The sequence below is a fragment of the Hippoglossus stenolepis genome, chromosome 2 (assembly GCF_022539355.2).
Source record: "Hippoglossus stenolepis isolate QCI-W04-F060 chromosome 2, HSTE1.2, whole genome shotgun sequence".
Classification (NCBI taxonomy): Eukaryota; Metazoa; Chordata; class Actinopteri; order Pleuronectiformes; family Pleuronectidae; genus Hippoglossus; species Hippoglossus stenolepis.
Window position 1 is genome coordinate 19,948,337 of NC_061484.1, and position 144,179 is coordinate 20,092,515.

A 144,179-nucleotide genomic window follows, 5' to 3' on the forward strand; every position below is an offset into this window, starting at 1 on the left:
ACCACAGGAGCAGTATTGAGGCATTTATTAGTGTTTTTTCAGTTTTTTTTCTTTGCGTTTGAAAAATCAGTCACCATTTACTTAAATTGTATTGGATTTGGCTGTTACGCTGTTTCTCCCTGAACCTCCAAAAGTCAAACCCTTCACCCACCCCTCCATCGGCATAGCGGTAATTGGATCATTGGGTGAACTCTCCCTTTTAGGTCCGACAAGGAACTTTTGATTTCTGTTGATTTTGGCGCCTCTGTGGACAAAAGTGGTAGTGTTTCCACTGTCACCTGTCGTAAAAACCTCGGTCCACACAGCATGTGCGTTTGTTTTGGAAGGAGTGGAAAATCTACAGACATGTAGTGAGGTCAGGACAAACACCAAGAAAACACTGCGACACTGCAGATCTCTTTAGATTGTATTTACTGTGATGATATAACATGAAACAGGGACTGCATCAGTTTCCATCCCCTTCTTAGACCACCGTCTCTCTCTGCTGCTAATGTAGAATGAGTGAGTGATTTCTGGGTCAGGGTGAACTTACCAAAGTGCAACAAGGGGGGGTTCAAATATCAAATTTGTCAACATACTCATACAAAAATAAAGGTACAGAAAAATATGAATCCATTGGTCTGTAAAGACAATCTTTAACAATATTAGAGCTGATTTAACGTAACCATTGTTGAGTATTAAATACATTTATACAGATACTTCATCCCTACTCTTATTGTGGGCAAATGGAACAGCCCACCTGAGACAATACCAAGTCCCTTAATGTATAGGGGCTTAAAGTTGGCTGGAATATCAAACCACACCACAGAAAACAGCTGTTTGCAGAATGCATAGCGATGAGGTAATGTATTGTATGAGATCTCATTCTGAATTCATCCATCTTGTTTGCAAGAGTTGGCGAGGAACAGACTCTGCAGTACTGGTCAGTACGGGTTAGCCTTTAGCCTAGCCTATAGCCTAGCGTGTAGCCCGGCTCTCATCCCCCGCTTCCGTTTCCTCTCTTTTCTGCCTAAACACAGGCTTTTGACTGTCGTGAATCGTTGCTCCGACCTCGTGGGTAATCTGTCCCGACCAGACGTTGATAATAGTTTATAGAAGAAGCAACTTTTCTCTCTGATTGTCTCATCTGCTGTTGTAGGTCATAAAGAGGCAGCAATATTTAAAGAAGACTGTTTCATAATGAGTTAAAAACTCCTTGTAAAAACCCACCCAATCCTATTGTTTAATTGGTTAATTGACCAGCACCAGAATTCTGAGAATAGATTGATGTTGATGACTAATGTCTTGTCTGGTGGCGTCTGCTTTTGGGTCCCCATCTTAGTACAGTGTACTGACGGTCGCTCAGAAATATGAGTGGAGAAATTCACAATGTAAAACACACATTACAACCAAAGGATCCATCTGTCAATATAAGAACAATGAAAAGACACAATGTATCAAGATGTTGTTTTATATTGTTTTTATTGAGGCCTTTGCTGTGATTAATAAATAATAAATAAGCCACATGAATTTGATATTCATATAAACCATCATGATTGTTTTTATCCCTAAAACACATTGAAAAAAAGCTTGAAAGAAAGTTGTTTTCTTTTTTTAGTAACACTTCAAAAAGGAAAGAAAACAACAGTAAATCAACTTTCATTATTTCCCATTTACATTGTTTCTCACAAAAGTGACTTGATTAATTCAGCAATGAAGCTCTTTAGATGACTGGCTCACATGCAAACCTCAACACAGACGCTGTAATACACGTTCTAGATTGTTATCAAATTTATGAATTTTTATGTCGAGTCAGAAAACAATAAAACAGCTTCACATCTTAGATTTTATATTGTATGTTATTATTATTATTATATGTTAATGTTTATTTCTTTGATATATTGCTGTATATCCCTTTTCTATATCAATTATATTTAGGATGAGGAAAAAGATTTAAAACAGTAATTTTTCACCAGAGTTTGTAGTTTGATTGAAGAGTTGTATATAAGTCACAGAGCAGCATATAGTAAGATTGAAAAATACAGAATATAGAAGTTCTTTCCTTTTTCATTAATGTGACGCTGAAATAGGCCAACAGCTGAGGAGGTCGCTCATTTAAGTGTTTAAATGGCAACACTATTTTCAAAGTTGGCTGGATCCAAGTACGTGTACGGCAGACTCAGAGTTTCGTTTCTGTTTTTGATGACAACACTCAACAGGCGAAGATCTCGCTGGAAGCGCTTTATCTGTTTGCGGGGAAAACCCTCAGTGAAATATTGCTCTGGGTACTGGCCAAGCGGGACCTGATGTTCAGTGAATAAAAAAAATAAAATGGTATGATTATATGATTAATGTAATAATGGTATGATGTATAAAATATTTCATGAAGTCTTGCATACTCACAAAGTCAGAAGAGTCCTTGCTGAGCAGCCACATGGTGGACATGCCCTTAACTGTGGTGCTGATGTCAGGCAAAGTCTGCATCATAATGTGGTCTTTTGTTCCCTTTGTTGTTGGCGGAGGACGCTGCAGGGAGATGGGAGTGTTGGGCATCCAGGCACCATAGTCATACTACAATGAAGAAATGATAACTGGTTAATACTTTTTGAAGCAGTAGCACTGAGACCATATGAAAAATTAAAAGCAGTTTTCAGGAACGCTTGTGGCTTGGCTGTGGGGATGTCAGTCTCTTGATCAGTCGTTCCACTACTTAGTTCCAGACATAGATATTTCAGCTACTATTGGAAGGATTGCTATTATACTTTGTAGTAACATTCATGGACCCAAGAGGATAAGCACTTATCACTTTCGTGATCCCTTGACCTTTCCTCCAGCAGCACCATGATGTCTGGTGGTTTTGAGAGAAATGTCTCCAAACAATGCTCTGCTGGATTGCCAATGAATTTGGACGAGACATTATTGTTTCAGGATGAATTACAATTACTTTGGTTACCCTCTAAGTTTTCATATAACAATCTAAACTATTCTTATTTTTACTTTTTTGCTCACTTCTTTTTAATATTTGTGCTTATTACTAGGGATGCACCGATATGGAAATTCTTGGCCGATACCGATACCGATATTTGTTTATTACTTGCATGTGGCCTTCTTGGTGTGTAACGCCGGGTTTACACCGGGCGCTGAAGCGCCGCCCCGCGCCGCGCAGCGTTATTCTCAAGCGCGCAGCCGCCTGGCTGTTCACACCGGACCCGCATTTCTCCGCGTCGGTCAGCCCGTGATTCTCCGCTTGTTGTTGTATGTAACCCGTTCAATGTCGGGTGTCGGGGTAAATGACGTATTCTCCAAGCAAGCCTTTAGCCCCCCCCTCTCTCTCTTTTTATCTATATGACTGCTTGTGTGGCTGTAGTGGATGGGCAGAGGGGGACATTTAATTATGTGATTGGGAAAATTGGGAAAATTAAAACTCCAGAAGGGGAATACAAAGTATGGGATGCATATTTGATCATTTATATCATATCAAATATGTCATTTATATCGTTTAAAATCATTTTTCAGTCTGTTTCCTGGCGTGATACGCTCGCACGCCGAAACTATCGGTGAAGGGCGCTGGCGCGGCGCGGTGCATCGCAGCCCATGTGAACCGCACAAAGGTTTAACTGGGGTGGATGGGAGGCGCCTGGCTTTCCTTGGCGCTGCGCTGCGCGGCGCTTCAGCGCCCGGTGTAAACCCGGCGTCAGTGTACCATAATCTGGATGCCAGATTGGCAGGCTGCAGAAAACATACCAATGAATATCGGCCAATGTTATCGGTGAAAGTCAAGTTTATTACCGATACGCCGATAGCAGTAAACGAGGCGAATATCGGCCGCTACCGATATACGGCCGATACATCGGTGCACCACTACTTATTACCAAATGTTATGATATAAATAAAATCATTTTATGTTTATGCTCAAGGTTGTTGTAAAGGTCAGATATCACCTATTTGACCGGAATTCATTCATCCATGTCCATCCACCTTAACCACTCAGCACCATTACAATTGATCATCCCGGGTTATTAAAGGATTCACCTGTCCACTGTTCACAGCTGAGTGCTGGCATGAGCAGGTGAAGATCACCATGGTGACAAACTTGATCAGCTCATCCACGGTGGAAAGTTTCTGTGGAATTCCTGAGAACAGAGCATCAATTGCATTACTAAAAGATGAACTTGTCTAATGTTAAAATGACCAGATGAAGTTTGATCTATGATTGATGGTATTTTTTGGTATTTGGCACCTGTTTGTTCTTGAGAAAGGAATCCATGTTCAAAAATGTCCTGAATCCAGTCCTGCAGCTCAGAGTCCTTCACAACCACGTCGTCAGTCTTGTAGTAGTAGCTGAGTACTCCCTCCACAAACCTTGGACAAATGTGGAAAAGTACTGTAAAACACATTCCTCCTTGAAATACAAATTTTTATACACACTATAGTAGTAAGAGGCTCTTTGGTGAGATAATTTGATTGCCATCCCTTTAATAGATAATGTTAGCGACTGTTTTTATTCATGGAAAGTTAGCATGATGTTTGAAACAGTAACCAGACAAAATATACTTATTAACTTTCTTGCCAATATTTAGATGAGAAAATTGATTAATTGTGGCACTACAGCAAAGTGACTTAGCTTAGCATGAAAACTGGATGCAGGGGGAAACACAATGGACAACTTACAATAATGAACATGCTGCATCTCTTTTGTTTACGCACAAGCAGATGTGGTTTTGAGGGAATTACACAAGGTCAGAGCCAATCAGCAATAGTCTCACGACGAATAATCTGTCATACCTGAAGATGATATCCCAAAGCATGAGTCCATCATCCTTGTAGTAGTAGTTTGGTATGTCCCTAACCCCACGCTCATCAACGTCGTCTGGTATACAGAGGGACTTGTAGGTCATTGAGGACAGTGATCTCTTCAGGATTGTGAACATGGCCTCTCCTCCAGAGGCTGCAAACTAGGAAACAGTCAAATATGAAGGGAATATAGTGAAAAGACATGACAGAAAACAAATAGCTGTGTAATTGTAGGTCTTCACAGCGTGGTGGTCTTTTTGTACCTCTGTGAATACTCCTTTCTCAGAAATTAGAGCAAGTCGAGCAAGGATGTTGATTTGCAGAGTGTAGCGAGTGTGAGGTACAAGGAGCTGGGAGAAAGAGGACACTCTGTTATTAACATCATCGTTTGTCAAAAACAGAAATCTTAATGCCTCCTTGCCATTTAGCATTGTGAAATACTGGCACTTTATATAAAACACTAATACACAATGGTTCTTTAACTTCGGTGGATAGATTCTGTTACCTTGTACAGTGGATGCACCATGGGCACATTGCGCAGAAGTGACACTGCGAAAACTTCAGCCAGCATGTGAGTGCGCAGCAGGTGAACGTTGAGTTCATGTTCTTGGAAATCTGCACTTCTCACAAAGATCTTGGCCATCATCCAGTCATACGCAGAGTCAGTGGGAAAAAAGATTGGATTGTCATCTGCGGGGGTTTGCTTCAGCTACAGGACAAGATAGAGGGGCATGGTTAATTGAATCAATTTAATCCAACACAGATTCAAATAATTCATTCCAGCTGCTGCAGATGAAGTTTCCATTGTTTTGCTTGAAGACATTTTTAGCAAATTAGATGCTTCTCTATCCTTTTGAGTGATAGCTGCCTGGATCAATACTCAAACTTACAGCTTGTGTATGCGCCATGTTTGAGAGCTTAACTCACCTGAATAGCAATTGGCATCAACTTGTCCTGTGTTTTGTGGAGCAGGACGAGGGGGGCCATCAAGTACTGCTTCTTCCCATTGATGGTGTTTGGTGTCACTCCATCCAAACGCTTGTAGTCACAAAGGAATATGTTGCCTCTCTGTTTGAAATTATATTGAGGTTGAAAAAATCATCGGACGATCGGGTCAAAACATGGTTTTATCACAGAGAAAAATTAGATGTGAAGAAATTTGCAGTCAGTATGAGACGGTCACCTCTATTTCTTCCGTCAAGCTACCATGACCATGGAGGAAGACCATGTCATTAGTGACAGGAAAGTTTTTTGGCAGTACTTTGCAGCGTCTGATCATTATGGGGTTGACACCATTTAGATACTGGTAGGCAAAGAATTCATCCTCCTGCCATTGTTCCTCGACATATTCTAGGAAAAAAACAGAACAATCTGTTACACAGACTATTGTAATTCCTTATTATCAGGCTCCACCAGTTAGTCTTTACAGACTGTGCAGCTTGTCGCTGGTTTGTTTAGATCTTTCTCTGACGCATATACATTTCCTTCTTTGACATCTTTTTTTCCAATAATAAACAAAGTAAAGATGCTAATAGAGAAATAGCAAAGGACAGCAAACAATCATGATTTTGTTGAGTGGCTTGCTCGCAGTGAGGGAGCATCAAGCCGATTGGCAGACGCAGAGCGGAGTGGACAGGCTTGGGTGGAAGGTTTGACCATGTCCTGGATGTAGACTGGACCCGATCCATTCAAAGCACGGTATGCAAGTACTAGTTTCTTGAAATGGATACGGGCAGCCACTGGTAACCAGTGAAGGTAACGGAGGAGCGAAGAGAGTGAGTGAACTCAGGAAGGTTTAAGACCAGTCAAGCTGCTGCATTCTGGATGAGCTGCAGAGGTCGGATGGCACTAGCAGGTAGACCAGCCAGGAGGGAGTTGCAATAGCCTGAGATGACAAGAGCCTGGACCAGAACCTGTACTGCCTTCTGAGTGAGAAGGGGACGTATTCTCCTGATGTTGTGCAGCATGTATCTACACAAGTGGGTTGTTGTAGCAATGTTTGCAGTAAGGGAGAGTTGACTGTCGAGAATCACACCCAGGTTCCTAGCAGTCTGGGTGGGGGCTACCATGGAGTTGTCAATGTAATCGTAAGGTCATGTGTGGGAGAGCCTTTCCCTGCAAGGAAAAGTAGCTCAGCCTGTCAAGGTTAATTTTCAGGTGATGTGCGGACATCCACTGTGAGAAGTCAGTCAGACAGGCAGAGATTCATGCTGCTACCTGTGTTTCAGATTTGGGAAAAGAGAGAATTAGTTGGGTGTCATCTGGGTAGCTGTGGTAGGAAAAGCCATGTGAGTGAATGACAGAGCTGAGAGAGTAGGTGTACAGAGAGAAGAGGAGAGGACCCAGGACGGAACCTTGAGGGACCCCAGTTGTGAGAGGACAAGCTTCTGACACAGATCCTCTCCAAGTTACCCGGTCAGTGCAGTCTTTGAGGTAGGATGAGAGCAGGGAGAGAGCAGAGCCTGAGACACCCAGATCCTGAAGCGAGGAAATAAGGATCTGGTGGTTCACTGTGTCAAGTGCAGCAGAAAGGTCTAGAAGGATGAGAACAGAGGAGAGAGAGAGGCTGCTCCAGCAGTTGCTCAGAGGCAGTCTCAGTTGAGTGGCTTGCCTTGAAACCAGACTAGTGAGGATCAAGAAGGTTGTTCTGGTGAAGATAAGAGGAGAGTTGCATAAGGATAGCACATTCTAATGCTTTGGAAAGAAAGGAGAGAAGAGAGACAGGTTTGTAGTTGTTTACTTCAGACGGGTTGAGGGAGGGTTTCTTCAGAGGAGGGTTTACTCTTGCCTCCTCAAGAGAGTTAGGGAAACAGCCAGTTGACAGGGAAGTGTTAATGAGATGGGTGAGAAAAGGAAGAAATAGACTGGAGAATGTGAGAGGGGATGGGGTCAAGGGGTCAGGTGGTTTGGCGGGCGGAGGTTACCAGGGTAAGAACTTGATTGGGAGACAGGTGGGTGAAAGAGGAAAGAGAAGGGGATGAAGATGAAGATGAAGTTGATGGAAAGGTAATTATAGAAGGTGGGTTGGAGAAAGGGGAGCGTTTGTCATCTATCTTTTTTGTAAAAAAGATGACAAATAAACTTGGTCAAAGGGTGGAAGGAGGAGGGGGACTGGGGGGGTCAAGGAGGTTGGAAAAGATGAAGAAGAGTTTTTTGGGGTTCGAAAATGAGGATTGTATTTTAGTTTAAAAAGAGCTTTTGGCTGCAGAAATAGAGGCAGAGAAGGAGGAGAGAAGAGATTGATAAGTGAACGAGTCATCAGGGTGTTTAGATTTTCACCATTTCATTTCTGATGCTCGCATAGTGGCTCTGTCGGTGCGCACCGAGTCAGACAACCACGGAGCTGGGGAGGACTTGCGCACCTGTCGTGAAGTAAGAGGACAGAGAGAATCAAGAGAGGAGGACAGAGTAGAGAGGAGAGTGTCTGTGGCAGAGATAGGATGCATGAGTGAGAAAGAGACAGATGAAGGGAGGGCTGATAAAACAGATGAGGCCAGAGAGGAAGGAGAGAGGGAGCGAAAATAGTATAATGGGGGACTGTTAATTATCTGAATGAATACAGTTGACTATATACTATTATGGATACAATATCAAGTATCCGATTCATCTATCATTACAATACCTGATATATCAGTCGTCTTGCAGCGGAACACCCGTTCAAACGCATCAATGTCAGTCCATGGCTTGTTGCGTTTTTCCAGTCCTTTCAGGTGCAGCTCAACCTGCCTAGAAAATGAAAAACAAGTAACTTTATTGTAAAGTATTTGATAAACAGGCAGCCTAATGGTTAATTAATACATATCTGTGGGAATTTTTAGGACTTTACCCAATTGCTGCAGTCCAAACAAACTCTATATCCTTGGTGTAGGAGAACCTAACCTCATGAGGCAGAGAAAGAGGACTTTTTTCCTTAATGCAGTGCGGTAGTCCTTTCAACTCTTCCCAGCTAGAGAAAACAGAGGGGAGTAACCAATATTAACATTTTTAATTTAGAGTGTTGAAGCATATGATACTTGACCAGTATTTAATATTACATTTTGGCACCGCATGTTGTACTGTAATGCATTTTAAAAAAAATCTCTTACCAGTAGTCTTTCTTTCGACCAATGAGCTCCTGCTCCCTGGCATACTTGGCAAGAGTGTGGGTTTCTTCAAAGGCTTTCACAGCTTAAAAGAGGAAGCACAACAAGGTTAATTTTTTTTTAAACATAACAGTATGTTGGCAGGAATAAACTCTAGCTTATGGCAGGTGCAGCTCCAGGGGCGGCGTTAAGGGAGCGGAGACTTGTATTATAATTACCATATTGTAATATTCTAACATTTGTTTACGATGGAATATGTATACATTACACAGTGGCAACAGAGGCAAAATTAAGAAATATTATTTTAAAGCAATGGACAAGGATTGAGGAACACAATTACAAGAGAACAGAATACAAGAACATTAAGTAATAGTCTGGTAATTTGGTAAATGTTAAATTGGAAAGAGCAAAAAGAATACATACAAGTCGGTTCACTTCCGTTGAATTGTCAACCACTTGTCAAAAAGTGTTTTCCATATTTTTAGGTAGACATTTTCCTTATTTGCATGTTTATACCTTTATATACGTGAAATGAAATGTGGGTGTGGTGGAAAAGTAAATTTTTTGTTAGATTACTTATGAACTGAAGTCTTTCCGCGTTTAGATGACTTATTAAGCGTCTGGTGACTTATTATGATATTCAGATCCTGTCTCAAACCTGCGCCTAGGCAGAACCAGTCTGAATTGGCTCAGACAACAGCCTTAGTGCTCCTATATAAGATGTTTGCATTTGACTGTTCTCTATTAGCACCCTGAGATCCCTGTGGCCCGTTCATGGCCCCAAATTTAGAAAAATCTTAGATCCACCACTGGCTTGCGGGACTTGTCTTTGTTCTTCTTCTGTGTTCAGTAAATAGCACACAAGATGTAGGACAAGCTAATTTTCACAAACCTTTTCCCTCTCTGAAGAGGTGCACCTCACGGTCAGTGATCCAGCGGTGGACAGGAAAGCAGTATGTGTCTCCTTCAGGGGATCTCACCTCCACTTTAGAGGGGTACCAAGAGTTTTGGAAGACTAGGAAATGCTGCTTGTCTAGCTCTATCAGGAACAATGTTCCAAGGGATTTGCGGCAGCTGACAGTGAAATGTGCAACCTGGGGTAATGACAGTTTGAAAACATTTATCCATGAGGTGGAGATAAAGTGGATTTGACAGAATAAAGCACAACATGATGGCCTTACAACTTGCCTGAAATGTAGTAAATGTAAGAGTGTGCTATGAGTTTTAACTTAAGAGGGATACTCCAAACTTACGTCTCCTTTGATGAGGGCCCGAGACCCTTTGACGCTATTGAGCCTGCTGCGATTGCTCTCCCTTTCTGTGCCCACCAGCTTAATGTAGACATTGTTAGTGGTGCCAGCTAAGGCACAGTTGGTGGTGTAAACTGTTACTTCGTACTTGACCATTTTCACCCTGGAAAGTTGAAGAATCCTGGTAGGGACAGAATAACATTAATCAGTCTGTCAGCAATGATAATGTTAACTGTCACTAAATCAGCTTGAGTGCATAGAATCAATTAGAATAAAAAAGGTTATTATAATGACTCCTATTACATTTGTCTTTTCTTATTGATCTTTTGCAGTCAAATCATTGCAGACTTAAATCATTTCAAAAAATCATTTCTCTTACCTCTGCTGAAGAGATTGAGGAGTTTCGTTGATGGGAATCACCACTATCGTCTCATTTATACATCCAGTTTAGTGGGTGTGACTTGTTAGTTCAAATAACTAACTCTCACAAGGCAACATGCACCAGGAAAAACTACAGGAATGTGAAACTATGACAGAATAAGGCAGCACTTAAACATGTTATACTGTATATGAGGAAGGAGGAAGGAGATGGAGGAGACAAGAGGCTGAAATATTTTATCTGACTGATAAACACTGACATTTAAGAAATCGTGAAACATGAGTAACATGAGTAAGAAATGTAAATGTTTGCTTTTTGGGACTTCTGTTATCAGATTCTTTCCTGAACGGGGACCAGACAATGGCATTAAGTAATTCTCTAAAATCAGCTTTCAAAGAAACAGAATTGGGTCAGTCCCTGTTTTTGTGGAGGAAACATGATATGTGTGTTTTGAGCAAATAACTTTAATTATCTCATTCACTCATAGCCTTTACAAAATAATGTAGAAAATAATTCTGTCAATAATTAAAATGAGACTTTCCGCATGACGTGTGATGTCAGAACGGACTCTCAGAGAAAACTGGGAGCATAGGTGAGGTAATATATTTTGTCCTTCCTTAAACTACCCCCAGACTGTTGGATGGACTTTCACTCAGTGTACTTACACAAGTAGACATACAATTAACTACAGACCACAAGAGATTAGCAAAATTAACATAACTACTATATGCAAATAGAGGTAAACTGTACAATACAGTAGTGCAACGGTAAACAAGGGTGGACAACATTTAAATACTGATCGGCTGATATGGTGGAATTGTGACCAGAGGACAATAGTGAAGACTCCAAATCTTTTGACCACAATCCCTGATTAAAACAACTCCATGAGTTGTTAAGACCCCATTAGGTCAGGAGGTGTTTGTGTGTTATCATACACACAAGCTGAGCTTTATTTTACTGGCTTTGATTGTCTTTGCTTATCGGATGAATACAATCCAACAGGCCATTGCACTGAAAGTAAGGTTGGCTGTAAACCTGGTAACAATGCCCTGCAGTTACTTCTCTTTGCACGTCATCCAAAACCTTATCAACTCTTCTGCGGATTCTGTTTCCACTGCAGAAAAAAAGTAGATGGAGTATTCTGAATAAATGAGCAGATTAGATAAAACATCCAAATCCTCACTGTCAGTAATAAACATATATTTTATATATATCATATAAACAATCCAATACATTCAAAGGAACTGATGACTTCTACTTCAGACATATGAAAAGATACACAAAAAACATAACATCCCTCCACACTACTTGTGCGGTGTTATCCAAGTGTCCACAAGTCCCAACATTCACATTCGACTCCAAACGGCGTCATTACACCACATTTTTAGCCTAAATATTCACCGATATCTTCCTATGAGGTGCGTTCATGGAGCCTCTGACACACCATTGTGTGGCTACGTCCGCTAGCTTAGCCACTTCCAGTGGAATTATAGGCTTAAAATATGGTGTAAATGACACCGTTTCAATTCGAATATGAATACGAACATAGCCTATAGCCTAGCACGTCATCCGGTTAGCTTCCCCTGCTTCTGTTTCCTCTCTTTTCTGCCTAAACACCGGCTTTTGACTGTCGTAAATCATTGCCACAGATGTTGAAAATAGTTTATAGGAAAAGCCATTTTTCTCCCTGATTGTCTCATCTGCTGTTGTAGGTCATAAAGAGGCAGCAATATTTAAATAAGACTGTTTCATAATGAGTTAAAAACTCCTTGTGGGGGCTTCAAGTAAAAACCCACCCAGTCCAATTGTTTAATTGGTTGATTAATTGACCAGCACCAGAATTCTGAGAATAGATTGATGTTGATGACTAATGTCTTGTCTGGTGGCGTCTGCTTTTGGGTCCCCATCTTAGTACAGTGTACTGACGGTCGCTCAGAAATACGAGTGTAGAAATTCACAATGTAAAACTACACATTACAACCAAAGGATCCATCTGTCAATATAAGAACAATGAAAAGAGACAATGTATCAAGATGTTGTTTTGTATTGTCTTTATTGAGGCCTTTGCTGTGATTAGTAAATAAGCCACATGAATTTTATATTCATATAAACCATCATGATTGTTTTTATCCCTAAAACACATTGAAAAAAAGCTTGAAAGAAAGTTGTTTTCTTTTTTTAGTAACACTTCAAAAAGGAAAGAAAACAACAGTAAATCAACTTTCATTATTTCCCATTTACATTGTTTCTCACAAAAGTGACTTGATTAATTCAGCAATGAAGCTCTTTAGATGACTGGCTCACATGCAAACCTCAACACAGACGCTGTAATACACGTTCTAGATTGTTATCAAATTTATGAATTTTTATGTCGAGTCAGAAAACAATAAAACAGCTTCACATCTTAGATTTTATATTGTATGTTATTATTATTATTATTATATGTTAATGTTTATTTCTTTGATAAATTGCTGTATATCCCTTTTCTATATCAATTATATTTAGGATGAGGAAAAAGATTTAAAACAGTAATTTTTCACCAGAGTTTGTAGTTTGATTGAAGAGTTGTATATAAGTCACAGAGCAGCATATAGTAAGATTGAAAAATACAGAATATAGAAGTTCTTTCCTTTTTCATTAATGTGACGCTGAAATAGGCCAACAGCTGAGGAGGTCGCTCATTTAAGTGTTTAAATGGCAACACTATTTTCAAAGTTGGCTGGATCCAAGTACGTGTACGGCAGACTCAGAGTTTCGTTTCTGTTTTTGATGACAACACTCAACAGGCGAAGATCTCGCTGGAAGCTCTTTATCTGTTTGCGGGGAAAACCCTCAGTGAAATATTGCTCCGGGTACTGGCCAAGCAGGACCTGATCGGTGAAAAAAAAAAAAAAGGTATGATTATATGATTAATGTACTAATGGTATGATGTATATAATATTTCATGAAGTCTTGCATACTTACAAAGTCAGAAGAGTCCTTAGTGAGCAGCCACATGGTGGACATGCCCTTAAGTGTGGTGCCGATGTCAGGCAAAGTCTGCATCATAATGTCTTCTTTTGGTCCCTTTGTTGTTGGCGGACGACGCTGCAGGGAGATGGGAGTGTTGGGCATCCAGGCACCATAGTCATACTACAATGAAGAAATGATAACTGGTTAATACTTTTTGAAGCAGTAGCACTGAGACCATATGAAAAATTAAAAGCAGTTTTCAGGAACGCTTGTGGCTTGGCTGTGGGGATGTCAGTCTCTTGATCAGTCGTTCCACTACTTAGTTCCAAGAGGATAAGCACTTATCACTTTCGTGATCCCTTGACCTTTCCTCCAGCAGCACCATGATGTCCGGTGGTTTTGAGAGAAATGTCTCCACACAATGCTCTGCTGGATTGCCAATGAATTTGGACGAGACATTATTGTTTCAGGATGAATTACAATTACTTTGGTGACCCTCTAAGTTTTCATATAACAATCTAAATTATTCTTATTTTTACTTTTTGGCTCAATACTTTTCATTATTTGTGCTTATTACCAAATGTTATGATATAAACACTATAATTTTTTGTTTACTTCCAAGGTTGTTGTAAAGGTCAGATATCACCTATTTGACCAGAATTCATTCATCCATGTCCATCCACCTTAACCACTCAGCACCATTACAATTGATCATCCCGGTTTATTAAAGGATTCACCTGTCCACTGTTCACAGCTGAGTGCTGGCCTGAGCAGGTGAAGATCACCATGGTGACAAACTTGATCAGCTCAGCCACGGTGGAAAGTTTCTGTGGAATTCCTGAGAACAGAGCATCAATTGCATTACTAAAAGATGAACTTGTCTAAGGTTAAAATGACCAGATGAAGTTTGATCTATGATTGATGGTATTTTTTGGTATTTGGCACCTGTTTGTTCTTGAGAAAGGAATCCATGTTCAAAAATGTCCTGAATCCAGTCCTGCAGCTCAGAGTCCTTCACAACCACGTCGTCAGTCTTGTAGTAGTAGCTGAGTACTTCCTTCACAAACCTTGGACAAATGTGGAAAAGTACTGTAAAACACATTCCTCCTTGAAATACACATTTTTATACACACTATAGTAGTAAGAGGCTCTTTGGTGAGATAATTTGATTGCCATCCCTTTAATAGATAATGTTAGCGACTGTTTTTATTCATGGAAGTTAGCATGATGTTTGAAACAGTAACCAGACAAAATATACTTATTAACTTTCTTGCCAATATTTAGATGAGAAAATTGATTAATTGTGGCACTACAGCAAAGTGACTTAGCTTAGCATGAAAACTGGATGCAGGGGGAAACACAATGGACAACTTACAATAATGAACATGTTGCATCTCTTTTGTTTAAGCACAAGCAGATGTGGTTTTGAGGGAATTGCACAAGGTCGGAGCCCATCAGCAATAGTCTCACGATGAATAATCCTCTGGCAGATATTTGGACCAAGACTCCATCTTACATTCGCCGAACACTGTTTACAGTCTGACTAGTTTCTATTATCACACGAGTCAAACGTTTCTCCATACAAAACACAAACAGTGATACTTTTTGTTGGTGTTTTAGGTCCATACAACATTTTGGCTAATCTACAGTGTATATAGCTAATGGGAATAATTTCAGATAATAAACTGTTGGTAAAAAAAGGGAGGACACATGATGTTGAGCATGATCACTTACTTTGACTGCAAATTGTCTTTGCGTAAACAATATGTATAGTATCCTCAGTATTGCTGATGTCTATACAGTAAATTTGTTGACTCATATTTACAGTATACTGGCTAATACAGCTGCAGTGAAGTGTAGATAATGTCAGATCAGAAAAATACTAGCACTTTGAATAACATCGAATATAATTTACCCTCAAATCATTTATTTGTATTTTCAGGTTACATTCCTGTGAGGATTGGTGCTCTCTGTTAGCGGGGCAATCTCATTGACACAGATGTGTTGCCTTTGTGCTGGCCAGCTAATCTGTCCTCATTACCATCACTTCAGTTGAAGAAAGCATGTGATCCAGCAAATAATTATACCAGGTATTAGAAACAGTTTTTCCCTGCTTGTGAGATAATGCAAAATGAAAAATGTCTGTCATACTTGAAGATGATATCCCAGAGCATGAGTCCATCATCCTTGTAGTAGTAGTTTGGTATGTCCCTAACCCCACGCTCATCAACGTCGTCTGGTATACAGAGGGACTTGTAGGTCATTGAGGACAGTGATCTCTTCATGATTGTGAACATGGCCTCTCCCCCAGAGGCTGCAAACTAGGAAACAGTCAAATATGAAGGGAATATAGTGAAAAGACATGACAGAAAACAAATTGCTGTGTAATTGTAGGTCTTCAGAGCCTGGTGGTCTTTTTGTACCTCTGTGAATACTCCTTTCTCAGAAATTAGAGCAAGTCGAGCCAAGATGTTGATTTGCAGAGTGTAGCGAGTGTGAGGTACAAGGAGCTGGGAGAAAGTGGACACTGTTATTAACATCATCATTTGTCAAAAACAGAAATCTTAATGCTTCCTTGCCATTTAGCATTGTGAAATACTGGCACTTTATATAAAACACTAATACACAATGGTTCGTTAACTTCTGTTGATAGATTCTGTTACCTTGTACAGTGGATGCACCATGGGCACATTGCGCAGAAGTGACACTGCGAAAACTTCAGCCAGCAGGTGAGTGCGCAGCAGGTGAACGTTGAGTTGATGTTCTTGGAAATCTGCACTTCTCACAAAGATCTTGGCCATCATCCAGTCATACGCAGAGTCAGTGGGAAAAAAGATTGGATTGTCATCCGCGGGGGTTTGCTTCAGCTACAGTACAAGATAGAGGGGCATGGTTAATTGAATCAATTTAATCCAACACAGACAGAAATAATTCATTCCAGCTGCTGCAGATGAAGTTTCCATTGTTTTGCTTGAAGACATTTTTAGAAAATTAGATGCTTCTCTATCCTTTGAGTGATAGCTGCCTGGATCAAACTTACAGCTTGTGTATGCGCCATGTTTGAGAGCTTAACTCACCTGAATAGCAATTGGCATCAACTTGCCCTGTCTTTTGTGGAACAGGACGAGGGGGGCCATCAAGTACTGCTTCTTCCCATTGATGGTGTTTGGTGTCACTCCATCCAAACGCTTGTAGTCACAAAGGAATATGTTGCCTCTCTGTTTGAAATTATATTGAGGTTGAAAAAATCATTGGACAATTGGGGTTAAAACATGGTTTTATCACAAAGATAAATTAGATATGAAGAAATTTGCAGTCAGTATGAGACGGTCACCTCTATTTCTTCCGTCAAGCTACCCTGACCATGGAGGAAGACCATGTCATTAGTGACTGGAAAGTTTTCTGGCAGTACTTTGCAGCGTCTGATCATTATGGGGTTGACACCATTTAGATACTGGGAGGCAAAGAATTCATCCTCCTGCCATTGTTCCTGGACATATTCTAGGAAAAAAACAGAACAATCTGTTACAGACTATTGTAATTCCTTATTATCAGGCTCCACCAGTAAGTCTTTACAGACTGTGCAGCTTGTCGCTGGCATGTTTAGATGTTTCTCTGACGCATATACATTTCCTTCTCTGTCAACTTTTTTCCAATAATAAACTAAGTAAAGATGCTAATAGAGAAATAGCCAGTTCCTCAGCCCTCAAGGATAAGGGACACCGTTTAGGATGGTAATGTACGTATTTTGGCCAGAGAAGACATTTGGTTTAAAAGAGGAGCGATAGAAGCCATCTTTGTCAACCTGACAACCCAGAACAACAAGAACCAAGTGAGTAAAATTGCTTCAAAAAAGCCAAACTACAAGTGCTACATGTAGGTTCCATATAAGTGCAACTAAAGAGAATTTTTATTTTTTAACCAAAGTGTAGTCAGAAGAGATGTTTCTTTAATCTGCAGATGCATATATTTTCTGCTGTCCTGATGTCAATTGGGAGCTTACTTCAACTTTTGAGAGCCAGGACAGCAAACAGTCATGATTTTGTTGAGTGGCTAGCTCGCAGTGAGGGAGCATCAAGCCGATTGGCAGACGCAGAGCGGAGTGGACGGGCTTGGGTGGAAGGTTTGACCATGTCCTGGATGTAGACTGGACCCGATCCATTCAAAGCACGGTATGCAAGTACTAGTTTCTTGAAACGGATACGGGCAGCCACTGGTAACCAGTGAAGGTAACGGAGGAGCAAAGAGAGTGAGTGAACTCAGGAAGGTTTAAGACCAGTCAAGCTGCTGCATTCTGGATGAGCTGCAGAGGTCGGATCGCACTAGCAGGTAGACCAGCCAGGAGGGAGTTGCAATAGTCTAGGCCTGAGATGACAAGAGCCTGGACCAGAACCTGTACTGCCTTCTGAGTGAGAAGGGGACGTATTCTCCTGATGTTGTGCAGCATGTATCTACACAAGTGGGTTGTTGTAGCAATGTTTGCAGTAAGGGAGAGTTGACTGTCGAGAATCACACCCAGGTTCCTAGCAGTCTGGGTGGGGGCTACCATGGAGTTGTCAATGTAATCGTAAGGTCATGTGTGGGAGAGCCTTTCCCTGCAAGGAAAAGTAGCTCAGCCTGTCAAGGTTAATTTTCAGGTGATGTGCGGACATCCACTGAGAGAAGTCAGTCAGACAGGCAGAGATTCATGCTGCTACCTGTGTTTCAGATTGGGGAAAAGAGAGAATTAGTTGGGTGTCATCTGGGTAGCTGTGGTAGGAAAAGCCATGTGAGTGAATGACAGAGCTGAGAGAGTAGGTGTACAGAGAGAAGAGGAGAGGACCCAGGACGGAACCTTGAGGGACCCCAGTTGTGAGAGGACAAGCTTCTGACACAGATCCTCTCCAAGTTACCCGGTAAGTGCGGTCTTTGAGGTAGGATGAGAGCAGGGAGATAGCAGAGCCTGAGACACCCAGATCCTGAAGGGAGGATATAAGGATCTGGTGGTTCACTGTGTCAAGTGCAGCAGAAAGGTCTAGAAGGATGAGAACAGAGGAGAGAGAGAGGCTGCTCCAGCAGTTGCTCAGAGGCAGTCTCAGTTGAGTGGCTTGCCTTGAAACCAGACTAGTGAGGATCAAGAAGGTTGTTCTGGTGAAGATAGGAGGAGATCTGCATAAGGATAGCACATTCTAATGCTTTGGAAAGAAAGGAGAGAAGAGAGACAGGTCTGTAGTTGTTTACTTCAGACGGGTTGAGGGAGGGTTTCTTCAGAGGAGGGTTTACTCTTGCCTCCTCAAGAGAGTTAGGGAAACAGCCAGTTGACAGGGAAGTGTTAATGAGATGGGTGAGAAAAGGAAGAAATAGACTAGAGAATGTGAGAGGGGATGGGGTCAAGGGGTCAGGTGGTTTGGCGGGTGGAGGTTACCAGGGTAAGAACTTGATTGGGAGACAGGGGGGTGAAAGAGGAAAGAGAAGAGGATGAAGATGAAGATGAAGTTGATGGAAAGGTAATTATAGAAGGTGGGTTGGAGAAAGGGGAGCGTTTGTCATCTATCTTTTTTGTAAAAAAGTGGACAAAGTGACTTGGTGGGAGGGGGACTGGGGGTCAAGGAGGTTGGAAGAGATGAAGAGTTTTTAGGGTTCGAAAATGAGGATTGTATTTTAGTTTAAAAAGAGCTTTTGGCTGCAGAAATAGAGGCAGAGAAGGAGGAGACAAGAGATTGATAAGTGAACGGGTCATCAGGGTGTTTAGATTTTCACCATTTCATTTCTGATGCTCGCATAGTGGCTCTGTCGGTGCGCACCGAGTCAGACAACCACGGAGCTGGGGAGGACTTGCGCACCTGTCGTGAAGTAAGAGGACAGAGAGAATCAAGAGAGGAGGACAGAGTAGAGAGGAGAGTGTCTGTGGCAGAGATAGGATGCATGAGTGAGAAAGAGACAGATGAAGGGAGGGCTGATAAAACAGATGAGGCCAGAGAGGAAGGAGAGAGGGAGCGAAAATAGTATAATGGTGCACTGTTAATTATCTGAATGAATACAGTTGATTATATACTATTATGGATACAATATCAAGTATCCGATTCATCTATCATGATAGCACAGTACCGGATACTTCAGTCGTCTTGCAGCGGAACACCCGATCAATCGCATCAATGTCAGTCCATGGCTCGTCGCGTTTTTCCAGTCCTTTCAGTTGCAGCTCAATCTCCCTAGAAAATGAAAAACAAGTAACTTTATTGTAAAGTATTTGGTAATTTGATAAACAGCAGCTTAATGGTTAATTAATACATATCTGTGGGAATTTTAGGACTTTACCCAATTGCTGCAGTCCAAACAAACTCTGTCTGCTTTGTGAAGGAGAACATAACCCCAGGAGGCAGAGAAAGAGGACTTTTCCCCTTAATGCAGTGAGGTAGTCCTTCTTTCAACCCTTCCCAGCTAGAGAAAACAGAGGGGAGTAACGAACTGTTAACAGTATTAATTTAGAGTGTGAAAGCATATAATACTTGACCAGTATTCAATATTACATTTGGGCACTACATGTTGTACTGTAATGCATTTAAAAAATAAAAAAAGGTGAAGGCGGTTTGGGTGCATGTTAGCTTTGAGGTATACAATGCTAATAATTTTACAAGCTCTGATCTCTTACCAGTAGTCTTTTTTTTTACCAATGAGCTCCTGCTCCCTGGCATACTTGGCAAGAGTGTGGGTTTCTTCAAAGGCTATCACAGCTTAAAAGAGGAAGCACAACAAGGATAATGTTTTTGAAACATAACAGTATGTTGGCAGGAATAAACTCTTTCTTATGGCAGGTGCAGCTCCAGGGGCGGCGTAAAGGGAGTGGTCACTTACATTATAATATTAAAAAAAAAAAGTAAAGTCTTATTTATTGTTTTTTTTACGATGGAATATGTATACATTACACAGTGGCGACAGAGGCAAAATTAAGAAATGTCCTTTTAAAGCTATGGACAAGGATTGAGGAACATAATTACAATAGAACAGTATACAAGAGGGTTAATTAATATTCTGCATTTGGTAAATGTTAAATTGGAAAGAGCAAAAAGAATACATAAGAGTTGGTTCACTCCCGTTGAATTGTCAACCACTTGTCAAGAAGTGTTTTCCATATTTTTAGGAAGACATTTTCCTTACTTGCATGTTTATAGCTTTATATATGTGAAATAAAAATGTGGGTGTGGTGGGAAAATAAATTGTTTGTTTGTAGTCTGAACCTTTTGTTAGATTACTGACCTCTTTCCACTTTTAGATGACTTATTAACCGTCTGGTGACTTATTATGTTATTCAGATCCTGTTCCAAAACTGCGCCTAGGCAGAACCAGTCTGAATTGACTCAGACAACAGCCTTAGTGCTCCTATATAAGATGTTTGCATTTGTCTGTTCTCTATTAGCACCCTGAGATCCCTGTGGCCCCTTCATGGCCCCAAATTTCGAAAAATCTTAGATCCACCACTGGCTTGCGGGACTTGTCTTTGTTCTTCTTCTGTGTTCAGTAAATAGCACACAAGATGTAGGACAGGCTAATTTTCACGAACCTTTTCCCTCTCTGAAGCGGTGCACCTCACGGTCAGTGATCCAGCAGTGGACAGGAAACCAGTATGTCTCTCTTTCAGGGGATCTCACCTCCACTTTAGAGGGGTACCAAGAGTCTTGGAACAATAGGAAATTCTGCGTGTCTAGCTCTATCAGGAACAATGTTCCAAGAGATTTGGGGCAGCTGACAGTGAAATGTGCAACCTGGGGTAATGACAGACACAGTTTGAAAACATTTATCCATGAGGTGGAGATAAAGTGGATTTGATAGAATAAAGCACAACATGATGGCCTTACAACTTGCCTGAAATGTAGTAAATGTAAGAGTGTGCTATGAGTTTTAACTTAAGAGGGATACTCTAAACTTACTTCTCCTTTGATGAGGGCCCGAGACCCTTTGAAGCCATTAAGCCAGCTGCGATTGCTCTCTCCTTCTGTGCCCACCAGCTTAATGTAGACATTGTTAGTGGTGGCGGCTAAGGCGCAGTTGGTGGTGAAAACTGTTACTTCGTACTTGACCATTTTCAACCTAGAAAGTTGAAGAATCCTGGTAGGGACAGAATAACATTAATCAGTCTGTCAGCAATGATAATGTTAACTGTCACTAAATCAGCTTGAGTGCATAGAATCAATTAGAATAAAAAAGGTTATTATAATGACTCCTATTAAATTTCTCTTTTCTTATTGATCTTTTGCAGTCAAATCATTGCAGACTTAAATCATTTCAAAAAATCATTTCTCTTACCTCTGCTGAAGAGATTGAGGAGTTTCATTGATGGGAATCACCACTATCATCTCTTTTATACATCCAGTTTAGTGGGTGTGACTTGTTAGTTCCAATAACTGACTCTCACAAGGCAACATGCCAGATTAAGGCAGCACTTAAACATGTTAGAGATATGAGGAAGGAGGCAGGAGATGGAGGAGATAAGAGGCTGAAATATTTTATCTTACTGATAAACACTAAGACATTTTAGAAATCGTGAAACATGAGTAATATGAATAAGAAATGCAAATATTCGCTTTTTGGGACGTCTGTTATCGGACTCTATCCTGAACTGGGACCAGACAATGGCATTAAGTAATTCTGTAAAACCAGCTTTCAAAGAAACAGGATTGGGTCAGTCCCTGCTTTTGTGGAGGAAACATGATATGTGTGTTTTGAGCAAATAACTTTAATTCTCTCATTCGCATACCCAAAATGATCATAACTACTCTGTGCAAATAGAGGTAAACTGTACAATACAGTAGTGCAACGGAAAACAAGGGTTGACAAAAAACATCTAAATACTGATCGGCTGATATGGTGGAATTGTGATCAGAAGACAATAGTGCAGAGTCCAAATCTTTAACCACAATCATTAATTAAAACAACTCCATGAGTTGTCAAGACCCCGTTAGGTCAGGAGGTGTTTGTGTGTTATCATACACATGAGCTCAGGTTTATTTTACTGGCTTTGATTGTCTTTGCTTATCGGATGAATACAATCCAACAGGCCATTGCACTGAAAGTAAGGTTGGCTGTAAACCTGGTAACAATGCCCTGCAGTTACTTCTCTTTGCACGTCATCCAAAACCTTATCAACTCTTCTGCGGATTCTGTTTCCACTGCAGAAAAAAACTAGATGGAGTATTCTGAATAAATGAGCAGATTAGATAAAACATCCAAATCCTCACCGTCAATAATAAAGATATATTTTATATATATCATTTAAACAATCCAATACATTTAAAGGAACTGGTGACTTCTACTTCAGACTTAATAAAAAAAAAGAGAAAAAACATAACATCCCTCTATACTACTCGGTCGGTGTTATCGAAGTGTCCACAAGTCCCGACATCCACATTCGACTCCAAACGGCGTCATTTACATCACATTTTTAGCCTAAATATCCACCGATATCTTCCTATGAGGTGCGTTCATGGAGCCTCTGACACACCATTGTGTGGCTACGTCCGCTAGCTTAGCCACTTCCAGTGGAATTATAGGCTTGAAACATGGTGTAAATGACACCGTTTCAAGTCGAATATGAAAACGAACATAGCCTATAGCCTAGCATGTAGTCCGGTTAGCTTTCCACCGCTTCTGTTTCCTCTCTTTTCTGCCTAAACACAGGCTTTTGACTGTCGTAAATCGTTGCTCTGACCTCGTAGGTCAGGGGTCAGCAACCTAAGGCACGCATGCCATCATTGGCACGCGGCACCATATTCATTGGCACACAGGCGATTTCTTAGTAAAGAAATGTTCAAATGTCTTGCCGTCACGCAGCCTGTATTATTTAGCGTGATTGATGTTAACACCTCCCAGCCACTAGGTGCCAGTTATGCGCCATAGGCTGGATGCCAATCGCCTCTAAATAATAATAAGAAGAAGCCTCCCAGCCGGCGCTGCTCGCATTTTCCCACATGAATCTCCGTGAAGTGCAGCCGTTCAGGTGTATTGGTGATGGCATGCCCACTAGCTAAAAAACGAAGACACGGGCATTTCAGCCCTCATGGGCAGAAGACTATGGCTTTGTTTTTCATAAGGACCGTGCTGTGTGCACGTTATGTTTTGAAAATGTTGTGTGCCAAATGTCCAGTGTTAAGCGCCACTTTGAGACAAAGCACGAAAGAAGTTTCAAAGATCAGGCAGACAAGGGAGAATCGATCAAACGTGCAGTGTCCAGGTATGAGAAGCAGCCCAACTCTCTCAAAGTCTTTGCCACTGCCAAAAACCATGCGACTGAAGCAAGCTTTTCGCAATTCTGAATGAGTGTGGTTGGTGGGGTTAATGACAAACTTATTATTGCAATCATAATGAGATAAACATGTTTCTTTAAAGTGTTGTTCTATATATAGCCAATATGGATGGAATAAAATGACATGTCTGTTGGAAATATTAATGTGGTTCAGTAATAAAACTTTATATTCAAAAATGTTGATATGGCACACTAATTAACAAGAAAATGTCAAATTGGCACTTATTGTCAAAAAGGTTGCAGACCCCTGTCGTAGGTAATACGTCCCGACCAGACGTTAAAAATAGTTTATAGGAAAAGCCATTTTTCTCCCTGATTGTATCATCTGCTGTTGTAGGTCATAAAGAGGCAGCAATATTTAAAGAAGACTGTTTCATGAGTTAAAAACTCCTTGTGGGGGCTTCAAGTAAAAACCCACCCAACCCTATTGTTTAATTGGTTAATTGACCAGCACCAGAATTCTGAGAATAGATTGATGTTGATGACTAATGTCTTGCCTTGTGGCTTCTGCTTTTGGGTCCCCATCTTAGTACAGTGTACTGACGGTCGCTCAGAAATATGAGTGTAGAAATTCACAATGTAAAACTCCACATTACAACCAAAGGATCCATCTGTCAATATAAGAACAATGAAAAGACACAATGTATCAAGATGTTGTTTTATATTGTTTTTATTGAGGCCTTTGCTGTGATTAATAAATAATAAATAAGCCACATGAATTTTATATTCATATGAACCATCATGATTGTTTTTATCCCTAAAACACATTGAAAAAAAGCTTGAAAGAAAGTTGTTTCCTTTTTTCTGTAACACTTCAAAAAGGAAAGAAAAAAGATTTAAAACAGTAATTTTTCACCAGAGTTTGTAGTTTGATTGAAGAGTTGTATATAAGTCACAGAGCAGCATATAGTAAGATTGAAAAAAAAACGTGATGCTGAAATAGGCCAACAGCTGACGAGGTCGCTCATTTAAGTGTTTAAATGGCAACACTATTTTCAAAGCTGGCTGGATCCAAGTACGTGTACGGCAGACTCAGAGGTTCGTTTCTGTTTTTGATGTCAACACTCAACTGGAGAAGTTCTCGCTGGAAGCGCTTTATCAGCTTGCGGGGAAAACCCTCAGTGAAATATTGCTCCGGGTACTGGCCAAGCGGGACCTGATGTTCAGTGAAAAAAATAAATAAATGGTATGATTATATGATTAATGTACTAATGGTATGATGTATATAATATTTCATGAAGTCTTGCATACTCACAAAGTCAGAAGACTCCTTGCTGAGCAGCCACAGGGTGGACATGCCCTTAACTGTGGTGCTGATGTCAGGCAAAGTCTGCATCATAATGTGGTCTTTTGTTCCCTTTGTTGTTGGCGGAGGACGCTGCAGGGAGATGGGAGTGTTGGGCATCCAGGCACCATAGTCATACTACAATGAAGAAATGATAACTGGTTAATACTTTTTGAAGCAGTAGCACTGAGACCATATGAAAAATTAAAAGCAGTTTTCAGGAACGCTTGTGGCTTGGCTGTGGGGATGTCAGTCTCTTGATCAGTCGTTCCACTACTTAGTTCCAGACATAGATATTTCAGCTACTATTGGAAGGATTGCTATTATACTTTGTAGTAACATTCATGGACCCAAGAGGATAAGCACTTATCACTTTCGTGATCCCTTGACCTTTCCTCCAGCAGCACCATGATGTCCGGTGGTTTTGAGAGAAATGTCTCCACACAATGCTCTGCTGGATTGCCAATGAATTTGGACGAGACATTATTGTTTCAGGATGAATTACAATTACTTTGGTTACCCTCTAAGTTTTCATATAACAATCTAAATTATTCTTATTTTAACTTTTTTGCTCAATACTTTTCATTATTTGTGTTTATTACCAAATGCTATCATATAAACACAATGACTTTTTTGTTTATGTTCAAGGTTGTTGTAAAGGTCAGATATCACCAATTTGACCAGAATTCATTCATCCATGTCCATCCACCTTAACCACTCAGCACCATTACAATTGATCATCCTGGTTTATTAAAGGATTCACCTGTCCACTGTTCACAGCTGAGTGCTGGCATGAGCAGGTGAAGATCACCATGGTGACAAACTTGATCAGCTCAGCCACAGTGGAAAATTTCTGTGGAATTCCTGAGAACAGAGCATCAATTGCATTACTAAAAGATGAACTTGTCTAATGTTAAAATGACCAGATGAAGTTTGATCTATGATTCATGGTATTTTTTGGTATTTGGCACCTGTTTGTTCTTGAGAAAGGAATCCATGTTCAAAAATGTCCCGAATCCAGTCCTGCAGCTCAGAGTCCTTCACAACCACGTCGTCAGTCTTGTAGTAGTAGCTGAGTACTCCCTTCACAAACCTTGGACAAATGTGGAAAAGTACTGTAAAACACATTCCTCCTTGAAATACACATTTTTATACACACTATAGTAGTAAGAGGCTCTTTGGTGAGATAATTTGATTGCCATCCCTTTAATAGCTAATGTTAGCGACTGTTTTTATTTATGGAAAGTTAGCATGATGTTTGAAACAGTAACCAGACAAAATATACTTATTAACTTTCTTGCCAATATTTAGATGAGAAAATTGATTAATTGTGGCACTACAGCAAAGTGACTTAGCTTAGCATTAAACTGGATGCAGGGGGAAACACAATGGACAACTTATAATAATGAACATGTTGCATCTCTTTGTTTAAGCAGAAGCAGATGTGGTTTTGAGGGAATTGCACAAGGTCGGAGCCAATCAGCAATAGTCTCACGATGAATAATCCTCTCGCAGATATTTGGACCAAGACTCCATCTTACATTCGCCGAACACTGTTTACAGTCTGACCAGTTTCTATTATCACACGAGTCAAACGTTTGTCCACACAAAACACAAACAGTGATACTTTTTGTTGGTGCTTTAGGTCCATACAACATTTTGGCTAATCTACAGTGTATATAGCTAATGGGAATAATTTCAGATAATAAACTGTTGGTAAAAAAAAGGGAGGACACATGATGTTGAGCATGATCACTTACTTTGACTGCAAATTGTCTTTGCGTAAACAATATGTATAGTATCCTCAGTATTGCTGATGTCTATACAGTAAATTTGTTGACTCATATGTTGACGCACTTTGAATAACATTGAATAAAATTAACCCTCAAATCCTATATTTGTATTTTCAGGTCACGTTCCTGTGAGGATTGGTGCTCTCTGTTAGCGGGGCAATCTCATTGACACAGATGTGTTGCCTTTGTGCTGGCCAGCTAATCTGTCCTCATTACCATCACTTCATCCAGCAAATAATTACACCAGGTATTACAAACTGTTTTTCCCTGCTTGTGAGATAATGCAAAATGCAAAATGTCTGTCATACGTCAAGATGACATTCCAAAGCCTGAGTCCATCATCCTTGTAGTAGTAGTTTGGCATGTCCCTAACCCCACGCTCATCAACGTCGTCTGGTATACAGAGGGACTTGTAGGTCATTGAGGACAGTGATCTCTTCATGATTGTGAACATGGCCTCTCCCCCAGAGGCTGCAAACTAGGAAACAGTCAAATATGAAGGGAAAAGACATGACAGAAAACAAATTGCTGTGTAATTGTAGGTCTTCAGAGCGTGATGGTCTTTTTGTACCTCTGTGAATACTCCTTTCTCAGAAATTAGAGCAAGTCGAGCCAAGATGTTGATTTGCAGAGTGTAGCGAGTGTGAGGTACAAGGAGCTGGGAGAAAGAGGACACTCTGTTATTAACATCATCGTTTGTCAAAAACAGAAATCTTAATGCCTCCTTGCCATTTAGCATTGTGAAATACAGGCACTTTATATAAAACACTAATACACAATGGTTCTTTAACTTCGGTGGATAGATTCTGTTACCTTGTACAGTGGATGCACCATGGGCACATTGCGCAGAAGTGACACTGCGAAAACTTCAGCCAGCAGGTGAGTGCGCAGCAGGTGAACGTTGAGTTCATGTTCTTGGAAATCTGCACTTCTCACAAACATCTTGGCCATCATCCAGTCATACGCAGAGTCAGTGGGAAAAAAGATTGGATTGTCATCCGCGGGGGTTTGCTTCAGCTACAGGACAAGATAGAGGGGCATGGTTAATTGAATCAATTTAATCCAACACAGACAGAAATAATTCATTCCAGCTGCTGCAGATGAAGTTTCCATTGTTTTGCTTGAATACAATTTTAGCAAATTAGATGCTTCTCTATCCTTTGAGTGATAGCTGCCTGGATCAATACTCAAACTTACAGCTTGTGTATGCGCCATGTTTGAGAGCTTAACTCACCTGAATAGCAATTGGCATCAACTTGCCCTGTCTTTTGTGGAGCAGGACGAGGGGGGCCATCAAGTACTGCTTCTTCCCATTGATGGTGTTTGCAGTCACTCCATCCAAACGCTTGTAGTCACAAAGGAATATGTTGCCTCTCTGTTTGAAATTATATTGAGGTTGAAAAAATCATTGGACAATTGGGGTTAAAACATGGTTTTATCACAAAGATAAATTGGATATGAAGAAATTTGCAGTCAGTATGAGACGGTCACCTCTATTTCTTCCGTCAAGCTACCATGACCATGGAGGAAGACCATGTCATTAGTGACTGGAAAGTTTTCTGGCAGTACTTTGCAGCATCTGATCATTATGGGGTTGACACCATTTAGATACTGGGAGGCAAAGAATTCATCCTCCTGCCATTGTTCCTCGACATATTCTAGGAAAAAAACAGAACAATCTGTTACAGACTATTGTAATTCCTTATTATGAGGCTCCACCAGTTAGTCTTTACAGACTGTGCAGCTTGTCGCTGGCATGTTTAGATGTTTCTTTGATGCATATACATTTCCTTCTCTGTCAACTTTTTTTCTAATAATAAACAAAGTAAAGATGCTAATAGAGAAAATAGCCAGTTCCTGTGTCTTTAATCTGCAGATGCATATATTTTCTGGTGTCCTGATGTCAATTGGGAGCTTATTTCAACTTTTGAGAGCCAGGACAGCAAACAGTCGTGATTTTGTTGAGTGGCTAGCTCGCAGTGAGGGAGTATCAAGCCGATTGGCAGATGCAGAGTGGAGTGGACGGGCTAGGGTGGAAGGTTTGACCATGTCCTGGATGTAGACTGGAGCCGATCGATTCACGGCACAGTATGCAAGTATTCATTTCTTGAAACAGATACGGGCAACCACTGGTAACCAGTGAAGGTAACGGAGGAGCGAGGAGAGTGAGTGAACTCAGGAAGGTTTAAGACCAGTCAAGCTGCTACATTCTGGATGAGCTGCAGAGGTCGGATGGCACTAGCAGGTAGACCTGCCAGGAGGGAGTTGCAATAGTCTAGGCCTGAGATGACAAGAGCCTGGACCAGAACCTGTACTGCCTTCTGAGTGAGAAGGGGACGTATTCTCCTGATGTTGTGCAGCATGTATCTACACAAGTGGGTTGTTGTAGCAATGTTTGCAGTAAGGGAGAGTTGACTGTCGCGAATCACACCCAGGTTCCTAGCAGTCTGGGTGGGGGCTACCATGGAGTTGTCAATGGTAATAGTAAGGTCATGTGTGGGAGAGCCTTTCCCTGCAAGGAAAAGTAGCTCAGCCTGTCGAGGTTAATTTTCAGGTGATGTGCGCACATCCACTGAGAGAAGTCAGTCAGACAGGCAGAGATTCATGCTGCTACCTGTGTTTCAGATTGGGGAAAAGAGAGAATTAGTTGGGTGTCATCTGGGTAGCTGTGGTAGGAAAAGCCATGTGAGTGAATGACAGAGCTGAGAGAGTTGGTGTACAGAGAGAAGCGGAGAGGACCCAGGACGGAACATTGAAGGACCCCAAGAGAGGAGAGTGTCTGTGGCAGAGTTAGGATGCATGAGTGAGAAAGAGACAGATGAATGGAGGGCTGATAAAACAAATGAGGCAAGAGGGGAAGGAGAGAGGGAGCGAAAATAGTATAATGGTGCACTGTTAATTATCTGAATGAATACAGTTGACTATATACTAGAATGCATACAATATCAAGTATCAAATTAATCTATCATGATAGCACAGTACCTGATGTTTCAGTCATCTTGCAGCGGAACACCCGATCAAACGCATCAATGTCAGTCCATGGCTCGTCGCGTTTTTCCAGTCCTTTCACGTACAGCTCAATCTCCCTAGAAAATGAAAAACAAGTAACTTTATTGTAAAGTATTTGGTGATTTGATAAACAGGCAGCTTTATGGTTAATTAATAGATATCTGTTGGAAATTTGAGGACTTTACCCAGTTGCTGCAGTCCAAACAAACTCTATATCCTTGGTGTAGGAGAACCTAACCTCAGGAGGGAGAGAAAGAGGACTTTTCCCCTTAATGCAGTGAGGTAGTCCTTCTTTCAACTCTTCCCAGCTAGAGAAAACAGAGGGGAGTAACAAACTATTAACAGTATTAATTTAGAGTGTGCAAGCTTATAATACTTGACCAGTATTCAATTTTACATTTGGGCAATGCATGTTGTACTGTAATGCATTTTTTTTAATTCCCAAAAAAGGTGAAGGCAGTTTTGGTGCATGTTAGCTTTGAGGTACACAATGCTAACAATTTAACAAGGTCTGATCTCTTACCAGTAGTCTTTCTTTCGACCAATGAGCTCCTGCTCCCTGGCATCCTTGGCAAGAGGGTGGGTTTCTTCAAAGGCTATCACAGCTTAAAACAGGAAGCACAACAAGGTTTTAAACATAACAGGATTGAGGAACATATAATTACAGTAGAACAAACAGTATACAAGAATGTAAATTAATAGTTTACATAAGGTAAATGTTAAATTGGAAACAGGGAAAAGAATACAGACGAGTCGGTTCACTTCTGTTGAATTGTCAACCACTTGTCAAGAAGTGGGTTTCATATTTTTAGGAAGACGTTTCATTATTTGCATTATTTGGATATTTACATGGAAAGCAGAAGCTTGTCGTTTTGCTGGCAGTGTGCAAAGTGAGATGGCCTGTGCAATATGTTTGTCTATAGGAAAGTTCACAGATATTCCAAAGGTAGCAAGAAAGAGGTCCGGTGTTGTTGTTTGTTGTAAGCCTTTGATCTGAAGTTAATTATTAGAGACCAGAAGGAGTGGAGTTTGGGACATAGTTAATGGACAAGCGTAACTGTTTCCTGTCCGCACTTATCATATAAGGGGGAGGGTCTTAATTTTGTTGAGTCAAGTTCATGTACAACCTTGAAATGTATATGATGATGTCTAACATTTATGGAGCTGTTGTTGTCACTTATTAACATTAAAAAAATTAAGTATAACAATTTGGTAATTTTTTATTTTCTAAGCTTCTTCGAAATATAGTCAAGGGTGTATGGCTTTGCTCAATGCTATAGAGGTAACAGTAAAAATGAATACCTTAAATGTGCACCTTACTGAATCAGGACTTTTAACTGTGTAAATTGTGGCCCCTTCATGGCCCCCAATTTAGAAAAAATCTTAGATCCACCACTGGCTGGCGGGACCTTTGTTCTTCTTCTGTGGTCAGTAAATAGCACACAAGATGTAGGACAAGCTAATTTTCACAAACCTTTTCCCTCTCTGAAGAGGTGCACCTCACGGTCAGTGATCCAGCGGTGGACAGGAAAGCAGTATGTGTCTCCTTCAGGGGATCTCACCTCCACTTTAGAGGGGTACCAAGAGTCTGGGAAGACTAGGAAATGCTGCTTGTCTAGCTCTATCAGGAACAATGTTCCAAGGGATTTGCGGCAGCTGACAGTGAAATGTGCAACCTGGGGTAATGACAGACACAGTTTGAAAACATTTATCCATGAGGTGGAGATAAAGTGGATTTGACAGAATAAAGCACAACATGATGGCCTTACAACTGAAATGTAATAAATGTAATAGTGCGCTATGAGTTTTAACTTAAGAGGGATACTCCAAACTTACGTCTCCTTTGAAGAGGGCCAGAGACCCTTTGAAGCCCCAAAGCCAGCTGCGATTGCTCTCCCCTTCTGAGCCCACCAGCTTAATGTAGACATTGTTAATGGTGGTGGCTAAGGCACAGTTGGTGGTGTAAACTGTTACTTCGTAATTCACCATTTTCACCCTGGAAAGTTGAAGAATCCTGGTAGGGACGGAATAACATTAATCAGTCTGTCAGCAATGATAATGTTAACTGTCACTAAATCAGCTTGAGTGCATAGAATCAATTAGAATAAAAAAGGTTATTATAATGACTCCTATTAAATTTCTCTTTTCTTATTGATCTTTTGCAGTCAAATCATTGCAGACTTAAATCATTTCAAAAAATCATCTGTCTTACCTCTGCTGAAGAGATTGAGGAGTTTCGTTGATGGGACTCACCACTATCTATCTCTTTATATACATCCAGTTTAGTGGGTGTGACTTGTTAGTTCCAATAACTAACTCTCACAAGGCAACATGCACCAGGAAGAACCACAGGATTGTGAAACTATGACAGAATAGAAGAAATCGTGAAACAATTGTTACATGAGTAAGAAATGCAAATGTTTGCTTTTTGGGAGTTCTCTCATCGGATTCTATTCTGAAATGGGACCAGACAATGGCATTAAGAAATTCTGTAAAACTAGCTTTCGTAGAAACAGGATTGTGTCAGTCCCTGTTCCTGTTTTTTTGGAAGACACATGATTTGTTTGTTTCGAGGAATCTGCAACAAACTGGAGATGCAACTCCTCACCTCATCTTCTTCTCTTTATTCATTGCTGATAGTAAAACAGTTAGTGATTGTTATGATGATCGAGAATTTGACAAATACCTTAAATTCTCTCATTCACTCATAGCCTATACAAAAAATGTAGTAGTAATTCTGTCAATAATTGATATTCAGACTTTCAGCATTGACGTGTGAGGTCAGAACGGACTCTCAGAGAAAACTGGGAGTATAGGTTAGGTTGTTTGTGTGGTTTAGCTTCAGGTTTGCTGTGAGCCATACCCAGGCCCTTTGGTGGGTGCTGGGGCTCATTGCAGGTAATATGTTTTGTCCTTCCTTGAACTACCCCCAGACTGTTGGAGGGGGTCTGTCTGCTAAGGAAAGACATTCCTACTATATATATATATATTAGTGTGCGTATTTTTTGATCTTCAATTTTGGTTACTAGTCAGGCTCGGGAACGCCTTCTTGATACAAAAGGATCAGCCACTCAGACTGTGTGAAATTAATAAGGTCCGTAGACCTGTTTGGACGTGTTGGCAGTCATCTGGGTTGTATTTGGGTCCAGTGTGTGTATTTTGGTAAGTTTTGGGTGAAAAATGGCAATGTGGATGAAGTGGAGTTCTTTCCAAGTCGCATTTAAAATGAACAAAACATAAACTTTGTGTCCAGAAAGCTCTGCAGCAAAATCATACAAGGTGAAAGGATGGGGGATCAAAAAGGCAGCTTCCAGTGGGTGTCAGGACCTGTTTGACACTCTTCAGCAATGAATTTGGTGGTGAAAAAAATGGCCAGGGATCAATAAAGTGTTTCTGAGGTGGGTCACATGACAAAAAGTCATCATAACAGTGAAGATAAGGGTATTGTGGACAATTTGGACTTTGAGGACAAGAAAGCTAAAGAGTTGCCCTGAAAGGTTTTGATCCGTTGGCTGTGGCACACCCGTCCATTTGCATTTCCATCAGATGTAGTATCGTTACCACAATGACTACGCACACTGGTGGGAAAATCACCTTTCAAAATGGGAGATTCTCTACTCTCCCATTAACATGTCATGCAGTTACCTAGATCAAGTGGCACAGAACAAACAAATTTCAAGATATTTGTATTGAACACAATTTATCAATTTATCAGGGCAAAGATACGACTACACACAACAGTTGTTCGAGAAGAAATAATTCATTATTTCACTTTTAATAAAAAGAAATTAAATTACTTCAGTTCATTTCAGTCCAGGTTGTTGTTTTGCATCACAGTCTGATCAGAATGTGTAAAGTCCTCCACAAAAAGTCTTGATACAACTGTGATAAGTTTTTTTTTCACTTCAATATCAGCTCAAAATGCATTATACATTCCCTCCACTCATCCCTTTAGTTAATATAAAGCTGAGAATAATGTCAGATCTGAGGGGAGGGGACAGTCAGGAGTCCAGTGGGCTTCAGCTTGTTGAAGCCTCCATCCAAGATACAAACCCGTGGGAAGTTCACCTTGACCAGATGTGCTGCAAACTGGAGAGAAATTCAGAAGAGAGAGAGATTTATTTTTGCAGGTAGGCTACTTGTTACCTCATATAACTCAAACGTAAATATCTGGGTTCAATCATAGATTGTACATAAAGATGGACAGCGCGTCACCATTTTCTTTTGCTGTACAAAAATATCCGGGGCTTGCGGACACTTGGATGACACCACAGGAGCAGTATTGAGGCATTCTATGTTATTTTACATTTGAAGAATCTGTCACCATTTTCTTCAGTTTTATAGGATTCGGATGCAACAGCGTTTACCCCGGAAACTCCCAAACTGTTTTGTGAACTCAAACACTACACCCACCACCTCCATCGGAATAGTGATGAGTGGATAATGAGTGAATTATAATTTTTTCGGTGGACTATCCCTTTAATGTCAGTGTAGAGATTAAAAAAAGGTTATTCCAGAAATAACCTTAAGGAAGAAAGTGAACTATATTAATTTGGAATAAAAGACAGAGCACTTGTTGGGACTGTAAATGCCTCCAGCAGGTAATGCAGAGACTTCTGTTCTAACCTAACATTATCTTTTATTAAAACATCCTCAATCCATCCATCCATCCATCCATCCTTCTCCCTCTTGAGTTGATGAAATAATGTGAATTAAACATCACACTGAACATAATACTGTGAGCTCAAAAGGTATTACGTAAAGCACCAGTTACTGTGGAGACAATGTGCTGTTGTAACATCTTCTTCTAGAAAGACCTGCAGACTGTTTGCACTTGCTCATATGTAGACAATGTGCAGGTCACTGCTCAGTTGCTTAATGTTACACAGTGTTTCTTCTTCAGAAAGACCTGCAGACTGTTTGCACTTGAGCAAGTGTGTTTAAACTTGCCTATGTGCACATAGTGTGCAGGTTACAGCTCAGTTGATTAAGTGTACATAGAGTTTCTTCAGAAAACCTTTGCATCTAATAAAAGGAGCGCATCATAAAAATGGTGATTGCAAAATCTGAAACTGACCAATGACTAGTCTTCAGATATGTGACTCAATATACAACATACTACAACAAAATCTATTGTCTGTTCATTGGGTTTATTGATGTTCTCTCTGGTAATTTATCTACAGTCACAGTCCACAGATATGTCACTTAATAGCTGTCAGTGGAATCGTTTCCTGGCAGTCATGTTATATCAATGCTTTCTAAACTACATTGTCCCACAAAATTGAAGCTTTATTTTCAAACATGAAAACACTTTTGTGTGACATATTGTTGATAATAAAGGAACCAAGATAATGGGAAAAGCGTCATTGATTGTTTTTGTTGCTATGTGTGGTTTGTCGAAAGTTGTCAATTGTCAGATTCACAGCAATATTATTTGTGTTGTAAGAGAAACTAAACTGTATTTATATTTGTATATGCATATACAGGTTTGTATTTATCTATTTATATATATAAAAATGTTGATTTGTAAATGCCTAATGGGTGAAAGATTTTAGAATATGTTGTAATGTCCATCTAATATACTCAAAAAACCTTCATGTACATGGTCCTTTCTTTATGAATTAAGTATTTGTTTGTTTATTAAAAACAGGAAAGATCCTTCGACAGTACAAAAACTCAAATGTGAAAATAAAGACATAAAAAAAGTCCCTACAATGCAACAATGACATGCAAAATAGTCGGATTTAATTCATGTACGTAAGGCAACAAAAAAAACACTTTTGTTTGTATTGTTGATTGTTTTGTAAAAAAAAAAAGTTTCAACTTGCTGAAATATCCATGTTAAAAAAAAGGGAAGGAAAATAAATCATAACTCTGAATGCGAATCGGGTTTAAATTAAAGTTAAGATTTACAGTAAAGCCTGACCACACATTAGACTCATTATTTGAATCAGAGTTCTACTTTGAGTACAAATGACAACTGGTCAAAATCTGAAGAAATTCCTTGCAAGCAGACTTGAGATATCATGTTCAATTGTCCAAAAACATATTTTGGGAGGACACTGCGACCTTGACCTTTGACCACCTAAACATAATCAGTTATTCCATCAGTCTATTTAAACATTTATGCCAAATATTAACGCATTCTTTTTAAGCATTCTTAAGATGTCATGTTCACAAGGCGAAAAGGGGTTTATGAGGACCTTGGCCTTTGACCACAAAAAGAGTCCAAGTGAAATTTTTGCCAAATTTGAAGTTTGAGTTTTTTCACGCTGTTGTAATCAGGAGACCAAAACTTGAATTTAGATTGAGTGTGCCTGATACATCATGTTCACAAACACATGAGGCGACCTTGACCTTAGACCACAAAATTCGAATTAGTTCTCCGTGAGTCCAAATGAACAATTGGAAGAAATTCCCTCAAGGCTTCCTTGAGATACTGTATGTTAAAAAGAATGGGACAGATGGACGGACAGACAACTCGAAAACACTATGCCTCTGGCCACTGGTCTCGCCAGCATGGAGACATAAAAATGAAACATCAGACTGAAACATAATACTGCGAGCTACAAAGTTATCAATTAGGGTCGAGTTACTGGAGGGATATACTGTAAAGTTACACTAAACAGATTATACTTTTGATGTTACTCCTTATTTGAGCAGTGTAATGTAAGGGCCTCAGTGCTCAGAGGGTGCGGTTCCACTACACCAATATTAGATCAGCTTATACCTTCTTAAGAACATGGAATCTATCTCATTGAGCAAGTGTAGCCAGAGTGTACATATGTGTTCTTTTTCAGAATGACCTGCACGCTGTTTCTTCTTCTTCAGAAAATCTGGTAATGAAACCTCTGCATAAAATGTAAGTTTACAACACAAAGAAAAGTTACTGCAAAACGTTGAGCTGAGTGATGAATGAAGATGTGTGATGCAATGAAGGACCAAGGGATATTTAGGATGGAATTTGTGATCCAAAGCTTTACTTAATTATTAAGAAAAACTATACAAACTTGAAGTATAAAAACACCAAACAAATCCCTTTTTATCCATGTGTTTTTTTGTTTGTTTTGGCAAACAGTTTTAAACTTTTAGATTCAGCTTGCTGAAATGTCCTTCTTAACTCTGAATGCCAATGGGGTTTAAATGTTAAAGGTTTACAGTAAAGCCTGACCACACATTGAGTGGACTCATTTTTTTGCCCCAGAGCTAATGATGAGGCCACTGGTGCAGTGCAGAGAAGTGTGAATGGCATTTAAGCACAATTGAGTCCTTATCGACCTTTAAGTTTGAGACCTGTACGACTGAGAGGTCTGTTCAATTACTGGGGTTCATCATAAAACTCAAATGTAGACTTTCAAATGCAGTGTTGGTCAGCATGGGGTGTGAGGTTGGTATGGGGGGTTTTGTGTTGTTTTAAAGGGGACATAGCATGCCCATTTTACCACAAGTTGATATGGTTCCTTGGGGTCTTAATGAAATGTCTGTAACATACTTTGGTCAAAATACCACAAGGATCATATAAAACAGCACCCTTTTTACCCTGTATAAAACAGCCCTCCACAGAGTGACCTGTTTTGAGTGCCTGTTCCTTTAAATGCTAATGAGCCAGCTCCCCTCCCCCTCTCCCCCCATGATTTTAAACGATATAAATTACATATTTTATATGATATAAATTATCAAATATGCATCCCATACTTTGTATTCCCCTTGTTGTCCTGGAGTTTTAATTTTCCCAATCACATAATTAAATGTCCCCCTCTGCCCATCCACTACAAGCACACAAGCAGACAGACAGAGAGAGAAAGAGAGGGGTGGGGGGCCATGAAGACCATCATTTACCCCGAACCCCGACATTCAACGGGTACAACAACAAGCGGAGAAAGCAGAATCGCGGGCTGACCTTATATATACAGTCTATGGGGCTGACCAGCGGAGAAATGCTCGCCAGTGAACAGCCAGGCGGCTGCGTGCTGGAGAACGGCGCTGCGCTGCCTCGCAGCGGCACTTCCGCGTCCGGTGTACCCCGGCGTAACTACTGTAACCCAGCGTAACTACTGTAACCCGGCGTAACTACTGTACCCCGGCGTAACTACTGTAACCCGGCGTACAGTAGAGCTGAACACTGCGGAAGTCTTCCACACAGCTGGCAGTGTGGAAGACCGCTGCGAGGCAGCGCAGCGCCGTTCTCAAGCGCGCAGCCGCCTGGCTGTTCACACGGGACGAGCATTTCTCCGCGCTGGTCAGCCCCATAGACTGTATATATAAGGTCAGCCCGCGATTCTGCTTTCTCCGCTTGTTGTTGTACCCGTTGAATGTCGGGGTTCGGGGTCAACAGCGCTGAACACTGCGGAAGTCCTCCACACTGCTGGCTGTGTGGCGCTGACACAAATTCCAGCTCACGCACGGGAGAGCGAGCGGTCGCTCCCGAGCAGCTGCTGCAGCCTCCCTGTCCCAACGATCCAGACAAATGCCACATGTGAGTGAATCGCGGGCTGACCAGCGGAGAAATGCTCGTCCCGTGTGAACAGCCCGGCGCGCTTGGGAACGGCGCTGCGCTTGCTCGCTGCCCGGTGTAAACCCGGAAGTAACGAGTGTGGGGGACGGGGGCCAAGACCATGTAGGAGACTTCCAGTTCCTTGTTACGACACAATACCCAGGAAACGCAATCGAGTCGCTCAAGCATGACGTTTCTGACTTAGAGGAACTATAACAAAACGCGCGAGTGTTTTTTCCCCAGAGTTTTTGGGTTGGTAGACATGCCAGATACCCACATTAACCTGTAGAAGCACTAACAAAGTGGAATTTGCATGCTATGTCCCCTTTAAAACACTACATTCTACAGCATCATGCCTAAGGCCTGAATGACGAGGAGGCTGATGATCATCTCTTTTAATAAGGATGGTGACAATGACTTACTAAAGTACAAACTTTGACACACATGATTTCTGTGCAAAATATCAGAAGCACAAAATCCACAATTTTAGAGCTCTGACCATGTGCTAATTACACACGAGCCATTAACACCTTACAAACAGCTTGATGATCATTTCTCAATCTCTATTCAAATCAATTGTTCACCTATCTACCAACTGTGACATTTTGGAGTTCTTTGTCAGACAGTGAGATCTTGCTGCTGCTTCCTAAAAATACCAGACTCTCCTCAATTAAGGAGATCTACTTGTCTTTTCTTTTACTTTCCAACATATGGAAGGAGGACATCTTTTCTAAATTGGGATGTTGCCTCAGGCGATATCCCTGCTGAGTTTTTAAATTTAAGTTTGGCTAATTTATTCCAAAGAGAGCACAAAAGGAGAATTCATTATGATTGATATAGTTCTCTGTTCTGTTACGCTGAAGCGAGCAAAGATATTTTTGTGCACGAAGGCCAAATGATTTATGTAAAACACTGTTTCATCCTTGGCGAATGCAGTGTCTTTAAGAAAAGGAAAAAGGTTCAAGTTTTTATTCTACTTCATATCAGAACAATAAACTGAATTAGAGTAGCACAATCTCATTGAACACCTGTTCTTGTGCAGTTCACCAGTGATGCCAGTGTGATCCAGCTGGATGATCAGAGGGACTTCAGAGGAGACAAGTTGACCCTTAGGTCTGCCTTCACTGCCCTGACATGACCCTGTCCACAACACTAACGAGATGTCACATTCCATGACAAATGCTGGAGAGAAGGAACACAGCGCATACTGATTCCCTTTTTGATTTCCAGAGCTGAAGAAGCCTTTTGGAGGAGAGGTGAAACTTCTTCAAGAAACACAAGAAGTTCTAGCTGCCAATGTAAACATGTGCAACTCCTGAAGATACCATGACCTGGATGACTGAGAATCTTCACATATACATTGATTTTGAGTTTATATATAATACAATCTGTTAAGATTGTGAGCTACCTGATGAGAGTATAGCCTAGAATTTAAAAGTAGCAAGCCGGGTAGAGTTTAGTTTGTCTCCCTCAAAAGAAAGTGATGTTAAAGAAAGTATATCGAGTGAAACTGAAAGAAAAATGATATTTCCATCAGTTGGCAGCCGAATCTACTAAATCTTCTGTTGTTCATGTCCGTGACATGATTAGTGGGTATGTTTACCATATTCACCATGTGTTCCAATGCTAGCACACAAGCACTTGCTAATTAGCACTATACACAAAGTACAGCTGAGAAGATTGTCATTAATTTAGCAAGTATTTTGTCATAAGCTAAATACTGAATAAAGTTGATCTGTTGATGGCCGATATGAAACGTTAATAATTCCCCAAAGTGGTTAAAATCCAACAGTCATTGAAACATGAAGGGATCACTTTACTATCTGGGCACCAATTCATCCAAAAAGTAGAAGAGATATTTAAGTCTGAACCAAAGTATTGGACAAACTAATGGACGGACATTGCCATCCCTAAGGCACTGCCACTAGCAAAGCTGAAAATTCAACAGCAAACTGGAGTAAACTGGGAGCTTTGGGATTTAGATGAGCCACAGGGGAGTTTACACCAGGAACGAGTACGAGTGGATTCCAGTTGGAATTAAATATTTAGGTATTTGGCTGCAATCAGGTTCAGAATAAAAATAAATGAATTAATAAACCTCTTTGTGGTGAAAAATTATATTAAATAATATTTTAACAGTGTTTGTCTCCCCACAACTTAATTGCATCGCTTTGATGTTTCCACTCAACATTAGTTTTTTTTTAAAGAATATTATCATCTGATTAATAAATAGGATAATACACTCAGATTAAGGCGTACCTTAATGATGCAAAAGTTTTACCCAATGTTATCTAAACTCTATCTGCACTGACTACTGTTCTCTCAATATTTCTGATGTATTACTCAACCATTAATAGTATATTTTATGCCAACCATACCTCTATCTGCCTAAATATTACAAAACAATTCATATAAAATCTCCGATTCAAAAACTTAATTCACTTTTTATGATTAGGTCGACAAATCCCCAGCCAAACAAATTCTGCTAATATTTGCACATTGTCTTTGAAAACTAAGATCTAATTAGTCTTACCTTCATACCTTCCAGTATATTTATAAATAAAAACTCTTTTTATAGAAGATAACACTTTATACACTATTTATGTATCAGACAACTCTTTGAGTCTAAATAGTGTGTATGCTGTTGTGCTGTACACTGGTGTATCTGTGCTTGTGTGGCTGCTTTCTCACCTTAGCAGCATTCTTCATGACGTGGCTGATAACCACAATGACACGTCCTCTGTAGTTCTGGAGGACTCCTGTTGCAGGACACTGCACCAGCTCCCCGTCAGGGTTGAAGGCCGTGCTGGAGGGAATATTTATGCTGCCAGAAATATGGCCTTTGCTGAAACTGGAGGCAGTTGAGTTAAGGAGCGCAGTTTGAACAGGTATAGATGCCTATGAACGCCTGCCCTCTATCAATAAATGAGCATGCCTTGTTTGATGAGAATCATAATACCCTTGAATGACATGGTTACAATAGACAGTAGGAAACTACTGTATATCAAGTCATATCAGTGATATCCTAATGAGAGTGCTAGTTAAACTGCTGATCAGACTCCACTTCCAATACAAAAAGCATGCGAGACAAGCTTCAAGGTAGTAGTGTGGCAAAAATAGATTTGTTAACTTTAGGGGGGGAAAGAGACAAGGGCGATACAATAGGGAAGGCTTCAGCAGAAAAGAGAAGAGAAATAAAATAAGGACTGGATCTTAGTGAAAGATTTTCAGAAAAAGAAGAGCTTTTCAAGAAGCGCTTATCAGCACAGGGACAGCGAACAACCCCAGAGTGGTTTATAATTAAATAACGCATTAGAAAATGACATTGTACTATTCCTGAGTTGTATATTGACACATCTGCTATATAATTTAAGGCAAATGGTGCTTGGGCTTCTTTCTCCGTGAAAATAATATGTTCAGTAAAACACACCAGCTGCAGCAAAGAACATAAAGCAGAGTACAGTAAAATCCCCTGGAACTAGAAGTGGCACATGCCAGGTAAATCTAGATCGCACTGATTTCCCCCACATTGTTCTTAATCTAATCCGCTTCTTGTGACCGCACACCCCCACAACAGAGCTTTGCCTGTCTCACAACAAAAGTGAAAGTCCTGTGAAAGTCCTGTGAAAGTGCTCAGATCCCCTTTGTCCATGTGAGTTAGCCGGTGGGGCCTCGAGTGAAGGACTTTGGCTGGAGGAACCACCATTTCAAAATCCTCAGTCTATCCACTAATCCTTATTGATTAATGGCTCTTTAACCTCTCAGACAATTATCTTTCCACTGATGAGTTGAAGGGCTTCACTCTTTCTAGTGCTCTGAATTTTTTATTAACAGGGTTTTCTGGGCCACTATAACAGAAGCTTTTCATATGCAAAAGCAAAATTAACTTATTTATGTAGTATTTAAATTATTTCCAAGCTAAAAAAAAGATGGCTAAAGACGCTATTTCAATGGCAAACAGTAGAATTTTTATGTTTTATTTAAGAAATATGCAGGGAAATGTATTTCAGTAAAATAAAACAAATTTGCATCTGCATAATTTCCATTTTGCGGTATGGCTCTGTTCTGGGAACTCTCTGCCCTTCCCCTTGCATACGTGCAAAACCTGAGACAGAGATAGCACACCTCTCCATCCTTCCATATGCCTACATGGAAAGCTGAAGGCAGGGAGAGTGGCACCAAGACCCCAAAAGGGAACAGAACAGGGTAGACATCAGTAACAAATGACACAGAATAAATTAAACAAAGTCTGAAAAAGAGAGAAGCAAAACGGGTTTCAGAGGAAGCAACAAGCCGCCTTGTTTGAGTTTTGCCACATGGAAGGGAATCAGCTGATGTGAGATGGCTTTGAGATCAGCTGCTGTAGCTGTCAGGTGAGCTGAGCTTTAGTTCGTTGCCTGCCTGAGCAAATGCTAGGCTCAATTTGTATAGCTGCTTTCAGACACACACTGAACTCCACAGATCCTTCATAATTTCACCAGAGGAGGTGCATATGTGAAAAGAAAAGGGCAACTGTGTAAACTGTGAAAGGTGGAACAGTTCAAATCTGAAGACATAGTCGGCCACTTTCCAAAGCAGCCAACGGATATGTTTTCTGGTCATTTTGATGATGCATCAGCCCACACCCCTATGATACTCAACAGCACTTCTCATTCTGGGCGGAAAGTGAAGCTGAATTGTGGTGATGTAGCTTTGCTTGCTGTAGTGGTTGTGAAAAGTTTATTTTATCATGTGTCATTGAACGAACAAAAAAAAAAAAGAAATTGCGGAGCTGAAAAGTCTCAAAGAAACTGCAGGAAACTATGAAAGGTCTGAGCTGTATGAACATCACGTGTGCAGCATCGAGTGACAGAATTTATAGACTAAAAAGTCTTAGTATTCATGTGATGCAGAGCCAATCACCTGAAGAGCAAAGGTTTCCTCAACCCACTGCAATTAATTTACATGGTAAACTAAGGGGCTGGCGATGGTAGAGTACTGTTACATGTTTTATTAGTATCTCTTTTAAAGATTTTTTACAGCTTCTAACACAATCCCACCAAACATGTTAATATTATGGTTCCCAATAATATTTGTAATGCAGATGATTTACTATTGCTGTCAGATCTTTTATAGTCAGTCTCCATATTTCCTATTTCATAGCTACACAGGAATGGTAAGGATACTCCTCCACATTGCGAATGTCGACAGCGATGATTTTGGGCTTGCCGGCTTTAGTCCTCTTGGCAGGGCCAGCCAATGACAACTCACAGAGGTCAATCAGGTCCTCAGCCGAGACCCTGGGGGACACTTCTTTCTTCAGGTCACAAAGCGCCAGAGGATCCCGAGACTACAAGAGTGGAGGTCACAAGACATCAGATCACAAGGGAGAACATATGAGCAAACGCTTTCGGAGAAAAATGAATTTGGAGAAGTAATACCACAAGAGAAACAGAAAGAATTGGATTGGATATAACTGTTTATTTAAAATCAGGAGGTCAGTAGTAAGGCCTAATTGTCACATACTTCACAATCTCCTCTCCATTAATGATATTTGTGACAGTTCATCCCATTGACTCATAGCAGACTTTTAATATGTAGTACCATAAAAAAAGGATTGCAGCTGTGAGAGCACAACAAATGACCACCAGCAGCAGCCAGAACATGAGTTCCACCTGCACTGCCAAATGGGTTCATTAAAGCACCCAGCCAGAGGCATGGCTGCAGGGGACTGAACCCTGGTCTACACTAGTGAGCCAGTAGTGGACCTCTGTGATTCCCAGATGCCCTTGAACCAGTTTAAGCAAAAAAATGAAGATGCCAACGGTTTTACACAGTGTCCTTTCAAACAAATGGATTGTGATAATGAGTCGTTAGTTAACTCTTCAAGTAAATTTCTAATAAGCTGCAAAAGTGTATATAATGGTTTAAAGAATCTAAAGCCTTTTTCAGACATGAACTCTAGAGAATGTTGGCACATTTGACTTCAAACTTTCTCGGGAATTTATCTTTCAAGCACGAGGAACATAGCAGGAGATTCTCCGTTCAGATCAGTCACACACAACAACACAGAAATCCTACTTACGGACATTATCCGGAGTTTATTGCACGTCTCTAGGCAGCTAGTTCCTTTACTCAAGCACTGCACTTGTGGCACACTTGAGTATTTCAAGTTCATGCTACTTAAAACAGTTCATCTACTCCACAACTTTTAAGACAGTTTGCTCCACCAGGATTTTACAAACAGTACAATGCAATGTTGAATGATCACCCTACTTAATGGCGTATAAAGCAGTTAGTATACAATCAAACGTTTTGCATAAACTCAACATATTTCCAGTCGTTCGGTACACACACGATCCAACGGGCTGGCGTGGCCGTCTGTCTTTGTTGTGTTTGGCTGCCGAGAGTGTGATTAATCAACACGCACCAGCTGTGCCAATCAACTCACCAGCTACTGATCTCATGGGCCATCTCCACACCTCTCTCTCCATGCCCGCCCCCACAATCGTTCCATCATCCAGATCAATATCACATCTGAAACTAGAATTACCACCTTGCAGTTGTCTACCTCCGCCCACCATGCAGTTTCAGTCTACATACCTGTAAAAAAAAGTCCAGACTCAGGAGGTAATTTTTACCTTTACCTTTGACTGCTGAAATATAATCAGTTAATCTTTGAGTCCATGTGACAAAATTTGAAGAACTCCCCTAAAGGCAGATGGTTGTCATCACGTTAAAGAGACTAAAAGCAGGATTTGAGAGGCCACCGTGACCTTGACCTTTGAATTCTGGATATGAAACTCTAATCAGTTAGTTTGTGAGTCTAAATTTGAAAGGATTTTGTCAAGACGATAACACGTACACGAGGCAAGGAAGGGTTTGTGAAGTCATCAGTTCATCCTTGAGTCTGTGCCACATGTAATGACATTCCCTATAAGGGTTCCTGATATACCACGTTCATAAGAACATGAGGTCATAATGACCTTAATATTTGGCCACTAAAAACTAGTCCAAGCCCAAGCAAAGGTTTGTACCAAATTTGAAGAAACTCCTTCAAGATGTTTCGGAGATGTTTCATTCAAAAATGCAAAAACATATTTTGTAAAGTCACAGTGACCTTGACCTTTGACGACCAAATTCTAATCAGTTTATCCATGAGTCCAACTGAACATTTGTACCAAATATGAGCCAAACTGCTCTACAATCTGTGCCACTGTCACCCTAGTAGTAGATCCTGACTTATTATACGTAAACACCTATAGGTTCGTCTGATGCATGGACTTTATTTAACAATGGATGTAAACCCTGGGTCCGGAACGTGAAGCCAATGTGGCTGAAGTGCCTGAAACCTGTATTCTCTCTTCTACTGAGGCTTCAAAACAGCAGTTCAAAAACATTACGTGACATCACAGTGGGCAGCAGACTGTAATGTTCTATGGGAACAGAGGTTCTACTCCATTGCCCAGGGTCCTGTCCTAAGTGCTAAGCTGTATTTAACTGGACTGCACTGTCTGAGTGTACTAAACCTGGATGAGGACAATGGGCAATAACGGAGAGCTGGATTTTCTCATCTACTTGGTTGGGCTCATGTGAGCTGATCAGCAATGACGAGCCTTTAGATCTACTTCAGTAAAACCAAATGATGTCTCTCTCTCTACACACACACACACACACACACACACACACACACACACACACACACACACACAGTACACATATACTGTGTATATATATCCAAACACATACAATATTCTGACAGAAATGGGTAAAATATGCAGCCTGTGATTGCCTGGGGCTCATGGAGCACTGTGTGGCGACTTAAATGTCATGATGAGCAGTGTGTGCCAGCCGAAAAAATGGCTTAATGACACTTTCACATTTCACTGGCCTGACAGTGATGAGCCCAAACTGGAGCTGCTGATAAACAGACACAAATGCTGTGTGTGTGCTTGCGTGCGTGCATGTGCGTGTGCGCAAATGCTCATGGTTGTCACAGTTGCCAGAAAGAAATCCTGTCACATAACATATTGAACTGGGGACTACAGTGTTGTGCAGCTTAGAAAAAAAGCTTAGAGAGAAGTTGAATGACTCATTTAAAGAGCCTTCAAACTGTGTGATTGCTGAAATATTCACATATCAAACAACACAGTCTGTGGTATTTGAGCATAATCTCTAAAACATACAGTGAAAGCACTTCACAACCGGTCACGTTGCAGTTTATAACCATTTGGGTTTTTATTTAATTTTTTTGGCAAAATATAAGTTATCTGTGAACCACTACACTTTGAGGTTCTGGCTGGCAGTGGTTAGCACTGTTGCCTCACAACAAGGTTTATGGTTTGAATCCCAGTTTGGCCGGAGTCTTCTGTGTGGATTTTGCTTGTTCTCCCTGTGTCTGTGTGGGTTTCCTCCAAAGACATGCAGATTGGGGTTAGTTGGAGACTGAATCGACCGTAGGTGTGAATGTCAGGGTGAATGTTTTTTTTGTCTCTGTATGTTGACCCTGCGATAGGCTGGTCACCTGCTCAGGTTGTACCCAGCCTCTGACCCAATGTCAGCTGGGATTGGCTGGTTCTGCAGTGTCTAAGTGAAAGAAACCAATGACAGACTCAAATGAATCAGCCAATAGGACACAACGTTGCAGCCTTGTCAGTAGACAATGCTGTTGCTGCAAAGAAGCTACAAAGTTTAGAACGTGGATGGCTCTCACACAGCCTGCAGCACAGACGATCTTTGCAATCACCAGAGTTTCAAGGTGGGCACCCAAGGTAAATGTCACAGAGTCAGTATCTGACAAAATGTGAAATATGTTCACTATGTGCCCTTCAATGTGCACTTAGGAAGAAAACAGTATCCTTGGCCTTCAACCTTTGACCACTAAATTATAATCAGTTCATCTTTGAGTCCAAGTGAGTGTTTGTGTCCATCTCCATCAAGGTCGCACAAGAAATTGCTTTCACGAAAATGCAACGGACAGACGGACAAACCGAAAACATAATGCTTCCATCTGTCTGTCCGTCGCACTGAGCCCGGAAAAAAAACTCAAATTATGTGCTAAGTTTGCAGCCAGAGAAAGCAGCAAAATAGTATAATTGAGGTCAGGATTTGAGAAAAATGCTGACAACAAATACCCCTCAGAGCAGCCGCACGCACACACACACACATACATGTTTGTACAGCTATCTTAGTGAGGACATCCGTTGGCATAATGCATTCCCTAGCCCCTTACCTTAACCCTAACCTTTGATGTTGTTAACTGAAATATGACTGTAGTTTTGATATTTCCTATCTTGCTTAGCTTTGTGACAGTTATATGTGTTGGCCCCCACCCAGACTGCTAGGAACCTGGGTGTGACACTCGACAGTCAACTCTCCCTTACTGCAACCATTACTGCAACAACACGTTCCTGTAGATTCATGCTGTACAACATCAGGAGAATACGCCACCTTCTCACTCAGAAGGCAGCGCAGGTTCTGGTCCAGGCCCTGGTCATCTCACGCCTAGACTATTGTAACTCCCTCCTGGCAGGTACCTGCTAGTGCCATCCGACCTCTGCAGCTCATCCAGAATGCAGCAGCTTGACTGGTCTTTAACCTAAATTCACTCACACTACTCCGCTCCTCCGCTCCCTTCACTGGTTACCGGTGGCTGCCCGCATCCGTTTCAAAACATTTGTACTTGCGTACCGTGCTGCAAACGGATCGGGTCCAGTCTACATCCAAGACATGGTCAAACGTTACACCCCAGTCCGTTCACTCCGCTCTGCTTCTGCCAATCGGCTTGTTGCTCCCTCACTGCGAGCTAAACACTCATCAAAATCACGACTGTTTGCTGTCCTGGCTCCTAAATGGTGGAATGAGCTCCCCATTGACATCAGGACAGCAGAAAGTTTACACATCTTCCGCCGCAAACTAAAAACACACCTCTTCCGACTATACCTTGAATAAAATTTTAAACTAACAATCTAGTAGCACTTAAATGGCACTTACTTATAGCACTTTGTAGTTTTGCTTTTTTGAAGAAATTTAACTTTTTTGATTCTTGTTGTTCTGGGTTTGTACCCCCATGGTTGAATGCACTTATTGTAAGTCGCTTTGGATAAAAGCGTCAGCTAAATGAAAAATGTAAATGTAAAAAATACATAAGTTGGTTTTTAACAATTGTGAGCCAGAAAGCTGCATCTGGTTACTGAATAAATGAATGTAATAGATGTGTTTGTGTGATTATGCCTGAGCTCTGTGCGAGATACGACTTAATACACTGTTTTTTTTCCAATTCAAAACAAAGGCTTTTTCATAGCACACATTTTAACATGTCACAGAAGGAAAAGCACAGGTGGTAATAACAAAAAGAATAATGGCTCTTTTTCCATTTAGCTGCTTCGGTTTCACGGTGCTGGTATTTTGTTGGCCCACTGTCTCACTATCATGTCTCACTGTCCAACTATGACAAGTCAAAATGTCTGCTGTGATAATGGCCCTTATCTAATTGGGAATGCTCCACTCACTCACAGTTTCACATCCTCACCGGAACATGTGGCGCCCAAATACAGCGGCAAATTTGAACCGGGGAACATTCCTGTTTACTCATGGACCTCCGTTTCTGCAATTAATGAAATATGAGCTCTGCCAGCTGTTAGATGACGCTGAGTAAAACATCTGCTCTTCCACAGGGAACGGCACCAGCCTCCTGTGCACTCGGCCGCATGATTTATTTTAATGTACTCAAAGCATACACTGTTCATGACAACTTCCTGCACCAAACTAACACCAGCCCATAAATGTCCTGGCTGGAGAAAGCGCAGATTCATCCGGGTGTTTAGTTGTGGGAAACTTATACATGTGGGAAAATATTAAACCGGCTATTACCACCCAATAGTTGCTTACTATGACTTCCCCTCAATATAACAGGCTACAGATACACAATGAAGTGAATGCCATTATTACGAAGGACATTACTAGATCCACAAAGTTTAAATGACCTAAATTCATGCCATGGACTGATGAAAGAGAAGCCATTTAATTAAGAGACAATACATTTGTTTACATTTTTCGCTTATTAGTGACCGAGAGAAAAGAGAAACAAGGAGTTTGTTTTCTCCTTTTCACTCACTCAGACCAAAGCGACAGGACAGCAGCTGTCCAATGAGATGGATGTCACTACCAGGGCTGAGAACCTGCTGACAGAGCTTCCTGCTGCAGTGTATGCAAGGTATGCATGGCTAAAGAGCTCAATGCACTTCAATTTAAGAAAACACATCCAAGTAATCTGACGGAAGACACTTCATCAACAAATACTTTTACAAATACTGCTAACCGCTTCTGTGATTGTATGTAAGAGGATGTTTCTATAGGGGGTCTGCGTCAGCGCTTTACAGAACAATTTAGCAATTTACGCATTCTCACACATAGGTTGTAGAATCCTATTTCCTGGCATTTAACACTAATCTGTCATAATTAGAAATCAGCAGAGAGGTTTCTATATTGATTCAACCTACTTTCTGGATTCTAATCTACACTTAAATATATTATATTGTACGTGTGTGTGTGTCTGTGGTCACTCCGGTGATGAGAGTGACATTTCAGCACAACGCACCCTTGCCTGAACGTTTTCCGAGGAAGAGGTGGGGTGCAGAGAGATGCGGCCATGGATCAATGCCACCGCCCATACAAATGAGCCTCGGCTGAATGAGAAAGATTACAGCAATCACTTGGGCACACAGCAGATAGGGCTGACAAGAGTGTTTGTGAGCTTTCTGGACACGATGCATTCAGGTGTGAAAGGCAAACAGGGCTGTGCCACAAAAACTAAACAAAGACAAAAGGCCTGTATGAAAGACAGCATCACATCAATAAACACTCCTCACAGCTATGTATTACCACCCTTTACGCTGGTTTGTTAGTATACATATTTGCTGTGTTAATTGCTCATATATCTGCATTCCTGTATCTTAGCACTTACTCCTGTGGAAGTTGTAATAATAATAACTTTATTTATAAAAAAGCTGTTAGTAAGGGTTATGCACAAAGCATCAGACAAATGAATCTAATTTAACCTAACTTCCTGCCTCTCTCTGCTGCACCCGGCTGCTCAACCTCTTGCTGTTTTGTACGCGGGAGAGTTCCTACCGTTGTGTTGTGCATGTGTGAAAGGCAAATTCTCCAGATTTTACCCAGAGGTCATGTCTGAAAACAACTATAGCCAGAGGATGGAAGAAGCAACTCAAAACCAAAGTGGATGACGCCAATATAATGTGTTAAATTTGGGAATTATACAAAGAGAAACTATCTGAGAAGGAAACTCTCCCTTAAAACTTCAACCAGCTGCAGATGATGCACATTTAATAAATATTTAATAAAGCTGCAGGCAAAAATCGGTATCACAAAGCTGAAATTTAAAGAGTTATTATTTATTTCAGGGTTTGTTAGAGACTTTCTGTAGCATTAGAAGTATTATTCTGTCTCCAAAGTATATTTTCAACTAAGCATTTGTTGCGTGCTGGGTTGAATGAACCCTGAATGACACAGCTGACCTGAGATTACGATATAAGTCGTCAATGTCATGAATACAGGAAATGCCCAAAACATAGATAATGGGGGAGGAAAAACCACCAGGAACAAAGACCAGGAAATAAAATATAAAAGAATAAAAGAATACTTCCTCATTGAAACATGCATTAACACATTTCCACGCAAAGCTTTGAAAGCAAGGAAGGTCAACTTTCAGTTTCACTTCACATCACTTGTGGACTTTTTAAAGTTTAAGTGTTTGGGTCTGTGTGTGTGTATGTGTGTTAAAACTCACCAGGTCTGTCCTGGGCATGTCCTGATAGTCAGATGAGTAGTATGTTGCCGTTTTTCCAAAGCCATTGTCGCCAGCGACCTTTGGCGGCTGAGCATGTTGTCGGAATGTGGCGCTCTTTGGCGTCCAGCAGAAGAGGTTAATGGATTCACGGACGCAGCGCTCGATGTCAATTTCTGTGCGAGAAAAGCGACAGAAGCAAAACAGCAAAAATGTGACTTGCCAAATGTAGGAGCTACTCCAGAAAAACATTATAAAAAACATAGTGGTCCTGATATCACAGTTTTCATGGATTTAAAGAGTAGACAAATATGAAGTTAAACGACTTTGTGTTTATAATTATTATTTACTACAAAAAGTTAAATCAACAATATAAAAACAGCACTATGTGTCTGTAGTCAACCACCCTGCTCTCTACATATGGGCCATTGATAAACCCATATCAGTCAATATCTATTCTTAATAAGACATGTATGTATTATTAAGGTGCGACCTGTCCAGGGTGTACCCCTCCTCTAGCATTACAGATAATGGATAGATAGATGGATGGAGCTAGGACATTTTTACATCATAAGACTTTAGGTACTGGTCAAATAAAAATTTGTCCCGATGGCAGCGCCAAATAAAAAGTTACGGAACCATTAAGTTTATGAGAATTCCTTGAGGACATAATTGTTGTATTAAATTTAATGGTAATTCATTCAGCAATTCTGACGACATTTCACTTAGAGCCTCAGAACAGGGGGTATTCTTCTAATCTCTTAATTCTCAATTACCCCTGACAACATTTTACTTTAGGAATCGTTTAACTGATGAGTGAGAAAAAGAATGAATGAGATGAAAAAACTAAAGAAGCACGGGAATATAAAAAAAGGGGATTCTATCCATTGAATCAGACATAAAGCTAAGGAGATTATATAAATGTTTTATGGGAGGATTAGTTGTAGAATTGACTAGCTTGACCTTGGCATTTTGCTGCCATTAATAATTATAAATCATCCAGCAGTGACAGCAACACTATAACTAATAACTAATAACTGGCCGTCATTTTGCTGCCGTCCCTCGTCTGAGCTCTTGTCCCGAAATAAGTTTTCACTGGAAAATGGAAATGTCTCTTCTTTGTTGCTTATGCCTCATCCAGCAGTATCCATCCTTCTCCTGCTCCTCGCATTGAGAATAGAGCGGATTAGAGAGCGGGACTCAGTGGATTAGCCAAGGATTTGGGTAAATTAGGAATTCCTACCATCGCGCTCTTTCACACTGACAGCCTTCCTCTTTCACGCCCCCCTTTTTTGTGGAGAAAAAGCAAGACTGGCTAATTACGGCTCTTTGGTGTGACCTGCACCTGGGTCAGGCTCAAGTGAAATTACATGAATGCATCTTCCCCCTCGCCTCCCCCCTCTGTCCCACAGCAGAGTCAAGGTTATGGGGGTTGTTAGCTCTCGTGGGCTGGGACCTCACAGACTCAGTTACAAGGTTCATTCCAGTGAAAAACACACTGGTGGTCTGAGATTCCTCCCCAACAGGCTCGCAGGGAAACACATTTTCCATCCCTAGGGCGGCAAATGCTGCATGCAATCACTCCCTCTGCTAAAAGAGGCAGGAATGAGGAAGAGGAGATTGATGGCTGCTTTAACAAGGCCTGGGCCCAGCTGGGCACTGCACTGCAGCCAATTCCGTTGATGAGTAATTTTTCTTTTTAGTCAAGACAAAATTACATTTTGGTAATTATGCAGAGGCGTTGATTGTGGGCTGCCACTTGTTGCCATAAATAGTAGAATAGCATGATTAGTTAAGAGGGACTCGGGGGCTTTGCGGAATTGGACCGTGGTGCAAGAAAGGGCCGACAATGAGAGAGATGAAAGAGGTCAGTGAATTTGAGTAAATTGGGAAAATCTGTTGAACTACAATGTTCCGTCCTATTGTTTTAAAACAAATACACCATGAAATCAGGGAAATTACTATTGACTGTCAACCCACAGAGTATAAAGTGAACCATCAGTACTTGTGACAATCCCCTTCTCCCATTAATTGTAAACCATGATTACATCTATAGCATGAGAGTAGGAAGTGACAAGCTATTGTCCAGGGGTTTGTCCATCAAATGTGGAAACAATTCATCCTATCAACTTCACACTTGGCATGTGTATTGTTTAGGGCCCAAGGTTTAAGGGATTTGGACACTTGATACACTCAATGTTGATAAATTCTGAATAAACAAGCGATCAGTGATCTTGAGCATTGGCGACTGGGTCTCATCAACGACAACACCGTAATCACAACGATGGCAACAACAACTGATTATCCAATGCAGGGTTCTGCTGCTGAGTCAAGCTTCACTCAACTTTGAAGAGTAGGTGCACAGCTATTTGTGCGGCATCTGTGCTCTGATGTAACCTCAATGGATACGTTTTCATTTTTGCACGTATAAGATTTTAAAAAAAGTAACCATAATAATTTCCTTACTTACAATCCATGTTAAGAGCTTTCATTTATCCACATCATATTCTAAGACATATGTCTTAACTAATCAGAAATCCTGGCTGTGGTACATACTCTCTAATTTTCGGTTTAGGAGTAAAACCATCTTATCGCCATTCTTAATCTTGGGTTTATTCTTATTTCCTGTAGGTTTTAGAAAAGTTAAAGGCACCTAAGTTGTTAGTTACCAGAGAGCTGAGCATGCTTATTCCAGTAAAATATATACACAGAAACCGTAATGGTTGATTTAAAATGATGAAAAGCTTCTGGGATAATCAGCCCATCTACAAATTAGAACCCATTTTGCAAGAAACATGTTCATCTCGTGTAACCTCCAACTAAATGTGCAAAATTAACATAAAATACAAAAATAGAGGATAAAAGTTTCCAGGTCAATATTGTCAGGGTACAATTGATGTGACTCAGTCAGGCTCTCTAACCTCTTCTGTTAATTGCCTGAATTAGGATTGAATTTATTAATACACTCATAAACATTAAAATGCTACAGACTGGATGATCAGCCAAATCATTAAATGTAAATATGTCATAAAAAATGTGTTATGCATTCTCATCACTATGGGCCCTATATTACACCAGTGGTGCCAAGAACAATGCATGTGTCTTTGCTAGTTTGCTGACACGGTTGTCGTTTTTCTGTCCACCACCTACGTTGTTAGCAAAGGCACTTGCAGCCATATGAGCGTGTTTTTCCTAAAACGAGCTGCTGTCAGTCGGAGTATTGGCACATTGTTGCTATCGAAAGGAATTTCACTTTGGACCAATGGTCCTGGTCTTAAGATAGTATTGCAGTATTTTCACTTAGTTATTTTAAGTGCACATCACGTATTAAGAGAGTAATATGCACCTACATATCTGCGCGCACACACACAGATGGTTTGTTTGTGTGCAGAGTGCAACTATATCCACCATTACAATAGCAATCTGCCAAGGTGCACAGCTGACTTTTAAAGGTAATGGGAGATGGCACTCTGATTGGTTTATTCCATGTTACGCACTAAACACACCCATAATTAATTAAGAGGCTAAGTAAATCCATTTTGAACGATGCGCCTGGCATAGCAACCTTTTATTCAGCTGTTAAAGCAGCAGAAATGAATGTGGACACACCCTCAATGCACTTGCACCATGTGCTTTAGACCATGAGCTTAGATCGTTAGAACAGAGTCTTGAACCTTCAACATCGATGTTCTGCTTCTCCTTCTGCCAATGTTCTCAATGTGTTGTGGGGTGCAGCGTTGCCATGAGCACTCTCGGCAGCCTGCGGTTGTTTTTCTCAGAGCTAAACATCTATAACTGGAGCTCATCAGTTCTGTGCCCAGCTCTGCTCATTGAGACGGACGTTAATGTCCCGTGAAGGCAAATGCTGCTGTATCATCAGTAAACACGCGGCTCCTGTCAGCCGGAGAACCTCTCTGGTCCATTGTGAATCAATGAAGTCTCCAAACGGGAGAAAGTTATAGATTGCTCGAGGCTACAAGACTAAGCAAATGAGAATCACAAAATGAGATTAATTGGCAATAAAAAGACAGGCTGAGATGAATTGTTGGCTCCTAGGAAAAATGTTGCAGCACAGGTCTTACCTATTTCACATTTAATTTCATTTAAGACTACGATATAATTCAGAAAAGCTTAATGGAAAACAATTCAGAGGTAATGTAGTCTTCTGTGGTGGTGTGGAGGGTCAGGAAGACTTCATGAACATAGTTGTGAGGAGAAAGTTGTAAGCAGGATGATGAGTCACAGTGTATAGTCTCCGAATCTGCTGACATATTGATATTCTGGGTTACCAGTGGTTCAACATGACTCATAGTCTGTATCACTTCCCTCAACTCTAGACCTCTCTTCTTGCGTCAGAATATTGGCAACTATAGACTTCACAGTGTTATAGGCTTGTCACTGAGAATTATTGTCACTGGCCCCATTTACTGCCGAGAGAGAGAGGAGTGGGCCTGAATCCTTTAAGAGCCACTGTCCTGTAACGTTATCCTGACCGATAACTTTTTATTCCGACAGTCGCACACAGGAAAAGGAGAGTCGACTTTTAAAAAATTTATTTTACAACTAAATGTCAAGCCTACTTATGCATCTTTTAAAGTTCATCCATCTCTCTGAACCTTAAATTAAGTCTAAAACGTATAATACAAGGATTTTATCGTTTTAGCACGGACACAGTTATGAGCATTATGTAAAGCTTACATCATGCGCAGGTTTGAATGGACAAAAATAGCGGAGATGATGTGTTTCTGATACGAACTGTGCAAAGTAAGAAAATAATGTTTTAATGTGTAAATACAGTGCTTACATGTTTGCTAATTGCCCTTTCCTCTAGCGCTTTAAAGGTTCAGTGTGTAGAATTTAGTGACATCTAGTGGTGAAGTTGCATGTTGCAGCTGAATACCCCTCACTTCACCCTCCCCTTCCAAACATGAAAGAGAACCTGTGGTAGACTTCAGTTGTTATATAAACTCAAAAGGTGTTTAGTTTGTCCAGTTTGGGCTATTACAGAAAACATGGCAGCCTCCGTAGATAGGACCCGCTCCCGATATAAAATATAAAGTATTTAAATATAAAGGGCCCATTCTAGGATAAAGAAAACAACAATTTGTACAATTTAGATGAAACACACAAGTGAAAACATACTATGATTATTTTATATTCAATTTCTGCCAATACATCCCTTTCACCTAAATCTTACACACTGGACCTTTAAGACAACATGTACATGAATGTCGTGTAGAGAGATAAAAGATTCTCTTTGATTTTCTCTTTCTCTTTGCGCTACCTTTGCCAGACTGAGTCTATTTTCCATCTCAGTTTCTTTCATCCAGCCAGCATCAGGGTATGTTTTTTTCTGGCCTCACACATGCAGTTCCTTTAGTTACAAGCATGTGGAGTCTGCTCTGAAACAAATGAATGCAAGACTCAGTTGTATGAGGACATCAATTCTGCTCGCCTTATGGCAGAAAGGAGCAGGTGCGGACCACAAATCAAAAAATCTGCCATAACTCACAGTCTATGTGCTTTATGTGTGTGTGTGTGTGTGTGTGTGTGTGTAATTTAATAACATCATGAATGTGGTGAGATGGATGTACACACTGACCTCCAAAACCTTGCTTCCAACAACAGAGACTTGTATAACTTGCATAATGTAACAAGGCCAAACTTGTTTACATTGAAGTTCTATGCATCACGTGCAATGAATGATATATGGACATATTTATCATTCATCTGTTAAGGTTTAGGGAGGGAAAAAGTCTGAAGCCATGCTAGCAGCTCTGTGAGGCTCAGCGAAAGATGACTGCTCACCAAAAGTGAAGCCTTAGTGCCTTGGTTGCCCCCTGGTGGCTGGCTACAGACTAGATCATGAATCTCGCCTCCTTTAAGTTAGTTGATATGACATGGACCAACCAAGAAAGTTCAAAATAAATGTTCTAAATGGTCACTGTCTTAGTTTAGCATGTTAGCATAATCACATTTGTTAATCAACCCTAATTTTTTTTTAAAAACAAGATGGTTTCATCTTCTCAGAATCATTAGTATCTGTAAGAAATTCCATTCACTGGTTGTTGAGAAATAACAATCTGGACCAAGGTGGTGGACAAACTGACAGCCCCGAAATTACCATCCTCAGAGTCATGCTGCCAGCACAGCTTAAAGAATATAATAAATAAACTCCACACATTACACACTAACAAGCACAAAGAAGTAAGACCTCTACTGCCATTTAGCAAAGGTGATAAATGCTGTGTTGATCGGCTTGGTACTGGATTGGATTTAGCAGCTAAGTCTGCGCCTGCAACAAGTTAAATGAAACTATTCTGAGTGTGGGCCAGAACATGGCTGGAATCTTAAGTAAACAAGCCCTGTATGAGGTCACTCTACAGTCCAGAATACATTCCTAATATAGTTTGCAGAGACTGCCAGATACTACACTGTAACTACCCAGGTATACACAAGCTGCGATAATGAGGCTGGCAGTGATACACAGAAAAAAGCTGGCAGAGGCCGCTACTCTCAGGAAACCTTGCCAAAGAAGCTGACAGCAGCTCTAGGCCAACATATTTTACCTTTATAAGGAGAACTGGCTGTCCTTTCCCCTTCCGCCTCAATCACATGAATCTGTTGGTTACGGGCAGTAAAACACAGTGAAGTATGGCAACATTGAATTTAGGCAGGAGGGGAGGCTGCTGGCCTTAGTTTACAGAGTGCTCCAGCATCCCTTTTGGACAAATCGTCCCTGCTGCTGGTTTTAAAAACCCCAATGTCATTCTGCCGCTCAGCTAGAAAAAAAGAGGGATGAGCTGTATTTGGAAAGAGTTTTAAAGGAAACTGTGAGAGCTATACCCGCGGCTAAGACATTCTGAAGACATACATTATGAATGCTGCTCTCGGATTTTATGTCACCAATACTTTGCTGAAGGAGTCGCTTTGTGAACAGGAGCAGTAAAGTGGCCACATATTAAGAGTCTTCACTCTGTACGGCATATACAGTCGACAAAAATAGCTAAATCCATCAGGCAATGTGTCAGCGTCTGCCGAGACCATGTTGAAAATCATTTGGACCGGGAGACAGCCTATTAAGAGTACTTAAGAAATATATGTAACCAACAGAGCAAAGCTAATAAACCTGCTTTTCCATCAACCGTGTATGATTAGAATCAACCCTCTGAGTTCCTCGTCTCTGTGTCGGCCCTCCTCCTGTCTCCTATTTAGGAGAGGAGGCAGAATAGCTCCTCTTGCCAGTAATGCACTGAAACCTGCAGGGATTAACAACCAAACTGCTGAGTTAAAAGACTTCATTTCAGTATTTACCCCCCCACCTCTGCTCTTCCCACATCTTCGTTCTGCACTACACTGATATTTCACTAAAATGGTGTAATGAGAAGTTAAATAACTATAATTTATAACGCGTTTAATAATGTGTGAAAAAAACACTCGTAGTGGATTAAGCCATTAACAATTTTATTTGCTGCCGATGCTATTTCCCACCACCACCTTACATTTGTGCAGTTTTAACACAAACCCAGTGTCTTTTCTTTGGAAATCAGGTAGGTGCAATCAGAGTTGAAGAAGTCAGACTAAGCCTCTCTGGATCATGACAGACACTTAACTTTAAAGGAGACATATTATGCTCATATTCAGGTTGATAATTTAAATTTGAGTTAATATTTGAAGAGGTTTACAAACTGTAATGTTTAGAAAAAACATCACTTTCCTCAGTGTCCATTGCTGCAGCTCCTCTTTTCAGCCTCTGTCTGACATACTTGGTTTTAGCTCCTGTCTCTTTAAGGCCCATCTCCTGATAAAGCCCAGTCCGCTCTGATTGGCCAGCTGGCCCACTCTGCTGTGATTGGTCAACCACTTCCAGTGCATATAGGAAATGTCGACCTCCGCTCTTGCTTTACCTGGTTTTGTTAAAGGTTCAGTTTCTTATATTTAGGTGAAAGGGAGCTATATGCAGAAATTGAAATAATCTTAATGATGTTTTCACTACTGTGTTTCATCTAAATTCAAATGTTTGTTTTCTTTATCCTAGAATGGGCTCTTTATATTGAAATACTTTATATTTAAATTGGGAGCGGTTCCAGAATTTTTTACGGGGACTTTGGGCTTTTTAACTTTAAATAACTTAAAATAAAATAAAATAAAATAACTACAACACACTACAGAAAAAAAAACAGAAAAAGCATAATAATAATACATCTTCTTTAATGATTCATAGCCAAACAGCCCTCGCAGGCTAAAGATGGAGATGGAGCTCTGAAAATAGGATGAGTAATGAAAACACTGGAGGACCATAGAGGTTGTGATTTCACTGAGAGACAATTCCCAGGGCGCAGCGGTTGACTGTTTTACAGATGCACGGCCGAGTGTGGCCCCCCTAGAGCACATCAAGGAGGGAGTGTGTCTGTGTAGGAGTGCAGAGCTGCCTGCTTGAGGATATCATAAACTCATACACATCAGCTCAGTACTCGGAGGCATTGTCTGTGTTTTGTATGGATGGACAACCTTCAAACCAGGCCTTACACAGTGGTTTTCACTTGTTTAAAACTACAGAGGTACTATAGCTAAAAGCACAGTACGTAGGCCTTTTGTTAATTATCAAGGAACATTACGAAAAACACACCTGAAAAGAAAGATACATTAAAGACAACGTGTGAATAATAGAGCCCCAATTATATGAATTTTTGGGGGGCGATGCAAATAAGGGAGTAAAAATAAATAAATTGCGATACCGATATATCAGCCGACATATTGGACATGATATCTTATATGTCATTAACAAACCCAAATATTGAAGATATGTAATTGAGGCTTGATAACATATACAACCATATACAGTATATACAACATGAATTAAGAAAATAATTTTTTTTTACGTAAGAAACATATATGGATGTCTTTTCTGCACTGTTTACTCTGTAAAATAAAGGTTTTCATATTACCTGACATCAGCAAACGTAAACACTGATACCGCTATGTCTCTTATTGGACAATATTGTCAGCCAATATCAGTCAGGCTGTAATAGACAAAGATGTAAAATACCAGCTCATATTCTCACCTGGCAGGTCAGAAAAGAGTAGAATGCACTCGTTGAAGCCATTAGCCAAGAGACGATCCCTGAGTTGTTGCAGAATAGCCACACCGATGCAGAAGGGGAAAGAGGAGTTGCCCAGGAGCAGCGTGTCCCACAGGTGGAAGATCTTGTGCAGTGGAAACACATCTGCAAAATGTAAACGAAATCAATACATGAAAGGAACTTTACAAAATCACTGAAAACAACAGTGCCTAAAAAGACAAATCCCTCCAGGGACACACAACAGGATCCTACAGGCAGGACAAAAGCTTTCAACATGGACACAGTGAGAAATGGGGCATCAGTTCATACATTATGATTATGATTTTCATGTGCATAGCGCATTTACTTAACGTGGCTCTGTGGCTACGAAATGGCAAGCTCGTAAGCAAAATTGTGCTTTGGCGAGGTTGCCTGGAGGGATATTTGGCGCGGGGAAGGCAGCGGGGAAATATTTGATGTGGGTGTTGTTGTGGAAATGACAGGAAGAACATCTAGGGGCCGAGGAGCTTTGGAGCGAGAAACCTGCGCAGGTTATTTGGAGCCAAATAAAACCACATCCTGATAATACGTCCCACTGCAGATATTATTTCAGTCAGATCACTTTCAGCATTTGAAATTGTAATTGAGATTTATGTATGACAACTAGCGCTGCCCACCTGTTCATATCATGTCAGGGTTTGTTAGCATGGATGCTCGGCAGCAGACGGGTGTGTGGGCGGAGTGTGGCTGAATTGAGGCAGACTGAGAGAGCAGGAGTGGTGAGAAAATGCCTCAGAGGGTCCGCACCACATTAGCAGTCAGCAGTCACACTGGTGCATGTGAGTGACAGGCAGTGTGTGTGTGTGTGTGTGTGTGTGTGTGTGTGTGTGTGTGTGTGTGTGTGTGTGTGTGTCTGACTATGTCTATGTCTATATGTGAATGGAAGATGACCCTCCAACCTTGTCTCATATTGGATTGGAGACATTAGCAGTCAGAGAGACGCACCTCCTGAATACTGGACTCACACACTGCCTCAGGGGGAGGATAAGGGGTAAAAGGGTCACACCTCACACCCTCTACCCCGGGAGTGGTCTGTGTCTTGTCTGTGTGTGTGTGTGTGTGTGTGTGTGTGTGTGTGTGTGTGTGTGTGTGTGTGTGTGTGTGTGTGTGTGAGAGAGAGAGTGTGTGTTAAACTAAAGAATGAAAATGATCTGCAAAGTGCAGGGTTCAGATAAATCGATGGATGGAGTACTTGAAGTTGGCTCCAATTAATGTAGATCACACGTGTTTTCTCTGTTAGAGTCTGCAGACTAAGGCAAAGTCCTAATGAATCTTTCCAAAATTATATCAAGAAGGCAAAAAGTTATTCAAACAGTTGTGATGGGGGCTGCACCATAGAGGTTAATTGCATATGATTTAATTTGCTACAATGATCTGTGACCCCTTTTAATGTGCTCATATTTCAGAGCTCCCACTGTGCTCAGCGGAGAGATAAAAGCGTAATGCTGCCATCAGCTGCCAAAGTGCACCAGCCAAAACTAAAATCTCTCATGCAGCACAGAAAGTGAGCTGTGGACTCATCCATGTTTCTTGATACCTGCAATTACTGCTGGAATCTGTAATATTTCGTTGTATATAGATCCAAGAACAACGGCCTGGTAATCTTTCTTATTCAAGAGTTTTCAAAAACTACACAGTAATCAGAAACCACATGACTCCCACCACCCGACATATTTAATCAAATAGTTCGACCAAAAAACAAAAACAAATTTACATTCTGCACATCTGAATGTGTCCTGCAAGAATGTTGATCCAAAATATATCAAAATAATGTGCAACATCTGAACTTATGCTATCTGGATGAAACTAACTGAATAGCCCCTTTTCAACACCCCCAATACAAACTTGTGAGTGTCAACAGATGTTTTCTCTTTTAGAGAAGTGCATGTGTAGACACGAATCTTCTCACTGTGAATATTTCTGACACAAACTCTTCTCTCTTTCTTTGATTTTTAAAAAGCTTTTGAAGTTTTGAGGAAACACAACAACAGAGTAATGTTTGTGACCCCGTCAGAAGTGATATAAAGTCTTTAATAAATATGGGCATCAAGGTTCTCCTGAGCTCGCCAGTAAGTGCTGATGAATTTTTATAATGTATTAAATCCATATTCATTAAAGGCTTTTTATTTTTACCCTCCTGGAAGTTAGCACCTGGAATTGATTTCGTCTCCCACATCCTACATACGAAACATCCCCCTTCACATCACCTTTGATGAACTGTAAAATCCAGACAATGGTATCAGTATTGTTTAAACAGCCACCCCCACAGTTCCAGAGAAGTGCTCTTATATATAATTACTTACTATGACTATTGACAAATCTGTTGTAGCCCCACCCAGACAGCAAGGAACCCGTTTGTGACACTCCATTCAACTTCCCTTACCGCCAAGATTGCTGCAACAACCAGATCGTGTAGATAAATTGGCAGGAGTCTGCGGGCAATCAGGACTAAAACCTCATGCCACAAGACTGCTGCTGACCTCATCAACAAGGCCTGGTCTCTATGTGACTGTGACACTTTGACACTTTCACTTCCCGTGGTAAATAAAGATCTGTACTTTGCACAATCCAGTGTCTTGTGTTTACTAGTCTGTCTCTAGTATTGCATAATCCCTCCCCTGGTGCTTATAGTATTTTTCCTATTTTTTTCGTTTTTTGTTTTTATACTTGCACAAATTCCTCGTATGTGTAAACCTGCTTGGCAATAAAACCAGATTCTGAGTTGGAAAAATTACAATATAAAGTCCATCATCCATTTGTGAGAGCTGTTTTTCTGTTTCCGATTTTAAAGCTTCATATACATAAAACTATTAACTCTGAAAATGAATGTGTCATTGTCTCATTTCTCATGTATCCTGTCATATGATTTACTGTGCAGTGATAACTGAGCAGATCATCTACTGATATAGACCATAGACTGTAGATAAAGATGAACGACGTGTCTCAACATCCTCCCACTGTCCAGAAATGTCGTGAGTCAGTCTAAGCTGTAAATCATGACGGTTCACCCTGTTTTATTGAATTCAAATTGACTGAGAAAATTCACACTTCGATCAAACATCAGTGAGATAAGAACTACCTAAAAATCCATAAACCACCTAGGGGGAAATATTTATTTGACACGCACTTTGACTTTTTACTATGGTCAATGTCCCATCTGCTAAAACGGAGGAGGTAAACATTTTATACTGCAGCCAGCAACCATGGGATGATCAAGACCCTTTGGCTTCACTTTTGGGCAGCACTCATGTCGTCCATCTTAACATACAGTCTATGATATAGACCTTATGATGCATTTGGAAGTTTTGGAAAAACTTAGTGAGTCGTTACTGAGTTAGTATCTAGTTTCTCAAAATATCTAAGATGTTTGCAGCTGCATCTTGATGATGTGATTTTTATTTTTTGTTATTCACATGAATAAATATTTCAGATAAATAAAGATGAGCTGGTAAAAAATCTGAAGACTGAGTGTTTGAGTCTTTTGCCTTCAGGAATAGAAATAATTAGCGGCTGGAATAAAGGTCACCATGAGAAGAAAAAAAACACACAAAGACAGAACGTGTCCATACTGGAGCAGATGACCTTTTCAGCCTCTTTTATCGCTGCTCCAACTCAAAATACCCTCTGAAAAGTTTGGGATTGTGCTCCGTGCTGCATAGCATCCACACTGTGAGTACAAGGAGAAGCTACTTACGTGTAAACATCGTCAGGAACCATGGAATCGCATAAAGCTGCACGGAAAAGAGGGAAAAAAGAATAAAGATACAGCACATTTGTGAAGTAATGCAATGTCTATATGTGTGTAATAGTCGGTTTGTCAGACACAGAAACAACATTTAAGGGTAAACAGCTTTGGTTCAGTTATTATTCAACAAGAGAGAAAACAAACAATGAATTTTATTGTGTCAATCTTGTCATCCCTCCTTCCTCTCGTCCTCCCCGTTCCACACTTCCACAGGAGGACATGCAAAGACCACGCACACACACACACACACTTACCTACAACCGTACACACGCACTCCATCAATAACCACCTGCTCCAACACCTGGCAATTGATGGTCACTGCCGCTGCGGCTCTGTATCACTCAGCAGCAAAAGGGTCTGGAGAAGATATAACTGCAGCTCCTCTCAGCCACTTAACTGACAGCTAATTGCAGGGGAGCTGGGGACTGTTCAGACAACCTCCTCGGCGGCCGGGAGTGATGAGCAGGAGAGCAAGCCACAGCACTCCCGAGTTCCAGCCTCAATCTTAACAGCTGTGCAGCAGCACTGCAAGTCCGGCCAGATTGGATTAGTGTAGGTGTAAATGGCAGACCCAGGAGAGGAGAGGTGGCCAAATTGAAAATGGCCTGAATTAGACCACTGGCTACATCCAATCCGACTGTGCCTGTGGCATCACTGGAGCGCAGACCTTGAACGCCACAACATTTCCGCCTGATTACTTTGTGGTTTTGCATGCTTGTATAAGATCTATCTGAGAAGACAACATATATGAAGCTTGCCATGTTTTGATATGCATACATGTGAATTGAAAATCCATCTCACACTGCAGAGATATTTGATCTTTTAAGGCAGACAGATTTTATTGCCTGAGTGATACAACAGTTCAGGGTGCTCTCTGAAGTTCACACAGGAAAAAGGGGATTAAAGGTCTGTAAAGTCTAATTACTGGGATTGACATCAAGCTTGAAAGCTGTGTCAACAAAGCTTGTTCCAATATTATCCTGGCCTAGCAATAAAAACAGGCATAAGAAGTTTCCTTTCCTGGTTGAAATCTATATAAGCTAGAATTTCAGATTTTATATTTATTTTAAGCCTGGTGTACTCACGCCAGATATTTTAGATGGTACCTAAGTTAGTACCTTTTAGAAAAAGGTGTTACCTCTGCACCACTGAGTGAAACTATCCTGATTTGCACTTGTAAAGCTCACAGCATTTTCATTTACATGTGAAAGCCTCCCCCAGGCCTAGGAGCCGGGGGGTCAACTGCCAACATTCTCAGGCTGGTAAAACTGCCAGAAACTGGAACCCTGCGGCAATTCCAGGCAGTTCCTGGTGGTTTTCTGTGCTGCCCGCAGATTCCTGTGAAAAGCCGTTGACCTGAAATTCCACCAAAATCTGGAGCGACACTAACTGACACAAATTCTTCTTTTAATAAAGTGTATTGTTTAAACAGCCACTCCACAGTTCCAGAGAAGTGCTCTTATATATAATTACTTACTATGACTGTTGACAAATCTGTTGTAGCCCCACCCAGACAGCCAGGAACCCGTTTGTGACACTCCATTCAACTTCCCTTACCGCCAAGATTGCTGCAAATACCAGATCGTGTAGATAAATTGGTCACTTATTGTAAGTCGCTTTGGATAAAAGCGTCAGCTAAATGATATGGAATGTAATGTAATGTACACCTACTATGACTTTTACACTGTATTAAAAAATATCTTAAGCACATTTGGGTGTTATTCCACATTGACAGTCTGAGAGAGTCACTACTTAGATGCAGAGAATGTAACAGACTGGTCCAAAGGGAGCACTATAATAAGCCTGTACAGATCTGTTTAGTCACAGAGTCACAGAGAAGTGACACTTGGATCATTGTCCAGGACACCTTCATCACCCAGGACCTGAAGTGGGAGCTGTGGTCGGCTGCAACCTGCCTTCTCTCCAGAATCTCTCAAAGATTGTATTGTAAACCCAGCAAGTGTCAAGTCAGCAGGATTTACCGTGAAGAGCCAACCTAGGCTACATAGACATTTGAGCAACAAGCATGTATCTTCGCTAAATATCTTTTTTCAAGCAGTTTAAATTATAACAGACAGGCAGTTTGTGCATCACTTGCACCACTTCAGAAAAAGGAGCTGAGGCATCAGAAACTGCGAGGAGCAGGAGGGTTAAAAATCCCTGACTCCTCAGCGATAAAGACCCCACTTTTCATTGGATGACGTCCCAGTAGCCGGTGGACGGCGGACACACATTCATCAGCACACTAACTGAAACCCGAGAGAGACCGTGGAGACTTTAACCTTGTCACTGTCGGAGCAGAGCTGTGAGAGGGAAAGCGAAGGGCAGCGAGAGGTGGCACAGAGTAAGAAAAATAAGGTAAGTGTGGCAGAGGACAATCATTAAGTGTGCCCGGCAGACTTTAGTCGTTGTATAAATCATCACTGCTGGACTATAGGGAGAACTTGACCCTGGCCACAGATTCTGGACGGGAGGGTGCGGGGAAAAAAATGTCAATGACAATGTAAGGTATACACAGTGATCTATGGATGGGCATTTACTTTGCCACTGGTGCGGAGCGAGAAACTGGAAGAATTCCCAGCCAACTCTGACTTCCCATTAAAGGTAAACTTGCAATAAAAGACGTGATGCCCGACTGTGTCCTCCACTAATGTTTATTGTTGTCGGTGGGACAGGGCACGTGCACTCTTGATTACTTACATCTGGAATGAAGCCAATCTCATTTAGATGGTTGCTGAGCTCTGGGTCATGGAAGGCAATCATTTGGGAGAAGACCGTCAGGTACTCTGAATCAGGCAAAAAGGCAAAAAGGGCAAAGTGTAATCTACTGGGCAGCTTGTGAACATAGATCTGAAAGAAAGTGTTTTCAACCAAAGACTTCACACTAAAGAAAAAGAACGCACAAGGTATTTGAAAAATAAAATAAACATACACGAACTTAGCGAATAAAGGATGATTTAAAGCAACACCATGCAACTTTTTTTAACCTTAAAATTGCAGCTTCAAAATTAGTTGGATGGTTCACTTGTGCATATGGAAATAAGGAGAAAGGTGTCGCTTTCATTCCCTCTCCTCTGCCTGAGTGTCTGTTCCTACTCAGGTACTATCTCCTGTGAGAAGCGTGTAACTATAATCAGGTCCAGCAAGTTCAAGAGTAACGCTGAACTGTAGATCAGATAAAGAGACTTAGAAGTCATTGAAAACCAGCGTTTATTTCCAATTTACATCGAGCAAACTTTAAATATGAAGAATTCTGAAGAGAGTTTGGTGTATTTGTAACAATGGGAGCTCCTCTGGTTCAGGAAGCTGGGAATCATAGGTAATAGCCACCATTAAGTTGTGTTTCAGTTCAAAGAGTGGGACGCCGCAGTCAGAGCACCAGTCAACACATCGATAGACTTTTCTCTACATGAAAACCACTAAATCGCAGAATTACTCACCACGTGTGGCTGCAGAGGGCGCTGTTGCTCAGTAAAAGTTACATAGTGTTGCTTTAAAGCTGGGGCTTGAAAACCTGGAAAGGCTTTGAAAAAAAGCAACTGATAAATCCCACCCCCTCATCTAAGCTACGCTCTCTCTGATCCCCGGTGTGAACATAAGTACACTACATCCCACACACTGACGACTGACTTGACATGCATATATTTTGTTATTCTTTTGATTATATTAAATAATGTTGCTTTGATTCAAGCTATCCTTGTAGACCTCCCTTGATTGTAGTGGCATTAAATGAGCTGGTCATAACAGTAGACATAAGATATAAGATATAAGATAGAAATCCCTTCCTTTATTAGACCAGCAGGTGATGAGATGTGCGTTATTAAATTGGACATTTCATGACTGAAACGCTGCAGACAGAGCACTCCTGATCCACTGTGCAACCTTGGAAACCAACTACTGTACATGTCAAAAGGAGACTCATGCAGCTTAATGCCGTGCTAATGCCATTCCACACACTGTAATTCAACAACAGAGCTCTGACCAGACAGATAAACATTATCTAGCTCTCCAGGGCATCTAAGCAGTGGAAAGAAATGATAATGGCCACATTCCCCACAGAGTTCAAGAGGTGTATGGCCGGGCTGTTTGTCAGTCACGTAGGAATTGCTTTTGACATTTCTCTGCAGGCTTTTGCAGTTTCATTTGTTTCCCCATCTCTAAATGATGTGGCTCAGCTGCAAACTCCATTAAATCAGACTGAAATTAGTTTTCGCAGCTTCGAAACAACATGGAGGCAAAATTTAATCAACAGTGAGTTGACGGCCTGATGCTCTGTGCCAGCAGATGTTAATTTGTTTTTGAACTTAGCTGAATGCTCTGACTATGTTTAATACTTATTACTTAACTCGCGGTGGCAGTTGAATGCATTAGCTCAACAACACTGAACGTCTGAAGTGGAAAGAAGTGATATAGAAGAGGGAAGCAGAGTGTGTCAATTATATTGCAATCAGGAGAAACATAAAAAATGCTGTTGAGATCACAGAACTGTGAGACATTTAACTCCTGACACTTAACTGAAGTTTTCAAGAGGGGAACGCAAATGTCTGAGTGTGTTGCTCTGCACATTTCCTGGAACTTTTCTTGACAGCTCCCTAATAAAATTTCTGAGTCAGCACAAGTCAGAATTTCCGCATTAAAATGAAAATTAACAGTGAGCGAGTGGGCACGTTGATGACACTTCTAAAACGCCACAGACGCGAGACTGGGAGAATACAAATGTCAAGATTGACGAGATTCAAGCGCTTTTGGTGATCAGGGCCAGTGACGGTGTTGATTTGCTCTGAACAAAAATCTGATTTCAAGCTTGGAATTCTACGTTATTGTCCCCCCCTCTGTTAACCAGAAAAACTGATTGAAAATGTCCTTTTTTCCATAAGCTGTACAATTTTTAAACATGCACAAACATTAGGACGTCTCGCTGGTCTGAAACAAACATCTACCTCTGTCAATCCAGAGCTGTTTTTCTTATGTTGATGTGTGAAAAATGCACTGTGATTATTTCTGCAAACCAATTCACCTAAGGGGACAATAAAGAATACGTCACTGTCCAGCCTCCTGCTAATCTACCCAGGTGCAACCCCCACCTGAATAATTCAGACATTTTCCTGTTGTAGTGAATGCGTCTGACCCGGATAAACTCCTGATGCGTTCTTCATATGTGGAAGGCAAACTCCAGAAAATGTCCGGAAACAATTTTCTGGACATTCTCTGGAGTCCATGTCTGAAAACGGCTACAGTGACTTAAGCTTAACCCAAAAATAAGTTGCATATATCTCACCTTGAATAACATGAGAGTTGTCCTTCAGGAAAAAGTTGTACAAGTATTTGGGGATGAACGCAGACATGCAGGCATACGCCAGGGCTGTGAAGAGTGTGACATGATCATGAAGTCAGAGTTAAACAGCAATAAGCAGTACCAGAACTAAGCTGCAGTTTTAATCAGTGTTTTACCTTCATTGTTGAAATTCAAGTATAGGAATGGAGCACAAAGGGAATCCAGACCTGTAACGAAAAGAAAATCAGAACAGTTGCTGTCGAGCCACATAGATGTACCTGGTGAACAAGGATGAGGAGTTTACAGGATGGGACATGAACACCATCTAGTGTTCAGTCCCACGAAGCACAGTACAGAACTGTACAAATGGAACAGAGAGGGGAACAGTAACAGATTTGACAGGAGAGACACTGACCCTGCCAGTAGACCAGGTCAGGGTGGGAAACCACCCAGGCTTTCAACACGCGTCTGAACTTGATGTGACCCTGAGGAGATGACAGCAGCTCGTCGTACTGGTGGCAGCGTGGGATGTCCACCTCAATCTGCAACAAGAACACACAAACAGACAAAATGTTGAGATGTAACCTTAAAAGAATTGTTCCCCCGGAAAATAGGTGACTAAAGAGAAAATAGCTACCTGTCTGTCAGTAGGAATGGGAGTATCCTTGTCTATAGTTTCATATTTGGCTTGAATATCTCCCTGTGTGAAAACAAGAAGGATGAGTGTCCACATCAAACAAAGTTAAAACCATTCACTATCTCAACTTACAACCATATTCTACTCTTCTACCTCAATGCCCAGGAGTGCAGCCCACGCCAATCCTCGAACCAGAGGGGGAATATCCACTCTGGCCTCTTTCCACACCAGGTTCTTCTTGTAAGGATACGCCTGATGACAAAACAAAGAAAGTATCACCCAGCCTTTCATTCAACAATCATCTGTTTAGACTGTAGGCTGCATATGAAGCTGGGTGACACGACAGGTCCCCCGAAAGTGAAGCCAAAACATCGTGATCACCCCTGGTGGCTGGCTGCAGTATAGGTCATAAACCCCAGCTCCTCCATGTTAGTGGTTGAGACATGAACCAAACTAAACAATCCAAATACACGTAAAATAAATTTTGTTCAAAGATGGTTTCTGTCAGTTTAGGTATGTTAGGTATGTAAGCCCCTTTTCCACTGTTTGAAAAACAGGCTCACGTTTGACTTTTGTCCACAAAGGGAATGAATATTATTGGCGTTCACTCCCAGGTCCAATGACTCTGCAGTAGACACGGGTTTTAATCAGCAGGGATGGAAACATGACACATGGTTGAACGTGCTAATTTGGCAGGTGACAGCGAGGTTAGAAAGCTGCTCAGTTTTTAGTACGTTTGTGACATTGAATATGCAGAAAGGGAAACTCCTCTAGTGGCAATGGAAACGGAATCAATCACCTTTTTTAATGGGTTTACTAGCGTATACCCCCTAATTCTGGTATAAAGGAGGAATAAGATTGGTTTTAAATATTCATTTGCTGCTATATAAATAAGGTGAAATGTCGTGATTGACAGCTGAGACTGACTCCTGATTGGTCGAGTTCGTGTATCAGCAGGACCTCGATACGCAAGACATCGGCACCTGCATCTGGGATATTTTAACTTAATTTTTGTATATCGGGAGGAAGTGAGGACGCATCGTCCATCTTCATATACAGCCTACGGTTTAGATAATAATTATTATGAATACAGGAAATATGATTTGAGATAAAACAAGCACCAGGTTCTACCACTTTTACTTTATTTTCCAATTAGAGTGAGTACAATTTTTCATGTGTGTCTTACACACTTGTGTCTTCAAATGTGTGCATGTGTGTGTGCATGTGTGTGTGCATGTGTGTGTGAATGCGTGAATTTGTGTGGAGTCCTGACCTTGAGCAGCCTGTCAAAGAGGATGATGCGGATGAGTTGGTACTCGGTGTCTCTCTCGCGGATGATGAGTGGCAGTGTGACGGTGGTCGACAGCTCATTGCTGCTGTTGGACTGGGGCAGGCTCGACTGTCTGAGGGAGGGAGAAGTGAAGGGAATATGACATTACCCGAGTCAAAACAAATGATCAGCCGGCGTGAAAACTGGTGACAGGGGGAAGAGAGGATGTCGACAGGCGGTTCAGGATTGAGATTGCTTACTCGTCTTCCAGCAGAGGGTAATAGGCTTCTCCTGCCACATCCTTCAGTCTCTGGATAAGACAGAGAGAAGCTCATCTTGAAAATACGAATACACTCGTGCAAATACAAATGAGCACGTCGTTAATTAAGTAGTATTTTCCCTTTGTACAATGTTTTGCTGAGAAAATCTAATTTGATTATTAGGTTTAGGGACAGTGATGAAAAAAACGTATCTTGATTAATCTATTGATTACAAGTAATTATTTGGGTCAGAAAACAAAAACAAATGTCATTGGTCTCCATGGCGACTTCTTCAAAAACCTTGCTTTGTCTGATCAGTTGATGTCCTTAGTCTGTCTCTTGCTGATTGTTGTATTCTCTGTTGCTAAATGTTGTTTGTTGTACAATTTATCGATGTAAAGTGAATTGATTTCTTTACTGATGCATTTCTTGTGTTGTATTGTAATTCAGGGCATCCTTGCAAAAGAGAGCTTGCTCTCAATGGCCTTTCCCTGTTTAAATAAAATTATATCAACACTTCAATATCCAAAGATTATCAGTTAACAGTGATGGTAAAATAAGAAAAAACATTTAAGTCTCACACTTGTGAGACTGGAATCACCAAATGTTTGAAATCCTGGAGAAATCACTGAAATGATAGATTATCAGGACAGTTGCTGATGAAGATAAATTTTCAATCTACGAATCAATAAATCAATCCTGTGCTTTTTTCTATAATTAGCTTTAACACTCAGTAGTGGATGAAGAGTATGAATTCATATATACACAATACCTTAATTTACACAATATTGGACATGTACACGTTTTTTTGTCTTACATTTCTGAGTTGGCACAGAGAGAGTGTCACTGTCGTGTCGTCCAGTAAGAAACTTCGATCCCTGCCCTGACCAAATGACTCGCCGTCTTCCAGGACAAAACTAGAACAGAGAAATGAAAATACATTGTACCGCATCTGGGTATGAAATTAACTACAACATACGTCCGTGTGTGTGTCTGTGTGTGTGTGTGTGTTGTACTTGGGCAGTGTGCAGATTGGAGGTTTGGACTGTATGATCTCCTTATTGGTCAGCTCCTTCTCCAGGTCTCCTCCAGCCAGACACCACAGATGGTAAACCTCGTCTATGGCCCGCTCTGACAGGTAGTCATCATCGTCATCTAACAGCACGCACACAAAACAGTAAACACCTCCCCACAAACACAGGAGGCGCTGTAACATGTAACAGCCGCTGAATGATTTTCCTTTTCTGATGCTGTTAAATTGAAATTAAATTAAAACAAACAACAAATTAAATGATATGCAAGTTATAGGAATAAGAGCAAAACAATACAATCAAAAACAAAAAAGGTTATTTGAGGTAACCAAAACATCTTCAATATCAAAGACGATTATCACAGAAATGGGTTTTTACAGCAGATGTTTTGACTTCTGTCTGCCACTATAACTAATACTGACAGTATTAATTAAAGCTGCTTCAAGATAATCCAGTTTTAAGAAACTATATGTTTGAGGTGATCAGTGTGCATGTTGATGCGCTGTACAGTTGGATGTGTTTGGCACAGACCTTTGCAAAGGTCACTGATGTCGTCTGGGAGCTCCAGATGTGCACAGCGGAGGGAGGAGGAGAAGAGGCTGACAGGCTTCTGGAAGGGCGTGTAGAGGCATGAGACCCCAGCGAACACAGGGTCTACCAGAAGCTCTGCAGGGGTTGGCCTGAAGGATACACAAAGTCTTCATGGTCATAAAATCAAAAAACAGAGGAAAACACCAACTGTGCCTTTCAGGCGTAGCTGTGTAAAAACTTGATACGTTTTTATCCTAAACCTTTAGTCACTCAAGGTCCTGAAAGACATTTGTCACAGTTTCAGCCAATAACTTGAATCTGTTTGTTTTGGTATCATTTCACTCGTCGCCTGAATCCTCTCTGACGCACATGCTGCAGAGACAAGACTACTTCGTAACGTGCGTGACCAAAGTGTTTTGGAAACTAAACGGCCAATGTCCTCCGACAGGATATGATGTCCAGCACAGAGTGTATTTACCGTTTGGATGGATGAAAGGTCAAGCATTTCCTTAATAACTCCAGAACGTCCTCAGGCAGCTCCTGCAGAAATGAGGTAATTGGCTACAGTTACACACAAAATATATAAATAGATGCTATTATATCTTCCAATAATCTCAAAAATGAAAGAAAGATTGAAAGTGTTTCTGCAAAACGAACAGTGGGAGGATTTGCAAGTGTCTGTATATATTATAATACAGTGCAATTCTGATTTATTATAAATTGTGAAAATTCTATTTTTAATAATTATTTGGCGTGATAGAGAGACACAGAAATACTTACAGACAAATAATCCTTTAGCTTTAAAGGATCCTTTAGCTTTAACAGACCATATATAAATATATAATTTTTTACCTACCTTAATTGTATCAAGGCAACCATGTTCCTCGGCAAGGACAGTGACAATGTCGTCCATGCAACCTGAGAATGACAACACCACAGCATAAGCCTAATTGAGCTTAAGAGCATATTGCTCTGTACTTGAAATAATTATGCCCCCCCCCCACTTACCCAAGGTTAGAATGAATTTTAGTCTCTCGCTTATATCAATATTCTGCAGCAGGCGTCTGCCCTGTAACAGGTTCACGGCATTAGACTTTAAGGTGAAATCAATCCACACAGCATGAGATGTAAGTTAAAAAAACGTAACATTATAACAGTTGTGTATGAATAAAGTAATTTATGAATGACACTGACTGCACACAATTCAAAAAGCAACACCCCAAGAGACCAGACATCAGTCTTGGGTCCTGACGGCAGAGGAGCTTCATCACGAGAATGGTCACTGGGGTGGAAAGAGCCCTGAGCGATCACCTCTGGTGCAAGGTATGATGGGTACCTGAGGTCGAGATCCCAGAGCAGATAAGAACATTACTTTGTAAGCCTCTGAATAAGACTTATTGTAGAGATCTAGTTTCCTCTAGTAATCTAAACTGTGCTGTTCATATCTCTGGCATTAGTTGAAGTATGCTCAGTTAATCCTAAAAACAATCCACACAACACAGCACATTTTCCATCCAGATGTCCTGTGTTGGAAACAGTGGGCATGTGCGATGTTCTCTCTTTTCAATCTGCAGAAGGATATTACACACAGATACTCGGTAGAACACAAAGGCCTTTGGATTAGGATAAAAGCCCAACGATCTGTTACAGTTCCTCAACCAGGAAACTATTTTGATGCCTTAAAACCTGGTTTCTATGAAAAATGATGGGCAATTATGGTTCAATTTTATGGCCATTTGCCTTTTTTTTATGATCTGGCGAACATCAAACAGATACCAGTGAACCTTTGACCCTGAACAGACAGCTGGCATAGCTCAGTCAAACCAGTTGAAGAATTCCAGAGGAGCAGTAATGAACCATTCTCAGTGATAAATGAGGAGAAGAGGACATACCCAATGGGGAAATCTACATCAGCTCCATGATCAGTCATGTGGTAAAGGCCAAACTTTGCCAGCTTGACATTCCCCTACAAAGAAAAGATCCATCTTAGAATGACGATGCAGCATTTGGGTGATCGCTCTATTTCCTTTCAGCTGCAGAGACATTCAGACAAACGTAAAACAGCTCAATTGGATGGAGACGATACCTTGCAGTCCATCAGCACGTTGTGTGCACTGAGGGCCCTGTGCACCATACCGTGTTTGTTCATAAACTCCAGACCTTCAAGGACCTCGAAGGCGATCTGCAGCACCTTCTCTGGGCTAACACAAACACACACACACACACACACACACACACACACACACACACACACACACACACACACACACACACACACACACACACAAAGATAAGTATGTGTCAAAGCTTTTTGAGGGTCAGGTGGATACGAGGTCAGAGCAGAGATACGTACATGTATACATTTTAACTATTTAGGGATTAGAAACTCAGCAAACTGTTGATATACGTTTATGCAAACCTAAGTTCGGCCGTTATAAACAACATTATTTATCAACAATAGGAGGTTTAACGCTAATTGTTCAACAGAAAAAGTAAAGGAACTTCAGCTTTTTCACATTTACTCTGCTAAATAGTTAAGAGGATTTGTAATGACAATCTCACCTGACAGTCTTCCGCTGTTTTTGGAAATCGCTTAAACTGCTTTCATAGTGCTCAGCAACGACAATCAGTCGTTCTATCGAACAAGAAGAAGAAACGTAAGTAAGCAAACGCAACTGCAAACATTTATTGATATTTAGGATGTGTGTTTTTCAAGATACCGTCTAATACTTAATATCAGATTTTTAGTTTACTCTTTTATGTATTTTATATTTATGTAACTTATCTTACTTGTATTGTTATATATTTAGGAACTGGCCTCATTAAACTTGATATTTTCTTACCTCATTTATTTTACTATAAAATTCTTTGTTTTTGTAACTTTGGAGCAACATCTGGATTAATAGAGGTCCATCTGATTTTATGAAACAAATGCCGGGAGAGTCAGATCTATCTTGGCTGCATAAATAACAGGTCAGTGTATGTTTTGGATAAGTTCCGTGAAAGTACACATCAAGGATATAGTATTACAAAACTGAAAAATTAACTAATACATAAAGTCATGAAATGGAACAATGTTGTTTGCATCATGATTAGAAAAGACAGAAAGTCGTACCATGTTTCCCTCTGGAGATGTCCACATACTGACACAGTCTGGGGTGAGTGACGGTCTTGAGGATCTGAAAGCGTCCCAGGATTTTGATGGAGTTGGGGGTGAGGGGGAGGCCATTGCTCCCACAGACATCGTGAGGGAGAGCAGAGGCAAAGAAGGTGAAGGCCCCCAGCTCAGCATCTTTGAGGGGCCTCATCCTGCCACTGGCTTGATGCACTGAGAATGGGAGAGACAATGTATGAATGATATGTGATAATATAGATGAATTTGAGTGAGAGGAGTATTGGAAACAGCATTATCAGATCTCACTTTTTGCTAAACATTACTATTTGCATATTACTTTTCCATTTGCCAATTACAAAATACACAGTGATCATATGACTCCATAAGTAAGCCTCTTATTGTGAAATTTACCTATATTCCCCTCCTTGCCACCCACCTCTCTGCAATGATCCTGTGGCAGTGCCCTTTACTCCAGCACATTTAGTTATACCCACAATATTCTGTCTGTAGAGAAAGGTATATAATGTACATATTCTCAGATTTTTTTTGTATTGCCTTTTTTTTAAATTATTCTATACTTACTCGTGTTCTCTTGTCTACATTTTGTCTCCATTATAACTGTTGTAATAAGCACATTCCCCCGACATGGGATCGATAAGGTGTATATTAACCCGACGGGTTAGTTAAAGCTTGTAGATTTGTTGACGTTGTCTGAAATCAAATACAACCATTCGAGAAAGTGTCAGATTAACACTGTCGCTGTAATTAAACAGTATTTGCATCATATGGTTGAGATGTGCAGCAATCTCATGAACAAGCGGTGATACTTTATGGTTAAAACCCAGTGGTTGAACCCAACCTGAGTCTGTGGTCGAGTGATGAATATAAATGCCTTATTACTAATGATCTCGTGTCCATCACCCATGGAAGATGTACTCACGGTCAACAGGAAGTCGGCAAACGCGTCCACAGCATGAGCCTGAAATAAAAAAAACACTTTTCAAGATGTATTCTTTAATGAAATCCTTTCCTGCCTCTGTGAAGGGAAACAGCTGAGTGAACGTGACCCACGTGACGTCACATCAGCGCGACAATGTGGTGCACGAAGGACGATTTTTAAAAATAGATTTAAATGCTTGAATCTGTCGAAAATATACTTCAGCAAAATAATTTTTTCAATCGCTGTTTCTTATATATTTTTAAAACCACGTATTCTTTCATTCTTGTTATTACACACAGGCGTTTATAGTTGCATCCTCGCACCGGGCGTTGATTTATAAAACAAATGGATGGGGGAGCGTAGGACCCAATTCAGGAGGCTGCTTCACATCCGGAGCGTTTAGAGATCTACTCGCTGGGGTCCTGGAGTAGCTTCTCTCCGACCAGGCTAGCAGCTGTCAACCTCAGCGCCCCTGCAACGTGCTGGGTCTGTAGCGTCCATGTAAGTTCTTTAAAAAATAACTCGTGTGTTTTATTTCACTGCTTCAACTAACTTGTATCCTGATCGTTAGCAACGTGTAGCTAACCCCCTGTAGCTAACGGCTGACCCTGCGATAGCCACATGAGAGTCGCTAGCTCACTTATTATTGAACTGATGCAACGAGAGGTAACGATCATTTCACAGCATTGAGCCATTGCGTCTCCATAACACTCGTTTATTTCCAATCCATTGATCCACTCGATCATTATATATTTGGAATAAGACGATTCGTTGAGCTGCTGTGATTCACAAATGACTGAAACTGCAGGAAATAACAACCCAGGTCGTTATTGAAGAAGGGAAGTAGTGAATGATTTCACTTTCATTATAAGTTCATTTCTAATTTTAGTCAATCAGTTACATGGATAACAATGTCCATATTTTTTTTAATTTCCCAGAAGCCCAAGGCCCAAAGGTGTTCAATGTTTTATAATTTGGTACAAGAGAAAATGACAAATCAAATAAATGATTAATAAATAATCATATTTACATTATCAATTATTGCTGTAACTTTTCTGTCCCCTTAGCTTAACAATTTAACATTTTTGTCTGTTGGCAAAAATATGATATTGACTTGACAGATCATTAAAAATTGTATAATTTAACCCGTAACAAGGAGGAAATAAGAGGTGTTATACAGTTATTGTTAATTATTGAGGGAGAGTCATGGTCCAGAGTCCATGTTTTCAACTGTGCTCTTGACAATGCGTCATAATTTAACTGATTTGATCAAGTATTCTATCTGTGTAGTTTATAAATCAATAACTGCATGTTGACTCTATCAAATTCAAATCATAACTGGTCTGTTATCGATTTCAATAACATTAAAAAGTCATATATATATTTTGACCTCCCTGTACATGCCACAGATTTATCCTGTAAAAGGTCAAAACACAACTCTTTTTAAATAAGAAACGTGTAGGTCCCTGGGATGCCTTCAGGTGGTGCTGGCAACCTGTGCTCTCTTCTATTATGGTCTGTTCGGGTATGGAACGGTCCTCCTCCAGTATATTTGTAATGTGGGGATGGAGCATGGAAGACGGAAACACTTGTCTCCTGGTCTGTCTGCTGACACGTGCACACCATTTCAGAGAAAGCCGGTGGTTCAACGTGACAGATTCACTGATTTAATTCAAACTACATGTGGTAGCTGTGCAGCATTATCTAAAATTGATGGAAATGCAAAATGTACAAAAACCATCCTGGCTTTATAATTTTTATTAGATTGATAAGAATGCAAATAGTCAGATGTGGTGTTCCACTTGCAAACCAGAGGATGAATCAAATAGTGGAATTCCAATACAGTGAAGACAGATAAATTAACAGCCTGACAGCCCAAGTCTTTTTTAATATTGTTAACACATTTCCATCTGAAATCCAAAGCTGCAATGGCCTCTCAATGTCATTATGCTACGGACCATACCCCGGCCCGAGGATCCATTTTTAGAGGTTATCCAAATGAGATCAGCCCTTTTGTGGCTGAAGTTATTACTCCACCACTGGTCCTGTTTAAATCAATTCAGTTTCTCCAAAAACAATGCTTTGATCCCCGATTTTATCAACTCCAGCTCTTTTGTGTTTCTAATTTCCTCATCCCCCAACATTTTGTTTTCATCTCGGGCCAGCTGTTGTTTTCCAGCGCCTCCCTGCTATATGTGTTAGAAGTTTTCTTCTCCATGCCTTGGCCTGTAAAAATATTTCTTTTCCTCTTACTTTGAGAGAGCAATTTGCCAAGTTCGGTAGATAAAGGAACATTATCCTGAACCCAAACTGGTGTCCAGCTGTATTTTGGTCGACTGGCTTAAGAGTGGCTGATCCCTTTTGAACCTTATTTCCAAAATGTATTACATAATGTGATTCTAGTATGATTTAAAGGTCAAAACTATCTGAATGCCACTTGGAATTTGGAGAGATTTTGGAATGACCCAGTTGACCTGGAACTTGTTACATATCTTATGAGGTTTTCAAACACTAACATTTTACAGCAAACCTTTTAATTTGACAAGTTTGGAATCAAGATTGGTGGATTTACTGTCATTTTTATGAATGTTGATTATCTTTCTACATGCCTTGTGGACAGAGGTCAGATTTTGTCACTTCATTAGCCAAAATAACTGTCGTGAAAAATAACATTAACACATGGTTGAAAACAAACTGGGGCTACATGTCACGGAAAAACGTGTCAAAATAGAAGGGCGCTCAGAGGGCACATACCTCCACCAAGGCTAACGCCCTATCTTGCCATGTTAATGAAAGTGAAAAAGAAAAGTTCTGGAACTGCCTGTTAATCTGAAAAATGTATTAGTTCTTCCTTAGATCATGCCCCACCCCACAAAGTGACAGGGGTGAAAACATAACCTCTTTATCTGAGGTAAATACAATTGCTTTGTCAGACAAATTGCAATTAGGCCTCCACAAGTCCTTATTTTTTATTTAGAAATTAACAGTATTTAAGATTGAGACACGACATTATATCATGGACTGTCACACAAAAGTAGAAAACCCATGTACAAAGCAATGCAACCCTATAGAACACCCCTGCAACACATACCACCTTAGTGCAAATTACAGTGTTGGGTTTTTGTTGAGACTGTCAGACAGAGGTTGTCTCTGCTCTGTGGTCATTTTAGAGGCTGTAGTTTGCGGTGAGGTTGTACTGGAATGCAAACCTTGTAACTCCAAACATGTATCTTTTGTAGATGTTCAGCATTGGTACTTGAAAACACTATCTCGTTTTATATTGCTACAAAGTGTCACACGAGTTAATTATACAAAATAACAAGGAATACAGGGACTCAATCAGTATTCATGACCCCATAGTTGTATGTATCACAAAAAATGTGCAAGTTACTCTATTTATAAATCTCACTACAGTCATTTCAGTCTTAATTTCTACTTTTTTATAGAGTTGTGATGGTTGATACTATCTATTGCGTTTTAGGTTCCTGGCTCGCTCCTTGGTCAACATGTCCAGTCACAATCCTCTGTTGAAGCTGGAGCAGCGAGCAGCCGAGGCCGACCAGATCATCGCGTACCTCAAACAGCAAGTCCAGCTGCTGAAGGAGAAAACGAGTGAGAGAGCACACCGCAAATTAACACCCATACACAGCAACTCTGTCAGCAAGTAAAAGGCGTGCTGTAAAAGCGCTATATAAATCCATTTACATAAAGTTCCCAGTTCATTTTGTCTAGACAGGCTATACAAGTGAAATACCAGTGTGACCACTAACAAGTATATGAAACCTGAGTATACAAGTTATATAAAACTCCTCTGTAGTTCACAAATTAGTCTGACGATAAATTAAAGGTTCAAATCAGCCAAATCTAGTTTCCTATTGATTTATTATAAATGCTGAATTTAGTTTTTATGTATTCATTTTACAAAATGTATAGTATCCCGTTCAAAGGTAATCATGTGTAATTGTAATAAACTTTGAATGTAGGCCATATTTTAGTTGCAAAAAAACTAAGCTATATCCTTGAATATCCATCTCCATTATCCCATATCCTTCCCCACTTTAAATAGTATCCCCTGCACAAATTGAGCACATGCATTATATAGAGAAATTGTAAATAAAAAAACTATTAGTTCAGAAATTCATGGCTGTTTAAGCCCACTCACAATATTGATTTGAGCAGCCAATTTATGTTAGTCAGTAATGTATTTGCACTAGTGAAGCCGTTTTTTAAAATGTCCCGTGGGAAGATGAAATGGAATCCCTGTGCTGTTTAAACAAGAATTTCCTTCGTTGCAGTCGTCCAGGCCAGTGTCAGGGAAGAGAAGAAACTGATGGTGGAGAATGCGAAACTGAAGAATGACATCGAGGAGCTGAAAAAACAGCTGCTGGAAAAAGAGAAGAGGAGAGGGGGTAAGTTTGAGTTTTGTTCCCAGCAGGGACTTCCAGAGCAAATCAAATGTTTGTTTGTTTAAAAAAAGACCTTGATGTCGTTATCCGTTTTATATCAAGTTATATCACGATGAGTGTCCCGACTTAGGAACATTTGATGTCAGTTGTTGCTCATTAGAGCCCTGTTTGGTTTGTACTATCAATGATAACATCTTGCGCATTCTCGCTTCAGCTCATCATAACCAGATCTCTTCTGTTTTCATTATAAGCAACTTTAGAGTCTCGAGGTTCCTTGTGTGTGTGTGTGTGACATACATTGACATTCGAGGGCAAACGGCTCGGATCGCACACATTAACACACATTTAATGTTTTCCAGAAAGACGCTGCAGGAATAAAGGGGGACTGGAAGGAATAAGCAAATTTAACGTTATTCAAAAAAAAAAAAAAAACCTCATCATGTTGGTGTTGGAACACTGAAGGAATGTGTTCCAATACACTCAGTTCTAACTTGTTCCATGTATTGTATCTGATTGTAATGTTTATTTTGGGGGGTTTCTTTTAATGTTGACATAAAATAGCTTCATTAAAACAGGGATGAATGTGAAACTTTCTGAAAGACAATTTAAATTGACTATTTGTTTTTTGAGATGAAAAGAACAAACCTAACAATGTGACTATAATGGTGCCAAGCGAAGACTTTCAACTTAACAACGACTGTTCGGCTCCCAAGAAAACATAAGTTAGGTATCAAATTGACTTCAAACCATTTTTAAGTCAAAATTATTAAACTCTGTTGAATCCAACAGTGACTCCTTTAAATCATAAAAATTGAGCAAATAATTAATTTTTAAATCAAAAAAATGTCTGTTCCTCTTTTGTTTACCTATTTTTTACTCATGAAGTTGTGTTTTGCAACATAAGTGCAAAGGCACCTGGACAAGTGTAAGCTCAGTATTTGTTCTCCCATTCCCTCTGCTTGGCTCCCAACCATTTACTGAGGGAAAAGCACACTGTCGTGTTTACACACTCACTTTAAATAACACACTTTTTGCTGATATCTATTGTATCTAAAGATTCCAGTTAAGCCAAGTTTAAATTTGGGAGATTTTGGGAGATTAGATAAAATGGTGTAAATACTTAGAGAAAAGAATATTTCACTCACTTTAAGTGTCATTATGTGATATTACTGTGTTTATGCTTTTATTCCTTAAATGTAAAAATCCTTGACAGGAAACTTAAAAGTGTCAAGAGCTTCAGAGGTTATTGCCTATAATTCCAAGGTAAACCGGAAAGGTCCTTATCTCAGGTCCTAACATAGAATTAAAAGCATTATGGTGGTGGTGGTGCGCCTGCAGACCGATGTTTGTCAGACACGGGCACAAGGTTTTGTAGGAACTCAAAACATCAGGCGCCTTAAATGAAGGGTTAGTTTTTTTTCAGGGGCGTTATTGTAGGACATTGTTCCCTGCTCTATGGCTCCATTTCCTTGTTTCCATCAGGTGGGACACTGTCATTTTCCCATCAAAACTGTTTGCATCAGGAGAGCGGTCCTCCCACTTTGAGTGTAAATAAAGCTCCCTCTGTATCATTTCACTGTTTTATGTTGATGCAAGCAGCTCCGTGTGTGAAAAGGCACAACCAGGCCATAGTGTGCTTTGTATACTAGCATTGTAAATTATTTCTACTTCGCAGCACTGCAGCTTGTCCATGCTTTTGTGCACGTGCCATTAGGGAAAGGAAGTGTGTGCAGAGAGTAACAGGCATCAGATATACTTGAGTCTCTGATTGCAATCCACTATTTAACACTAACATTACTGATACTTCCTTCCTGTAGTGCTGGACGTGGCCATGACATCAGATGAACCCACAGTTGAGTGCAGTTCGAAGCCCACCCCTCCCAAACCCTCTGCTCCCGTACCCTCTGCCTCGCCTGCGGCTGCTCAGAGCTCCCCTCCCAAAGACGAGGGTAAAAAGAAGAAGCCGGAGAAAAAAGGTAACGTCTCAGTGAAAAACATTAACATGTTTCTAAGCATCTTTTGAAGTTTTCACATCCAAACCCTTTTATATTGGGTTAAGTCGAGAGTTTAATTTTGACTGATTTCTCTGGGCGTCACTGGAATATTTATTGTCCAATTTGAGAATGATTTATTGTTTTGTCAATGTTGAACAGTTTTACATGTATTGTAATTTTCGAGTCCAAAACAAGAAAATACATGCCTGAAGATTTCAATTAATCACAAGTAAATCACACAGATATTTAGTTCTGTTTTGGCAATATACAATCTGGACTTATTAGAAGAGCTGTCTGGCATAGACAGGGAATAATTAGTCCTGGATTTGTTTATGGGTCTCATCATTTAGAAAGAGGAAGCAGAGAGCTTGACAAATTCACTGGCATTTCTTGCATCCAGATGTCGGAGAGCTGTTATTGAGAGAGAGAGAGAGATATTCCCCTTGATAAGCTATTAAACGTGTTGAGTTTTGTCTTCTTTTATCAAACCGTGTTCTCACCTCATTCAAACAGTCATCACTTGTTAAGTGTACAATCCCATGTGGAGCCGTGATATTTTTTATTTTGAATATCAAAGGCAAGGGTTGGATTTTATGTTCTTCAGAGTTGGTGAAGAGTCAGAGGAATGATTAAAGACTGTTTGATCATTTGACCAGGGCAATCCACTGGAATCAATGTGTGATAGAAAACCTGGCGAGTCACTTTATCTCTTTGGGAGGAAGCATCTGTTATTCTGTTATGTCACTGTATCACTTTCAGTCAAAAGTGGATATTGCTATTGTCATTCAAATCAAGGTATTTGTTGCCCGAATTTCTGGGAAGAAATGTAAAGTTTCTTTTCTTACATTTTTTTTAATTTACTCATGGATCACATGAAACACATGCCACCCCGAGGCCTGTCATTGGTGAGCTTTGTTTTCATTTATGGGAGGAAATGAAATCAGATTCCAGACAGATGCCCGGTATTGTTTCAAGTATAATTTGTTTTTTATAATATTCCTTGGAAAGACATCAGCTGGCAGAAACACACCCACTGCTTTCCAGCAAACATTTCCTATAATATCATGCACATTTAGTGTAATAGCATGAAAACTCTCACAGATGCCTCTCTTCAGCGAACCTTTCCGTAATACGTGATGGATGGCTACTGTCTTGACGTTCGGTGCCAGACGTGCACAACACCCAACCAAATTGTCATATTAAACTCTCATTGTTATAGACCAAATAAAAAACAGGAAATGTAAAGGCATGAAGTATGCAATTTATGAAAATTATTTTTTTAAAGATATTATTGACATTGAAAGTGTGTTTGTTATTACATGCTGTTTGTGTAAAAATATTTTCCACTCTTTGATTCCAGACGGGGAGAAAACTGAGAAAAAGCAGGCAGCTCCGAGCCAAGAGGACGCCAAGGTGGACGTGTCTCGATTGGACCTGCGTATTGGGCGTATAATGGAGGCGCAGAAGCATCCAGATGCTGACAGTCTCTACGTGGAGCAGGTTGATGTGGGAGAGGCATCACCCAGAACAGTGGTCAGCGGCCTGGTCAAGCACATACCTCTGGACCAGGTACAATCTTAGATATAAGTACTAAAAGTTAGAATAATAAACTTTGTGTTGCAGACATGGAATTCAGTAGCCAAACCTAATAATGTGCTCTGCAGTTAAAAAGGTAGAGTTATTGCTTCCCTTTGTGTGTTTCTGTCAGTCCACTACACTGCACTTACAGAGGCAGTAAATCTAAAATCAAATTCCCGTTTCATTCTCTTGTTAACTGTATCATTTTTATGAGCCATCATCTATATATTTCAACCAAACAGGAGTCAGTTTTATGGCTGTACTTTTGAATGTCAATAAACAAAAGGAACTTTTCAGTAATTCTAGTCTGAGACAGGCTAATCAGACAATAACTGTTTGGACAAATGTCTACAGTACACCTGAAATATTGCTCCAGTCCAACAGTCTATTTTTTTGTCGTGTTTGTTTAGTTTTTCTTCTGTTCAGCCAAATTGGGGACTAATAAAATTGGGTGTAATTAGTTTTTCTTCTCTATTGTGTAAAGCATATGGGCTGTAAAACCGTAGTTAATCTTCTGTCCCCCATGCAGATGCAGAACCGCATGGCAGTCCTGCTCTGTAACCTGAAGCCAGCCAAGATGAGGGGAGTGGTGTCCCAGGCGATGGTCATGTGCGCCAGCTCGCCAGACAAGGTCGAAATCCTTGATCCTCCAAGTGGAGCAGCACCAGGGGACAGAGTGACTTTCCAGGGCTTCTCAGGTACAGCATGATTACTGTACCCTCTAAAATAGGTTAATCATCAGCGTTAACGTTAAATTCCAAAAATCAGACACGAGTAATGCCTCATCACCACAGAATGATTGTCGGCATTCTGTTGAGACCACTCTGAGAATTCTCTGCCTCGTTTCCACAAAATACTTCTGTCTTTAGGAAATGAAGGGTGTCGTTGAACCTTCCCGGTGCCAGAAACAACACGCCACACCAATCATGATTCGTTCTCGGACCCCAATGAAAGCTCTCATTAGAAGACTCCTCAGTTCTGTTTGGTGGTGGCTTAATGGCCTGTGACTGCTGATTTGACAGTCTAATCAGCATTCATTGCTGGGAATGTAGCCTGCATTTTTTATAGGCAGCCATAAAGATAAGTATTCTAATTGCCCTGTTAAGTTCAACTTATGTAAAGTGAGAGATCCCTATTCTCTTTCAATGTACACATCAACTAGACTGTAAGCGAGTCAAGGTGCTTCCTCTACACCACCAAGAATCCAGTGACTCTAAAAGTTTTCCAAGCTGAATAGGAGAAGAAGATGGTTCTTCTTAATCAAACATTCTTCAGAGAACAATAACCAGTTTGGAAGTTCCCTTTTGAAAAAGTGAAGATAGGGTACGATTAGGGTTTATTTGTGGTCCAAGTACCCACAGGCCACCTGTATCAGCCAATGCGTTCCCTCCTGCTGTACACATGTCCCAGCTGTTCGATAAATGAGGGATCTATTTGACATGAAACGATTTTAAGGACGCAACATTAAAAAGAGTCGTAATCAAACTCCATGAAAAAAACTTCAATAGAAAACGCAGAGACCAGATCGCTTGATGTTTCGCAACGGTGTTGAAGTCAAGTTTGTTTACAGCATAACACCCGGGCTGTTTTTTATAATTTAATGGGAAATAAGACAAGAGAAGTTTGTCTTTTTTGTTTTTGTTTCCTGGTTTCTCTCTTTTTTACCACCACGGCTTTGTAGTACAGATTCCGTTACAGCCAATCCACAGCTGGTGGGAGAAGTATATGGTTGTAATTGCCTCCATTTCCCTGACCAGTGACGCAAACTACTTCTGCTTGAACTTAAGAATCTGCGCAAGCTGCTCATCAAAACCTCTTTCACGCTTCTGATCAAAACTGATTGTTGCCACTCTTGAGTTGTAAACCGGCAGAAATCACAGGCTTGGGAAATGAAACACATTTTTGTCCTCATGGTTGAGTTGAGAGGAAAAAGTTGACACTAGACAGAAGCCAGCAAAATCAAAAACAAAGGCTCTGTGAAATGAGAACGTCCCCTAATTGTTTTCTGTGGACGCATGGTGTGATTCTGAGATGTTCGGTTTAGATGTTTTGAATTACAGCGAAGAACAAATGCGGTTTGAGAAAGCTGATGCTATAACACAGAGTATTCACAATTAATGTAGGATAAATACAATTAGAATTGGCCTGAAATGTCATGAATATAATTGCTGGTCATTTACTTGGGATGTTAATTGGCTTCAGCTCATTATGCAGGTTGTATCTGAGTATGCTTAATATGAAAAAAATCGATGAATGAAACTCATTGGTCCTTGTGTCTTAACCACATACTGTATATAAAGATGGGCGAAATGACATCTCCCCAAAAGTGAAGCCAAGGCCTCTCGATCACCACCTGGTGCCTACCTGCAGTATGGGTCATTAAGCTCACCTTCTCCATGTTAGTGGATGGGAGATGGACCAAACTAAAAAGTTGAATTGTACGTTTTTCTCAAAGATGGTTTCTGTCAGTTACGGAAGTTCCAATCACAACAACTCACTTTTCTGGCAATTGTGACTGACTCACGACTGACAGGGTGTAATGGCGCGACCTTGCTAACACGGCTCCATCTTTCAATCGCTACTGCCCTGACTTTGGCTCTAAATGATTGCAAGGTGGCAGCGTTTGTGTCCGGGATATTTTGGAAGTGGAGACATGCCGTCCACCTTACACACAGTCTATGATCTTAGCATCCATGTATTCAAACAGTGTGTTAGTACGTGATACAAGACAATGACATGCCTCAAATAGTTCATAAAACATCAGTACTGGATCCATGCATGTGTGATGGATGATCAGCAGGGTCTCTTCTAATATATCAATCTGACGTCTTGATTGCAGGTGAACCGGACAAAGAGCTGAACCCTAAAAAGAAGGTGTGGGAGCAGGTTCAGCCAGACCTACGCACAGACGGCCAGTGTGTTGCAACCTACAAAGGAGCTGCCTTTGAAGTCGCTGGCAAGGGAGTGTGCAAAGCCCAAACCATGAGCAACAGTGGAATCAAATAAAATAACAGAGCTGCCTGAAATAACTCCGTATTTACTTGGCAATCATGGTCAGTGATGCCGATGACGGTGATGAATGGAAGTAAATGCTTTGAAGATGTTCAATAAAGGGATTTAAGCAGATGTTTCAAGTGGGTCCCTATAAGAATCTGTCCAATGATGATCTTTTTTTTTTTTACCTCTAAAATATACAGTCATGGTCTATAAAATGTAGTTCATCAATACAACTCTGTTTATGCTTTAACCCTCAAAGTTTATCTCTTCTTCTAGGACACATTAGCTTGATTGTGCTTTGAGTTTGAGGTTATAACGGAAAGACCAACTGGAGTTGATCGTGCATCGTAGGTTTCTACTTCATCTAGTCTTTGGCATTTTAATGAGCAGGAGATGAAGCAGGGAAGTTACTCTACAAAGTCCAACAAAAACAGATGAGGTTCTCAAGCTCTTTGCAGAAGCTAATTACAGTAGATGTTACTCAGCCGGGGCACTAGAGTCTCCTGGTCCACTGTCATTATCTCAAGCTTGGCTGTGGGATGCCAGTGCCATGTGCTTTGTTTTATTGTCCCCTTGGAAGAAAAAGTCCATCCACCTCCAGAAGTATCAGACTACACAGAAGAAAAAGACAGAGCTGCTCACCACAGCCTCTAATGTTACATCAGTAGTAATTAAGGGCTTCCACTTTGCAAAAACATCTGTCTGAAACTTCTATACTCGATTTAACTGCACATTTTTCCCTTTTGTCTTATGAAGTTAATAAATGTGATGAAATAAGACAGATTTATTATTATAATCCGTGATTGCATGATACCAGACATTTGTTTTGACGCCAATCACCTCATAGGATTACGCCATACGTAACTCAAAAACTCACGCAATCTCATTTATCAGGCCAGTTTAGTCACTGGTGCACAGTTTTGTGCTCAACCCTAACCGCCCTCTACAGTCAAGTAAAAGAACGGTAAACGAATGAACCAACGGTGCAACACACAGCAGCTATGTTGCGTCAGTAGTCAAGGTGCAGTTGCTGGGATGTGCTCATTTGGGAAGCACATTTCAAATGTTGCTGCTTTTCTGGCAAGGTGACACGCATCTGTGCTGAGGGACAGGACAGGGGAGTACCCTGATAAGACCTACGCCAACTCATTAACAACCAAGATGGCTGCCTCGGATGTGAGAGGTTTGTTGAATCCTCTTATCAAGAAAGTGTTGAACTAACTGGACGGTATATTTTACAGACATTTTTCTGTCACTCCGTGGTATGTCACACATTTCATTGCTCTGACTAGATGTAGGTTTGTTCTGCGACCATTGACCAGCTAGCCTGGGTCTTGTGGGCCAGTTGGTTAGCATGCTAACTTCAGTAGAGACAAAGAACTGACAGAGAGCAAAACAACAGGGAACACTTTGCTTGTTGCTTTTCCCAAACAAGTTTGCTGCAGATCTTTCAGCATTTCTGTGACATTGGTAATCAAACAGTGTTTAATGCTAATGTTGGCTATGTAGCAATAGCTAAACCTTAAACATGTCACCTTTAAAACTCTATCACTCACTACCTGGCTCATGCAGCAGTTCCACAAGCCACCTGTAGATGGTGTGTATCAAAAAACCTGCACCTGTAGCTCTACACAAATAAAGCAGTATGAAATTGAATAGAATTACAATTGTTGAATTCTGAAAATGCTGGTTTTTGGTTGCTTCACATTAGAGAAACAAGTCATTGTTTTGCCCAGATGTAGGTTCTGTTGAAGCTTAAAATTTGTCTCATATCAGACAGCCTACTGTAATATGTCTTTTAAATAATTGTATTTGTCCTTTCCAGGACCCCTATACACATTTAAAGTAAACCTAGCTATTTATATATCTTTGGTTTAGTTTTATATGTCTCTGACAGCTCTAATAAGTGACCTCTGCTGAAGTGTATTCTCACCTAAACCACAGTTTCTTTCTGGGTTTTCTGTGACCACAGGGAGTGTTGTAACCTGAGAGAAAACTCAGTCCGGGATATTTTGAGTCAGACGTTTGCAGATTAACTGAATTTTCGGCCACGACTGTTGTCCACATCCTAACAGAGTGTCTGCTTGTGTATAATTGATCCGTATTTGACTGTAGATGATCAGAGTTGTCCTGATTCCTCTGTGTGCTCATTCTCCAGTGGGCGTAGGCTATAGGGATTTGGGCATAGTATTGTGAGATCACAATTATTGATTTTACAACTACTTGGCTCATGTATAGCATATGCTTTGTGTTAATATATCATTAAAAGTGGAGTAAAAATATTCCTCTAACAGGCCTTTTATGTGGTCGGACACATACAAATGCAGCACCTCCGTGACTGAATATGAAGAAAAGGAAAAAGAATTTGGGCAAAACCCAAACAGCTGTTTTGATGTCACGTAGCTCTACTCACTGATCTGAGGACTTTTGCTGTATTGGTAACTATGACTAATGGACAAATTTATTTTTCACTTTTTTCAAAAATCTGTGTTTGAAGTTCCACAAAATAGTGACCCAATGGTTCAAACATCATGAAACAGCAGCGACCATGAGGAAGATATTCTCATGAGGCCGTGTAGTCAGTTTGTGGTAAAGTGTGGAGGTCTTTATGAAAGCATGCAGCGCTCTGGGATAAAAGACATGATTAATATTGTATATTACGATTTGCATTTGAGTTTTGCAAGATTGGATTTGTTGTGAATGAAGACATTGTGTTTCTTTGTCTTTCTTTTTACTCGTGGGGTTCTGTCAATTTGACAAATGTTATTGTTTCTTTCTGTACAGAATCCCCATTTTTTCCCAAAATGATTTATTAGGTGCTGATCCAGTTCTTTGTGTTTGTTGTGTAGCAATAACCCCTACACACACACACACCCGCCCACTCATGCATTGAACTGTTGGATCATCAGTGACTTTGTGTCTTCACTATGGGCAACACTAACAAAGACACAGTTTTAGTTTAAATATATTTTAATGTTGTACAGAAGCTGTTTACTGGATCGTTTATCACAGTTTTTGGTTTGTGAATACGTAGCTGATTATATTTTAAAATATATAAGATTTATCATATTTAGTATCTAATAGATGGAACCACAATACAGCGATGTGCAACTTGGCATAAGTGACTCTACAGTTTTTCATCACAATTAAAAAGCAAAAGCTTCATTATATTTATTCATTTTTTCAAGTCTTTTGTTTTGTGCTGTACTTGGCTGCTCTTCACTTAGACACAGAAACGTACTCAAAACCCAACCTGACAATTTGTTTAACATTGTCATGTTTTGATGGCTCTTACCAAAAACTAAGCAAAGCTTTGTCTTTTAACCTGTTTATGAAAGAAATCTAATTGATTTTACTGTACACATTGGCAGGACTTTCTATTGTGTCTACATCTACAACATTGTGAAGTTTTGTTATTTCCAAATCTTCATCATGGCTATAATCGCTTTGGCTATAATCACTGTTTTTCTATTCTGAAATTAGAATCCCCTCATTTGTCTGTGTACACGTCAGTGTGTACAGCTGCATTAACAGATTGTTGTGCCATTTGCTGACAGACATGTTGAGCTCTATATTTGCTTGGTAATACATCAAGTAGAACCAGAGCAAAATCATTTGCTGTCAGATTTTCAGTCCAATATTTCCTCTCTGAGAAGAGAAACTCTGACATCTAAAAACATCTGAACATAAACCTTGGTAGCTATTTGACTTTTTGTGTTTTTTTTCTTATTCTTTAACTTTTAACCTGTCTGCCGTATGGTGCAGTGGAAACTTCTTCATTAGTCTACATATACTATATCATCATCTTGAAAAGCTGTTTACTCTTGACCACTCTCTTGTTTACTTCTGCTCTTAAACTCTTGTGTAACAGCCTCACTGAGATCCAAGACTCACTGAACAACTGCCATAAACCATGTGAGTAATTTATCAGTTATGATGAATCTAATTGATTGTGACACCACACAATCTTACTAAGCCTAAAATTCAAATTCAGAAACATTATGTTTATTTATATTTGTCTGTAATGGACACTTTATTATAATATCCTCAAAATACTTCCATGCTAGGGGCTTCTTACATTCGTTCATGCATGACTAATCAGAGTTTAGATCAGATTACCCATAAACAAACAACCAATAATCAACAGCTTTGAATGATTAATAGCAGTTGATGGGCAGAAACATGTTTTGGGTGGAAAGTTCTGTGGAGTGCTGAGGGAAAGACCAACCTCCCTGAACATATTTTGGCTGCAGTTGAAAGAGCAGCTCGAGCATGCTCCTCCGTGAGTGGTTTCATGCTTCACCAGTGCTCACAATGAACAAAATTACCCGAGCTTCTCTTTCAAGTGGAGGGAATCTATTATCCATGTTATGGGCCCTGCAAGGCGCTTTAAAAACACTGATTACAACATTTCCGTATCTCGTCTCCATCACCTGAGTATTCTGATATTGAGAAATTTAAAGACGGTACAGTTTTTAATGGGAGTATTATTGAATAATCACCTGCACACTGTCTTCACTTGCTTCTTAATTGCTGTGACTCTTCAGTCATATTACTATAATTCATCATGCAACAAAAACACAACCACAGGAATTGGAGAATACATACATTTATGGGGAGTAAAAGCAAAGACTAACACGAGACATAACTCCAAAGGAAACAGCTGCTGGCTGTCCTCAGTCTGGGTTGTTTTGTCTGACAGGTCGGACTTAAAGCAGGAAATTGATACCAGTTATACAAAAAATATATTTAAAAAAGTAAGAGGGAAAATTTAATGGTGGTAAAAGAACATAACATGTTAAAATTACATTGTATAAACACACTGTAGTCCAAAATGTTGTATAACAAGTGAAAAAGACTAATATGGAAGTGTAAGAGACATAATTGAGATGTAAAATTTTATTCTTGAACTCGGAAACAAAATCACCACGGTCCATTCAGTAGCAGTTCTGGAGCTTTCAGTCACATCACACCATCTACCTGTGGGCTGGGATAAAATGTAGATGAATATAATATGTAACTAATGAGGCCTTAAGCTCAAAGGTCCACTTACTTGTTCCCAGACCTTCCATCAGAGCTTTTCATCTCACTGTCTGAATGTGATGAATGGAGCTGTTATAGTTTAACCAAAGTTTCACACTTAGGTCACGTGATGGTGCTTGAGACGTTTTTAAAAACCTTGTAACCACCGGCATTGGCTTGTTCTGTTACACTACTCCTAAAACCTAATGACATTTATACAGGAGGGGGTCATTCATACTTGGAGCAGTCATCACAGTAGAGAAATATTAGAAATCAGTAAATAATCTATATTTTGTAGTATTTAAGATGTGAAGGATAATTTGTTTGATAATTCTACTGTACAATATAATGGATGAAGCAATATGCCCAGTCAATCCCCAAAATGTCTGCACCAATAAAACATATATACATTGGATAATACTGGTAAGAAAATTTCAAAAATGTTCTCTATATAAAGAGTATATACGTTTGACCTGCTAAAACAATGCAAATGTAAAGTACAATACATATTATCTCCTGAGCCAGATATTTAAAATTATATGTGTTTGTCTTTTTATCTATCACCATATTTATTGAAAAATCTTGTCATTATTTTGTCATGTGTCAGTTACTATTAACCATTTGACTATTTTTCATGAGCTCCCCAGGAGATAGAGAACTTATGTATGAGCTCTTAAAAGTACAAATATCCTTTTAGCAGCATGTTCATTAGACTGAGAACATTTGACTTGTAATTAAAGGAAAAGCTCAGACGTTATGTTTATATAAAAATTCTCTTCCCAGTGAGCCAGCATTTAAAATACCAGCACCCTGATACTGAAGCAGCTAAATGGAATTCAGCCATCACTCATTCCATTATCTACACCTGAGCCTTTCCTACTGTGACATGTCAAAATGTGCACTGTGAAAAAGAGCTGTTTGTGCTGACAAACTGCATAACTCAAAACAAGGGAGACATTTTTCAACCCAAATACAACTAAAGGGTCTTTGTCTCCACAGATATTTGTCGCAGAACAGGAACACAGAAACCACTGAACAGGATTATTCATTGTATACTGAGACACCTTGAGAGTTACTGTGCTGACCACAGGAGGGCAGAGCCCAACCACTAAATTACCTTCCCCACAAAGAATAGGCTTTGTGCATTTCACTGAAGAGTTAAAAGTGCTTGATTGAGCTGACCTATAGTTTGGTGAATCGAGCCCCCCCCCTCCTCCTCTAATGACATTTAAGCCAATCTGAAGTGGCGGGAGGAAAGTCCGACTCATGTGGATTCATTCATTGCTGAAGCAATGTGTAAAAGGATGACGAGGAGGAAGTATTATATGACTGTATAATTATCCTTCTGAGCAAAATGCTTTGTTTGTGCTTATCTGATCCATTGGTGATACTGATCCATACCAGGCTGGTACATCAAGCCATTCATTACTTATCAGCGCGCTAAGTGCTGAAAGACTATATCGGAAACAGGAATTTGAGTTTTAAAAAATCTATCAGAACAGGAAAATAAGGATGTGGTTAGCCTCCCTAATCACTGGACCTATTGCTGAAGAATGAGAAGGGAAAAGGCTGCAGAGACATGTGTTTTGAGTTGCAACCTTCGCTCCTATAACCTCATTTGTCTTAAGAGACGGCTGAGGAACAGTAGAACTCGTGGAGGCTATATTTGTCAGCACAGATCATGTACTAGCTTGGTAAGTGCTTTCAGGCTAAAAATACAACTTCACACAAAACTGACCGTGGACTATTGTCTGGGGCTGAGACTGTGTTCAGGGTCTAGACTCTTGATTGAGCTCATGCGTCTTTCAGCAGTCAACTGGCCTGAGGAGACACTTCCACATGCCAAAGAAGATAAGACAATTGACAGAGTGAGACTCCAGGAGAGTACGGCCTCCTCAGACAGCCCTGGTTGTCTTAATGTTCCTTGACACTTAATGAGTCAGTCTGAGTGTGTCTTTAGGCCCCTTGGAGGAGGGGGAGGAGGGAAGTTCCCAGGGGGAAACTTTGAGGTGAGGACCATAATTAGTATCAAACAAGGACACCACTGTCCCCTGCATCCACAGGTGAAACCCAAGATAAGAAGGACGGGAGATGTGAATGGAACCATTTTTTGGGGGCAAATAAAGGCTTAAAGTCGAGGCCCTTGCTCCTTTTGGTTTATGGCTTCTTGCCTGTTAAATAGCTTACTTATGACATTTGAACTGATTTATATGCCACCAGTTATGGTGATAGGATCTTGGATATGATGGTGGATGACAGTCAGAAGTATAGGGTACAGGTAATTTCACACCGAGTGAATTGGTGAGGACAATTATTTGATTTAGTGAGTGAGACTTGGACAAGGAGCTCTTGTTTCGCTGTGGTTGTTTTCTTATAATGTATTATTATTATTCGGAGAATGAGATTGGTTTACCTGTCTTTGCTGGATTTTGTTTGAGGACAAAGTCCAACTCGCATCAAAGCTGACGCAGTGTAAGTGAATTCAATTACCATATGCAGACAAGTGATTGTGATATTGGTTAGAAGGCACCATGTAATCCAGCTTTGTTTTGAATAACATGCGGTGCACTCTGCAGAGCAGCTGTTTTAGGTATAAACAACGAGGACAGGCATTATTGATGCTCACAGTCCTTTGCCACACTGGATATAATGTTCCTGTTTTAATGCTCATTAATTTAGTTTACTTGCGTGTAGTATTTTGGGGGGAAAACCCCTCGTTCATGGACAGAGGGGGAAGTGCTGATACAGGAGTTTGACATCCTGGTGCAGAATCACTAAATAACCACATATGCAAACAATCAAACTGTAAACTAGACTGAGACCAGGTTTTTATATCCTGCAAAAACGCTGGTATATTCTACAAACGGATCTCTCATCAAGATAATTTTAACATTGACAAAAGGACTAGGGTTTCATATAATCAAACAAAAAAGATTGGTACTAATGTTCCATATAGTAATTAATTATTCAGACAATTATGCCATTCATCTATTCAGATGTGGAAAAGGTCATTCAATTTAAAATATCACTGGTTTTCAGCTACATAGAGCTTAGAAGCTATGACTAATGGGGACCATTACAACTCTGTATCTCTGCAGCAACACAACATCACACAGTGGAAATACTGAGTGTCATGACATCAGTGTCTCCTAATAGTCACACCAAAGGAAACTGCCGACCCCCCAAAACACACCTGAACTATGCTGCTGACTCACCGCACAGTGAATGTGTGTCCTGGTTACAAACCACACTCAGTAGCCAAGAGGGCATGGTGGGCTCTGATGACACCCCTGAGTGGAAAAACACATAATCCATGACTGTTTCTGATGTATCTCTTGCTTGGTAGTGAAGCGCTCGAAAGGAACAAGTGCAACATTTTCAGACAGAAATATCTCAGCAACTTGGTAATGGGTTGTCATGAACTCAAGTACAGACATTTGTGGTGATAGTCTGACTTTTTCTCTCGTGCCAACATGAGGCATCTTCAGAACATTCGTGGTTTTGACTATATATAAAGATGGAGAATACATCCACTTCCTGCCACTATCCAGAAATAAAGACAAAATATCCCAGATACGAATGCTGCATCTTGAACATTTGGGCCCAGTAGCAATTGAGCAATGAAGTAATAATCTACCTAAACGTTTTACGTGTACTTTGACTTTTTAGTTTTATAAATGTCCCAACCATTAACATGGAGGAGGCAGGCTTTATTTCCTATACTGCAGCCAGCCGGCCAGATTTTGGTGACCCTCTGACTAAACCTCTCGCGCCACCATGAGGTTGGCTTTCTTGTACTTCTCTGGTCAAAATATGAATTTGTCCAGTGTGGCATCAGTATGTTAGGATTTCTTAGTAGCTTAAGTTTTTATATATAAATACAAGTGACAGATAGTGAAAAAAAGCTTAAACACACATATGGGAATCAATGGTAAAAACGAATTATGGAAAATTAAAAGCACATCCGTATTCTATGAAAACTGATTTTAAAGATTTTATACATAGGCTATTTTTAAAAGCTGCCAAGAGAGGGTAGCTTTAGCATTGTCACTGTGAGAACGTTGATGTTAGCATTTAGCCCAAAGACCGCTTTGCCTCCAGCTGTCTTTACAGCCACTACAGCATGACTGACTCTTAGCCCTGTCTCTCCTCACTGAATCCCACAAAGTGGTATGCCAAACGACCACATCGCCTCAGTCAACCTCGCAGTCTGAAGTGCAACCATGTAATTTCGGGTTAACCATGATAAATCTCAGGCTCGGAATCGTGTGTAGTGACCCTCAGTTTAAACCCTGTCAGTCATGTCTGCCCTATCATCCAGCAGTCGATTGAGAGATATGCTCGGTGTCACGTAGGAGTATAAAGCCGTCCCCTCCACAGATCCTATCTCACAGGAGGCCTCAGATTGTGTTACAGGAGTAAACAAAAAAAGGCAGAGATAAATGGAGCTCCATACAGGCTCATTCCTCCTCATAATAACAAAGACATGCAAATCATTCACCCTTGTAAACAAACTATTAGTGTCTCTGATTAAATTTAGATTAAATTTATGTATTTAATCTATTCTGAACGAGTTTACACTACTAGCTTGGAAAGTGAATGGGAAACAGCTTTCACAGTTTTTACTTTTGAATGGATTGTGAAAGAAAAGCACCCGTACCACTCAGACTGAAATGATTTGCATATGATTTAAAGCCTGCACATGTGTGAACAAATGTTTAGGATTATATCACTGAGGCATAGCCAGGCGCTAAAAATATGAGCTGTCCAATGTGCTGAATCCCTAGAGGAAACTAATACAGAAAGTAAAATGTACAGTGTACAACCTTCATACAGATAAAAAAATATGACATGTTATTTATTTAATAACTCTCCTGTGTTAGTTTTGTCAGATTTTAACTTCACTTATTTGAACTAGAAAGGCACTGGAGCATATACGTCTGCTAAGGCCCAACAATCCCCTTGAATTCAACCAAGCCGCACCCTGCCTTCAATGCATAAAGATCCATGAATTATTCTGTGGAAAATCAGTGAAGATGTAAAAAAAAAAATATATATATATATATATATCGCCCTGTTTTGCAATGTTAAAGAAAGTGGGGGGGGAAATTTGGCATCTATACTGTGTGTGAATCTGTGCACTTTGTGTGTATTGACCAGTTATTGGTTGTTTAAGAAGAATAGATTGCATGGGAGTCCTGTCTTTTTTTTCACATAGTGGAACATTGAAAGGATGTCTACTAAAGAATCACATCAGCCTGTCCCATGGAGACACTTAGATAAACACACAGCTAAAATAGATGGGGAGTCAGGTTGCACCATGAGGTATTGGGAAGAGAAAGGAGAAGGAAAAAGCATTGTGAACGCATTGTGGTCGCTCTATTTTCTATCCCAGGTAATTTTTTTCCCCTCTTTGCAGACCGGACACCCATAATTTTTCAAACAAACACAAAACAACATCCTCCAAAGCCTGAAAACAAAGGCCTGGAGACCTGATATAATAATTGGAGTTGGGTGAGTAGAGTGGGTTTCTCTCAGGGAGTCACTCATGGCCTGGGGAGACAGCTGGACCAGGGAAGCTTTGGGAAGGGGCCTTTGGCCAAGTGTATCAGTTGATGGTCAATGAGGTCGTGAATGAACGACTGTCATCACTTAACATTTCACCTGAGGACCTGGTGAATGGTGAGACTGCCACTGACTGATGGTTGAATCACTGTTTGAATCACTGAGCAGCTATTGCAACATTTTAAGTCTGGGTTGTGTTTTGTTCATTTTTTTTAGCTGAATGCCAAGTAACTGCCACACAGTCTTTAATTCTCTGTTGTGTTTTCTGTGATGTTAAATAACTGGGAAACATAAATCTAAATGGTTTTGACTAAGCTCCACCTCATATATTAATTAATTAAAAGCCTTTTGAAAACGCCCAGACCCAAAGTGAAATCCCCCATCTGAATCACTCACCAGTATCTGGAAGCCAGTGTCAGACTAACGGTAACTGTCGTCAAAAGTTTTGGTGGGGCTGACATGTGCAGTTAATTTTAACCATTTGAACCTCTAAGATTTATTACCTTTTAAAGTCTTTATCAGAGGTGTTAGGATAGTGAGATTTAATTTTGGAAAGCAAAATTTGAAAGACAAAACTTAACTTATCAATATAGATATTAAAGTTTATCTTATTGATTTCACATTTATGTCATCTTGATTTAAAATTAAGTACCCAAACTATAATAGAGTGCGTATTTCCATATTGCTAAACCCTAAGAGTCACTCTATGAAACTTGATTTGAGATTGACATCTAGGTTATAATTTGGATCTGCCCCGGATTTCACTCATAAATATCAATTATCTAAACATGCTTTTTATTTTTCATCAAGATCCATGTTGAAAAACGCCCTTTCTCACAATGTTAAAGAAAGTGCCAAAAATTCAATGGGTTCTTTCCTGACCCATACAAAATCCTTCTACCAAGTTTTATTAGTTAGTTCTGTTCATTAGTTTTTGTGTAATGGAGCTGACCAACAGACAAACAAACAAATGCAGACAAAAACCTAAGTTCCTTGGCAGAGGTAATAAATAAAACTACTGGAACATAACCAACAATGTGATTAGATACTTATTAGCACAATGATGAAACCCCAAATATGCAGACATCCTCAATGTTGCAGTGTGATTTGTCAGGGTTTCTTTTCTCCTTGGTCTACAAAGGCTGTGACAAGGGCCTAGACATTTGGTGTATACTGGAGAGTTTTTAACTTTACACAACATGAATTCATCAAATTTGAAGGCTGACTTTCAATCTCCATTGGGGCTTTATCAGGATGCTGTGAAACAGATATTTGAACCCATGTTATGTATAATCTTGCAACGTCCTACTCAAGGAAAATCCACTCTGTCGGGTGCGCTGGGCCAAAAGGAAGGAAAGCAATCATTTGGCATGGTTGTGCATGGGTAGAGTTACTAGAGCAAAAAACCAAAGCTCATTAATAATATGCAAAGATCCGTGAGTATGAAAACACTGCATTGGAACCTCTTTTCCAATCAAAACATTGAAGGATTCCATCACATGAACGGTTTCAGGTCTCATTACTCATTGCCAATTGGTGGCGAAGTGTTAAGTCTGTGGATCTCTTGTATGTCACGTGTAAGGAGTATTCCTAATGACCCAGCAGATCCACAGCTCTGCTCATGCGTCCATTTGTTTCAGAAAGTCTCTCTGTAGTCACTATGGATACTTAACCCTATTCTGTGAAATGTCTTGTGGGAAACCGAGTTGTTAATTTGTTATGACAGTGCAGGATATAGTTTCTGATAAAGGACTAGTTTACCTGCCAAATGCTACATTATTCCTGCAGCGGGACTCAGACCTCTTACTTGGCTGCACTGGAAAAACAAATTTTCATAATTTCTGGCTCTGTATCACAGGCTGTCGATAAAATCTCTTTAGTCTATTGTTAAACTTAAAATGATGAATTTCAGAAGGACAGTAAATGACCCATACAATCTCAACATTCATTTTCAGCCCACTCAACATCTCTCACTACTTCCCAAAATGTACAAAGGCAAGAGTGCTATAAAAGAGAAACCTCTTAAGCTCACCTACTTGGTTTGGAAAATGGTACTCATCATGCACTGCAGCTGATTGAGGGAATATGACACAGTTTAAACTAGAGGGGCACTCAGAGGTAACATATCTCAGCGAAGGCTAACGGCCTATCTCACAATCGCCTGACGGAGAAGAAACTGGCAACCAAGCCAAAGACCCATGTCAACCAACAAGGTAGAGATCTTACACAAATATAACAGGTTAGTTTTAACTGTTGTGACTTTGGAGAAGCAAACGTTATGACTTACTTGTCCAATAGCAACATCACCAGGTCGGCAACCGTCCTGCATCCTTAGGCCTCTTTTAACACTCACCAACGAGTGAAATATGCTCCGATATTCACTCTTGTTCCATTTCGTACTTGGTAACTTTTCCTCTTCTTCGTTTCCTCTGAGAATGTCCTCTTCAGTATCTTCTGTGGCAATGCCATGATGTCCACACTAAGATTAGAAAGCTAGTTGTCTTTAATAGCTAGCTGGTAGTGCTGGCTCAGGTTGTTGCTTGGTGACGTAGGCTATGCCGTAAAGCTGGTTGTAATGTTCCAGCAAGGTACACCAAAGTTACATAGTGCAGGTCCAGGCGTCCAGGAAGCGCTGTGGTATTTATCCAGATCTGCTGCCAAATTTAATAAGATCTTGCTCGTCATATCCCACCCCTCCACAAAACTTAATGGAAATTGGTTGAGGTGTTCTCGTAATCCTGCAACTAACAAACAAGCAGAGAAACAAATGCAAATGAAAACATAAACTCCATGGCGGAGGTAAAGAAGCCTAAACCCTTCCAACAGCCTCCCTTTAGTGCGAGCGCTCAGAAATATCAGGCGACAAACTGCTTTTTGTGCTGAGCTCAAGTCTGCTGACCTCTGATGATACATGATGTTTCTTGCTTTGACTGCAGACAGACAGAGAACAAAAGAATAAATATACAACACATTAAACGCACCACGAGGAGTAATGAAATGTCATAAATACATCACAGTGCTTATGGTACAGATGTATCCACAGAACATGTCGTTCCAATTTTAGCTCCATATTACCTTTGATGGCTGACTTACTTTCCGGGTTTTTTTGGTGGTTTTTGGCGGTTGAAACCATTGTGGCAATGACAAATAGAAACCAACTGTTATGTAAAGTTACATTAAAGCAGTCATCTAAACTCTATAGGATTAAATTCGCCCACACTGGACCTCACGCTCTATCAGTTATGGTAAATGAATGGATGGTAGTATTTAGCCAGTGGGACGTCACTTCCATTCATGGCTGACTGGCTCACAGTGTGCACATGGGCATTGCTGCAAAAAGGAAATTAGAGGCCAAGTTAAAGCTGCAGGCACAGCCGAAGGTCCTATATGTGTGTATGTGCAGGTTACACTTTGTGTGCGTTGTCTATTCAAGTGGAGGAATGGTTGGGAGGGGGAGTTTTTTTTTTTTAATGGCCAGAGAGAGGAAGGATGTCTCCAGCCTTGACTCTGGCGTCTCTTTATTGTTCATGAAAACAAAACAAAAAGAGAAGAGGACAAGAGGAGAGAGAGAGAAAGAAAAACGAGCACAAGGGAGCGGAAGAGATGAGGGAGGGAGGGCGAGAGGGAGGGTGAGGGAAGGCAGAAAGTTAGAGTCAGTCACTGACAACAATACAGTCTGCTCTGTGACAGAGACATGATGTCATGTTAGTTGAGTCCCTGGTGTGGGGGTGGGAGGACGAGCGAGCTGGGTGGGGCCAGTCCTCTGTCCTCCCTCTCCCCATGTGTCTCTTTTTTTTGAATGAATGAATGCACCTTGGGAAGCATAATGGGCAAAGCTAGCAGCTCCACTTCCGCTCACCTGCCATTTGAAAGAGTGAGATTTCCAGGTCGTTCATTCAGGCTCCAGTCCCCACTGAGCACGCTGCTCAGAGAGTGAGGGAAGCCTGGTAAAGGATCGCCCTCAAGGGAGTGTGTGTGTGTGTGTGTGCGTGTGCGTGTGCGTGCGTGCGTGCGTGCGTGCGTGCGTGCGTGCGTGCGTGCGTGCTTCTACTTATATACAGTTTTTGTAAGCACAATTTGGAGTGTAGACCTTACAGAGTGAAGACATTTTTGGAAAGTGAGGACACTTTGACCAGTCCTTGCTTCTTCAAAGGCTTGATTGAGGGTTAAGACTTGCTTTTAGGTTAGGGTTAGAGTTAGGTTTAGGTAAGGGTTAGGGTCAGTCATTTAGATTCAGGTTAAGGTTAGGGTAAGGGGCTGGCAAATGCGTTATGCCAATGAGCGTCCTCACTAAGATAGAAGCACAAGAACGTGTGTGTGCAAACATTGGTGAAGGGGGGGAAGATGCAGGTATAAAAGGAGACGAGGCAGATAGTTGATCTAGGAACACCATAATGCAAATGCCTTGATGTGCACCACATTTGCTTTACATGTGTCTGGTTCATGGTCTTTGTGTTTTTCCCATGAACACACGTCTGAGGCTGGATCACACATGCGGCCTGTTACTAATGTCCTTGATACCATGATGGTTGTGGCTTTAAGAAGAAAAGCACTGTAACCACGGATTATTTTCTTTCAGGGTTCTATTTTAACAATCCAAGCACATGGTCTAAAGTGTATGGCACAAGTGCATGTAGATCATATCCAAATCCACTTTTGGGAAAAATGTAAAATGCTTCAAAGGGGGTTTTCTCTTTTCTCTTTATTGGCTATGGGTGCATTTTGGGAGCCACCTCCCATTCACTTTAAAAGATTGATGACTTTGACATTTGGCTAATAAAAGGGTGGATCTGTATATCATATCACTATCTTGATAATTGTACCTTAAAATAGCAATGAAATACTGCACCATTGACATCATATTGGCATATATACCCATGGATGTTGAAATGGGCCCAAAGGCTTTTGCTGTCTAAATGACGTGGGTGTTGGAAATGATAACTCGGTCTGAAGCCAGCAGAGACAGTTGCATCATACTTTTACCGTTTTTGCACCAGGTGTAACATACGTCCAAAAATAGAATTTAAAAACCATGATTAAGTTCAGTCCGATCCTTTCTGACCAATTTGCAAGGTTACTTCTAATTTTTTTTCACCTAGAAATTAAATATTTAGTTTTTAAGTTAATGCATAAAAATGATTCATTATATGAACTGATGTGTAAATCATAAACTATGACCAACATCACATCAAACTCCTTTTACACAGGGGAGTGAAACAAGGAAATCCTCTCTCACCCTCACACCTCACAATATTTACAAAACCATTAGCTTTTTAACAGTCTTAAAAATATGTAACATGATAAAATTCAAAACAGAATAATTACGTGCAGGACTGGTTTGGATTGCATTATAGGCTATTGTGTGTTCTTGCCCTCCTGGTGTTCTTTGTTCGTGATCTGCAATTTCCCCTCTTATAAACACCCACAGCTTGCTGTTATACAAAAAAACTAAGCTTGATTAGATACATTGCACAAATTTAAATAGAATCCAAACACATTTTCTGCATCTGAAGAAACACCTGGGTGGCCACTCAAGTACAGGAACACATAATCAGATCTATTAATACACTTGTTTAGCTGTAAATACTTGATCAGGCACAAGTGTGGATTTGAACCTTCCCATGATACATGAAGTCATGTTCTTTTTAATTAATTTGGGCGAGCCAGGAAGAGTGAGCACTAAGAAACCCCTTGGGATCCAAACCACCCATCAAGGAACCTTCAGTAAATGCACTGCAGCCTTGGCTGCTGTTGAAAAGCGCTCCAGCAGGAATCAACTCAGAAACTATTTTAGCATTCAACAACATTCTCATCTGCCCTGTTTAATTTGCACTACATAGATGACCTTAGGGAGAAGCTTCCAGTACTGTTTTACAGCAGGGACTGAAAAGTCATGTCAACACTCAATTAGTCGTAAATGGCATGCAGAAGACATTTCACAAAGGCCAGGACATCTCATGATGTAAATAAATAACAAGTTATGAGCTTGCATGACTTTGGGACACGTGTTTGTCTCGTCTTGGTTGCTTACAGGGTCAGTTGGCTCCAGTTTGCTGCTTAGCTGCAGAGGTAAATCAAAGCTGGTAAGGCAGCTTGGAATATTCCACTATCTTCACCAGGAAGCAGTGGGAGGGAACCAAAGATTGATTGCTGTAGGTTTTGAATAATAGTAAGATAGATGGCCAGAGAACCAAGAGATCAAGGACAGCAGGATAGGCAAATGGAGAAACGATCTGTGGATCCACCATGGGAAGGTTCCAGTTATTGTTGGAGTTTATTATCTAGCCAGAGGAAATTGTACCCTTTGCCACCCACAAGCACTCAATGGTAACTATCAAGTTAAACTGCCAAAGTGAGACGTTTTGACAAAGCCTCCTTTTAGAGATGAGGGATGACAGTGAGATGAGGACGGGGTGGGGGTTAAAGCTTGTCTCCTGGGAGTAGGAGGGGCAGTGTCACCGTTTGGAGTTGTTGAAAGGAGCACAATGGCGCCAGGTATCAGGTTTGCCTGTTTGACAAATGGATCTCCTGCTGTGATCGTGGCGGGTGCAGGAGCCTTTATCTGTTCACAGAAACAGATGGGGATATATATGGATCATCTTATTAAATCCTGTAAACAAGTATTCTTACGGCATATGAAATTACAATACATTGGTACAACACTGTACCAATGTAAATCTTCAGTGAAACTTTCCAACAGTTCTCCTTCATTATACTTTCAAATATTATGTCAAATTTCACCCAATCAGGACTTAAAAGTTAGTCGCACAGAGGTGCTTCCACAGAAACCCACCGCTCCTCGATGGTAGAGTTCATTGAGCACAAAACAATGGCAGCCACAACTCCGCACCAATATCCTCATTACTCTTGACGTTCAAGGGACCATAGCAAAACATAGGCTGTGTTTGTTTGCAGTTGGTCACAATCAGTGTCATGAAGAAAGCGGAAATGTCAAACACAATAAAAACACAGGCTTTCATCATGCTCTTCAAATGAATTACTTAAACCATGGTTATTATCAAATGCAGCTTTTTTACTCCAAAGGAAAGTACAAAGCACACCTACCTCTAACCCTAAACTTAGCCATATTTGGGAGTTCAGTTTCATTCAACTTCTTGCACATTTGCCCTTTACTTGACAAATTTGGTTAAAAATCAAATGTGTTTTTGGCTGGTCTAACATGGCCTACAACACGAAAAGGTCAATAAATAAACCTGGTACATCCTGAAACATAGTCATTAAAACAAAATGCAAGATGTCTAAAATTGTTGAGTTTTAAAACAGATTTGCTCCAGCTGTTCACCCGAATCCCACTTAAAACCATGCTGAGAAAGGACATCGATTCTGGCACATGAGACCTCACATTGTGTTTGGCTCAGTTTTTATACTGGAGAAGTGATAAGAAACACACGCAGGCACTAAAGAATGATTTAAGGAGGTCAACATCAACAAAATGACTACAAGACAGCCACACAAGTTTTCTTACCTAAGATCTAACCTGTTTTGACATATCTGGCCTTGAAAGCAGTTTGGTCCTCACCTACAATATGTACAAGAAAGTAGCCTTTGAACTGAGAATGCTGTACTTGACTTACTCTCACCAATAAAACCACAGACAAGTGTTCGATCCAAGCCCTGTAAATCAGGGCGAGTGCTGATCAAAGCGGGGCAGTGAATCTTACATGGCATATCCTGCATTCCTCACTAAACACATTCACATGCTGCGCTCAAAACCATAGCACTTGTTTGTTGACTCCCCCATTTGCAGCACTGGCCGTTTATCTGACCGATGCCTGGGTACACTTTCCAAACAGCAGAATGCTTGTTCTCAGTACAAACAGGAAGACTGGTCACACTCTGTGTGTGTTGTTTTTTAGAAGATTTTGTTTTTCGCCATCACTTACTGCAACAACAGTTTGAAGTATGTGGGACAACACTACTTGTGTCCTGTCATTTTGTCCTTGATAAGAGCAGATGAGCCAAACTTTGCACGACTGAGATCACGGGGAACTAATGCTTCATCACGTCCATTGGCTTCCTCATCCATGTCTGGATAATGTGCCTGGAAAAAACCCAACCATCTCCCGCCCTCTCTCTCTGCGCTTTGTTCACAGTATTTTTATGCTGAAATGTTATATCGACCCAGGTTTGCTCAGTTCTAATTTGACTCCACACAAATAGTTGAGGAATATGTTGGCAATATCAAATTAGCTAATGAAATAATGAGATAGGGTTTCTAGATCAGGTATGCAAGCCCCACCTTATGACCCTCTATTTATTATTTGATCTTTGATTTACCAATTAATCAAATGACCACACGCCAACTAACTGTTGTGCTAATTGACAGCCGGTACTGCAGGATTGTCAAGCTTTGGATTAGAATGCTGAAGTGATGCCGTGGGGCTCTCGTATGACGAATAATCCATGTATCAAGAGTTCAGAGGGTAGTGTCTCTTTTTTCTTTTCAAGGCCGCGGAGAACAACATTTACTACTACAATAGTTTGTGTGTTAAGAGTTAGATTTTGAAGAGCGCCCCAATCAAGATTAGCACATCCCCTGTGTATTGTTTCCCCACTGCTTGGACTCTGGACCTGCTTACTAGGTGTATAAGGGTTTATGTTAGCAGATCTGTTCTGTTCGTTATCAGATTAGGGAGAAGTCTGCATTCTAGAAACACCAGCCTAAATCTATTGGGACAGTGTTAATTTGCCAAATGTTTCAGTTACTCCATATCCTGGAAACCTTTCCTCTTGAAATGCTAAAAGTGCTTGCAGATTGAAAATACAAAACAAATATGTTGGCTAAACAGTGATACAAGCATATGCTAAAACAAAGTAACAGTCCTATCTTACTTTTCCTTGTACTAAGAACTAGCTCTATGTTGCAACATATGAACAACAAGAAGGTTTTTGTGTGCACACATACTAATGCTAATGCAGGCATCACAGGCATATTCTTCAGGGATGGGGGACAGTTATTTTGGCACTTAACACACCTATTAAGAACATCTTTTAACACCATGGATGCCATGAATCCAAGATTTTTAATGTTGGGTACCTTAAGAAGGCAGGAGTACACCTCTTAGAGCTCTTTAGAAAAGAAACATACTCACAGGTTCCTTGAGAAAGAGCCACATATACATTTGGTCAGTTGCCACATAGTGAACCAGTTGTTTTTACTCTCCTGGGGGTTTTGGAACCCAAGGCAGTTTCTTTCCCGCTTTGCCCTGTTGTTGACTCAGGCTCCCACTGCCATCACTTTAACCTCCTGTTATTCAAGATCTGCGGTTTGGCACAATTAAGTGTATTTTTCAGGCGTAACCACTTAATGATTATAGCGTTTTATAAAAATGTAACATTTTATGTTGATCTTCTTAATGGTTTTGTGCAGGCTGTAGTGAAGCTGACCTTATTGTGTCTTGGAATAATAGCAGGTTTTTAAATAGCTAGCTCATAAAGTCTGCGAAATGTAGCAAAACCGAAAGGTCACGCATAAGCATATGTTTGGCATGAAAATTAAGCATGATTACTAACTAACAACAGGCATCAAGTACAGGCGTTCTTGCATTAGTTCCGTGTACGTAAATCAGACCAACCTGTAATGCTTTTTCTCCGTTGTCTTACTCAACTTCCGTTGTTCAGATCTGCACTCGCCGGGGTGGCATTTCTTTCGTAATTGCTCTATGTTTCAGTTGGCCTTTGTCTCCATGCTGTTTCCTGAAAAGAAAAGAAATGCGTGTACCGACAAACAACTAGTTCCCTCTGGGGTTCTCATAAATTTGAACACACTTTCGTCTGGCAGACGCAAAGCTCAAGGAAGCCAGAACAGATGTTCTAAGATTGAAAAAGTGAGAGAAGAGTCATGACCCCCAGAGCGAGTTGGAGATCATATTCAAGCAGGTGTAAATTAGTTTATTATAAAGATGTAAATGCTGTCATGAGGAACAATATCGACTCCGAAACAAACTTTTCTCTGCACAGGTGCTGCTCTGCTGATAGTGAATTATCTCACAAGATTTTAGCTGATATCAAAGTTAGAGCTATATTAAGGTCTTGATGCATATATAAATAAACATAAGGCTGTACACATATTTAAATGAACTGTATACATAGGCAGACATTACCCATCAGAGTAGGCTGTTAGGCAGATGTGAGACCTCAGGAGACAGAAATTGTTTGAGCACATGTCTGATTCATAGCTAGAGCATGAAGTAATTGGATCTATTATTTGGATGAACTGCTTAATGTCCAGATGAACCGTCCATCTGAAACCTTTGAGCCGAAGCACAAGACTAAAACTCATTGGCAGCATGCCACGTGTGTTTGTTCTTCTAATGTGTCCCACACCTGTTGCATGAAAGAGAGTTTGACTTCACAAGTGCAAAAACAGAAATCAATAAATACAAATACAGAAAATATGGAAAGGAAAGGGAAATGCTTGAGGTTTGGCACATCCACCAGCATTCCCTTCTCTCTGCATCCCAACCTGCCAATGATGGAAAACTTGACTTTTTTTCTTTCTCCTCTAAAGTTGCCTGGTACTCAACATGTCTCCCCAGTTAGATCCAGGTGGCAGATAAATAAACTAACCAACTTTAAATCGCAGCCACTAAAACAAGGTCAGATCATATGTATAACACTTAACAGAATTTTTAGCAATAATAAAAGTCTGGACATTAACATGTATAACATAAACACAACATAATGCAAATACCACAGCTTTGAAGACTGACCGAATCAGAAAATTATTTGGTAACCCGTGGAGAACAGCCTGGAGAGTTATGAGAACAAGTGTCAACCACACAAACAAAGACAAACAGCATCAAGCATCAAAACTGCTTTCTGACATGCACTGGACTCCGCACCTCGTCCGTATTTTCTCCGGAGGAGGTGCATGTGTGAGCGCAATTGTCAGAGTGACACGCTCCGCAGTTTCTATGGACTTTATCCACCTGGGTGTCCTACTATAAAGTACGTAAGAAATCCAGGAAAGTCGATGTGCGAACACAGCAGGGGATCAACTGCTAGATTCACTGCGTAAAAATGAAAGAAATAACAAATATCTCCCGGTGAAAAAGTGGTGACACACACGTAGAAGAGACCAACGAAGATGTCAAAAAGTTTGTTGTGATAAGAGCTGAAGACGGTGTCCGGGTGCTTTCAACAAAATCACGTGATCTACATTACAGACTACTATTTCTTTAATATTTCACTTTCTGCTGCACCTGGCTGCTCCACCTCCCGCCTGAATAATGCGGAGGATTTGTTGCTTTTGTGAACGGGTCTGTGCAGAAAACCTTCTTCTGCGTTGTGAATGTGTGAAAGGAAAACTCTGTAAACTCCTGAGCCAATTATCCGGATTTTACACGGAATTCATGTCTGAAAACGGCTATATATGGGGGTTTGAAAAATTCCGTTAACTGGCTTCTAACCTAACATGACTCCATTGGATTCTTGGTTTGTTTGTTTGCTTAGAATTTGAATTCATTTTTCCACTTGTATATTGTTATTTAATGTGGTTATGTGGATGTTTTATGTTAGGCCTTCACTGTGCAGATGTGCAGACTCGAGGGCAAAAACGTTTTAAAGCATTCAGTCTAATAAAGCCTAATGTGAACAGACTTAAGATGTAAGCAAATATCTATGGTCTATTTTCAAATTTTATTGTTTAATATATTTAATCTGCTTTCTCAATTTGTCAATGATAGGGAGGGAGTAGATGTAGGCTTTTTATATCAGACAAATTGTTGTTCAAAGTAGAATAGTTTTTATTGTCAGGACGGGAACTTTTCAGTCCTTTTTTAAAGAAATGTTTACATCAAAGTTATTTACTCTTAATAGACAAAAAGCAACAACATGAAAGTGTTGGTCTATGTGGAAACTTTGCACCATAGAAAAGGATCCTGTCACTGTCAGTCTTTTGTAATCAAGCACCAGTCATTGTTTTCTTTTGAACAGTTATGAATTCAATGCCTTTTTAAAATTTGAATCATGCTTTGTTTACATTTCTTGTCAACGATTTGTCTCTCGATATATATGTGTGTATATAAGGTCATTTTAAGGTTTTAAACAACTTTAAAAACTGGTCTAGGCATAAGACAAAGATAAATTGACCTTACCGTGAAATGAAGGTGCAAAATGTGTCAAAAAATTAACATACATTTTGTACCCAGCACAAAGTGAAAAGTATGTCGGCGCCATCATCTGTTTTTGATTCGAGTTGATCAGACAAACCTAGAACTGGATGAGCATTAACAAATGATCCACTGACTCAAAGTATTGAAGTATGATGTTGGTTAGAAAGATAAAGTCACAGTGGGAGTTGGGAAGATTTTAAAAGTACAAATATTGAATTGCGTGTTGCAGATGAGAGAAACACTAGAAGGTCAAACAGGATTAACGTACTACTCACTGTCAGAATTTGCATAATCTGTCATGACTTCCCACAGTGAATGTCTCTATATGACATTTAGCTTTTGCTTATTGGATTGCTGTACACCTAATGTGGTATTTCCATTAAGTACTAATTCTACTGTTTAATAACAGTGGAGCAGAGATACTGAGAACTGACAGAAAGCAGTGGTGGACCAGGCAGGGGTCCAGGGACTGAGAGCTGGCAGAGGGATTTCATCTATTTGGATAACCTCTGTTGTATTAATGGTTCTTTTCTTGGAGCATGTGCTGGGAGAGGGAGGTCATGGAAAATAATGTCCGTGAACCTTGCTGCAATGATAAAACCAAAAGTTTGCCAACTCTAATGATTGTTTTAGTCACAGTAGATTCTGAGATAGAGGAGATAAACACAGCACGGAGCCCTTGGGCTGAGGCGTTATTCTATATCTCATATAGCTATGGCCGTGTCTATATATTTATAACAGCCCTCAACATACTTCATGTTCTCTGTGGTGGATAATAAATTGTGACCTGAAATGCACTGTGGGCGTCTTTGAAAGCAAAACAAGCTTTTGTTATTTAAACATAAGAAATGGTTTGTACCAAAACATTTCAATTTCAAAGGAACCATGACATTTCATTTAATTGTCGTGCTAATGAATTAATGATTAAACCGGCTGCTTCCAATGACAATGGAAAGTAAACTAAGGGATTTTACTCAAGTGCTGTGCTCAGGTGCAGTTTTAAGGTACTCATTCACATTTTATGCTTTATACGTGGTAACATTCATTCACTACATTAATTTGACAGATGTAGTAACTAACATCTTTTTTTATATAAAGATCTTAGATAAAAACACATGGTCTGACCTTGTTAAGGGTTTATTTAACCAGGGACTTGTTTTGGCCCTTTAACAAAAAACAATGTCCACTTGGAAAGCCTTGAAATATTTCTAATGTCTACGAGTTGAGACATTACCCTGTGAACGTTTCAGATGGTTTCATTTAAATAACTGTTTGGTTCACAAAGGAGGTACAACTGTCCATTATTTCACCAAAAAAACAAAATAGCTAAAAGTCTAAAATTTATGTAGCAGAACTTTGTTTTTCTTCTTTCTTTCCACATTAATCATCGTACAACCCCCAGATCGATCTTGACCCTCTGGAAGGGGGACGACTCTCAGTTGGAAACCACTGGACTAAACTATTGTATTGTATCTAAAGGAGTTGAAACTGAGTTTACCTCAGCCAGCTACAATCTTAATATTGATGAGTTCGTTTGAACAATTACAATTTAATTGATAACAAGCAGGGATCATTTTTCTGTTGAACAAACACTGATGCTTTAGTTCACTACAATTTCTTGTGTGAATACCATTTCAGATCAAACACTGTAAAATATATCATATGTGATTTATAAAATGTGAGTTAACAAAAGGTGACCTTGTCAACTGGACCAAATTGCATTTAGATGCTGCATGAAACTGCTGTATATTGTCTCCATATTTCTTGCAGATCAATATTACTGCTGCAATTGCTGCACATAGTCAGTACATAGTCAACTTTCGATCCCATGCAAGCTTTAAAAAATTGAGCATGACCACCAGAAGGGCCAAGTATCCAACCACGTATTTCCTGTCATCTACTTCCTTTATATGCTCAAGACTTTCTCCTCGGGATTATCTGTTCCTCTGGCTATGCTCAGGATAAAAACGGCTGATAAAAGCACAAGACCTTTGTACCACAATTAGAATGAAAATGATGACCATCATCAGCTTTAACATCACACACAGATGCAGGAGATCATGTGATGAAGCCATTCAGTCTGCTTGCTTGAGAAGACTTTCCCTCCCTGCCACAGTAAATGATATGAGCCATACAAACCCAAATTACATTTATGATTTGCACGGTGCCAACACAGGCACAAAATCAAAGCCTTCCACTGAATCATTTTGCATATTTACATAGCTGGCAACTTCATGGGCAGTCAAACCTGTCTGTGCGAACTCCCTCAGTTGTATTTTCTGCTGACACACGCTGGAAAGTGCAGAGCCAGTGACAGTCGCTCGCTCATTAGCAGGTTCTTGGTGGAGACCCCAGAGCCTGTGGGTGGCCTGGAGCTGGAGAAAAGTGCTTTCTTTTCTGTATCTACCTCTACTTTCCATTGGAGACCCGAAGTCTCCAGTCACCCTGAATGTACCCTTTTCGGTGTCTGTGAAGATAAAACAGGCATCCAATATTTCAGCAAATAGAAACCGTGTCCAAACAAAGGTAGGGTAGAGTCATTACTTTCGATCAAAAGCACATGTAAAAAATGACTGGACAGTTGCTGGATCGAAAACACAACCTTGTAAAGTGCAGAGCGCAGAGTGTGGTGCTGAATAATTATTGGAGGTTTCAGCTTTTTACTGGTAAGGAATGTGAGAAAATGATTGATTGCATCTTTCATCGCCTCAAATTGAGAGGGGCAATGAAATATCCATCAAACCTGGGTGTATGTTGTGGAAATGTTCTTTCTAATTTCTTTTAGATGAGATTGCTGCAGTTGTTTATAACAAGGAGAAGATGAAGAAGAAAAACAGCCGATATTAGTATAAGTGCTTTTAACTTTAGGGGGAATTAAACTTTTTGTTTTTTGAATATTGAACATCTGGTGAACACATTTACATAACAGGTCACTCCCGGACTTTTCCACATAGTCTGTAAAACAAGCTAATGACTGACGGAAAAACTGAATATGTATTATTTCAGATTAACAGGGAGAAAACAAAGCAGCTGGTGTGCGAGGAGGATTTTCCTAAACAGATTGTTTCTCTGCTTTTTTAAGACAATGAGACGTAAACTCACTCAAAAGAGCTTTTTTACAGTGCAGGATTCGGTCTCCTCTGACTCAGAAGCTTTTTAGAAAAAATACTCGTACAATATCTTATAAAGCCTGAAAATATCCTATGAATCTGAAAAAAAATCTTACTGAATGAATTGAGTTGAGCAAATCTTCGTATACTTTCTGTATTGTAATAAAAATGTGTGCTGACAGCAGGTCTGGGAAATTTACTAGACAACTCTTGTAAATCATAAATAATATTGCGGAAAATATATTGTAGCACTGTAACAGTTTCTAATGTCCCATAAACCCGACATCTGGTTCAAAGTAGCGGCATGGCACTACTGCTGAAAGAGATTTCACCCGTTTTAATACGTTGCAGCATTTGTGTCATCTAGAGCAAGGGGGCATAAAAAGTTAAACTGAAAAATAAAATAACAAGTCCAAACATACATTTTCAAAAATTGACTTGTTTTAACACAACAAAAGACAATGGGAAGAACAATAGCAGCACTGCAATGTTCATCTGTGATAAATGGAAAAAAATCTCTGACTCTTTTGGGAACAGACAAAAATAGGACCCAGTCAAGTTGTTCAATATTGTTCCAACAAACAGTATTGTTTACTTAGTGTTCTCTGGGACAGCTTTCAGAAAACAGTGCCACACACTATGTAAAGATAAAGACAGGGATTGCATTTAACCCTCTCATCAAGAATTCTCACATTTCTATTGCAATGATATTCTATTATCGTCTCAACCTGGACTAAACACTGGACATTGTACATTCACTGCGAGAGGATAGAATCCCATCTGCAACACATCAGGTTATAATGGCTCTAATGTGAACAAATCTCAAATGCAGACACAGTTGGTGGTTTTAGTGACCCCTTGAACTTTTACAGGATTTATAGCATCAGTCAAAATATGATTTCAGCTTGGTTTAGATCTTATTTATATTTTTGCTTTAAACAAATATATTATTTACTATATATATGCAGTATGATTATGCTGGGTGTGTAGTTACTGTTATAGAACTGATGGTTTCACATTATTGGTCATCACTAATCTATAAGTGATGGTAACATGTGAAGAAAACTTGTTGATTGTCTTAACTTTAACATCTGTTTAAAAAGAAATACAGGTTTCAAATGTCAAATAAAATTCAATGTTCTGTTTTCTAACACCTAAAGTTAACTTACACCTAAAGTTAATAGGTTTTCATTGCTTTAATGTCCATGTTCAAGTGAAGCATCTGATGTTTTTAAATTTGCAACTTGTTCGGTTATGCCCTGTCCCATTAATCAGTAATTATTATATTCCGATATTTAGATATGTTTTCATCATCTCCTGTCCTATATAGTAAAAACTCTACACAACAATCAACACAATGAGCAATAACAAGCCATGTGCAACCAGTGTTACAAAATACATTCTTTTATTCATTCATCATTGTAAATACACAAACAAAAAAAATCATGGGAAGTATTCACACAAACAATATTTAGTGGGACATAATTCTTGAAACCATTTACACAGACTATTTTGGAAATGAATGTGCTTTTCATTGTCTAAAGGAACCATCCTTTCAATGCTTCAGTCATAGCTACCCACGCCTTTACTCTCTATACACAGCTTTTATCATGACTACATTATTTTGAATCTGTCCGACTTGTCCCGTCTCTTCCCTTTACTCTTCTCACCTAGATCATTTTTGCTGTAATGTTCAGGATTCATATTTTTATTATATGTACATGATATACATCAATTCTTAAATACATTTTCATTGTTTCCAATCTATTTACAATATAAGAGCTTATTGATATTTCAAATGGTTACAAAATATGTGGATTTGATGCTCAAACAACACGAAAGCAAAAGGAGGCGAATGTGATATAATGTTGACTATGTAGGTAACAAGTGGTTGTTTGAAGGAGTGGTACCGACAGAAGCATTGCTTCACCTCCAGCTTAGTTTTTCTAACTGAACAGTATTTCGTAAGAAGAAAGTATGCAAGTCATATTTGAAAAAAACAGAACAATACACAAAATGTTGATTTATCCTGTAATTCTCTTTGAAAACGTCAGGTTTATGAAGCATGTTTGTAAATCGAATCAATCTGCACGTGTCCTTTCCTACTGGCTTTGTAAACGGAAAAAATTGCGCTTCCATCGTATCCTTGAATCATGTGATTGGAAAAGCAGAACCATTCTCCGTCTGGTATCGGAACCACCGAGTCTGCAGCAGGGCACTACCTCGGCGTAAACTGTTTTAACCCCGCACATTTGTATCACAATAGATTGCAGCTGTATCTGACGGATCAAAAGCGCTTTCCACAACAGACACAGAACGTTATCGCTCTTCTTGTGGCTAAAAATTGGGGCGAGGAGCTAATGCCCCAGATGAAACCCATCACTGCGATGTAAATGTTCTTCCATTCTTCACACAAGTCAAGCCGGAGTGAACAGTGTTTGCAATTAGTTCCTCATATGATATGACCGGAATTTATGGGGTCTGGACATTGTTACTCGTTGTGGGATTCTGAATGAGACAAAAGATGCAAAACTCAGATCCTGTAGTGAAATGCAGGATATTAATCGTCTGATTTAAACTTCAATCTTGGACTTTGGTAAAGAATGTGCAGTAAAAAATATGCCTTCTATGTAAATAGTCTACCTCTCTTGTTATTATAAGCTGAAGCTTGATGAAACTGCTACGTCTACTGCCTCCATCTTGAAACACCACCTATCACAGCATCTACTGGCTAACTCTGTGGCTCCCTGAATGTCAACGAGAATGTGTAGAAAGGTTTGTTGTAACTGTGAGCCAACACACCATGAGCTCATTGATCTCAAGCTATGAGGTCACATACTATGTGTGTGTGTGATGGTGCCTGTTTGTACCGTATGTGGTTACAAGGATGAAACACTCACAGCAGACACATTAAAGCATTCCCATTCACTCTGCGCTTGCTGAGTAGCGGGCTTGAACCCACACAGTCTGTTCTGTCTCTTGTTAGTCTCTGTCTTTTGCTCCTTTTCAATACAGCCACAACCCATCCTTTAAAAAAACTTTCCCTGGCAGATGGAGACGGAGGCTTCTATGCCGACAGCAGCTGCCTCCGCTTCAGATCTTCTGGCACATGTGGAGCCTGGACTTGGACGAGGAGGTGGCGTCTTTCCACACCTTGCAGGAGAGGCCCTTGGCGCAGTCACAGCGCTGGAAGATCTCCAAGCCGTGAGCGCCTTTCTTCCTCTGCTTAGTGCACACCTCTCCCTGCCTCAGCACCGGCTTGCAGATTTTGGTCCAGAAATGGCGGGCGCAGCAGTAGCCCTCCGAGCAGTCGGATGAGCGCAGGCAGGGGTCACCCTCATGCCCTGACAGAAGAACACAGGGAACCGTGCCGATCAGTGGTGAACCAAACAACATCAAATTCTGAACTGAATACCAAGTTGGCAGAACTTGAAAAAACAGGAAAGCAGAAACAAATGCTTCATCAGAGACATAAAAGACCCGCGTGTAATTTGAAACCATCCAGCATCTTGGAGTTTTAAAGAGTTTAAAGACAAAGAAATGTATAATCATTGTTCATTTAGCTGTATCCATACGGACCCTTTCTTCAAGTTTCACTTAAAGTGTGGCCATCTCAGAAACATTGAGCTTTCATCATGAGTCAAAGAAAAACATGTTGCCTATCCTGTATATTAACTATTAATCCCATCTCGTGTACGTCTGATGTTTCTGGCAGGAGGTTAGTATCTCTTCAATAAGTGTATAATTCATACAGTTTTTTTCTTTTTTCTGTGACTTCTAAATATATATATCATCTCTTGCCAAAGGCTGCTTTATCATTCAAACCAGTCATCCTGTATCCCGGACAAAACCACAAGCTGCTGATTAGTTATTTCAATATGAAGCTCGAGGGACTGCTGCTCGTCCATTGGTTTCAACACCACAGATTCTGCGGGTTTGAGACTTTTCTCAAGCAGCGACTTTGTGTAAGGCCATTATAGTGTAATAACGTTTAAGGAAAGGGAGTGAGTCAAGCACAAATGAAATAAACGGCCTTATTTATAGTAACTTAAAATGCCACTGCTATTTTCACATTTATTTTAGTATTACAGCCTGCTGTCTTGAAAGTGCATTAGAGTCGAGTAATTTAAGAGTCTCGTTAAATCTATTACTTTATGGGCAGGTCCTCATATTACCTTAAATCACGCTAAGCAGGGGTCTCACTGCATTATTAGCTATAATCATGCTAAATCTGCATTCTGTGGTTTTCACTTGTGTACCACACAATAGGTGCTGTCAGCGAAAGTGTTCGTACGGCTTTATGAAGGTGCAGAAACAGCAGGGGCATTGTGGTTTCTTCTGGGCTCGCCATGCTGCGCTCTGGGCTCACAGACACTGACATACGAGCAGAGAGGTAATTATCAACATAGTTTGTGGACTGGCGTCGCCCATGAACTCTGTAGGACTGTGAACAACAGAAAGATTCAGCCGCCCAGACCAGGTTCAGTGAGAATGAACGATGAAAGAAAAGACAACAGCGACAGTGTTAGGAGGTGGCGAGGGTTCAGGTGGGCATGTTTTAAACATAACGTCAGGAACACACAGTCAAATCTTACCTTTCAGAGAATGCTTAGCTTGTGCTTTGCTGCTCTTCTTCCAGTTGTGGTCTTTAGTGGAGTGTTTGTAATTCTCGTCTAACGCTGAGATGTGAGGTGAGAGCACACTCTCTGAGATAGGGACACAAATATCTGCACACAAAGACAAGAGAAAATGGTAAAACAACAGAAACAGAAACATACTAACATGGACATAAAACTAACCAAAACTGTGAAAACAGGTAACCTCCTGTCACTATGCAGCTACATCAGTTAAAAACAATTCCAACTGAACCTCTCTGGCCTCTGTAAGCAAACACATACATATTCATGACATTCACACTGTTTACTGCTGAGACAACATGCCAAAATGTGAGCACTGACTCCTAACCTCTGGGCATCTATTTAAAGCAGTTCAGCCGTGGTTTCAAGATTCTGTCTAAGAGCATGTGTTCAGCATTATTTAAATGTATTGGCTCCTTCCCTCAAGTCTCTGGGCTAGATACTGTTTGTTCATTGACCTAGAACAAGTCACCTTTTTCCAGAATATTTGCACGAGAGACTGAACAATCACATTTCTGAGGCAGGCACAACATAACATAGGATATAGGGTTCGAAAAGTATGCATGCATGTATACGTGTGTGTGTGTGTCTGTGTGTCTGTGTGTCTGTGTGTCTGTGTGTGTCAGGTACGCACAGTTGCTGCAGCGGTTCCCGGGACAGCACATGGCGTCCCGATGGCAGCGCTTCTTCCTTCTGCGGCAGGTGAGGCAGCGGGAGGGAGCCTGTTGAGGGCTGTGACAGTAGCTGCCCACTGTGCACTCCTGGTCACTGCTGCACGGATACACCTGCTGACGATAACGGGCATTTACTCAATATGTGGAAAATATACCTTTGTTTTGCTTCTGGAAAGAAATGATAGTACATTGCACATATTCATCTACACATGGGTGAGGTTAGAGAGGATAGTTTCAGTGATATCAGACATTTATATCAAAATGGATCTTCCCACATGGTCTCAAAATTGTTGCATCTAAATACGACTGTGTGTCACATGACATAACGTGAATTAGCAATTTGCACGCAGCTCTGAGTTCAATCTAAAGTTCAGTGTTGGTACCAGTGTGGTACCAGTTGCATCCCCCACCTGCTCAATATACTTATATAGATTTATTGTGCAACATAAATTTGTAGTCTTTACCAGACATGAGCAGAGAATATTTCCAAAGCTCACCTCCCCTGTTTCTGAATCAGACTGTAAATGCTGCCTTTGATGTTTGACTTTGATATATTTAGGAAACACGCACACATGTGGCTGTGGATGTGAGTGATTTTCTGAAAGACATTAATCAGGATGTCATAATCTGGACACATCAAACCCATAGACTTATTGATCCTGCAGTTCACTGTCAGACTGTTCAACATCCAATGCCGCTAATCTCCTCTGTCTTAATGGGCAATTAGTTTGGTCCTGGGATTCACACAGTACATGATGGTGGAGAATCTCTCCCTTCTCACACTAGGACATCAGTGTCCACCAAATATTAACCAAATGATCAGCTGGCTGTATTGTCGAAGCACTGCTGTGGAAGAGAAGAACACCCAGCAAACATCAACTCACACAGACCAAACACAATCACGGCATTTCATCTAATTGTTGCCCCACAGTTCAAATTGTAGCAAGCTGTTAACAAGCCAAATAAAATGCATTCCGGTTTATAGGTCCTTGGAGAGACTCTTAGCCCAGAAAACAACACACTCAACCTGACTCATGGTTGTGCCCTCACATCGGCTCTTAAATTGGTCTTCAGTATCGCTCAGTTAAAGTGTTGCGTAAAATGTTATTTGGACCAAAAACAAGACCAGAGAAAGACTCATGAAATTGTACATGTTACTTTACCCGTTTTGTATTTTCAATCCAAGAAAACCCTATGAACAACAAATATAAATTGATTTTGTGCACATACTGCACATCACTGCAAACATGTTGTAAATATAGATAATTGCAGCTGCTTTATATTGAAAGTAAAATAGAAAACCAGGCAATAGAAGATTTTCCAGTTACTTTGTTTCTAATTAAAAGTTTTCCAACTGTTTTTGGAGAACTGCATGCATCATTGGTTCTGGAGAGAGGCATTACATTGTGTATGAGTTTCTCAATTGAAGTATGGAACATCAAAAACAAATGTCATTCCCCTCATTTCATTTTGTTGGCGGCAGCACACTGTGCAGCACAAATATAAAAACCTCGGCATATGAATCCGAGACCATCTACGTGTCCAGATAAGAGAGAAGATATGACCACAGGTTGCCTTAGTTCAATGTTAGTGGACATGTTGTAGGTGTTAACATGTTTTGTTTGGTCATTATTTTGATGGGTCCCAGACAATGAAGCCAAAAATACTTAATTCTCTGTGTTCGGAAGCTAAATGACTCTGCAGACATAATTGAGGGGTAATTATTGTCCCTAATTATTCTTAATTTACCATGATTTTCTTGTTTTTTATGCTAAAAGGTTGAGACATGTCCTCTATATTCCAGCAAAACATGCTAAAAGTCTGAGGGTCTTTTCCGTAAGTGCCGTGAAATGATCACACTAGAAAAAAAAACAACGCACAGAACAATTAAAGCCAAGCTCACTTTTTCCATAACAGATTTGTGCACCAATGGGACGTTTTACTGGAACTGCTGCCTTGATATAATTCCTTGCACATGCACATGTCCCGTCGCCATTAGTGTTGGAGCGGGAGCAAAGAAGCTCACCATAAATTGTGTCACAAATCAAATGAACTGCTCAGACAAGTGAATTAAAGCCGTGAATTTGCACTGAACTAATCAACGGAGGGGGACATTTTGAGCCGCAGCGGGGGAAGCACCAGTATTCTGGTTCGGGTCACAGTAAAGGTCAGGAAACTTTGTTCTTCCAGCTGCTGGAACATCTTTATCTTATTTTAAACCCCTCTGTTTGATTCCAGAGTGTCATGACTGCAATGGGTGGACTGAGCTGTCAGACATTTGAACAACCCGACACCTACTCAAATATGCAGATCTGTAGGAGAAATGCGCAGGATATGGATTCTAATTGTGTAAATCATGTCCAGTGTGGACAACATGTTTAGCTGGCACACCACCACAGGCACCACAACCACACTGAGCTGGCCCTGCACTGACAGAGCTGATTTAGTGTGGTTTACCACTGACAAACATGGAACAATAAACATATGAATGGACATGAAAGAGGTTTAAATCAGAGTAAAATCATTACAGCCACAATAAATAGCAAACTCCATTTGGGGTATTATGGTCAACTGAGCAGGGGAGGCCGTGCCCAAAAATACAGGCGTCACTCCAAACGTGAATGTACACCACATGTGTTTAAATCGTCTCTCGGATATCGCATATCACATTAGAAGTTGTTGCTCGATGTCCTTGCGCCTCAGAAAGCGAACAAGATTAGACTTGTTGGAGGGAGGCCACGCGGACTTTCTCAGGCTGGAAACACATGGAGGCAATGAGAAATGAGCAGGAATATTAAGCTGAATGTTCATCCATCATTGTGTCCGGTTTCCGTGGTCCAGATGCGTAATGTGTTGATGAAAGTAATGAAGCCCTGATTTATTTATTTTTTTATGTGCTCTAAATATTGCTTAATTACGACAACGTTAAAAATAGACTTCCCAGAAAATCTACTGGCCTTGTTTTATAGGGGAAAGTCATTATGATGCGTTCAGGTGAGACTGGAAAAACACTTGCATGGTGTCTTTTGTGGTTCTGTAGCAACTTTGTTGAAGTCTTTGAAAATAATCCTGGTTATGTCATCAGCGCTATCTCAGCTTAAACAAGAGACTACACAAAAGACGTTTGACAGACATGGGTGTGTTGACCAGGCAGGTAGGATCTAATAAAGATGCTATCATGTTTATGGGAAGTGCAGTATCCAACTTCATGGAATCACAATCCTAAAATTCAAGCTTTTCTTTGAGAGAAGAAAAGCTTTAACATTTTGGGGTAATCTTATCTCTTATTTGCTTACTTGCAGAGAGTTAAATGATGTATGTGAATCCAGGAAAACTGGAGCCAGGAAGGATGATTATAGTTTAGCATCACAACTGGAAACAGTGGGAGAGGTTAGCCTCTCTAAAGTAAAAACTACAATCTGCTGTCCAGCACCTCTGAAGCTCACTGATTAATGCAATGCTTTTTGCTTTTGATTTTTGTCAATTCTGAAATAAACAGAAACATAAGAGCTACAAATGACAGTAAATCGAAGGGATTTGGATGGTGTTAGTATTTATTGAAGATCAATTGATTCGTCTTTGCCATCTGTGACTGTGTGAAAACTCCCTGAAAGACCAAACACTTTCATGAAAAAGAAAAAAGAAGAAATATGAATTAACTTGTAGGAGCTTTTCTGAGGTTTGCAGCGAGTGTTTGTCCCAGTTTCTTATCTAAGCCAAGCTAATTGTCTCTAGGTCACACACGCACATGCACACACACACACACACACAAATTAGATTGGTATTAATCAATCTCATCTATCTAATCTAATAAATATATTCGCCAATATGTCTAATTGCTGCTTTAGCTCAAAGTCCAGATAACAGATGTCAAGATTGTTGAAATCACACCTACGTAGTGAAAACTGTTGGAGACATAGTCTGTCGAGAAGTTCAAGACAACAGCAGCAGTTTTTTCCCCCCTGACATAAAACATATGCCGTTATCTGATTATAATGACAAATGGCACCGGCCACGCGCAGTAGTACTTCATACTACCTGCTTTGATTCCTATCTGTCTTTCTGGACGGCAGATTTGGATCAATTACAGCGCGTGGGTGCGTGGGTGGAGGGGGGTTGTGTAGAATAAGAGGGTCGGGGCTCACCTCTTCCATCATGGCTCAAACCATGAGACAGCCCTTTGAAACCCAATGATACAAGGCTGACCCCAAATCGCAGTGGATAATATCGCCTTATCTTGTGTTTTAAAACGGCTCATTCGCAACTTCTGAGAGACAGGGCTTCATTTGGATGCATCTCATTCATCTCCCATCTTTTTTCTGTTGCTCCCTTATTTTTCCCCAGACAGCTTTGCACATAAAAGCACAGCTTTGAATCCGGCGCAGGAAGTGGGCTGAGGACTGTGTACTCTGCAGCCTCTCTTGGTATGCTGGTGAGACGATAGAGGCCGAGACAGACAGAGAGTCATAAGGGAAGCCCCTGGCCCTGTCTCGTGCTGCCGCCGTGCTGGTAAAACACTGTGACTTTGATGAGGAAACCTAAATGTGCGGGAGCAACAATCTACAAGGGATTTACTACAGGATATACAGGGCTTTAAACCATCCGTCCTGGTTGCAGGATCCCTTATTTACCTCTGTGGAGTCATTCCAAAGCGCTGATATAATTCGATGGAAGCGCCCTGTAATGCATAAAAATAACACTAAGAATGTCTCCTCTGCTTAGTGCGAGTGCGAGGGATTTAAATTTAGAGAGAGAATGAAAATATTTTCGGAAAGTGAGGAGGGTTGAAACTTTTGTTTCGAAAAGCGAGACCCTTTCCTGCGTTATGCATGTTTTCTTGAGATGTGCAAAGGACAGTAACATGATATAAAAGAGTGGCAAAGTCTAGGCAGAAGTTCAAAGTGGATGGATGGGTCAACAAAATATCAGATTTAAGTGCAGGAGATGACTATTTGTTTCCCGTTTCCAACCAAAAGTCAACTTGTTTAGTTTTTTTCTACATAACCATAACCATTCCCTAATCTTAACTGAGTGTACTGTTTATTATTGTAACTTTGATTACACAAGCCCCTTAACCTTGACAATGTAGTCATGTTAACACAGGGGTGGGGAACAGTCAGCTCAGAGCAGTCGGGAGGAAAGAAAGTTGTGCTAGAAAATGGAAAAACATTTTATTTTTTGTTGAAGTAACAGAACAGCCTGTGTGCCAAATTTTCGGGGATGCGCTCACATCGATAAAAACGGCCAATCACGAGCATCATTACAGCTGGAAACATACAAAACTGGATGAGTTGTGAGGACAAATACGCTTGGATGAAGTTAACGCTCGTTAGCGGAGTTTGCGTGCCCAACAAACAGCTTTCACAAGACCACATCCTGACAGAGATGATGTTTTGCAGGCAAGTTATACAATGAGCAAAGTAATTGCTGAGACGTGAAAACATCGTTCAGAGGGTGAATTTATAAGTGCCTGATTCCCGCTGTGGAGCTGCTAGCAATGGACAAAGTAAAATTGTTCTAAAGTGTCTGATTTTCTCAGAGATCCTTCGCTGAGCAGATAAATGACAAAGCACTGATACTGACAAAATTGACACCACAAAAATCTCCAGTTTTTCTGTCTGACCTGTGATGAAACTACAGACACGATAAACATTTTGTGTGTGGAATCTATGCCGCGTTTGGTACGAGTGAGGACTTGTTGTCTTTACAAGCCTGATACCTGATACTACCAATGGTGAGGCTAAAACTAGTTGTGAGTAGCATCATCTTCATCATCACTACCATCTGACATCAGACACCTCACCAGAGAAGCATCGCGGTAGAGAGATTACTGTGATGTATGCATTCAGTAATTTAGTGAGGCCTATACCAAACTCTACCAAAAGTAAGAATTTGTTTGAGCAAGTTGTTTTGGCTAAAATCAGCTGTGTTTAGCATCGTCAGCATCATCACTACCATCAGACATCAGACTCTTCAACAAAGAAGAAGCATCGCACTACATTTCTGTAATATGTGTTCAAATAGTTATTACGGCCTGTGAAGGATACTATAAAAACGTAACCCTTGATAGGAAGACGGTTCCCTATCTCTGTTGTAGAGGGCATGAACAAAGTGAGTGGAATATTTACAATTTGGAGGATTATGGAGACAATTTAAACCTAATTACTGGATGGAATTTCTGGTGTGGGCCACCAATGCACACATGAATCAAGCCGGAGACAGAGCTGTTGTTCTCCACAGATGAGAAAGTGAATCTTCATGTACAATGGAACCTTTTTTTATGTGACTACCTCTGCAAAGGAGGGCGTTTTTTCATTGGCATTTGTTTGTTAGTAAGCAGGATTGTTCAAAATATACAGAACAGATTTAATTGAAATTTTGTGGATGAGTGGAGCATGACACACATTACACGTTTGTACCAGATCCGCTTTCTTCAACATGGCGAGATAGGGCATTAGCCTTGGTGCAGGTTTGCCCTTCTGGGTGCTGTTCTAGTCATCAACTATATTACAAAGAAAGGCTGAAATAAAATAAAATATTCAGGGTGAAAAACAAAAAATACTTCCCTGCTCTTCTAAATGACAGTGTGCCCCAATCCCCTTTTTCTGACCCCCTCTCCAACCCAAATAACTTCCATTCAGTCAACATGGAGGGACACTACCTGAGTATTATGATAGATCAGTTAATATATGCTGGTAGACTCGTAGAACTCGGTGTTGTGATCGCACTTGACCCTAAAGCTCGAGATCAAGCACATAAGCTGAAACTGTGAATGGTGTTAATGAGTGGCAGGGGCCTTACAGAGTCAAATAAACGATGTCACTGAGTAAACAAACTTCATATGCCCTGAAAGCACAGACAGCCAGTATCAGATAACATAGGGATGGCTGCGCACAAGTCACTCTTACAAACCATGTCTTTAAACACAACTTGGCGTCTTTCATCACTCAAAACACATGTGTTTATGGGCATGTCCCTTTGAGCGCTATAAACCCATGTCTCCAAAAACTAGACCTTCTTTAAGTTAAGTATACATTCTGGGTTGATCTTTTTCATCGGACATGAATAAAGGCACACATGACTGCGCTCTTCAAAGACTATGAAAAGAAAGGGGGGGAACGCTCTTGATGGTGTGCCTCTCTAAAAGGTGTAATCCTGTGGAATGAGAGGTGGAACGGGTCTCCTCTCTCATTAACAAGGCCAATTACAGTAAAAAAAAAAAGAGGTCAAAATGGGAGACTCCTAATGGCTCCAGTGCACGGCCTTCACGGTGCCCAAGGGAGCCACAGACTGGAAAGGCCACAGGACAGAAGACTGAAGCACGAATATACGCCGGGCACTAACAAGCGGTCACACCTCTCTCTGCCTTTTCACTCTCTTTCTCAGCTCATTAGGATCACCCAACAGCTATTTTAAGCCGGAGAGGAGGCAGGCAGGGCTGAGACAGCGAGAGGTAAAAGACGTGGCTGTACTTTTACAGGCCGAGCCCTCAGAGATCGCTTGTTAAAGTGATCTCTCTGTGTGGATTTAAATAAAGCAACCAGTTAAGTCTGGCTGACCGACTGCTGATGTTTTACAGACATGTCCTGCATGAATGCAGCCACACTGTCGGTTCCCTTGTGGGTTCAGAGGTTCGAGTGGTGAGCGCTGCCTGCCCCGTGCTATCCATTTCTGTTGGTTCCCTTCCAAGAAGCCAACAGTGCCACCCACGAGCGGCGGCTGTCAAGGTCTTAGAGGTTTTGGGTTTTGTCGGTTTTACTCGCAGTCAAGCTGACGTGTAAAGGGTCGGACAACGAGAAATCACTCTGACTCCGGAACAGCCAAAACCTGACCCCGGTTTGACAGTGATTGATATGACTCTTATCTCCAAACGCTGTCAGCAGCTACAGGAAATAAAAACGCATTAGGCTGTCAAATGCTGCTTCGACAAGAGTTCCTAATGTGAAGGATAAAATACCAAATTACACCCTTGTTTCCTACTGCAGCGGCTCGTAACCCCAGGGAGGCTGGAATCTCTCGCTTGATAATTTGCTCAATTTCAAATTAAACCGTTGAGGAGACCGATGGAAGATTTTTTTGTACTTTTCTAATTCATTCGATTTTCAGGCCTCACAAACAGCTCCTTCACATCATGCAAACGATGTATTTTCTTGTGTTTGACGGCGGATTGAAGAGAGGAGAGCAGGTTTTAAAAAGGGAGTGTTTAAAAATTAGGCATGGTGGTGAACTATGGAGATCCCTGATCACATAAATAGCAACCTCACAATCGTTTACATCCTGAACGCTGTGCAAACTCCGTGGGGGTTTATAATCTGCCAACAATTTCACACCAGCTGTAACAAAAATCAACAGCATGACAAGTTGACCATAAATCTACTTGTGGGATTTTGGCATTGAGGTTTCCCATAGTGCAGATGCAGAGAAATGCAGAGAAACTTGAGCTGCTGCGTTCACATTTTCCAAACTTACACCCAAGCCTTAATCAACAGTAATTCATTTCTCTAATGTAGAGGGAGGTTGAAATATTTTTGGGGGTGACTAGTGTGAACCACTTTAGGAAGAGAATTACTCAGTAATGTGTTGATTTGTTTAAACCAGGTCCTGTATTTAGCTGATTAGTGTCCATGTAATCGCTCCTAAACTAAATCAGTGTCCCACGTTGCTATAACAACCTCATGAAGAGAGCAGGCATTTCATCTATGATTTCTTCTGTTCTTTAACAGCGAGGGTCAGTAAAGTTATCCTGCCAGAGTCGAGCCGCAAATCAGGCCAAGGCAGAGCTGCGGCTGTGACTTGACAATTCTGGAAAACCTTCTGGCTTCCAGAACACACACACACGCACACACACACACACACACACACACACACACAAACATACACACACATACAGTGTACCCCCTCTTGCCATAAATGCAATTAACCGTCTTAATTTGGACACACGGCACCATATACACCATGACATTTACTTTAATAACAGTAAGGTGGTCTCTGCACTCATATGTTGTTTTCCCTCAGTCCACCCGTCCAAACCACTCCAGATTATTGCGATGGCAAAGATGTAAGCAGGCGTTCAAATTGAGGTCTGGCAGTGCCGCTTGAGGTTGGGTCTCCGCACTCCATAGAGGAGAGGAGAGAGAGTGAGTGGCTTTCCCATAATTTACTTCTGTCTGAGCTGGATGTCAGAGCGCCGCTCTCAGCAAAACGCTCTTCGCAGATATTCAACACGATCACATATGTTGGACACGGCCAAATGTAAACACTGTGTTTAAAGAAAAATGCTTGAAAGGTAAGGTCAAGCATAATCAGCTGTTGCAGTGAGCTGATGTACTGGGTGTCTGGTGCAGGGGGGATGTGGCAGTGCCATCTGCTGCTCAGAAAGAATCTGAGACCTCAACAGCGTCTGTCAGGTCAAAATATGAATACTCATACATGTTTGATGAAAGTGTACATTTAGTGGTAGTTTTTTGGGAGAAGTCAGGTTTTTGTTTAACTGATATGTCATATGATATGTTTCCCACATTTATATCAGTTTTAAAACCCCTCTCATAAACCTAACTAAAACTTCTTTAAAATTATACCAGCAAAGCAATGAATGCCCCATTATAATTCCTCACTCGATAATCACTTGACTCATAATGTTCACAACTTTTTTTTTCTTTAGCTGAAATGAAAGCTGCCCAACCTTTAATATTTCTCGATCCTGCGTTTGCAGTCAAACTACCGTAGTTTGGCACTTTGTTGAAACAGCAGGACTTGATAACTCTTTGAGTGGGTATTAAGTGGCTGGTTGGTAAGAGTATCCCTCAGAGGCCCCACAGTAAGAATCTCATAATCCCAGCAAGCGTCTGGACCACTTTAATGACACTAAGACCCAGACAGAAAATTACCCCAAGTGTTAACTTTTTCTCACATTTCTCTAGGCATTAATGATTTACTGTGGAAGTGCGAGGCACCCGACGGTGGCGTCAGGTCTGAAAGGCAATTAGGGTTTATGAGGGGGTCCGATCCCTGCAATTTCCAATAACGATTCACACATGAGACTTTTTTTTTTTTTTAACAACATAGGGCTATTTTACGCGTTCACCTCGAGAAACTCCAGGGGCACACTTTTCGAGACCGCACAATTATGCACGCCTGTGTGCATCAATGGCGCACTCATAATCAGATTTAAATTGAGAAAACTGACACTCTCTTCTCGTCATGTTTATTGAAATGAATAATCACTACTTGTGGAATCATTACGGCTGATGATATCCCACTGAATTCAACCCCACTTTCTCAAATACTCAAATTTAAGGCTGTGCGTAAATGTTGTTTTAGACGCTCCATTTATAATTTAAGTGCTCTGACAAGAAGGAGAATCCACATTACCTGCGTGAGGATGTGATGTTTCTTCGTGATCCCGACGTGCTCAGTGGAGGACCGGTTCGTAGCGGTCGTGGGTGCCTCGTCCACCAAACCCGGCTTGATGGAGTTCGCCTTCGGGCGAGTCTCTGATACCTGGGACGTCCCCGTCCTCAGCGCAGCGACGAGAAACATCACAACACAGCATCTATTCCATGCAGAGACGAGCATCCTTGATAAAAAAATTAAAAATACTGCGATGCCAAAAAAATATATAGAATTGCTTGAAAAGCCGGATTTTTGTGGCACAAAAAAAAAGTTTCTCAATGACAAGTGTGCGACCTGGCAGTGTCCATGTGTCACTTTTCCCCCGACTCCAAAACACGAGTAGTAGTGATGAGGCCAACTTTTCGTCCCTGGGAATCAGATATTGAGAAGAATGACTGCCATCGACCTCGTTATCTGGAGACAGAGAGCCCAGTGTGTGGCAGGGACACAATGAATAAGAGAATCTGTTAAAATGCTGATGCTCTGAGGGTCAGAAGGAGACTTGACATGAGGTTTCCACTCTGTCTCTGTCTGTGACTGAGCCCTTGGTCCTGCAGCCGGCTGCTTTGTGATCTCGGATACTTTCTTTTTATAGGATTGTAATGAGTTTGCTTCCTCCGCCCCTATTCACCACTGACAAAGAATGAAACTGATCTGTGCGCGGCACCGCTGCTTGCGCATTGTCGTCTCGACACCGGCACCAGGAGCACCGTTGGGAAAACCTTATTAAATTATACACTGTGTGTTTTAACTGGGCGCTTGACCCTTTTTACTGCGAGGCGGTTGGGCGCATATAGGAAATAAGGGGGTGGGGGGGGGACTCTAAAGAGGGTTTGTAGGTAACGTGGACGATTTTTCCACAATCACAAGAAAGAATGTGTTTCCTTGTGCGTGAAAATGTAAAATCCATCATATCTGAAAGCAAAAAGCGCTTCTTTATTCTACCTGAGGTTAGATTTGTGACGCTCTCAAATACGCAGGACGCCCCCAGATTCAGGGTCTATTTAAGCAGCATTCCAGAATAACTTAGAATAAAAAACTATATTTGATAACCACTGTTTTCTTTCTTTGGGGAAAGAGGCATCCCTCATGATGCCAGGGATAACAATGGTGATTAAGGTTTGTGATAGAAGTATTATAGAGGCTCCTTTGTTTGATTGTATCAGGATGAGTTATATTCATGTTGGTTGGATGATAATACACGTGGAGGCACAATGAACTCTTTCATTTTCAGATAGGTAAAGCCCATGAATTTTGGATGAATGATGTGTTTAGTACAGGGACACTAGTGCAGCCAGGAGATGGGGATGTTATCAGTTTTACAACTCCAGATCTGTGTAAATGTGTCTTTCACTGTTGGTCATTGCTGTAAATATTTATAAAACATCATCTCTTAACCATGATTCATATGCTCTCTAGAAATCAAAATGTGATGCAGAGATAGAGAACGTGGTGCACGTTAAAAAAGCTGAAAATGTCTCAAAATGAAAAAAAATGAAGCAGCCAGTCAACGAATCTTTTCCCACAATGGCTTTATGACTCTACGCCTCAGTGCTTTAGTTTTCACACAACTTGGAAGCACCTATTCAAAGCTGGAAGCCGGGATGAAACCAATATACCGGTAAAGGCTTCTGACCTCAAAAGCGATCCATCACAGGCTCCAATTCAAAGTGTCAAGTTCTTTTGTCTGAGACAATGGACAACCAACTGAACTGGGGAGTGGGAGGAAGTATTGGACTTGTTTGATGTAACTGTAGATGCTTAGAGGTGATACTACCTCTGTCACCTGAGTGCACAGTGATTTACCTTGAAAGACTGGCAGCAGACAGTTGTTTTCAGCAGATATGCATCTTTAAGTTTTGGAGGAAACATTACTTTCCGGACATAAAAGAAAAGAGCGAGGCTCCTCAGCTGGATAAGTACCACTGACAGTATGAGGATTTCATTAATGTTCTGTGGGACAAATGAAAGATTATGTTTCAAATAACCAAGAAAAACAGCGTCAAAAGCTCGCGGGGAAAAATGCTTTTATACCTTTAATGCCCAGCTGGATTATGTCTGCCTTCAATACTGCTGATTGAGCAGCTGAAAAAGTCCCGGCAGAGCGGGTGAACGTGGCTCAGTGAACCGGAGGTCCAGACGAAAGAGGGATGTGGCCAGATTTGAACATTTCAACCACATTCATCACTTGAATACATGAAAGCAGAGAAGAGGAGACACTTAAAATGACATACTGCTGAAAGTCGGGCGGCCAAAGACCCAGCACGTTGATGCTCTGGTGCTGATAAGTGTGTGGATGTCCAGAGGAACCACAGCAGATGAGATGTGACTGGTCTGAGCAGCAGATGATAAAGTACATCCTGATGGCAGGAAGGTGATGTGAGTGTTTTGGACAGCGAAGCTTCTGGTGCCTCACACAAAGGTTCTGCACGCTGCAAGTCAACGCAGACGTTTTGAGGGATGACAGCGTGAGCCCGCCCCCTGTGCTTTGTCACGATTTTCAACACTGTGGATTGACCGAGAGCTTTGAGGATGTCACAAATTAGTATCAAAAAACTTGAAGAAAAGGGGGAAGAGAGGGGAAACAGGCTCAGTTTCTTCACAGCTCGGATTCAGTGAAATGCAGAGCACGAGCACCTGGGCCAAGATCTGTGATTGCTTTCTTGGCACACTGGGCTGGAAAGAGTGGGATTATCGTGTGTTCAGACATGCTATCATCATCCCAGCCTCCGCACGGTAATCACATTTTGACCACTATTATGCAGCATTAATGCTGTGACGACACAACCCGATGCTGAGTGTTCGATGTTGAAAAATCCAAACCATGTGTAAAGTAGACGCCATTCACCTGACGATGGAGAAAGCAGATCTCTGTTGACGTGCAGTTTGTTCGGGGGGAATATTAACGTCATATCATGGCAGGTAGACTCTCTTGATGCTTGACGACGATGGTATCACATGCAGGTGAATCATACAGGAAAAGGTCTCCTCCAGTGGAATAATAGTGATGTTAATGCTGACAGAGACACTTAAGTGGCACAAGCAGTCATCTGCCAGGCGCCACAGTCTCAGCTCTTGGCTGACAGGATTGAATGTTTGAGGCTAGCAGCATAAATACAGTTTAATACTGGTCGAAGCCTTACACTGGTCTTGTTGAGTTAGACTCAATTCACCCTCTCGCTCAGAGCTGATGAAATGACGAAAGGGATTTCTCATGGTGACAAACCCAAGGAAAATGGTCAGTCTGCAGTTCTTGTGAGGTTTATGATGCGTTTTACCATCTTTCAGCTCATTGTTTTGATTCTACAGCCTGCAACCTTAATGTTTCTCTGCCCCTGTGTCCAGATGCACCGGGCATCTGTTTTCAGCATAAAAAACCCCCAGCTGTTTGCCACCAGCCCTGCGCCACACAACAGACTTGCTTACAGTGGAAGCGTAGTGAATCATTTAATGTGCTAAAAAACCCAATATTAGTTAGTTTGTGGTGAGAAAAGATCAAAGGTGAGTGATGCTGATCACAAACACAGCTTCAAATGATTATAGCTCAGGGTCTGTTAGATAGTTAACAAACATGTTCACCCCCATAGACTGTATGTTTTTAAAACTGGTGTCTGGCTACAGTACAGGCTATTAATCCCACCTCCTCCATGTTAGTGGATGGGACTTGGACCAAACAAAAAAGTTATTTGATGCCTCAAAAACGAGGTGAAACATCACGATTAACAGCTGAGACTGTTGTGTTCTAATACACCATCGTATAGTTTTGTTGAGTCTCCATGGTCTTTAATAGTTACCTCTGCCAAGGAGATTATGTTTTCACTGAGTTCATATTGTGAAATGTACATTCAAGCCTGTTTTCACTGGCTAAGATAATTGGGATAAACTATAAAGTGACATTCATGAGTAGCAGACACAACATCTTACGTGCAGTGTGAAGTCCCTATTTGTTATATTCTTTGATTAAAGTGATTGCGGGTTGATTCTGTTTTGTAACTGGAGTTTCTCTGTGGCACAATGAGACTGGTTCTTATTAATGGGTCATGTAAGTCCAGAGCTGGTTTCATCCTCCTGTCTGATCACCCGCAGCCACGCGTCATTACAACACTCAGCCCACCCTGCATCTGCCTGTGATTCAGGGTCATTCAGAAACGCGGGTGTTTATGTTGTGTGCAGAATATGGGGTTCCCCACAGTTGAGACCCAGCAACATGTCGGTAAATCAGCGCTTGGTTGGTGTGGCGGGGCTCAATGAAAGACTGTCTCGCTGACTCTGACGTGACTCACACAGAACATGCACATGGACTACACCCACACTTGAAACAAATGACCCAAGAGACTGTCTCGCTCTTCTTGTGTAGATCAGTACCTCGGTATCCTGCAGATGTGAGCGCGCTGCCTTATGACGCGGGTCATCCAGCAGGTGGCTAACTGTTAGAGCGCCCTGCCAAGAGGAAGCAGGTCCGGTGCCAGAAAATGAAACGTTTGGACGTCAGAGGAAAAACACACTTTGTTGGGAGTTGTTTTGATTTTGAATGCAGGGGACTGTTCTTATTTTTATTACCGGAACTTTTGAGTGTGACGATGATAATGGATTATCTGGAAATCTCTTCATATTAAGAGCTGAATACTAGCAGGTTTTTCGTGTAGTCGATATACTGGTTAATGTATTTTATCCCACAAAATCCGAGATAAGATCTATAATTTGTAGAGATGAATACATATCGGGACAGTTTCCTTTCAACATTTGCAAAAGTCCTTTCAACTCTTTCCAAATACAGTGAAATAAACATCCAATGCATATGTTTATGATAAAGAGTGAATTTGTGACAGATACACAAATAGCCAGATGACAGATAGCCAGGAATAAAAAATCTGGGATCAAAGAGTCTTGTGTGTCCCCCATTCACAAAAGCTTGACTTTGTTTCTGTGAAGTTGATTCATCCCAAACACTGTGAACACAGGGATTTCTGTAACTCTTTTAGAACTTCATCTTAAGGGGATAGATTCACATTTTTTCAAGTTATCATTCAACAATCACATGTTTATTGACTGTAGATGAAGATGGGAATGTGACTTGCACTGGTGACCTTTAAAGCCAGTATTTGCACAGTAGTGATCAGGGAGTGCAGTCGTCATATCGAGGTCCTGCTGATGCTCGCACCAATCGACCAATTGCAAGTCAGTCTCTTTTGAAGAACTGTCCTTTCATCCATCTTTACGAGTGCAGTGCCAGTTGTAAACCTGTCTGTTCGGACTGGACTGTTTGCCTGGCCTGTGGTGAAGCTGGTTGCAGTTTTCTTTCTGAAATGGCAAAAGTGACCTGCAGTAATTGCGCAGAGGCCTGAGGCAGCGCCACCACTGCTGCACAAAGAGCTGCCCACCTGTTTATTCATCCGTCAGTTGTTGTGATCGACAACGTCACTTACACAGACGAGTCCCAGCCGCTGCTGCCAGAGAGCACTGGTCACCTGTTTAGTCCAAGTTTGTTAATATCGAAAATATCACATGTCCAAATCGCACCAAATTCAACCTGCACTTCCTTGGGCCCTTAACAATACAAGTGTGAAGCCGGTTCGATCTGGATGTGAGCCACAGACAGGCAGAAATATCGGGAATTATCAGATATATCCAGTCTATTATCATGACCATGAAAATATCCTTTTTTTGAGGATTTCAGTGTAAGTGATTTGGTCTTTTAAGGTCACATGGTATGAATGTGAGCTTTCAGCCGTCTAAGTTACACACATCCTTTCCCCAGGTACCAGTTCTTTTTGAGATGAATAACCCTCTATGTGTTTCCTACATTGTATTTTTCTTGCTGAGCTGCAGCAGAACCGTGTGACACAGATATGGAGATTTTGTATTAACTATGAACTTTAAACAATTACAGCCACCCACACGCAATGTTTCAATGTACATATGAGCATGTGGGGATTGTTTTAGAAAAATGTATAACATCAAAATGGGATTCAGTGCTGTCAGTCGGGTCAACCTTAATCACGTCACACATGTCATCAACATTTAAAACACACGACAATGAGTGAATGTCAGAAAATGTAAAAAAAGTTTCTAGTTAAAGAGCAGGAGAGCATCATCATGAGAAATCAGCCAGAGCCTGCTGACCTGAGAGATGTGACTGGATCACTGGTCTGTCAAAATGTTCACGGCCAAAGCTATTACTCGATATAATACACACATACAATACATTAAGCATAATGTTTGAATACTTTTATATCAGCTGTAATCTCAGTGACACAATAAACATCCAGAGTGCTTAATTACATCAGTGGTCATTAGGAAGAAGTCATTATTTTGTCATTAGCGCATTGTAACTTCTGATTGGGTCTCAAATCTCTACCACATGTGTGTCATTGAATGAATGGGATTTTCAACAGCAACATGCTCAGGATTTCTAGATGTTCGCTGCTATGGCTGCAGTAGTTCTGAACCAGAGGAACTAAAGCAGCTGAATTACTTCCTCTGTGATCAAATAATTCATTGTTCCAGCCGTGGCCCACTCTGCACACTGTACACACCCTGCAGCTCTGGCGTGGATCGCTGGTAACATCACTTTAATCAAAAGTCCATCGCTGCTTTCATGACGTCTTTCAACTGCACATTCCAGGGAGATGAACTTGAGGCTGCGGTGATCAGTCAGCGGGCACGGCTCTGTTTCAAAAGACGACTCGTTGCTCAGCAGATAATTGTTCCTCTCCTCTCATTTCCCAGGAAGATGGATTAGGCCACTTCCGAAAAGTCACGTCTTCAGTCTGGAGCATGAATGCACCCTGTTTCTGCCTTTAACTGACTCAGATTATTTAATCGATAACAGTGACCCCTCTCCGGCAGAATGCTGACCACATGAAAGCACGCAGGGCTCTGGTAATCAAGGGCGCAGAAGGCCATTCCTGCCTCGAAATCAAACGGTGCCCTCTTTGCCTTGAGTGGTGGGAAGTGGTGATACACAGAGGCGCACTGTCACTGCTGCTGCTTTAAAAAACGCCCCGCTGAAGTTTCATCAGAGACAATGGGTACGAGAGAAAAGGCAGTTTTGGAATTCCATGGTCATGTCTCATAGTATGACAGAGACATTCGCCAAAAGGCCTGAGAGCACAGGTATCACATAAAACAATAGAATGCATTTTTCATTCTCTGACACCAAGGCCACAGTGGGATGCACGAGGAATGTCCTAAAAGGGGTTAAATGTCCTAAAAGGGGTTAAATGTCCTAAAAGGGGTTAAATGTCCCAACGGGGTTAAATAGAATACCAGTCACTTTACCACACTGCCAACCCACATGAGAATTCTTTATCTCACTTCATCATTACTGAGCTTTGTGTAAAGGTCATTAAATCCAAGAGTTTTTTTAATCTTAATAACTTAATAACTGTCTTGTTGTCTAGGATATAGAACAATTTTGAAACATGAAACTCAGAACTTATAACTTATATTAGGTTTTAGGCTTGAGAAAAATGGGGTAAGTTCTAACACAGTATTACAACTAAGCCGTGTAGAACGATATTAAAATCAAAACATTAAATGATCACTTTCTCTACAGTATGATAGACGTATGGGTCAGTTGATTGTGACATGAACTTAATCCAGTGTGTTCCCTTGAATCGTATGCACCTTGGTTATTGTTCATGTTTGATTATTTTCTAGGTAAGTTCATCACAAAACATACAAAAAAACTAATTATATGTTAATTTGTGTCAGTTCACTGTAATAAATGAAAAATAAAACATTTGTTCTAACATTTTATTTCCGTCACTGAAGGTGCACTTGTAAAAGAATGGTGGGTCCTAAAAACAAGTTTGAAATATTCACTTGTAGCAGAGATATGAATGTTGTTCATGATCTCTCTGACTCAAATATTTTTTTAAGTATTTACCCAAAACCAAAATGTGTTGTGCCTCGCTCTCCGACATGGGAGGAGGGAGGAATAAATATAGCTGTCTATGCTGAGGTTGGCATATTTGAAAAGAAAATGTCAGCCTCTGGTTCGGACTAGCGTGAACCATGAATAACAGGCACCAGGTACGTATTCAGCATGGCGGTGTACGCACTGGGGCCAGAGTCTGGAAGCTTGTGGCCGACGATCCAAATGAGATTTATGATGTGCCTGACCAATATAGGCTATAAATACCATGTTCTCATGATAAACTGTGATTTTCCAAATATTCCACTGAATCAATATGGTAAACCAGAAAACTAGATAATACCATCTGTGGGATTTTTATGACCATACTTAGAGCCCAGCAGTGCACGGGCAGCACAGATAAATGTAAGCTTAATTATTGCTGCTGAGATCGCCATGAGGAGTGTTGATTAGTTGTGACAGTAATGGTGTTTTAATTGAAACCAGGCCCGGCCACATGCATGCAAGCCTGGTGGTATACATGCTATGTCTGTCTCACGCATCCACTCTGCAGTTTACCCCGAAGCGCTGCTTTCAAATGTCTGCAGTAATTACGGTTTCATACGGTTTCTGGTCTGTAACTCACAGACCTGTCTGTGGACGTCCAGCAACAGTGGTTTGTAGGACTATAGCCAATGGTTATATATTGTGCTGTGGAGGTGGAAACACTGTAGCCAGGCTCATAAAGAAATTGCAATTTTATGTATATTAAGAAGTAGAATTTATAAGTTATTGTACTTAATGTGACTTAAATATCATACAATCATTAAAAAGTAATAATATACTAGGGCTACATTGTAGCACTAACGGGCCCGAGCACATGCATTTTGAAGCCTGTTGCGGTTAGTGGAGAGAGCGATCAATGACCAAGCGCACGTCTCCGCGTTGCATGCGTTTTGCGCACTGTGGCAAGGACAAACGCTTCACTTCCCACGTCCGTCACGCGATGTCGATCCTTGCCTGATAATTGCTCATTACGGAAAATGCCTGTCTCTTCGTAAAAATACGAACAGACAGACGGACGGGAAAAAAAATCCGTCCATCTGTCCGTCCAAAAAAAAATACTAAAAATAAAATCCGTCCGTCTGTCCGTCCAAAAAAAAGTTAAATACGGACAGACAGACAGACGTCCGTCCGTCTGTCCGTCCAAAAAAAAAAAAAACACTTTTAGAGTTTCAGTGGTAAACAGGGTTGCAGCAAAATCTAATACAATTGAAGTAAATGGTGACCACTTCTTCAAACGTAAAAAAACAACAGAAAAAAACATAAAATGCCTCCATACTGCTCCTGTGGTCTCATCCAAGTGTCTGGAAGCCCCCACATTCAAATTTGACCAGAAACAGCGTCATTAACACCATGTTTTTATCCTAAATGTCCTCTGATATCCTCCTGCCCAGAGCCGGTGAGTAGATAATGAGTGAAATTTCCTTTTTGGGTGAACTAACCCACCTGAAACTCCAGAATATCCAAACTAAGGTTCAAGTCCTTTTTTGGTTTTGGTTTTACAATCTTATTTCGGCAGCGCTCTAAAGACATTTGTAAGACATATTCACATCCTGTCGCCATCACCTTCGCTGTCTGCGTCTACCTATAGTGGACATCGATTGGTTTGTAGACCGACGAACATCTGACGTGAGCGTGTTGTTACTTTGACCTTGAACTGTAGCATCCACTAACTTTTTTAACTTTCTGTTTCAGTTTACTTTGTTCATTTCATTGCCACTGTAATATCATTTGGTCCAAAAGTCTGAACTGTCCAGAACTTACATCTAATTAAATGACGTCTTACAGCTCCACCTTGTTCCCCAGCTAGTTGCAAACTGTGTCTGTCGGGCATTTGGCACTTGTGAGGCAGAAATACAGCAGGTTTGACGACAGTTTCCTCCTTCAGCTGAAAACGATGCTGTAAGAACACTGACAGCTAATTTACGGACTGGAGCAGAGAAGCTGACATGGTTTTTGAGTTACTGACTTATTTATAATTTGAGTGAGTTAAAGTGGATGAAAGCTGAACCAAAATATTTAGATTTGTTAAGAGAATTCATGGAGACAGAAGATTCATAAGCAGATTTGATGCTTTTGAACAATGACCCAAGTTACTATTCTTGTCTTCTGAGAAACTCCAACCATGCAATGTAATCAATGTATTGCTCTCTCTCTCTCTCTCTCTCTCTCTCCCCCTGCTTTAACTGGACAGTCCATCCTAAAGGTACCTCTTTGTTGTCCCTGCACGCAGCTGTGGTGACATCATTTTTCTGTGATCACTCGCTATCAGTGTGACTGTGTATCACTGGATTGAATGACTGCCACACAATGCTCCATTGTTCCCAAATCTGTGATGTCGGTGCACGGGAAAGTCACGGAGGTGTCTTCGTACATTTCAAATGTAGGTTTCCAGCACTGTCATTCCCTCTAATCTTTTTTTAATCCCTGCACATTTGTGACCTCTCACTGTGTAAAGCGCTCTGGGCTACATTTGAAAATACAGTCCTGGTTTGTTTTTAATGGCAGATTTATTTAAAAAAGAGGAGGAAGCAATTCTGAAAAAAGAAATTGATATTTCAACTCTGCGGCCAAACAAATGCATCCCTCCCTTCATTGAAGCATCTCCACCAAAAAGCATGGACACAGCAAGAGCTACTTTACCTTAAGAAAAACATTCAGAGCGTCTGCTGCAATAAGGGGATGGAAATGAAATTGTGAAAAAAATAAAGATGGCTTTTTTGTGATACTGTGGCAATAAATTTGTCAATATCTAAATATGTGTTGACGCCAAAGTCTAAGCAGAGGAGACATCTAGCCCATGTATTTGTGTTTTTATCTGTCTGTAACAGTGACAATCATTTATACTCGACATCGTCAGTGAGACGAGGAGAACAGACGTGGATTAGGGCCACGTGGAAAAAAATTCTCGGAAAAGAACACAAGACTGAAGTTCACAGGACAAAAATCCAGTGTTTGTCAACAGCACTATCGTCAGAGCAGGCTGCTGCTGCACCTCTTCCTCCAACAATCAACTCTTTAATCGCACAGTCGTCTTGGCAACATGAGGACAGGAATCTTCCAAATGTTCTTTATTTGTTATGTAAACGTTGTTTCTTTTCATACCACCTAACCCTTCAAAAACTTCAAGTCTATTAAAGGGCTAGTTCACCCAAAAAGGAAAGTTCACTCATTATCTAATCGCAACTATGCCGATGAAGGTGGTGGGTGAAGTGTTCGAGTCCACAAAACACTTTTGGAGTAACTTGGGACCCATTCTTCAAACGTAAAAAAAACTGCATCCATACTGCTCCTGTGGTGTCACCCAAGTTCCCGTAAGCTCCGACATGAACAAACACTTGTCGACAGTGGAGAGAAACATTTTTAACCCTTTTAACAGAAAGAAATCTCTGGCAGCCATCTGCCATTTTATTTAAGACTGGTTGTTACGGTGGAAATAACAATAGTGATACTTTTAGATGTTATGATGTTATTAATAATAGCTGCACCGATTTATAACAGTAGTGATACTGATAATAATAATAATATAATGTCTGATCTGGACCCTGCAGCTGTGCATGGAGTCAAAAATACCATGAGGAAGGAGATATTTTTGTATGTGCTTAGGCTAAAACGTACAAAAACTCCAGTGTGGTGCTTTATGAAGCAGCTCCTGTGAGGGTTGTGCCACTGTCCTCTCGTGTGTTGGGTGTTGATAAGGTCAAGGAGCTCTAGGGTCTCATGAGAGGAAGTACTAATCGACATTTCTAAACAATTTTAAACTCACCACAACACCACAGATATCTGTGACTTCCCTTTTCATTTCAAACCTTTTTCTGGTCCAGTCCCTTGTCATCCAGATGCATTGGTCAGCGCTGGAATGTTGCTGGTTTGGAAACGTGTGAAGATATTGTTATGTCAGAGCACAAACTCCCTGACCCTCACATCGTAAAGAGATCACTCATCTCTGGAAATCCAGGATGCTTGGTCGTAGATGGAAAAACGGTGCCAACACGCAGTCAACACCAACAAACCAGTCATTCAAAGAGGAAAACAGTTTAGCACACATTCACTCTGGCCACAGCATCCTGCTTTCTCAATAACACATGCTTGTTATGGGTGCAAGTGCTAAATCACTGAGGCATGTCAGCTTTTTACATCGCTATTCACATAGCTGACATTGTATGGATCTCCAAAAGACTTGTTTCTCCAATAACTGAAAGCAGCCAGAAGATGTGATTGTTTCAAAGATCTGTTTCAAAACCCAGTTAAAGGATAATTCTGGCCTGAACGGCTCATGTTCATAACCCTGTGGACCGTTACTCATTTTTAGGGATATTGACGTGGATCGAAATGGAGATGCAATGAGACTTTGTTCCCCTCCACATGTCCGAGCTCTATTTCAGAAGAATCAAAGTGAAGATGTCTCCTCACACTCACTATTCCCACTTTAGTTGTGACCAAACAGTGCAGGTGAGACAAGAAGAGATGAACCTGTGGTCTCTGGGATTCCGGGCATGTTGCATGGAGCTGCAGTGGCGTAGCTATGAATTACGGGGCCCCCTGAAGGGCTATTATCTCTCTGAACACCCACTTCCCTTAATAAAGTAATCCCACTGGAATTTCTCCTCCAGCCGTGGGCCTCTAATTTTGTTACAACCTTTCACCCTCCTAACTTCAGCTGTATCCCTCAGGCACAACGTTTTACCCCTGGACAATATCCGAACGCCTTCCTAACTGAAGCGGCATGTCAAACATCCATACATCACAGAACAACCCAGAAAACAAATGTCTGGGTGTTTTTTATTTCTGTCATCCGTCCTGGTCCTTGGTGTTTTTATTGGTTTGATGTGATGGTGCCCAGATGTCTCTAGGTGTTAAGTTTGACCTGGTAAAAAATTGTTTTGTCTCTGTCTTGCAGGAAAGAAAACTTTAGACGTAGGGCAAAGATGGAGCACTTTGGTGTGGTATGTTTCCAATTTCTCTACAGCAGAGTTTTATCTGAAGCAATTTGTATGCACCAACACTGATAAGTAAAATCTGGCAACCTTTCAAAGACAGCTTTGTGTTACCGGCCAATCACTGTTGAGTAAATGCTCCAAAACATTTTCTAGACAACAGATAAAGGACAGCCACACATTCGATTTGCTGAGGGCTCATCATGGCAGCACATGATCCCATCACTATGACCATAAGGCGAGGTGCACCCTCTCCTCTTACCATCACTGGCTTCTTTGTGCTCACACCATGCTGCAGTACATCGTGAGCATCTTTTCACTCTGCTCATCCTCCAACAACTACTCACCTGTATGAGGCTGCAATAACCCAACAGAACATGGGCCATCTTTCACTCACAGGCTTTCCTGAATAATGGGACATGCTTTGATATGATTCTGATATTTCATTCATCAATTCTCCAATAGAGAAATGAGATAATCTGTTTCTACTCATTTTTCAAGTCGGTTTCTTTGCAGCAAATTGTTGCTTTTCTGCTGGATAACACATTCAATTAACATCATGAGGAATCACTGTTAACTAGAACTACTCTGGAGAGCACCAAGTCCCAATAGTTCCCATAAATGTAATGACAAATTTCACACACTCATAGATATCAGGACCCTCAATATGCCAGATTTTTTGTCCATCAAGATCCATGAATGATTCCCTATTAATCCTGTGGGAATCCTTCCTGTAAAACATACCCTATAATTGGTTGAGGTAACGAATGCAGCAGCAAGTCATAAATGTTGATGGTGAAAATACTGGTGAAAATTAACTGACAATGTATTTTGCACAGACTTTACATCTACAATAACAACAAATTACTTTATAGCACCTTTAAAACAGTCATTAGTAAGTGAAAGAGGACAAATAAAAACAAGAAAACAAAGCATCACAGACAACAGGCAAAATAATACATAATTTAAAAGTGACGGCAAAAGAAAAGGATAAAAAAAAAATCACAAGTAAAGTTCGGGCCATTTGGTGAAAGTAGGAATGAATCAGGGGCAACACACAGAAGTAGCATTAACTCTTTCACCACCATGTAAGTGTGAAAATAGGTAAGTAAATGTGAAGTCTTACAGTTGGACTAAATAGGTCATTCTAAAAGGGGACAGAACTAAGAGTCATGTGTACGACTGAACTTGCACTTAGCTTTCTAGAATTTTCTTGTAAGAAAACATGCAACAAAAAGTCTCTTGTTTTCTGCTACTTCTGCTGCTGGGACACATGAAAATCCACCACAACTAACAGACTCACACAAAAACATGCTGTGTGCAGATACCAGGCTCGTGCTTATACTTTTCTTTCAACGTTTTTTTTCTTAGAACAGATATTTTGTGTTTCTTTTATTTTTCCTTATCAGTGGAACCAAAGCAGTGACTAAAAGGTAGGCGGCAAAAACCAGCAGTTATGCAAGTGATGCATTTTAATGACGAATAAAAACTCGCTTGTTTGATGAGGACGGGGGGAATTCTTGTTGGCTTTCACGGTGGATCATATTGAAAAGCTTTGATTATGTGTTGACGGAGAATATTCTTGGTGGAGCTCACATGCAGGCGGCCACCCCAAAAAGCTTGAAGGTCAATAGAGACGTCTCGGTATTTTATCACATGGGAGGGCGCAGACACTAAGTGTAGGTCAGAAGGAGTCGGATTGTTAATATTGTCATGAGAATGAACAGTCTTAAAGCACATGCACTGTTAAAATAGAAAAACTCATTTTTACTACATTTTACATTACTCTTTCTAGTCACTACA

At 40.6% G+C, this 144,179-nt stretch overlaps 6 protein-coding genes and 1 long non-coding RNA gene across 8 annotated transcripts; 2 read left to right on the forward strand and 5 right to left on the reverse strand.

The window, feature by feature from the left end:
- Positions 1–1,888: 1,888 nt before the first annotated feature.
- LOC118116197 (arachidonate 12-lipoxygenase, 12R-type-like) lies at positions 1,889–10,514 on the reverse strand. Its single transcript, XM_047343974.1, has 15 exons — positions 10,485–10,514; positions 10,109–10,286; positions 9,748–9,949; positions 8,859–8,940; positions 8,600–8,719; positions 8,396–8,499; positions 5,957–6,123; positions 5,701–5,841; positions 5,279–5,482; positions 5,037–5,123; positions 4,765–4,934; positions 4,220–4,341; positions 4,012–4,112; positions 2,383–2,550; positions 1,889–2,282 (listed from the first exon to the last, which is right to left on the reverse strand). The coding sequence occupies exons 2-15, from the start codon at positions 10,259–10,261 to the stop codon at positions 2,103–2,105; spliced, it is 2,001 nt and encodes a 666-aa protein (XP_047199930.1). The 5' UTR covers positions 10,262–10,286; positions 10,485–10,514; the 3' UTR covers positions 1,889–2,102.
- Positions 10,515–12,604: 2,090 nt separating this feature from the next.
- Positions 12,605–21,514, reverse strand: LOC124854466 (arachidonate 12-lipoxygenase, 12R-type-like). Its single transcript, XM_047342048.1, has 14 exons — positions 21,344–21,514; positions 20,977–21,178; positions 20,068–20,149; positions 19,734–19,856; positions 19,524–19,627; positions 16,771–16,937; positions 16,514–16,654; positions 16,100–16,303; positions 15,860–15,946; positions 15,588–15,757; positions 14,382–14,503; positions 14,174–14,274; positions 13,449–13,616; positions 12,605–13,354 (listed from the first exon to the last, which is right to left on the reverse strand). The coding sequence occupies exons 1-14, from the start codon at positions 21,494–21,496 to the stop codon at positions 13,175–13,177; spliced, it is 2,004 nt and encodes a 667-aa protein (XP_047198004.1). The 5' UTR covers positions 21,497–21,514; the 3' UTR covers positions 12,605–13,174.
- Positions 21,515–24,367: 2,853 nt separating this feature from the next.
- Positions 24,368–32,481, reverse strand: LOC118116190 (hydroperoxide isomerase ALOXE3-like). Its single transcript, XM_047342045.1, has 15 exons — positions 32,015–32,481; positions 31,639–31,816; positions 31,277–31,478; positions 30,326–30,407; positions 29,988–30,110; positions 29,776–29,879; positions 28,285–28,451; positions 28,028–28,168; positions 27,607–27,810; positions 27,365–27,451; positions 27,102–27,271; positions 25,972–26,093; positions 25,764–25,864; positions 24,971–25,138; positions 24,368–24,871 (listed from the first exon to the last, which is right to left on the reverse strand). Exons 2-15 carry the CDS (start codon positions 31,789–31,791, stop codon positions 24,692–24,694), a joined length of 2,004 nt encoding a protein of 667 aa, XP_047198001.1. The 5' UTR covers positions 31,792–31,816; positions 32,015–32,481; the 3' UTR covers positions 24,368–24,691.
- A 1,004-nt stretch (positions 32,482–33,485) lies between these two features.
- Positions 33,486–77,142, reverse strand: tbck (TBC1 domain containing kinase). Its single transcript, XM_035167565.2, has 26 exons — positions 77,007–77,142; positions 76,067–76,279; positions 75,514–75,586; positions 75,038–75,152; positions 74,844–74,917; positions 74,146–74,287; positions 73,960–74,020; positions 73,808–73,869; positions 73,430–73,491; positions 72,952–73,100; positions 72,406–72,544; positions 72,207–72,306; positions 71,390–71,439; positions 71,133–71,262; positions 70,013–70,111; positions 69,860–69,922; positions 69,638–69,764; positions 69,399–69,449; positions 69,226–69,309; positions 66,648–66,733; positions 63,897–63,933; positions 60,146–60,307; positions 51,084–51,256; positions 43,462–43,625; positions 40,988–41,147; positions 33,486–33,891 (listed from the first exon to the last, which is right to left on the reverse strand). Exons 2-26 carry the CDS (start codon positions 76,257–76,259, stop codon positions 33,781–33,783), a joined length of 2,667 nt encoding a protein of 888 aa, XP_035023456.1. The 5' UTR covers positions 76,260–76,279; positions 77,007–77,142; the 3' UTR covers positions 33,486–33,780.
- LOC118116212 lies at positions 38,580–40,047 on the forward strand. Its single transcript, XR_004697643.1, has 2 exons — positions 38,580–39,409; positions 39,527–40,047. It is a non-coding gene; the product is annotated as an uncharacterized LOC118116212 (long non-coding RNA).
- Positions 77,143–77,353: 211 nt separating the features above from the next.
- On the forward strand, positions 77,354–88,110 carry aimp1a (aminoacyl tRNA synthetase complex interacting multifunctional protein 1a). 2 transcript variants are annotated; one of them, XM_035167617.1, is made up of 7 exons: positions 77,354–77,507; positions 80,488–80,618; positions 81,302–81,415; positions 83,230–83,388; positions 84,767–84,975; positions 85,514–85,682; positions 87,824–88,110. In XM_035167617.1, coding segments are annotated over exons 1-7 (951 nt in total). In that variant the 5' UTR covers positions 77,354–77,505; the 3' UTR covers positions 87,991–88,110. The 2 variants fall into 2 exon arrangements, with proteins under 2 accessions (XP_035023508.1, XP_035023517.1); XM_035167626.1 differs by lacking the exon at positions 77,354–77,507 and adding an exon at positions 77,827–77,845.
- Positions 88,111–115,203: 27,093 nt separating this feature from the next.
- Positions 115,204–130,090, reverse strand: dkk2 (dickkopf WNT signaling pathway inhibitor 2). The gene is made up of 4 exons (XM_035166283.2): positions 129,498–130,090; positions 119,087–119,237; positions 118,411–118,542; positions 115,204–117,159 (listed from the first exon to the last, which is right to left on the reverse strand). Exons 1-4 carry the CDS (start codon positions 129,699–129,701, stop codon positions 116,909–116,911), a joined length of 738 nt encoding a protein of 245 aa, XP_035022174.1. The 5' UTR covers positions 129,702–130,090; the 3' UTR covers positions 115,204–116,908.
- Positions 130,091–144,179: the final 14,089 nt, after the last annotated feature.

Bases quoted from the DNA above. Each gene is read 5' to 3' on its own strand.
- tbck (XM_035167565.2), bottom strand. From the start codon at position 76,259: ATGAGGCCCCTCAAAGATGCTGAGCTGGGGGCCTTCACCTTCTTTGCC. The intron at 73,870-73,959 runs GTAAGTGGGGGG...TGTCATTCTCAG, and splicing joins AAAATTCATTCTAACCTTGG to GTTGCATGGACGACATTGTC. The intron at 73,101-73,429 runs GTAAATACACTC...TGTATCCTTCAG, and splicing joins ACCTTTCATCCATCCAAACG to GCCAACCCCTGCAGAGCTTC.
- dkk2 (XM_035166283.2), bottom strand. From the start codon at position 129,701: ATGCTCGTCTCTGCATGGAATAGATGCTGTGTTGTGATGTTTCTCGTC. The intron at 119,238-129,497 runs GTAATGTGGATT...TATCGTCAGCAG, and splicing joins AACATCACATCCTCACGCAG to GTGTATCCGTGCAGCAGTGA. The intron at 118,543-119,086 runs GTGCGTACCTGA...CTTTGTGTGCAG, and splicing joins CGGGAACCGCTGCAGCAACT to ATATTTGTGTCCCTATCTCA.
- LOC118116197 (XM_047343974.1), bottom strand. From the start codon at position 10,261: ATGGTCAAGTACGAAGTAACAGTTTACACCACCAACTGTGCCTTAGCT. The intron at 8,720-8,858 runs GTAAGAGATTTT...TGTTTTCTCTAG, and splicing joins GGTCGAAAGAAAGACTACTG to CTGGGAAGAGTTGAAAGGAC. The intron at 2,551-4,011 runs GTGAATCCTTTA...TCTTCATTGTAG, and splicing joins CAGCTGTGAACAGTGGACAG to TATGACTATGGTGCCTGGAT.
- aimp1a (XM_035167617.1), top strand. The intron at 81,416-83,229 runs GTAAGTTTGAGT...TCCTTCCTGTAG, and splicing joins AAAAGAGAAGAGGAGAGGGG to TGCTGGACGTGGCCATGACA. The intron at 83,389-84,766 runs GTAACGTCTCAG...CTTTGATTCCAG, and splicing joins GAAGAAGCCGGAGAAAAAAG to ACGGGGAGAAAACTGAGAAA.
- LOC124854466 (XM_047342048.1), bottom strand. From the start codon at position 21,496: ATGGTCAAGTACGAAGTAACAGTTTTCACCACCAACTGCGCCTTAGCC. The intron at 16,938-19,523 runs GTACTGTGCTAT...TTTTTTTCCTAG, and splicing joins CAAGACGACTGAAGTATCCG to AATATGTCCAGGAACAATGG. The intron at 14,504-15,587 runs GTATGACAGACA...CATTTGTCCAAG, and splicing joins CTCTGGGATATCATCTTCAA to GTTTGTGAAGGAAGTACTCA.
- LOC118116190 (XM_047342045.1), bottom strand. From the start codon at position 31,791: ATGGTGAATTACGAAGTAACAGTTTACACCACCAACTGTGCCTTAGCC. The intron at 30,408-31,276 runs GTTTGTGAAAAT...TCCTGTTTTAAG, and splicing joins CCTCTTCAGAGAGGGAAAAG to CTGTGATAGCCTTTGAAGAA. The intron at 28,169-28,284 runs GTGACCGTCTCA...AATTTCAAACAG, and splicing joins GCTTGACGGAAGAAATAGAG to AGAGGCAACATATTCCTTTG.